This window comes from Lampris incognitus, chromosome 13, assembly GCF_029633865.1.
Source record: "Lampris incognitus isolate fLamInc1 chromosome 13, fLamInc1.hap2, whole genome shotgun sequence".
NCBI classification, from domain to species: Eukaryota; Metazoa; Chordata; class Actinopteri; order Lampriformes; family Lampridae; genus Lampris; species Lampris incognitus.
Window position 1 is genome coordinate 17,517,559 of NC_079223.1, and position 121,397 is coordinate 17,638,955.

A 121,397-nucleotide genomic window follows, 5' to 3' on the forward strand; every position below is an offset into this window, starting at 1 on the left:
ATATCAGCTGTAAAAGTTAATATACTACCAAAAATAAACTATATTTTCTCAGCAACCCTAGTTCAATCGTTAGATAAGTGGTTAAATGCTCTGGATTCTATAACCAATAGTTTCTACTGGAAATGCAAAAAAACAAGAATTGAACATACAACACTACAGAAACCAAAGACTGGCAGTCTAGCCACACCAAACTTCAGACACCACTATTCCGCTAACCATCTTCAGTTTATTACCAAACGGCTTTAGCCAGAGCAACAATTAAACCATACTTGGCTGGAAAAGAACAAACTGAATGTCAGGAATGATCAATATCTGATCTCCCCTTTCTCTCCAAATCAATAAAGAAACATAATTGCTTTAAAAATCCATTAATCATAACAACTCTGACAGTCTGGTGGAAATTCACCAAACTCTTACACTCTATCCCCAAACAAACTCACTCCAATTTGGTGAAACCCAGATTTTCAGGTTTGAAAAAAAAAACCAAAACCCATTAATCTTCAAGTCTTGGAAGTGACAAGGAATCACTCATCTGGAAAACATTTTCGAAAACAATTAATTTTTATCATTTGTAATATTAACCCAGAGGTATGACATTAATGGCCACAGCTTTCTGCAATATCTGCAACTGCAGCTGCCTCTAAAAGTAAAAATCAAATAACCAATGACACAGATGGCAAGCACAGACTGGCTGTCTGTGCTTGCCATCCGTGGCTTGGGTCCCATGCCTGTGGATGCACCTGGTAGTTGGTGGCAGGGATGCACCTTAAGGGTGCAGGCTCGACTTGTGCTTTTGGGGACTGGTTTGTGCTCCTCGGGGGCATGTGTGGGGGTTACTCTGTGGGCTCCTGGTCTCCCTGTGGGCTCAGTGTTCCTCTGAGGGTGCGATGCTTTGGGCTCCGGCTGATCCCTTGGTGGTGGGGTGTCTGCACGACTGCAGGGCCCATTGGTGGCTGCAGAGCCTGTCTGCTGTTCAGAAGTGCTATGATAAGTCATGGATCTTGGACAGCAGAATTAATTGGTACTGCTCCTGTACACTCACAGGTGGACACTTCAAATACACATAGGTGAACTTATCAATTGCACATGTACACACTGCTAGCATCTGCCTCACACTCCCTAAAACACTCTTCTGATTACATTCTTCTGCTTTCTAGTCCTTTCTCCACCTTTTTTCCTTTTCTTCTCCTTTATTTAGATAACTGTTGTTCTAAATTGATATAAATAAGATTGATTCAATTATGTTTTGTTGAACACATGTCAGCATCTATTTCTATGTCTGTCTTATCAGATATATATGTTGTCATTTTTAGTTTCTAAGGTTCCTTGTTTCACTTGTGATTGTCTCGCTCTTGGAGAAGTGATGCTGATTGGTTGTTTAGCTGATCAAACATGCGGAAGAGGGGGACCAGTGGTGGCTATAAATGTATAAGCAAAACCCTGTGCTCTTGTCATCCCACAGATCATCCAAAAGACGGAGTTGTTCTAAGAGGTTGTTGATAATTAATAATGATTGCTTTTGCAGGTAGAGAATTTGAACTCCACTTGCAGATGAACTCTATCTAGGACACATTAGCATACAAATTCCTTGTGGTATATGGCAAGCCTACCGACAGCAAAGGTTGAAAAAAAAACGTCCCTTCAGTGAACGCCAGCTCATACAATTGAGGTTGTACAGTAGACTCTGCCAAAATGTCATATAATATGTCCTTATCCATTATATTCTGTACTGTTACATCTCAGCGGGCCATTTCTACTTTTTGTGTTTTACTTTAGAAAATGACCGCAATCTAAATGAAGGAGTCCATAGGAGAATATGTATTGTTATCAGCTCTTCCTATTTGAGGACGGACTCCTGCCTGCTGTGCCTTGTTCCCTTCTCCTCGAGACGTGACTGAGAATCAAGGTATAGAATGGCTTGTGTTTTTCATTAGATTGAAATCTCCGCCGATGATGTTATTGGCAGGTACATTTTTGGCTTTTCTCCAGTAACAAAGAGCAAGTAGACAGAAATGGCGAAATCCTATAGTGAGCATTATTACTGAGAACTGATAAATGGACATACATTTATCAGTTCTCTCTCACATACATAATACTGTTGAACTTACTATGATTTTGAATGATATTTTTCAATGTGCTAAAATGTACATAACTAGTCATGCCAGTAAACCCTCATTGAACTGAACTGAATGAGTGAGAGGAAGATAGAAAGAGAGAGAGAGAGAGAGAGAGAGAGAGAGAGGGAGAGTGATGAGGACTGTATACTTTTTGAATGATTATCTTTCTCCCTGATTTTTTTCCAAAGATCTCCTTTTATCTTGTGAAATAGCAAAATGGCCTACCGAAGAGCACAATTTTGCACTAGTAAGGTAACTTTTCCACTGTATAAACACCAATTGCAATGCTCTGTAGTTTTGAATCAATATTTTTCAAGTTTTATCTATAGGCCCACTGTATGAATACACAATAATAGTTTCTTTGAGTTTGCATCACAATAGCCCTGAATGCAGATTCATATTCCTTATAAGGTGCTTGACTTAACCAGTTGAAACATATTTCATCAAATACAGTTGACAAATGCACATGGCCAACTAGAATGAATAAATATTTATGCTGTTTGAATAAATGTGAGTCTAAGTATAGTCAGAGGCCCTCTGACTAATTCCTTCATGGCCTTATGGAAAGGATTCCTGGTTAACCCCTGGTGCCTGTGTGTGATGTCTGCTGCACCTAGTCATGAGAGGGGAACCCTCAGGGACTTCTGGGACTTCAGAGAAGGCCCAACATATCAGCATTTTAAATGCTATATTTAAAATCTTTCATTTAATAATAATTCTCTCTTCTAATTCTAATTTTAGCCCTAGTTTCTATCAAGTTTGCTTCAGTAATGAAAGGGTTACTGTCCTGAAACCATGAAAATCGAGTTATCTAATCAGATTTTGTTGTTGTCTCTTGGGAGAGAAAGGGTTAGCTGGTGGCTCCCTCATTGGATAGGACTGCTAGAAGTCATGTGCTCTTGTTTATTTAGAAAGTGACAGGTGAATCAGCCAATCATATTTTGCTGTTGTAGTGGGTGGGACAAAAAAAATATTACCCTAGGACTTCTAGAAGTCCAGACCTATCCAGACGCGGGCTCACTCATATAAAAGAAAGATGTGCGGTTGCTTAGGAGTCATTACTTGTGATTGACCAACTCTTTCACATTGGCGATCCAAATCTACTGGTTCACTTAAACCAGCCGAACCGCACATCACTAACGTTAGTCTTTGTATCAGACGAGTGCGATGAAGTTTACGAAGCATGGCTACAGGGGGAGATGAAAGCGATGCTGTAGCTAGCTTGTTAGCGTTACCCTTCTCAAGACATGCTTTCGGGGAAAAGCAACAAGTGATTGGAAGTGGAAGGCCAACTCCCGCTCTTGTCTTGCCTATGCTTCATCACCTCACCTGTCTGGTGTTGACCATCCCCGTATCCACCTCTTCAGTTAAGCGGTCTTTCTCGGCCTTGAGGCACATTAAGATGCACACTAGAAACACAATGGGACAGGATCGAATGGGAGCTTTGGCACTGATGTCCATAGAAAAAGGCCTTCTGATGGAACTTAAATCCAAGGACAGACTACGTGATGCTGCCATTGCCCACTTCATAAAGAGGGACCGACAGATGGACTTTATATTCAAGTAGCCTAAAAAGGTAAGCTGCCTAATTTCATTTTACTCCAAAATCAAAGCTGGCGTATTCATTTTACATATTGTGATGGCACTTCATAGCTGGTTAATACCACACTTTGCTCATGTAACATTAGGCCTACTATACCCAATATTATGGTGTAAAGTTTGACATATTTTGCATATGATTGTATTGCGACTTTGCTCATAGCATATTCTGCATGTGAAGGTTGATTTTATCATTATTTCTATTCTTTGCTCATGAATTGCTTTGACTTGGTCTGGTCAGTTTTTAAAGAAGAGGTTTTATGATGCTGCATACTAGCGCTATTCACGGTGATGTTGTGGCCAGAAGCGGAGGCCACATCATGTGACTTTTCATTGTTTTCCAAGTATGGAGAGAGACAAAGGCTATTTGATATCCAGTGGATTTGATTTTGGTGGATCTTGAGGCACTGAGTTACTGGCGGTGTGTGTGTGTGTGTGTGTGTGTGTGTGTGTGTGTGTGTGTGTGTGTGTGTGTGTGTGTGTGTGTGTGTGTAGGTGAGCTGAGCTGTGTGTGTCGGAGGTTTTCACCTGTGGTGCTGCGATGGGCACACTTTGTGTGTGTGTGTTAGAGCTTTGTGTCGGAGCTGTTCACATATTAAAAAATACGCCCAAAATTTGGCTGATTACAATATCATTGCACCAATGAAGGCCCACTGCCAGACCCCACGGTTCACTACTGCTAGTCATGGATGCAGAATTTATTCTATGCAACGTTTCTGATACCATTACATTTTTGGATATTTCAATATTACCATTTTATACTTCTCCATATTATAGGAATGTGTATTTTTGTATGTAAAAGCTTGTCCATATTATTTCCAAATACACTCATTTCATTGTCTTCTTAATTAAATGTACTTAAAAGTCCAGAATTGAATTTCGTTTTGTTTTTTGATTATTTTTTTTTGTTGGTACAATTTAATGTCTAGTGCAACAGTTCAGTGTTCTTCCTTTTTTGCAGTCCAACTGTGACTATCTGCTTTTCCACGAGACAATAACAAAGACTTTGAGTAGCTGTATTGAAACAAAGAAGGCTCACTACATTTACAATTAAGAAGAATGTTTTGTTTAAGCACAAATTAGAAACAAACATCAATTATAAAAGTTTTACATGAGATGACTGTAATGTTAGGTCTGTTGTCAGCTCACCAATTACAGTTTTGTGGGAAAAGCATCAGACGTGCTCAGCAATCAACAAATAGGCAAACCGGCAAATCTGTGTGACAAAGCTTTAGGTTTTTTTTTGTTTTCATTGTGGCTTGGGTGGATATTTTCAACACAGAGGACAGGAAGAGATGGAAATGGATGATCAATCAATCAATCAGACTTTAAAATTTGTATAGCACTTTTCATACTAACAAATGTAACACAAAGTGCTTCACACAATAAAACAAAATCTCCTTTCCTCACAAAAAAAAAAGATCCGCTGTGTAGAGGTGGATGTGGATGGTCCTAACGGGAGCAGCTGAAAGTAGTAGTAGTAGTAGTAGTAGCAGTAGTATTAGTAGTAGTAGTAGTAGAAGTAGACATTGTTCAGTAGTTGAAGTACTGAATAGAAACGTAGGCAGGGGAAATGAGACGAGTTGAACAAACAGAGGTTTAAGGTCAGCACTTCAGCTTTGAAGAATGACCTCGCCTTCAAAAACAGTCGTCTTGATCTTCACGGAGGAAATCAACAGAGGAAACACGTATTTCCAATCACCCACAGAATATTTGTATAATTTCCCTGCTGATCTACACCCCGGTATATAAAAATGGAGACTATGTTACATGAATAAATTGCCTGGCTTTGAGTTCAGATGCTGCCTTTTTCCCCAGAGATCAGACAGCCAGTGGTGTAGTTTCTAATTCTTACCATTGCCAGTGGCACAGCCTCTGTAAAGGAGGACTGAGCGTCACTTGAGTAATCTCATAATTTTAATAATTCTAGCTCCTGACGTTTCATTATTTGGTTTCACGGTTTTGTTCATTTGCTTCCCTGATTTTTTTTTATTGACAGCTATGCAAGAAAACAGATTACAATCTGCACAATTTAAGTCTGATTACTATAACTATCCAGTAGTTTCTTTTAACACACAGGGCCCACACACACACACACACACACACAATGTTCGTCCTCGCCATGGCAACAGGCAGAAGCCCCATCCTCCTTTCCACTGTAAAATGTCCTGCATCATCACATAGTTTTGACACATATTTAGCAGCTATTATGATCTTTTGGATGTTTATTTGTTTCGTTCTAAATATTATCACTTTACTTTCCTAATACAAAGTGTACATGCAACAATTTGTTTTTAAATAAAATTTAAATATTTTCTTGAACTTATTGGGATTATTGTGCTAATAAAACGGGATGGAAGTGTGTTGACTTTGACATTGTCATTTTTCTGTTAGGTGATTCTTTGGTTTTGGTGCCTCATATACCTCATTTTGATTTGGGTACCTCATATAGAAACTGATACAACTTTGTTTACTAACCGCAGTTTTGTAGCCTGTGCTTGATATCATTATGTTCATGTGCACGTATGATTTGGTATATTTTACTAAGTTTATCCAACCCACTTACATGCATAGTACTAGTAACCTGGACTCATTTTAATTGAGTTCAGTCTCACGTGTGAGTGAGTTTGTTTTCCCAAGAAAATAAGTCTCTCCAACTTAATGAGTATTACTAGTCTCCCACCCAAGTACTAACCAGGCCCAATCCTGCTTAGTTTCTGAGATCGGGCGTTGTCAGCGTGGTATGACCATAAGCCGAATAGTACTAGTCAAGTCAAGTCAAGTTAATTTTATTTGTATAGCCCATTATCACAAATTACAAATTTGCCTCAGTGGGCTTTACAGTAATACAACTTCCTGTCATTAGACCCTCACATTGGATAAGGAACAACTCCCTAAAAAAAAAAACATTTAATAGGGAGAAAAAATAGGAAGAAACCTCAGGGAGAGCAACAGAGAAGGGATCTCTCTCCCCAAACGGGCAGATGTGCAATGGTTGTGTGTACACAATTTACAGAACACAACATTGAAAGAGGATAACAGAATTATAATGGAATTATAAGATATATGAAGAATATGATGATGAGGATGCCAAGCAGTGTCCAAATGCCACCAGAACAACCTAGGACCTGAGCCATGCGACCACCATCACCATATAGACATGACAGGAGGACAGACTACACATGCACACAGGGGAGACTCACATCACACCATTCACATACGTGGGAGAAGAGACAATAAAAAACATTAGCTACACATCGGAGTGAAAGAAGGATATAACACTGAAACAGGATATGGATTTATAAAATATATATAAAAAAATGTGATGAGGAGGATGCTAAGCAGTGTCCAGGTGGTGACTAAATCACCATGGAGACCTGGGAGGAGAAAAGTCTACACGTACACACACAGGGGAGACTCACATCACACCATTCACATACACAGGAGAAGAGAAAGAAGAAGACATCATTCAGAGAGAGAGAAAAGACATGTGAGAGAAGAGAACAGTTTGCAATACTCAGTAATCTATACCCTGTAATCTCATTGGCAGAACAGTGCTTAGTAAATTCATTGAGACAGAAACTGACCTGCCATGCAGTACAGGTCATGGAGTATTCAATTTAACATCAACTAATTGTAGGTTAAGGAAAAAAAGATGAGTTTTAAGTTTGGATTTAAAGGATTCAACAAACTGTTTGTCTGACAGCAGCAGGCAGGTTATTCCACAAGAATGGGGCCCGATAGGAGAAGGCCCTGCCACCAGCTGGGTACACACAGGAGGCCCTCTATTTTGGGAGTGGAGAGCGTGAGATGGAATATATGGTTTAAGGAGACCAGACAGGTATGATGGGGCAAGTCCATATAGGATTTTATAAGTCAGCAGAAGCACCTTGAAGTCTGTTCTAACATGGATAGGAAGCCAATGAAGGGAGGCAAGAATTTGTGTAATATGGTCAAATTTTCTAGTTTTAGATAGGATTCTAGCAGCAGCATTTTGAACCCTCTGAAGTCTTTTAGTACTGGCATGTGGCAAACCTGTAAACAGAACATCACAGTGATCAAGTCTGGATGAAACAAATGCATGTATTAGAGTCAGCCATGGACACGAAATGCCAAATTTTAGCTATGTTACAATAAGTGAAAAAAGGCAGTCTTGGCGATTTCTTTAATGTGCTCATCAAAGGAAAGGCTGGGATCAAATGTAACACCAAGAGTTTTGGCTGCGACACTTTGTGAAATCACAGAGTTGTTGATTGTTATCGTTTCTTGATCAAATTGGTGTCTGTGTCTAGCAGGGCCAATGACCAGCATCTTGGTTTTATCTGAATTTTAAAGGCAGAAAGTTTAGTGACATCCAATTTTTCACAGTAGCCAAGCAGGCCTCTAAATTAACCATTTGAGTATGATCACCAGGCCTTTTTGGTATATACAGCATAGCAATGGAAATTTATTCCATGATTGTGTATAATTTGGCCAAGAGGTGAAATATAAAGAGAGAAATGTAGAGGGCCATGAACCAAGCCCTGATCTTATAATTTTATAGCAGATACAATGTGTTCTTCTAGATACGTAGATATTAAGTCAAAAGAGAGCTAAGATAGAGACACCAAAAGTACAATTTATTCTCTCTAATAGTATATGGTGATCAATGGTGTCAAAGGCTGCACTGAGGTCCAGTAGTAGAAGCACAGAAGTGGAATCAGAGTTCATGGCTAGTAAAAAAAAAATCGCTCAGCACTCTGGTCAGAGCAGTTTCAGTGGAGTGACAGGGCCTGAAAGCCAATTGTAAAGGTTCATATAGATAGTTTTCTTCTTTATGGGTTGAAAGTTGTTGATACACAACTCTCGCTAGTACTTTAGAAAGGAATGGAAGATTAGAGACTGGTTGATAGTTATTAACAGACCCTGGGTCAAGGTGAAGTTTTTTAAGTAGAGGTTTAACTATAGCGGTCTTAAAACTGCTGGGAACAATGCTGGTAATAAGTGACAAATTAACAATGTCTAGCATTGTAGGCCCCAGGAAAGGCCAGAGGTCTTTAAAAAGTGTTTCTGGTAAAGGGTCAAGTAGGTAAGTAGTTGGTTTAGAAGCTGACATGAGCTTAGTCAAAGTATCAAGAGAGATAGTCTCAAAAGCTGTAATAACAGGGACTAGCAGTGACTCACTGTATAAGTATGCATTTGGTAAGACATGATCTGCAGGAGTAGCTGGAGTTGAAAAACGTATTTTCTTTATGATCTCATCAACCATATTGCAGAAAAAGTCTATAAACTCATGGGCCATGAAGGGTGAGCAGTTAATAGATGACTGCTTTTTAGTAAATTTAGCTACAGTGTCAGAGAAATCTGGGATGATGTTTATTAATGTTGATTAAGTGAGAGATAGGTTGCTTTCACAGCAGCTAAAGCATGCTTGTATTTCAATAAACACTCATGCCACGATAGGTAAAAAACTTCCAATTTTGATTTTCGCTATTTACGTTCCATTCTCCTATAGGCCCGCTTAAGAGCATGTGTCTCATCGTTAAACAAGGGGGTAGGCCTCTCGTCACCTAGCTCTGATAGTGAGAGGTGCTACTGAAATGAGGAGACTGGAGGGCCACATTTAAGTCACTAGTGAAATTTTCAACAGTCAGTCACTACAGTGAAAGGAGCCAAGACTTCAGGAAGCTGCTGGCCAAATGCAGCTACAGTGGAGGGACCAATGTGTGAGGGGCAATTACATTTGTGCTGACATCAACAGGACAGGCCAATAATGCTTCAAATCAAAAGAGAAAATGATCTGACACAGCAGATGTGGTTGGCAAGACAATCGGATCAGAAACAGGTATCCCTTTAGATAAAACCAAATAAAGGGTGTTACCACTGTAATGAGTTGACTCTTGAACAAACTGAATAAACCCAAAAGTATCAACTAGAGCCAGAAAGGCTTTACTTAGAGGATCAGCAGCCTTATTCAGACAAATATTGAAATCACCAAGAATTAGAATCTCATCAGAATGAGTAACAAGACCTGAGACAAATTCTCCAAATTCTTAAAGAAATAGTGAGTAACAGCCAGGAGGTCGATAGAGTATCACAATCTGGACTGAGCAACTGAGCAGTCTATTCACGGCTGAGAGAGATGGACTTAGAATAACAGACTCAAAAGACGAGAATTTAGATTCAAGTTTAGAAGTTAAATTGAAAATAGACTTAAATATTAAGGCAACACCCCACCTTGTTTATTTGCCCGAGCAACATGGGCATATAAGTATAGTCGGGTGGGGAAGCTTCATTTAAGGAAGGAAAACATTTGGTTTCAGCCATGTTTCACATAATCCAATCATATCAAAACTATGTTCAAGAATCAAATAATTTATTAGTAAGGCTTTGGTAGACAATGATCTGATATTTATGAAACCAAATTTAAGCATCTTGTTGAAGTGATCAGTATTAGGCAGAACTTTAGAGCTACTAATAGGTGAAACATTATTTGGAATTAGACACCTTGTGGACACTTTTGAAGACGTGGGCTTTGAACAACGTGTGGTCACATTTTTTGATAACATCAGACGTTTGGTTCTGTAGATTATTAGGTACTTCGTTGCACATTTCACAACCACCAGGAATGATTATTAGATTATTGTGATTCACACATTTAGGAGAGGAGATCTTGGGAGCAATACAGCAGGGTGGGGAGACAGTCTCAGTGTCATAGACCAAGCAGTTAGTCTGATAATCTACACTCTGAGAAATTCCATGACTAAATCTATTAACTAAACTAATTGACTCCACATCCACACCAGTAATGTATACTTGATTATGCTGAGTTTACTCAAAATTATGTCATTTTTTTCATTCTACTTAAAAAAAAAGCCCTGAAACTGATTCGCCTCAAAAAGGCCAATGCAAAATGTTACCTCATTTTTCATCAGTCGCAGAGACGCGTTCATTTTCATATTGCATCATATGGATCTATGTTTTCATAACAGCAACACTTCACAGGAAAAATAACAGATACTGGTCTCAAAATTGTTAAACAAACATCAGTTGCACTCAGTTGCAACCTAAGCTTTCCTCTCTCTAAAGCATTTAATTTGTGTCTCTAACTATGCTAGTGCAAGAGGTCACGGCTTAATGGGACTAATTGGTGTGTGTGTGTGTGTTGTAATTATTGCACAGCCTAATTAAAAGTGATTAATGTGACTGCCTTGCTGGGGCTTGTCTCGCAGATAAAACGTGTTTCATAAAAGATGTTTTAGCTAGTCCTTGTGCCACAAGGTCTCAAGTTCCCACAGACACCCTCTAATTTGGAGACCATCTGCTGTAAGTGCCATCCATGCTGACATGCACTAAGGGGACGCCTCAGGTCTCCAGCCCCCAGAATCATTTGCTTGACAACAACATACACAGTAATACTATCAGCTGAAGTTTTAGTTCCCACGTGCACAATGTGTACTGTAGAAAAGTAATTTATACAGATTTTGTCAACTCCGTTAAACATCACGTCAAAAAAACTGACCAAAGTTAAATTTTATCTCTCCTGTTCAAGTAATCCAGTCTTGCCTAGTCAAGTCTCATCTAGTCGTTGGCAGATTCAACAACTGTCAAATTGTTTTCAGATAGATTTCAGGTGGATGTGATGTGATTGACATCTTTCAGAACTGAATCTTTGGGAAATTTAATCTAATAAACCTAATTGGAAATGACAGGCAATGCATGACATGACAAAACCTTCCGAGTCATGCCTTGAGTTATGTATCTCCTTCCCCTCTTTCCCAATCATATGTTAGTCCTCCTCTCCCTATCTTTCAATTACCACCCCCCCCCAAAAAAAAGAAGGGGGAAAAACTCTTCTAAGGTTTTGCAGGAACGTGTCAGATTTAAGTAAAGTCAGCTCAGACTAAAGTTAGCCACAACAGCAATTCAATTAGCCAACGAGTTCTCACCATGCGGATGTTGTAGTGGATTACATCGAGTGCAATGCCTGATTGAACAGAGGAGCTTGTATTGTATAGGAAATACACAAATGGACCTCTGGTAAATTCGATAACTGATCCCTTGTCAGTTAGTGCCTCTTCGAAGCTATAATGAAACATGCAAGGACATTATCTTGATTAAAGTCAATCCCTATTGGATTACATTAAGCATCACGCCCTCACTCATCCAAACGCCATTGAGACAGCAGAGAAAATGTAAATCAGAACTGAGAGGGTTCATCACAATGCAGCACACATATAAAGAGAATGGTGTTGTTAAGACACTCCGCTCACCATCCAGTACAACTGTCTGCAGCATATTTTCCCCATCGTAACAACAATATTCATTAACAACCTTTTTTTTGCATAATTTTGCATTGCTTTGTGGCCGGCGTGACTGTGTACTCTCACTCTTCACAATATGATGCTATTTGGGCATGGAATGAAAGCATCCCTTGATCCGTAGGACCAATGCATCATTTGACTCACCCTTACTATTTGTGGAACACTGGATGTATGCCATTCCACTTCAGCACACTGCTATCAAAGAGAGCACTGAAGTGATGGTTTATTTAGATTCAGATTCCGAAAACTTTTTAATCCCGCCCAGAGGAAATTGTTTCTGCCACAGTTGCTCAAAATGCCCTGAAGTATGTATACACAAGTTTAACAATGATTAAATGATCAAGCGTGCAAGGGAAAGACTGACTAAAAATCAGTAGATAGAGCACAGAGTAGGCAGAGCACAAAAGGACAAGGTGCATAGCTATCAAAGTTACTGGGTAGCAGTTAAAGAGAAATATGAAAAGTGAAAATTCAAGTGAACAGTGCTGCTTGGGGATAAAATCAGTAAAAAAAACTGTGCATAAGGTGTCAAAGCTGCACATGATATACTGACAGCTATTTCACAGTGAAATATTGCACAGCTTATGTAAATAGTAAGAAAGAAAAAGTTAAAATGTGAAGACAGTCTGTATGGTGCAGGAGTGTAAATGATGCTGAAATATTCTTTTTTTTAAAGGCATTGAAATGTTAACTAAGATTGTTCATGTGAATGCTAGATCTTCTGTGAATAATTTATTTTTCTCTTGCTTGTTTTTTTGTTGATAATTTTTTGATCCACATCTTTGTTGCAAAAAGATGATTTTTTTTCCTGAAAGGGTTTTGCGCATTTATTCTTCCAATATACTTGTATTTAAAGTTGTTTTCCCCTCATCATCATGGCCATCTTTATAATCACCTGCTAGAGGTCTAAAGCAGAGTCAGTATGGAAGACAGGGACAAGTCCAGCACAGGGCAAGGCAGTCCCTGTGTGCACTGGGTCCCGTTGCTTAACCAAAAGAGCTAAATGGGAGGTAGGGAGGAAGATGAAATTGAAGGGAGGGATGTGGGAAGGAAGGAGGGAGGCAGGAAACTGAGAAGGAAAGAAATCAGAAAAGAAGGAAAGTGAGAAGGAAAGAAGGAAGGGAAGTATGAAAGGGGGAAGAAAGAATGACTGATTAAGGAAGGGAGGGAGGGAGGAAAGAAGGAAGGAAGGAAGGAAGGAAGGAAGGTACGTGAGGTTGCCTAATTCATATTTACTCGGTTGGCAGTGTCCCGTAGGATCGCGTTGCCGTGCGCAAGGCGCGTTCGTGTCTCGCACAGCGAGCGCTGGCCGGCGAGAGAGTCTCATCCTTCATCAGCGCCTCTGGACACGGTGAGGTCGGTTCACCCAGCTCATCTCTGGCGACCGCACGGGGACCGCGGTTTAAAGGACCGACTCCACCGAGCCGCTTTTTTGTTTAAAACGGACAAATCAACCCACCCATCCATCCGTCCACCCGTCCGTCCGTCTATCCATCACTGTGGAGCATGGAGAGCGCACTAAACAGTTCGGATATTGTTTACCACGGCCAGTTCACCAACATGGCCATGCTGTACAACCACACACACTGTCGGAACTTTACCAGCGGCGGCGGCGGCAACAGCAGCACGAGCCTGGCGGAGACGCGATGCGACCAAGAGCAGGCTGGCAGCCTGGACGGCGACGCCACGCCGGTTATCATAGCCATCGTAATCACCGCTCTCTACTCCATAGTCAGCGCGGTGGGGCTGGTGGGCAACGTGCTCGTCATGTATGTCATTATCAGGTAAGAGAGCTCAAGTACTCACGCGTCTGTCGGTCTGCCCCGCGAGCACCCCTCCTGCCATTAGTCAGCTCGCGCACGCAAGAAGTGGTATCGCCTAACAAACAAACCATGTTCTGTCGACTCGTAACCTTTTCATATCCATGTGTTTACTAATGTATGGGGAGGGGGGTACATACAGACCCGCGGAAACACTGCGAGTATGGCGTTGGCAGTATGTGAGCCAGTGTGTGCGTAAGAAATAGCGGGGCTGTAGTTTCTCCCGTCACACCTGCAAGAAGAGAGCAGATAACGAGCGAAAGCCTCGCATCACCCCTGTCCTCAAATGCAGCACGCGCACGCGCACGCACGCGCACACAAGCCGTTGAGGAACGTGCATGCAAACTTCTGAGTGCAGCTGCCAACCCATTGCAATGCCCTTACAAGTGCTGCTGAATGGGATTGCATGCTGCCTCTCTTTTTTTTGCTCTAAAATGTTTGACGGGCAGAAATTTGCCACTTTAGAAAATGTCACACCACCCCCACGTGTGTCTAATAAACAAGAAAACACAAGAACACAAAGGGCCTTCTTTGCCGTCACCATTGTGTTTGTTTTCAAAATGTTTAGCTTCGACGTTAGAAGGCCTAAACTGTTCAAGTGGTGGTGCTTGAAAAGCTGATGTGCATGCAGCATCGCTCGCTCACTGCTGGAGAGGGGGGAACGATCCCTTCTTTGCTCTAGACTCATCTCTAGTGACACACTGGTGGCACTTAAAACGTGAGGACATGCAGCAAACGAACAAGCATCACTGAGAGAGAAGAGTCCTTTGAATTAACTTGATTTTAAGGTGTCCATTGGTCCCACGTGATCAGGATGCGGCCACCTGAGATAATTTCCCCCTTTTTCTCAACCAATGATTTCTCAAGTAATCACCTTGATTCAACATATTATTTGTCAGTTACGGTAACACCGATCTATTGTGTAATGTTGAAGTGATTTCATCATGTCCAGGGTACCTGCTTTTCAGCTGTAGCTCCAACTTGATGTCTCAATGCTAATATTATTCAAAGGTATTATGTAACTTTAAAGCAATTTCATTATGTTCCGGCTATCCCGGTTAGGTCTGTAAATCTAACTTTATTTGTTAACGTTAACTCCATCCAAACATATTGTAGACATCGATTCCATGTTAAAGCATGTGCAAAATACAAAATCAAAAATATTAAAAAAAAACTGATTTGCATTGACACAAAAAAGCAAAGGGTCAGAGTTCTGCACTAAAATGTTGCTATACTGAGCCTTAAAACATTGCAGAGTAAACTTTACCCAGGACAGAGGACTCAGTGCGGTTGCCGTAAACTGATTTCACAGAGGACCCAAAACCCTGAAACGGGACGCTGTAAACCCTGCATCAACAGCAGTGGGTTCAAACACAAATACATAATAATGCAAACCACACGTTTTCAGAGTGGATTCACAACAAAAATACCGTAAATTCTGCATAAAGTGCAACGAATTCATAAATACATACAATATAACCCTGCACCGGCTGTTTTCACAGTATATTGATAGCAGAATATATGTAATTCACACGCATCTTCAGGGTGGATTAAGAGCAGCAAAGACATTTATAAACCCAGTATAAACTGTCATGGTAGATTTAAAAGTGTAAATACAAGATTTTGTGAGCTGTTACCACAAACAAGTGCATCCCCATGAGCCAACACAGAACAAGGATAACACTATTTCACTGACGTAAACCAAACTTGGCACAAAGTGTATAAGGGGAATTGGAGCTAGTGCTTTGTTATAAAGTTTACTCCCAAGATTAACCCTGCATACACCATTTTTTCCCCAGTGCTGGCAAGAGTATTTTCAAAGTGGATTTACAAATGAAAAAAATACAACAACCCTGCGTGAACTGTTTTCCCTGCGAAATACGCACAAATAGACGTGTAAACCTTGTAAAAGCTGTTGTCGAGGAGAATTCAAAGCAGCAAATACAAAATACTGCAGCTGTTTTTAAAGTTGACTCACAGCAGCAAACAAAAATGGTTACAAAGCTTCTTTGTAGTGTTTTCATAATGGAGTCACAAGAGAAAATACTGTCAACTTACAACAGTGGATTCACAAGAGAAAATGAAAATGCAGCCCAAATAGCAATACCAAAGATGCCTTTTAGGACAATTCAAATGTCCATCCATCCATCCATCCATTATCTCAACCGCTTATCTTGCTCTCAGGGTCGCGGAGATGCTGTAGCCTATTCCAGCAGTCATTGGGCGGCAGGTGGGGAGACACCCTGGACAGGCCGCCAGGCCATCACAGGGCCCACACACACACACACACACACACATGCACCCATTCATCACTAGGGACAATTTACTACGGCCAATTCACCTGACCTGCATGTCTTTGGACTGTGGGAGGAAACCGGAGCCCCCAGAGGAAACCCATGCAGACACGGGGAGAACATGCAAACTCCACACAGTGGACGACCCAGGATGACCCACCAAGGTTGGACTACCCCGGGGCTCAAACCCAGGACCTTCTTGCTGTGAGGCGACTGCACTAACCACTGCGACACCGTGCCACCCAATTCAAATGTCTTGTGAACCACAAGAGACTCTTGCAGTGCTGTCTCTCTGACCCTTTTACTGAAAGAGTCTGTTTTTTAGAGTGAGTGCTTTATTAGAAAGTTTACCTCCGGCGTCCAGGTAGCGTCGTGGTCTATTCTGTTCCGGCTTGGTCGGGTGTCCCTACAGACACAATTGGCCGAAACTCCTCACTGTCAGGTGAAAAGAAGTGGCTGGTAGTTCCACATGTATCAGAGGAGGCATATGATAGTCTGCAGCCCTCCCTGGCTCAGCAGAGGGGGTGGAGCGGCGACCGGGATGGCTCAGAAAATAGGGTAATTGGCCAAGGATAACTGGGGGAAAGGGGGGGAAAATCCAAATAAAAAAGCAAGTTTACCTCCATCCAGTTCCATGAAAATTGCTGGGACTACCTCACAGGTGTCACGGAGGTCAGCAGAGTAGCTGAGGTTCAGGGCATACATCAGTTCGAAGAGCATAGCAATGCTACATTATCCAGATCTTGCAACACCTTGATGCCTTCAAGGACAATTCCAACGTCCTCTGGTTCATCACTTGAAGCATGCGCTTGACGAACATAATTCCCAACAGTGGTGTCAATGGCCTTGTTGATGGCATCATCATCAATTTCCCTGAACAAAACAGACAAAGGTAGGTAAATAAGACCTCCTAACAAAGCCCTATCGAGAAAAGAATAAATTAATATGAAATTGGGCAGGCACAGTGACAAGACAAGGTGACAAGACAAGGTAAGGTGAAAGTTAGAATGAAGGTACATTTAGAGACAAGGAAAGCAACTACAGTATAACATTAATCAAACAAATAGGTTTTTCAGCTGATGTTTAAATCACATGAACTGTTGTGGCTTTACTCATGGCAGAGACTTGTGTAGCTGTTTAACAGACAAAATGAAAAGGTTGTCAGCGTGTCTGATCCATACCACTTAACATGAAGGTTGTTTCATTTGCCCGCTATGTGGCAAGCTCTTTGAGCATTTATTCAATATCCTTGATATCAGACCTGTTTCCTCCACTAAGTCAGCCTTTGACACAACTAGTTTGACCATTTTGTCTTACTAGTTGAACAAAAACCCTAGTCACTCTTCTTCAGCTATCAGTGGCCCTTTTGTCCAACTACTTCCAACAGAAGCCTTACTAGTGACACTGGGTACCGCACTAGTATCACCAAAGTCCCAACTAGTCTGCTTTTGAACACACTAGTGGGTCTCTGGTCCAAACTACTGATGCTGAAGGTCTTACCAGTTAACTAGTGAGGTGCAAAATGTCTGACATGTTAACTACTCAAGCACATATTCACCTCACTAGTTGAGTCCAAAATGAGTCACTGGTTAACTAGTGATGCTGATGTTTTCTCTCACTAGCTGACTAGTTAAAGGTATTTCATCTCACCAGTTGGGCTATGTACCGAACATGTTTGGGCCTCTCTTTTAAGTAGCTGCACCTCGCTCAGCACTATTGAGCAACTGTGTGTAACTAGTGAAACATTTGTTTAATATGTTAAACTTTTTGTCACACTAGTTGCCGTTATCATCCTACTAATTTGACAAAAATTCTCAATAGTGTCCGGGTAGTGTTGCAGTCTATTCCATTGCCTACCAACATGGGGATCGCCGGTTCGAATCCCTGTGTTACCTCCAGCTTGGTCAGGTGTCCCAACAGACACAATTGGCCGTGTCTGCAGGTGGGAAGCTGGATGTGGGTATGTGTCCTGCTCACTGCACTAGTGCCTCTCCTGGTCAGTCAGGGCGCCTGTTCAGAGGGGAGGGGGAACTGGGAGGAATAGCATGATACTCCTATGCACTACATCCCCTGGCGACACGCCTCACTGTCAGGTGAAACGAAGCAGCTGGTGACTCCACATGTATCAGAGGAGGCATGTGGTATGTGGTAGCCTGCAGCCCTCTCGGGATCGGCAGAAGGGGTGGAGCAGTGACTGTGACGGCTTGTAAAGTAGGATAATTAGCCAAGTACAACTGGGTAGAAAAAGAGGGGAAAAAGAAAAAAAATTCTCACCAGTAAACATGTGCGCAACTAGTTACGAGTGAAGAGGCAAAATTTCACTAGTTAACGTCTATGATAATTGAAGCACTTCACTACTTAACTAGGCTCTAGTCATCTCCCGGCTGGACTACGGAAACTTCCTCCTTGCTGGCGCCCCGGCATCGGCCATCAGACCTCTGGAGCTTGTTCAGAAAGCTGCAGCTCATCTGGTGTTCAACCGCCCTAAGTTCTCCCACACAACTCCCCTTCTCATGTCCCTACACTGGCTACCAGTAGATGCTCGCATCCAGTTTAAGACTCTGGTGCTAGCCTACAGGGCAGTGAAAGGAACAGCTCCTTCCTATCTCCAGGCCATGGTCAAGCCCTACACCCCCGCCCGACCACTTCACTCTGCTGCCTCGGGACGCCTGGTTGCCCCGTCGCTCAGAGGCCCCTGCTGCCGATCGACCCGGTCATGGATCTTTTCTGTCCTGGCCCCACAGAGGTGGAATGAACTCACCTCTGATGTCAGGACAGCAGAGTCGCTGCCCATCTTTTAGCGCAGGTTGAAAACTCACCTCTTCAAGAACTGCTATCCTGTTACTTGCTCTTATCACTTATTGTATTCACTCATTTAAAAAAAAAATCTCTTTCTTGTGCTTCTGCTTTAGCACTGGTTTTGCTCTTAGGTAGTTCTTCGGATTTTCTATGTTAAATGCACTTGTTGTAAGTCACTTTGGATAAAAGTGTTGGCTAAATGACTGTAATGTAATGTAGTTGTGCACACATTTATGCATAATGGTAGGAGGCATAGAAAATTTTGATTTCTATTAATCAATGAATCATTTCAGCCCAAGTGATCAAGTAGGAGAATAAGAGAAGAGTGGAAGATAAGGGGGAAAAGTAAGCACTGATTTATATACATATCACATATTCCCGCACAAGGTTTTCTAGATCTTCACCCATGTAGATAAAGACTCCCTCAATGATACACTCTTGTCCAGCATCTAATCTAGTATATCGTCACACTGAAAGCACATTTTCTTGATTAGCATCTCAATTCTGCCCTTGTGCTTTACTTCAAAGGCAACTACTGGTGTAAATTGTCATATGGGTACATATTTCTGAGAATATAACACCAGGGTTCCTACGATGGTATGAGCCTTGCTGTGAGCTCCAAATCATGGTGGACGGAGATTGACAGGAAAGAGACAGAAAGAAAGAGTAGGTAGAAAAACATATAAAGATACATAGATGAATAGAGGAAAGGTTAAAATTGAGACAAAAAGATGCACAAAATAGTAGAAGGAGAAAGATGAAAAATAAATGCACTCATGGCCTCCCTGGCTTTCCGTACAATTTGTATGCCCTTGTTGCCAATAAATCATGTGGCAACTAAAACATTCTACAATTTTGTATAACCTTTCCACAATTCTCAAAATCTTAATGTTTTCCAAAAAACATTCTCAAAATTGTTAATGTCTCTAGGTTTTTCATGACTGTGGGACCCCTGTATTACTTAGATCAGCCATCTGTGCAATGATTGTTCTGAGCTTTTCCCTAGCTGTCCTCCTCTCTTGGAACAGCCCTGTCAGGTTGTCAGAGTGGAGGTCCAGCTGAGACAGGAACTTGGATTGAAGTGGGATGGTGGTGATTCTCTTGAATTCAGCATCGATCTGAAAACAGGTAATACACACAAAGGAATCAGGTTCATCGGGTTCATCAGGGAGAAAGACACCATCACACCATACAAATTATATACAATCTGGTATATTAGCAGTTTGCCAGTGTACCTAAGACTTTCCTTTTATCAACACAAAATCCAAGATGAGAAACCCAGTGTGAGACAAGCCTTACTTCACACAAAGCAGGCTACCTTGCCATGAAATCCTCCACTATTGTTACATCAGGAACGACTTCATGTCTTCTGTGTGCGAAAGTCTTTTCCATCTTGAGTTTCACATCCTCTCTTTTGTTCCTCTTCTTTACATCTAAGAGTAGAGCTTTCTGCATGGCCTCCAGACGCTCCTCAGTTTCGGCTGATGGGTATGTCAGACAAAAATTCACCTCCGATCTCTTTGCCTTTTTGACACCAAAGGCTGCACTGTGCTTTCCTTCAGGTTTGTTTTTTAAAAGTTCACCGTCACCTCTGGACACACCAGTTTTCTTAGGTCTGTGCCATAGTTAGATAGTTTATATCTTAAACTTATCTTGGATTCACCAAATCCAGTGCAGGACCCCTTCTCAGTTAAACACAGATGCGTCTTGGTAAGACTCTGAGCTACCTGTTCCATCTCCTTATCACTGACAATTTCCTGCACTAAACTATGAATAATGGCTGACTTCAACTTGGGATCTGGAATAAGTAGTGCCATTTTGATTATGTTAAACTTGCCTACTGAAGTTTTAATTCAGCATCATAGGAGAACTTAGGCACATGAAAAACAGCAGGCCAAGAGGACCATGAGCTCATAGACTCACACGATTACAGTACATCTGTATCCATCGATTCACCCGACAGGGACATAGAGTCATTTACAGAAGAAGGACTGAATGCTTGGGGTTCTAGGACTGTGTTGACAACAGTAACCCTCAAACATCATACTGCATAGGGTTGGGCCTTAAGAGTTGCTTTTTCTTCTACTTCTGAAATTGAGGCAAGGTTAAGGAACTCATTTCTTAATGAGGAATCCATACATTGAATTCTAACATTTACCTGAAGTCCACAGTTTCTTCACTTCAACCATAAAGTCATCAATGGATGCAGGGAGTCCATGGGAGAGAGTGAACCTCTGAGAACTGCCATCAGTCTAGATGATCCTAAGGATCACAGGAGTCCCCATCTTAAAAACAATTTACTCTGCACAGACACACACAAAAAATGATTAGATGCCAGACATCCATAAATTTTCATTTCAAATTCAGTGGTAAAAGCCTACTTTTCAATTACTGAGTGCAGCAGGTATGCAAAAAACCAAAGGATTGTATTGGCCCTTCCTCACCTGATCAGCTCATCGGTGCATGAGTGTATCTGCAATTTTTCTCATATGCACCACCTCGATGCTGAATGAAAGGAAGGGAAGAATCGCTGTAACAGATTGACTATGAATATCACCTACTGTGCTTGTGGATTGCGGAGAATGGCCTAGACAACAGGTAGTCAAAGAGCTATCTGCTTTTCATCTGAGGGAGCAGAGCAGAGAAAGAAAACAAGAAAACATTACTGAAAGCACCAAATTTGTTTCAAATGCTCTCTGGGCAAAGAAAGTTTCTACTAGATGTGGTACAAGAAAGAGAAGTAATCGTTGAAGGCAAGAGTGTGGCAGAACAGAAGGTTGGGGTGGGGAGTAGTTGGTTGGAAGATTGTCGGGTACTCGCAAAAGATTGGTGCAATAAGGAGGGAAGGAGAGGGATGAGCAAGGAAAGAAGTAACAAGAGAAAGGAACAAGAGAGGCGGACGGGAGGAAAGGCAACGGTGGACAGCCTGCAGAACAGCACCTCAGGATTGGCTGGATTACTCACTCTATTGGTCTGAGAGAATCGATAAAGAGAATGAACGCATCGAGGACATGCTTTGTTTAACTTGTCAGGCACTTCAGCCACTTTAAAAGTGGGAATGGAACAACCAGCATGTTAAAGTCCAAATAGTCAAAGAATTCTTGTGTGTGGAGGGGTTTGCATGTGATCAAGGATTGCCCGCTCATCCTGCTGCTGCCCTAACTCGATGGAGGATCTGACAAGGCAGTTTTGTGCTGGGAAGGCTTTGATGATTGGACCGATATGTCTACAGGTGCCTGGCCAGAGTTGGGACATTGTATATGATGGATGAGACTGTACAGGGGTTCTTAGTTTGCATTCTGAGGTAGTTTTTCAGCAAGATCGAAGGTGGAGGACATTACTTAAACTTATCACCCTCAGCTGGAACTTATTTAGCATGCCCCCGGCCTTCTCCCCATTTCTAACAGGAATTACCTTTGGAGTTGACAGACAAAATCTCTCTCTCTCTCTCTCTCTCTCTCTCTCTCTCTCTCTCTCTCTCTCTCTCTCTCTCTCTGTGTGTGTGTGTGTGTGTGTGTGTGTGTGTGTGTGTGTGTGCTTGATATGACAAAAAAAGTTAGGGCTTTTTTAATAGTATTTTATTGGAAGGGACGTTGGGTGTACAAATAAAACAAACAAATATAATGGGAATGGAAATGATTGTCCCTCCATATTTTGGTAACCCCCCCTCCCCACCCATTGCCTATGCAAAATAAATATTAACTACAGTAATAACAATTATAAGATCAATCAAAAACTACAAAATACAAAGAAAATACGTTTGAGAGCTTTACATCAACAAGATGCATTCAGTCATCTCATAAGTACCAAGTTCAGGAACATGAAATACTGAGCACCATGTACAAATGAACTATTAGTAGTCATTTCTGTTTACCTAAATCGTGCTTTATTATGTCATACATTTTAGTGGTTGGAGAAAAATATATCCCATATGTAATGTCCGTAGACGCCTTGTCTTACTGACATAAGAATAATTCAAGAACGAGCCGACTTCGTAGGTTCTTAACTGTGTAGCTTTTACTAGCGTTCATCCGACATACAACCTTCATAACATGCGCGTCTAACTTCCTGTATACGTCACACGCACTGCACGTACATCCGTGAGTAGGTCAAGTTAAACACGTGACCTTTCATTCATTACATCTCCCCCTCTAAGATTATTTTCTAAACATTTCTCTGAACATTTACTGCCAACGATTTTAACCTGTATATCACCCCCCTTTTCACAAAAAATTAAAAATCTCCCACAGTACACAAGTCCATACGCCTCACAAATCCAGCCGGATTGCTGGCTTGCTCACCCTGCCAGAGCGAGTAACATATGGTGTGGAAGTTGGCATTTCTGCTGCTCGGGACTCATCCGTGTTTCCACTCTCCCCTGGAGTGACATGGTCAGGATCCCTGCTGACAAAGGTGAGTGTTTTGGGTGTGGCCAACAGGTGGCGCCTGTTCCTTCTGTAATGTTCACCTTGAGCTGTCTCCACTATGTAGGATCTGGGAGTGGAGCTCTGACTGTGAACAACTGCTGGCATTGTCCATGTTTTCTGTCCATCAGGTTTGGTGAGTACTGCGTCACCCGAGTTCAGTGGGCGCAGTGTCCGCACGCCGTTCCTGCGGTTGTAGTAGAAAGCCTGCCTCGATTTGGCTGCGGCGTCAGCGGTTTTGATCAGTTCCTCTTTAGGCCAGGCCGGTTTCAGGTTATGCTGCAATGTGGGTAAGGTGGTTCTGAGTCTCCTACCCATGAGCAATTCCGCTGGACTGGCTCCAGTGGAAGAAGAGGGTGTAGCTCTGTATGTCAACAGGGCGAGGAGAGGGTCTTCCTGCCTTAATATGCTTTTGGCTATCTGAACAGCCCTCTCTGCCTGTCCATTACTCTGGGGGTAGTGTGGGCTTGAAGTCACATGGATGAAATCATAATCCTCACTGAACCTCCTCATCTCTTCTGAAACTAGCTGTGGCCCATTATCGCTAACTACAATTTCAGGGATACCAAAACGTGCAAATGTAGCCTTCAGCCTAGCTACAACCTGACTGCTAGTAGTTGTTGGTAGATTTAGGATCTCCAAAAACCTGGAATAATAGTCAGACACTATCAAGTAGTTTTGCTTTTTGTACTCACACAGGTCTATGCCAACTTTCTGCCATGGTCTGGATGGGAGCTCACTTGACATTAAAGGCTCTTTTCTCTGTGTGTTCTTGTGTTCTCTGCAGAATTGACATTGCTGTATCTTTGTTGTAATGTGCTCTGTCATTTTGGGCCACCACACTGACTGGCTAGCTCTCTCTCTGCACTTAACTATCCCCTGGTGCCCGTCGTGTATTCTGTCTAAGATCACCTCCCTCATCTCTGTGGGAATGACGATACGACTGCCTCTGATGACTAAACCATCTACCTCAGATAACTCCCCTCTCACCTGATAAAAGTCTCTGACTGTCTCCGGCACTTTATCGACATACTCAGGCCAGCCGTGTCTGATGAAGCCCAACACTGTCTGGAGCTGCAGATCCCCATCCGTGCTCTGTTTTATCTCCTGCATCCTTTGAGGTGTGGCAGGCACCTGGCACACGATGGCATCAATGTGCGCTGCAACATCATCATGAGAAGCACCATCTCCGTAGCGCTGCTCTGGGCATCTGGAGAGTGCATCAGCCACAGCTAAAGTTTTGCCTGGTGCGTATTCAGCCACTGCATTGAAACGCATCAGCCTCATTAACAGTCTCTGGCACCTAATGGGCACATTATCCAAGTCTTTGCTGTTCATGAGAGGCACTAGTGGTTTATGATCGGTGACAAGTCTGAAATTGTCAAGCCCAAACAAGTACTTCTCGAACCTTTCACATGCCCAGACGCTGGCTAAGCACTCTTTCTCGATCTGTGCGTACCTTGTCTCTGCGTCACTCAGCCGTCGGGAGCAGTAGGCCACGGGCTTCCAGTGTTCCCCGTGCTGCTGGAGCAGAACGCCTCCCAGCCCGTAGCTGCTGGCATCTGCTGACACCACCGTAGCCTTAGTGACGTCATAAAAGGTGAGTACCGGGGCGGTGGCGAGTGCTGCTTTAAGGTCTTGGAATGCTGTGTTCTGTGCAGGTCCCCACAGCCACTCTGTCGTTGCTTTAAGCAGTCCATAAAGCGGCTGACCTACAGTGGACAGCTCTGGGACGTATTTTGCCAAATAGTTCACCATCCCGAGGAACCTCTTGAGTTCCGTCACGTTCTGGGGCTGAGGAAAGTTCTCTATTCCGGCCACTTTGTCCGGGTCAGGTCTGATGCCTGCCTCGTTGATGATATGACCAAGGAAGCGGACTTGTTTCTGTTTGAACTTGCATTTCGCTTGGTTCAGTTTGAGACCTGCTGTTTCAATGACCCCCAGCGCCTCTGCTAGGCGCCGGTCATGGATTTCCTCAGTCTCTCCATGTATAAGGATGTCATCCATGTACACCTCTGTGCCCTCTAGCCCAGTCAGAGTTTCCGCCATCTTTCTCTGGAAAATCTCTGGAGCACTCGTTATACCAAATGGAAGGCGGCAGAAAGCATACCTCCCAAATGGGGTGATGAAAGTGGTGAGCCCCCTGCTGTCTTCATGCAAGGGGATCTGGTAAAACCCACTTGCTGCATCCAACGTTGTGAAGAACTTTGACCCTGCGAGCCTTGGCATTATTTCCTCCATAGTGGGCAGCACGTATTTCTCACGTTTCACCGCTCGATTCAGCCTCCTGAGGTCAGCGCAGCAGCGAACCTCTTTCTTGTTCGGTTTCAGCACCGGCACCATAGCGGCGCACCATTCTGTGGGCTGAGTCACTTTTTCAATAATGCCCTCATTTTCCATGCGCTGCAGTTCTTTCTTAACCAGTGGTACAAGTGGCAGCGGTATCCGTCTGGCTGTATGCACCGCGTATGGCTGGGCACCCTCCACCAGAGCTATTTTCACTGGGTCTGTTTTCAGCAGTCCACTTGAACCGAAAACTCCACTGACCTCATTCATCCGCTTCACTAGACCCATCTCCACTGCCTCTGGACGACTCAGCAGACAGCTGCCTCTCCCCTTGATCACATACACTGGAAAGGAGTATTGTTTCTCCTTGTAGTTGGTTGTGGCTTGAAACTGTCCTATGCAGCTGATGTTTCCACCTGGGCTTATGAAGCATGTGTCAGGAGGTCCCAGTTTTATGTTTGGCTTCAGCTTTTTAAATGTCCCTTGGTTGATAACAGTAGCGTCAGCCCCCGTGTCAATTTTAAAGGTTATTGGTACGTCACTTATTGTTAAACTAACAGTCCAATCTTCCTGACTGCTCTCTTTGCCAACTTCTCCCAGAAAGTACAGCTGTTTAACCTCTTCAGTGACTTCTCTCACCGCTTTAGAGTGACATACACGCTCCCAATGTCCCTTTTTATGACACTTGTTGCACTTACTGTTCGTTGCAGGACACTTCCGCTCATCGGTGTGCTGCGTCTTGCCGCACCTCCCGCATTCATCTACTTTGTTGGTTGCAGGTCTGCTGCCACCATGACGCTGTCCGCCCTTTTTGTTTTGGCGTTCGTCCCGCCATCGGACAACATTGACGTTAGCCAGCTGGGCCTCTGGTTGGTTAGCTTGGAGGCTGAGCTGCTTTGTTATTGCCTCCGCCTGGCGCACTTGTTCAATGACTTTCACCAGAGTAAGGTCCGCTGTGAGCTGGAACTGACGGGAGAGCACTTTGTCTTTTATGCCCACTACCAGACGATCTCTGATATGGTCATCCCTCTTGTCCCCAAACTCACAGTGTTCAGACAGCTCATACAATGTCCGGATGTACATCTCCGCTGTCTCTCCTGGCTGTTGGCTACGTTGATAGAAGCACGCCCTCTCATGTATGATGTTACGGCGGGGAATAAAGTAGTCGTCGAACCTTTTCAGTACGATATCATAGTCCACTTTATCACCCTCCGCCGCGAAGTCAAACGAGCTGAATATCTTTTCAGCCTCGCTTCCCATTGCATAAATCAGCGAACTCACTTGAATCTCCCCGTCGTCTTTATCCAGCTTTGTCGCGAGCCTGAAGCGCGAAAACCGTTGTTTCCACTCCGGCCATTCAACGGGGCAGTCAAACTTGAATTCACTCGGCGGATTAAACTTCGGCATGACCGCTCGTGTTCAGATACACAGACTATTCTGACACCATGTAATGTCCGTAGACGCCTTGTCTTACTGACATAAGAATAATTCAAGAACGAGCCGACTTCGTAGGTTCTTAACTGTGTACCTTTTACTAGCGTTCATCCGACATACAACCTTCATAACATGCGCGTCTAACTTCCTGTATACGTCACACGCACTGCACGTACATCCGTGAGTAGGTCAAGTTAAACACGTGACCTTTCATTCATTACACCATATGCCATAAGTATTGTAGTCTACATTGATACACAGCATCCAATTGAAATTAAGACACAGAATACAAATAACACACGTGGTCTTAATCATAGGGAAAAACTGTCAGACAGTCAAAATAAGATAAGAGGGGCTGCCAGGTATAGAAAATTTTCTGGGCTAATCCGCGAATGGCAGATTTAAAAATGTTCTAGTTTAAGGGACATCATCGTGTCCTCTATCAGCTAGGGATGACGACGAAAGGGGGTGCAGGCAATGGCGGACTGACCATCTGGCGCACCAGGAGTTTGCCCGGTGGGCCGCTTGACAATTGGGGCTGATGCCACGCTAAATATAAATAACTCCAGCCCCCACTTAAATAAAAACAAGCAAGGGTTGTGTGTCTGACTGGCCCAGGCGAGTAGGCTGCCGGCCCACTGCGGTTGGGTATTAAATCTGTCAACCTCTCTCTCCCAGCCAATTACTTTTGGTCCGGTCCAGAGCCCTAGAAAGAGAGAGTTACGTCAACTCCGTAGACGTCAATGGGCCAATTATTCAACAGCAATGGCGGATCATAGGAGCCCCGGATAGTTCCAAACGGTGCGACCCGGGGCAATAGGATTTCTATGGCGAAGTTATGTTTCTCGCATTAATCAAAGGTTAATTTACAGGTAAGAAACTACAGTTGACATTTTAATGATGACCATTTTACAAGCACGTTTGAATCAAATTAACGATGTAATTTAAAGCGTGACAGCGCGTCAATTCCTACACATGCGCATAGAATATGTGTCATGTTGGAATATATCTAGTATATCTATATATAAATGTAAAAATCTGATATATAAATGTGAAAATCTGAAAATATTGGTTAGTAGTTACCAGAAATCGCGGCTAAGCAGTTCATTTAAATGACCCGCCAAGCTTCGTTTGGAACTATTCGGCGGCTACATGAACCACGTGACCCTCTCGCGTTCTGACCCCCTCATTGACGTAACTCTCTCTTTCTAGGGATCTGGTCCGGTCCATTGTAACATTTCCTGGGCCCCGCCCCTTTCCCGTCTCTTGTCAAGTGGCGACATTTGGATAAATAGTGGAGTGGAGCAAGATGGACAAAAAAAAAAGAGAGAGAAAATGTAAAGTGGTGCTGAAAAGCGGGGAGAGAGAAGAGGTTGGACTCCCTTGAGGCGGATGCAGCCAAATGGTTTAAAATAACAAATTATTCATTTGGCGCCGTTTCCTTCCAATCATCTCGGCCTGGTGAGTCTGAAGGCGCTGGCAATAGAGAGCAGAGAGAGCAGCCCATTTAGCCCAAAGAAGTAGTATCTTTCTGCGAGCAAGACGAGAACTGAGAGCGATAATGTTTAGCTGCATCGATGTGAAGTTTTCAGCTAAGTCTGGCTCTTCAAATATAACTATCCCTACATCAGTTAGGCCCTGAAACTAGAACCAAAGGGGGTGTAAAGGATTTGTCTCTTTCCTCGGAGACCAACATTTCTCAAGGTCAAAACATTAATGTATACATTTACTAAATATAAATAAAACCTGTCGCTCTCCTCTTTCTCGTTCCCTCTCACTCTCTCTAGCCCGTGTTTCCGTCAATGTATTTTTATGCGCATTTTGGAGTACTGCACGGTGGATAGATACGGCAAAATTCGAAAAAAAAACTTCAATTTGGCAAAAACGTTTTAATGCTCGCTTGAGGTGGTTTTTTTGCCGTTTTCTAAAAAGAGTTAATGTGCTAAATGGGAGATGGAAACACCTTTGCTGAATAAATTCCGACGTACTGAACATTTAACTCACATGACTGATCAGCCGTTTCCACTGTCGGCGTCTTCCCGGATATTCCGAAAACGCGTGAAACCATGTCTCCGGACAGCACGAAACATGACCAGTACTAGCTGACATGAAAGAATAGGCTTTTCAAGACAGACATATTGACATGAAATAGCAGGTAAATACAGGTTTAATTAATGAAATCAATTGAGGTTCCATTCCACTTATATGTGGTGCACACTAGAGGATTTTCGATTTTTAACTGATTTTAAAAACATGGAAGATCGCAGACATAACGACAGATTTAACCGATTTTCGATATTTTAATCGTAAAACGCACACACCAGACGATTCAGTCAAGATGCAGGACCACACACTTGGCGTTTATGCTAACAGAGTGGCGATTCCAGGGACTTGGGAAGTTTACAAGATGGTGGTGAGACCAGCTGGTTTGGAGACAGTGGCACTGACGAAAAGACAGGAGGCAGAGCTGGAGGTGACAGAGTTGAAGATCCTAAGATTTTCATTGGGAGTGACGAAGAAGGATTAGGAACGAGTATATTAGAGGGACAATTCAGGTTGGACGGTTTGGAGACAAAGCAAGAGAGGCAAGATTGAGATGGCTTGGACATGTGTGGAGGACAGATGCTGGGTATATTGGGAGAAGGATGCTGAATGTGGCGCTGCAGGGAAGAGGAAAAGAAGAAGGCCAAAGAGGAGGTTTGTGGATGTGGCGAGGGAGGACATGCAGGTGGCTGGTGTGACAGAGGAAGATGCAGAGGACAGGAAGAAATGGAAACGGGTGATCCGCTGTGGCGACCCCTAACGGGAGCAGCCGAAAATGGTAGTATTAGATTCCAGGGACTTGGGATCCCCAGAGACTCGTGTGATCGAACTAACTTCAGAGCAAAGCAAACATGGAGGCGAGAGGGAAAAAAACTGTAGTGCGCAGAAGCCGTTTCCATGGTTACCAGGTGTAGAACACCTGGCGTTTACTCACGGGGCGCTTGTCTGCCTGTCTATTCACACGCGGGGCACATCGAGACCCCGCGGGTTCAAGACATTTTGACCTGAATGGAACGGAACCTTAATTAGTATCATTAGTAACACCTGTGTTTACCCTACTATCTCATGTCAAAATGGCTGCAGTGGAAAGGGTCTAGTACAGCGGTCGGGAACCTATGGCTCGCGAGCCATATATGGCTCTTCCGGTGACGGCATATGGCTCCCAGACAATTTTGAGTTGAAAATTATTGTTTTTTCAAAAAAATCAGTTTGGAACTGATTTTAAAATACTTGTGATATTTCTTAATAATACTGTGTCATTTTAAAGTAAACAGAAATTAGTTTTGAAGATAAATTTCACGGGTCAAGGGTCACCCGTGGGTCGGGTCGGGAACCAATGGCTCGCGAGCATGTCCGGGTCATTGTAAAGGTGAAGAAATCAATTTTATCAGATAGCCAACTAGTTTATCCGCTTCAACCCTTGTAACGGAAAAGATGGCGAAAAGAAAAAAAGACGATGGTTACCGTGCATTCCAGGCTGCGTGGACAGAGGAATTTGCATTTGTGGAGAGAGCAGGATCTGCGGTATGTCTAATATGCAATGATAAAATTGCATCGATGAAACGGTCAAATATAAAGCGGCACTTCGATACGCACCATGCTTCATTTGCATCGAAATCTCCAGCGGGGGACAGCAGGAAAAGGGCACGCGAGGAGCTACAGCGGAGAGTGCAGACGAGTCAGCAGCAACCACGTGTGTGGACCAAGCAAGGTGACGGGAATTCCGCTAGCTTTGCGGGGGCTTTGGCAATAGTAAGGAATGGAAAGTCATTCACAGATGGCGAGTATGCCAAAACATTCATGCTTGATGTGGCCAATGAACTGTTTGATGACTTCCCAAATAAAGACAAGATAATCAAACGAATAAAAGACATGCCCCTGTCAGCAAGAACTGTGCACGATCGTAGCATCATGATGGCAAATCAAGTCGAGGAAACACAACTTAAGGACATAAACGCCGGGACATACTTTTCTCTCGCGTTAGATGAGTCAACAGACGTTAGCCATCTATCTCAGTGCAGTATCATTGCCAGGTATGCTGCAGGTGACACACTGCGTGAGGAAAGCTTGGCTGTTTTGCCAATGAAAGGGACAACAAGAGGAGAGGATTTATTCACGTCTTTCATGGAGTTTGCTAAAGAAAAAAACTACCGATGGATAAACTTATTTCTGTCTGTACTGATGGTGCACCCTGTATGTTGGGGAAGAACAAAGGATTTGTAGCGCTTCGCCGTGAACATGAAAAGAGAGCCATCCTAAGCTTTCATGGCATCCTGCACCAGGAGGCGCTTTGCGCTCAGACGTGTGGCCAGGAGCTTGGCGAGGTGATGTCGCTGGTCATTCGAGTGGTCAACTTTATTGTTGCCCGAGCTTTAAATGATCGCCAGTTTAAAGCTCTGTTAGAAGAAGTTGGGAATCATTATCCCGGTCTGCTTTTACACAGCAACGTGCGTTGGTTGTCAAGGGGGAAGGTGCTCAGCCGTTTTGCGGCTTGCCTGAGTGAAATCCGGACTTTTCTTGAAATGAAAGGCGTCAAGCATCCTGAGCTAGACAACACTGACTGGCTCCTGCAGTTTCACTATCTCGTGGACATAACTGGCCATCTGAACCAGCTCAATGTGAAAATGCAAGGTATTGGAAATACAATCTCATCCCTTCAACAAGCAGTGTTTGCATTTGAAAGCAAGCTGGAAGTCTTTCTCAGGGACATTGAAACAGGTCGTCTTCTGCACTTTGAAAGACTGCAACAATTTAGAGATGCATGCTTAGCAAGTGACTCCACTCAACATCTGGATCTCCAGCAGCTAGCTGGCTTTACGTCCAATCTCCTGCAGTCATTCAAAGCACGTTTTGGAGAATTTCGTGCGCGCACTGGTCTTTTCAAGTTCATCACTCATCCACATGAGTGTGCAGTGGACAAAATCGACCTGACATGCATCCCCGGGGTCTCTATCGGAGACTTTGAGCTGGAAGTTGCTGACCTGAAGGCATCAGACATGTGGATGAGTAAGTTCAAGTCACTTAATGGAGAGTTGGAAAGTCTTGCGCGACAGCGAGCAGAGCTGGCGAGGGAACACAAGTGGACAGAAATTAAAAATCTTCAACCTGAAGACCAGCTGATTCTTAAAACTTGGAACGAGCTTCCTGTGACATACCACACAATGCAGCGTGTGAGTATTGCCGTATTGACCATGTTTGGCTCTACATATGCATGTGAACAGTCTTTCTCGCATATGAGGAACATTAAGACCAACCTACGCTCACGTTTAACTGATGGAAACCTCAACGCCTGCATGAAGCTCAACCTCACCACGTATGAACCAGACTACAAGGCCATCAGCAAAACCATGCAGCACCAGAAGTCGCATTAAAAGTAAGACATATTTAATTTATTATACGTTAAAAATACTATATGGCTCTCAATGAAATATATTTAGAAATATTTGGCTTTTATGGCTCTCCCAGTCAAAAAGGTTCCCGACCCCTGGTCTAGTACAACTTGACCAGATGAAACAAATCCCTGAGGATCTCTCCATTTTCTCTTATAGATGGGCAAGGCGACTGGTTTTATTTCCGGTTCACAACTTCTACTTCTACTCTATTTATTTATTTATTAGAGCCATGCATAACATAGCCTTTACTACCAATCTCTGACGAAACTGCGCTTTGCGCAGCCTAGTTTATTCGCTCCAAACCAGTTGACGGAATCGTGCCTAATTCGCATTTTCTTTTTGTTGCAACATTTAAAAAGTTCGCTTAAAATTCATTATAAATTAGATGGAAACACGGCTAATGTTTTAGCCATCTGGACCTCTGTCTCGCTCTTTCTCCCTGTCTATCTGACGTTGTTCATCCCCTGGTCTCTGTCCATCTTACTGTTTTATGTTATTTGTCATCTATCTGTCTCTTTTTATCTCTCTCGCTCTTGTCCTATCTCTTTTTGTTTGCCTCAGTCTGTCTCTGTCTTTTTTTTCCCTTTTGTGACTTTTTCTTGGACATAATCCAACAGCTGTTTGTACGAACAATTCTGTTCAGAAAAAGTGCATTGGAGTGTTGAAGAAATGACTCCTGTTGGTCTTCAGCATCTTTCGAAGAGGAAGAAGTTCATTAATCAGTAGTCTACCACACACAAAAAAAGGTTAAACTTTGGAGAACCTAAATGAATATATTTAAATATAAATAATATACATATAATAACATATATATGTATATTGTATGATCATATTTACATCATTTTAGCATACACTATTCTGAAATTTTAAAAAAAAGTAGCTAGAACCATTAAAAGATGGATTGAAACCATTGATTTCCTGTTTTGGAAAATATTTTCTTTCATTTTTGTCAGTTTTGGGAAAATATTATGCATATTAGGGCCGGGAGGAATAAGGCTGGAGTGTACCTTCTTGATAAAGACAAAACTGCTTATTACACTCGTGCTGAACTGGTGAGCCTTAACCTGCGGCGTTATGATTTTAGAGCGTTTAGTTAAAGCTTTTATTTTTCTTTTAAGAGCCATGTCTCAAAATTAAGGTAGTCCCCGTTCAGCTGCATCACGTTTAATGGTGTTTTTTTTTCCTCTTCCCTTTTGCACACTGATCTTTTTGGGTTATGAATTATAGATGGTTCACTGACACACACATTCAATTTACAAACAAATGGCTTCCAAGATTCAAAACATGTATGAACACATATTGGGAGTTAAGGACATTGTGTGAATCCAACTTTGGTTTCTGCTATGCTCATCTCCCAAAGACAAATATCAGGGAAAGTTAAGAGGAAATTTATAGGATGTTCTCACATTGTTTCTCTCTAAAATCTGTCTTTTGTCTGTCTCTGTCACCCACGCTCTTTCCTTATCGTCTCTCTCGGTAACTAACAACCCCAATATATATTTACCAGTGAATGGAAATGTCTTGCATGTTCCGTCCCCATTTAAGAGTCGTGGCTGTGAATGTAGTTTTGCTATAGATTAAATGGAGACAGCACTGGCTGAAAGATGTTTTCCCCCTTATTGACAGGGTAATGGCAACATTAAGGCCATAAACGAGCTCCTCCGTTTCTCCCTCATCCACTTACCCCCCAACCCCCAACCCCCTATCTGTTGGTGCCGCACTCACATCTGCAAACTTCCTCTGTGCAAACAAATACGATGAGAAATCTGCACGCTCATCTGGAAAAAATCAATTTCAGCTCAACAGAAACCACTGGGACCCATGGGGAATATACGCAACTAGTGCAAAGTGCTTCTTGTTCCCATGGAAACACACCGAGGCGTTTTAAGCCAGCTAGATGAGCAGCCTATACCTGCTCCTATCAAACCACATCACAGCAGAAAATGTGTATGTCTGTCTCTGAGAGGCTTCTCCTAAGATGTCCATGAAGTGCATACTTTTTAAGCTTCCCAGGCAAACAGAATGTTTTTGTGTTGGCCCTTGGTGCAACCATTCCTGCACGGGGCACAATGAATATCTCCCAAAATGGATGCACATAGTCGTGCCCCCTTTTGCAGCTCATTAGTCAAGCAAAACCTGCCTTAAAAAAGGGTAAAATTCCTCAACTTAACCCTTTAAAAGGACATTGATACCTGAGTGTCTACTTGCATGAAAGTTTTAATGCATCAGGATAAAAATGCCTTTCTGACTAGACGAACCTAGTCGGACTGGCTGGTGATGAGACTCAGAATTTATCCTCTTGGAGTCATTGTCAGAGCTATAGATATCCATAGCTCTTTGTGTCCCGATATTTACCAACACCCATCGCTAACAGAGCCATAGATATGAGTGGCTCTTTTGTGTACCGATGTTTGGCCACGCCCGTCGTTATCGGAGTTATTGATATGCGTGGCTCTCCTGTGCTCCAATGTCCAGCCGCGCACGTCTCCATCGGAGCTATTGATTTGCATTTGTTTAGCAGCGACGGTCGTTGGGGGTGTTAGTTTCGACTTCATTATCCAGTGGTCATGAGAGTCGTTGGAGCCAAAACTACATATTTCCAATTCAGGGGCCAGTTTTACAGACAGAAACACGGATGTGCAATGGGCTCACCAGTATCGCCCATTGTGACCAACCTATATATGGAAGAGGTAGAACACAGGGCCCTGAACTCCTTCAGAGGAACATCTCTGAGCCACTGGTTCAGATATGTGGACGACACATGGGTCAAAATCCAAACACAAAAGGTGCAAGTGTTTACCAAACACATCAACTCAGTGGACAAGAACATTAAGTTCACAAGGGAAGACGTAAAGAACAACAGTTTGCCCTTCTTGGACTGTGACGTCCACAGTGGGGAAGACAGGAACCTCCACATTGGAGTTTACAGGAAACCTACACACACAGACCAATATCTACTTTTCGACTCATACCACCCTCTGGAACACAAACTGAGCGTCATCAGAACTCTGCAACACAGAGCTGACAATGTGCCCAGCAGCACTCAGGCCCAACGAGAAGAACACAAACACCTGAGGGGAGCTTTAAAAACCTGCGGCTACCGCAGTTGGACCTTTGTGAAAACTGCAACACGTTCCAAAAAGACCAACCAGGTGAGCGACGAGGAGAAAAGGAACAGAAGGAAGAGCACAGTCATCCCGTATGTTTCTTGGGTCTCCGAGAAACTCAGGAGATTTTTCAACAAACACCGCATCCCGGTATACTTCAACCCCAGCAACACACTCCGACAAAGACTGGTTCATCCCAAAGACCGTGTACCACACACCCAAAAAAACAATCTGGTGTATGCTGTACAATGCAATGAGGATTGCACTGACCTATACATAGGAGAAACCAAACAACCACTACACAAACGGATGGCCCAACACAGAAGGCCAAACTCCTCAGGACAAGACTCGGCAGTCTATCTACACCTAAAGGAGAAGACACACTCCTTCGAGAACAGCAACGTACACATTTTGGACAGAGAAGATAGATGGTTTGAAAGAGGGGTGAAGGAAGACATCTATGTGAAACTGGAAAAACCATCCCTCAACAGAGGAGGAGGTCTGCGACACCACCTATCTCCCACTTACAATGCCGTCCTTTCATCTCTACCCAGGAGACTCAAGAAGCCTAGCCTCCAAGAACAACAGTCGGTCACTAACGGCTCCAACGACTCTCATGACCACTGAATAATGAAGTCGAAACTAACACCCCCAACGACCGTCGCTGCTAAACAAATGCAAATCAATAGCTCCGATAACGACGGGCATGGCCAAACATCGGTACACAAAAGAGCCACTCATATCTATGGCTCTGTTAGCGACGGGCGTTGGTAAACATCGGGACACAAAGAGCCATGGGCATCTATAGCTCTGACAACGACTCCAAGAGGATAAATTCTGAGTCTCATCACCAGCCAGTCAGACTAGTTTGGTCTAGTCAGAAAGGCACGAACTGAGGAAGCCTCTTGGATGAGAGGCGAAACGTCTTCACGGATATATACCAAGTCCAGTTGCACTTGATTCAACTCCTTTGGATAACCATGACCTGGATGAATGAGAACATTCACAGACAGGATAAAAATGTATTAGCTCCTCACTAATGGTACTTGTAAATGGTGTTTCTTTATTGGTGGTGCTTCTGTCTCTTTGACAGCACAACGAGGCAGTCCTCAGTGTCAAATAATGAGTCTGTACCATGTTTGTGGTGTTGTTTTTGCATGGAGACCAAGATGATGGTCAACAACCTTGAGACAGCCAAGGGGGATAAAACACTTCCAAGCTGGTTATGTGATTGGTAACCAACCGTAAAGGCTACCAACCCAATTAGCTACCTATTTTAATGAGCAAAATATATGTGCAGTGGAGACGGCTGAACTATGGACTCATTTGTGGAGATACTACAATGTTACATAAGCAGAAGGTGAATCATGGTGGAGACGAAAGGGTTGCCTCTTGGTAACACAAAATAGAATATATATTCTCCTCATTTTATGGGAAACCACTGAGAGGAGGTGATGGTTCGCCAATCTTAATATGAAAATGCATCCAGTACTTTTTGGTGTATTTTTTTTTTACCTTCACTAAAATGCTGAACAAGCATGTCTCGATGTTTAAGGATTTCGTAAGACCTTGTTGGTAGCATGGGCCTCCTATTCATTTATAGACTTGTAGACTAGACTCATGTAAGATAGATGCTAGATTTTTCTGCCTTAGATGAGCAAAAAGATGTCTTTGAGTACACATTCCTGTGGATGTCAAAGATCATTATTTTAATTTAAATCTTAATGTTTATCGGTACACAGAGAAACCACAAAGGTAAATGAGCGGAGTAACGGCAGATGTCTGTGTTTGCAACAGCTCCCAACCACCCGCCAACCAAAAACATCTGTAATCCAGCCTTGTTTCCCCATGTGCAAGTGCATTTGTATGAATGTGTCTGTGTGTGTGCGTGTTTTTTTGTGTGGTTGTCACATGTGTGCCGATGCTGCAAAAGCTCCAGAATTTGTCAAAACACTTTTCAGCTCCTGAACTTATGCTGTATTCATGTCATCTGGTAATCACGGTAAGAATGAACCACTAGTTTGTAAGAAAAATTTGACCATGGCTGAACCCTAATTATTATCGTTAGATCTTTCACAGCCACAACATATTGTGATCTTATAAAATACATTTAAAGAACAGAAGAGACCAGCAAGGTAAATAAGAATTTACGATTCTCTCTCTCTCTCTCTCTCTCTCTCTCTCTCTCTCTCTCTCATATGGTGTGTGCATATATATTTTTTTTCGTTATTCAACTTTTCTTCCCAAAACTACGTAACTACGTTATGTTAACTAACATGAATATAGATGAACAGTATTCAGCATTCGTCCCATTGTTTGCAGATATGCCCACATTGGTGGCGTCGGACGTCAGGAAGTGGGAGAAACCGCTGTACAAAGCAAAACTCCAAGTACTGTTTATCATTTGAAAGGCTAAGTACATTTCCAAGCAGGAAGCCTGCAATGTACGTCCCTTTGAAATGGCATGAATACAGTATAATATACAGCATTCTTCATCTCCTGCTTCTTTCTCCTTAATGACTATAAAACACTCGAGCCAAGGCTTTAGCACTGTTTTTGAAACAGCAGCACAGTGCTCAGTATATTGTCAATGTAAATATGTTCCTCGGCGCCCTAATTGCCCACACGTCAATAGGTTTTATTTCTCAATTAGTTTGTTTGTTGTAGGGAATTCACGAAGCACAAAGTGCCTGGGGTGGGGGGGGGGCTATCCATTGTTAATAAAGATTGCTAGGTGGTCTTATTAGCAGGTTGCTGAATGTTAAGTGATAACATCAGTATTGGTTTCACAGCCCAAGACCTGTGTGTGTGTCTCTCTCTCAAGTGGATTGTGTGTTTAAGGGGGTGGAAGATGGAGCACTCTGGTTTATGTGACTAATGCAATAGATGGTACAGTATCTAATTTGCTGTTAGTAAGACTAAGCAAATTATGAAGCGAGGTAATCAGGGGAGTCTTCCTTCGTTTCGCTGTGGTTTGTCTCATGACTGTGGGATCCACTACCCGGGGATACCACTGGATGTCCTCCTTCACCCATACTTCATGCCCAGTCACGAATCACACTATACAATATTGTCACCAGGCACACCTTCATTCGTGAGAGTTAATTTGACACGCCTGTTTACCCTGTTATTTAAACCTCTCATTTCAGTCTTGTTCAGTTTTCACTGCGCTCTTACCATGATCATCACGCCGTTTGTGACTACGCGTCGCCCTTCGAGGGTCATAGTTTGTTTGCCTTGCAAGTATTTTTTCTTTGCAGGTTGAGTAGTGTCTTGTAGACCCCTTTCCCTTTTGTTTATACGGTTCTGTTTCGTTTCCGGTCGTCCGTTTCCGTTCGTCAACTGACGGCCAGTTGATGGTTTAAGTTTATTTGTTGCTCCGCTTCCCTACTTTTAGTAACTTCATCGATTTTATGGTTTGCCTGTACTATTATTGAATCTACTCGACGGTTTGTTTGTTGCCTTGTTTTCCTACTTAAACTTTTTTTTATCTGCTTGTACTAGTGTAACCGGGTATTTTTTTGCCCGGTGCGGGATTCGATACGGGGTGTACTGCACCACAATGCGACATCACTAACCGCTCGGCTAAAGGGTCAGACCCGTTAGCTAGGGACTAACGTGTCTTATTACTAGTTTACACTAGTTTATGGAATTTACTCGCTCAATGATTGTTGAATGGACTTGAACGCAACTCAACTGAATCTACGTGATACCGGCGGCTGAGAACCGTATGGATTCAACCCTTGTTTAAACACCCGAGCTCGTCTGGTTTTTTTAAGTTCATTTTACAAATACCCTCACCATCATGTCAACTCATGAGCAAATCCAAGTTGTTTTGGCTGATCTGTCCTGGCTGCCCCAAACAACCCTACGAAGATCCTACTAAAAAATTAAAAAATGTTAAAAAAATTGCTAAATAGCAACTGACTACTGGTACATGATCCTTAGTGGGCTCAGTAATTTTCAGAAATGGAGTAGAGAACGGTCCACTGAGCATGCGCGAAATGCCTACCATGCCTCCACACGCCCCGCGTAGCATCCAGGTGCTAGGATTCTAGGAAGACCCACCCCTACTCTGCGTCTGATTAGCTAACTTTAACCCTAACCCCGCCCTAACCCTAACCTTAACCTACCCAAACAACGGAGGCAACGAGTACGTGTGCATGCTCAGTTGACCGTTCTCTGCATCGATGGGAACTAGCCTCTACCCTAATGATGTGTCACTTCCTGTAAAATCCCATAGAGCTACAATCGTCTCACTTTTGCAACGGGCTCAGATTTTGGAGCCCATGCCTTTTAACGTCCCTAGCCATTTGCTATTAGCTTGCCATACTAAACCGGTAAATTATACCATGTACTGGCTACATTTGTCTCCCCCAGCTTCAACTCCTGCCAAGACAACGGCTGCACTTACCATCTGATTCTGCGCGCTGAATCCGTCTTGTCCATAGAATTGAGGAGCTGGAGCAAAGAATTGCCACCCTCCATCAGATTCAGGAAGCAAAATATAAGGGTACAGACAGTGGTTATTACTGGCTTGCTTATCTCATTCAGGACAGGTTGGCTTATCGGTGGTGAGGGAGGCATGGCTAGAGATGCGTACAAGAGGAAGCGCAAAGGGAGAAAAGGAAACGCTGGCCTGGGTCGAGTAAGGCGGCGGGGTAGGGCGAGCGAGGGAGTAAAAAGTAGGTTGCGGTATAAATACAGCTCGGGAAGACGCTTTAGTTGCTAAGCGACGCGTGGGCGTTAAGTGGAGGGATTTCGGACTAAGGGGGCCCACTGAGTGTTGTTCCGGGTTGGGAGGCTAGCGGTGTAGCGGTTAGCAGCGCAGCGGGCCGGGGGAGGACCTAAGCAGAAGGCGGCAGTGTAGACCTTCGATAGTGAGGTCAAATTAAATCCCTTGTCGAACGGAAGTCGGTGTAGCTATAACACGGTTAACCTGGTAATAAATCATTGCTTGCGGAGCGGGAGACGAACGTACGCCATCTCACGAGCACGCGCTTGCGGTGTAAAGGAGCCGGGAGTACCAGGAGCCGCTAGAGGAGTCCCTGCCATCCAGGCGATCTCAGCAGCGAGTCAGTACATGGTGTGAGTTACCTACCCTACATGGCCTGGCATTTGGATTGGGGTTTTTTTTTACCATCAGAAACGGGTAGGTTTTTATTTTTCTACTTGAACTGTGAACTGTGAATTCGAGGGAAGACCACTAAGACTGGTTTATATTAGTGAGCGGAGACCTGGTGAGAAGATCCCGACGAACTGTGTAAATTTTAAAAAGAAAAACAAACTCTTGGCTGCCAAACATAAGATTAACAGCCAATAAGAAAGCAGAGGTGTCGCTCTATTTATAATTAGCACATATAATATGAATCAAGACACAGTTGTCTCAGTTGTGCCAGCTGGGCCTTCTCAAGATTTGAGAAAGAGTTTTTGAAAACCACAACCTTCAGGCCACAACAAAAATTCTGGTGTACAAAAGCAGTGGCGCTGCCCACCTTACTGTATAGGTGAGAAACCTGAACCACCCTATGTGCCTTTAGACTTTTTAGCAAATCAGAACAATGGAATGTCAACAAATCCAAATTGGCACTACACTCTTTAAATCCAAGTTTTGATCAGTGTACTTCTCTCTAATCAAGAAATAACCAGTCCTAAAATTCTCTTTAGGGTAATTGATTGTTAATGGTCCCTACATTTCTCTTTTTGAACCTGTTGTTCGAAAAAAATTTCTCAGATCCCAAATCCAGCCAGGCTCTTGGATTTGATTCATTCGCCATGTGAATTCTGCCTCTTTGACCCAGTTTCAACCAGTTGCAGGTATGGTGTTGGGGTGATACTAGTGATGTCTTGCTGACTGGGGCCATGAGGTGCAGAGTGCTGGACAGATCACCGCCTAATCATGACCAAACTCAATATCAAAGTGCGCCCCCCCCCACAGTGTCTCAAGAAACCCATAAAAAAAGCAATTGAACTGTGCTAGATTGAAGTCAGCCCCAGCATGGAAAATTAGTTCTCTTGCTCTGTAGGCACGATGGCGTTTAAGGCCATTCTAGCAATTCCATGGCTCTGAAATGGACCTTCCTAACCTCATTGCTACACCCAGCTGCAGTCAACTATTGACTACAAAGCCAGAAAACATCAAGACTGATTCGACGAGAACTCTGTCACCATCACATCCCTGCTGGAAACCATGCATAGGGCACACAAGGCCACTCAACTGCCCTGCATCCGCCATCTTTTGGCAGCAGTGGCAAACGGCATATAAGGAGTTACTGTAATGGAAAAAATACAAACTTATACTGGTTCTGTTGAAACCTTGCCACTGAGACAAATGCAGTGGAAAGGTATAGAGCCACTTGTTTGTAGTTAGATGTCACGTACTGCTCACATGGTTTGCCTACAACTGACCCTTCTGCTGCTGTCGGCGCATCCTTGGTGCTGAGACAGTGGCTGTTTTCTCCATTTTTACCTTGGTAACCACTATTTCTTTAGTCTAGAAGTGCTTTTTTTCCCACAACAAGGATGGCTGGTATGTGGCCTTCCCATGGCAGAAGGGGGAGTAGCTTGCACCTGCTGCTCCCTTTGTTTCGTGTCAGCAGAGAGTCACATTACATCCTGATATGCAAGTTGTTTGTCTCATCCTATAAAAAAAAAATCATGTAAACTAATGCTCTGGGCTCATTTTTGCCTTAGCGAGACTGAGACCACATATGAGCAATCTTCTGTGAATTAAACTTACTCAGAGAGACAATACTATTTTCTTTTTATCACAAAGTTTGCCACCATAAACTGGCGTTGTTGGCAGGATTAATGATACCGCATGAGGTACTAGGAGGGTGAGTGGTGCATATCCCACTATATCTCTGGAAGCCAATACAGATTTTTCGGCTGCGGGCACTGATCGCAAACACCCTGGCAGGCCAGCTGCAACTGAATCTAGCTTTGCAGAGAACTATACCACTGGGCGTTGTCTGCCCCCCCCCCCCGCACTCCTGCAGCAGTACCGATGACATGACCTCCTTTCGCGTCCACTGTCTGTGTGAATGTTTTTTCAGGGTCAGGCAGTCCTAACATTGGTGATGCCTGCAATACTGTTTTCAACTCTGTAAATGCCTTTTCTACCTGTTCTGTCCATGGTATGGGGTCATGTGGCAATATGCCTTTTCCATGGATCATGTTGGATAATGGTGCCTCCCTCGGGGATGAATAAAGTATTCCGAGTTCAGCCTAGTTGGGTATCCATTGTCTGCAATAGGATGTCTTTCCTAGGAAGCTCATCATTTGTTTCTTTGTGGTTTTGGTACTTTTTGAATTGCAGCCACCCTCTTAGATGAGAGGAATTTACCTTCTGCTGTTGACATGTTCTAAGTGCTGTACTTGTTGTACATACTACTTTTGTCAGACTGAGTTTATGGCAATTGTCTGCCAAAAAACATTAACAGAGCTCTTGTATTTTTTTCACAAGCTTGTTTGCAGGGGGAGCAGATCGTCACATTGTCGATGTACTGTAATAGAGCTGATCTCCCCTGGAAGGACTAACCCCTCCAAATTGTCCCTTAGTGCAGTGTTATGCACAGTTGGTGACTCCACATAGCCTTGCAGCATGCGGGTCCAGGTCAAACCTTTCCCTTTGAATTAGAATGCAAACTAGTACTGACTGGTGGGATCAACTTTGACACTGAAAAAAGCGTTAGCCAAATCAAGTACTGAAAACCAACAGGAATTCGACGGAACCTGTTAGAATGGTATGTGGATTTGGGACTGTTGGCGCATGAACAGCCGCATTCACTGCTTGAAAATCTTGCACAAACCTCCTTTCAGTAGGTTGTCCTTTATCATGCATTTTCTTTGCTGGGAAAATAGGTGTTCTCACCGGTGAGTCTTCGCATGGTCCACTAAAGCTTTAAATACCGGGGTGATCGCCTCTTTCTTTAGTGAATACTGAGTTTTGCAAGGCCTGTAATCTGAGTTTGGTGTTATAACCGATGGTGGGGTGTTTTTATTTCTCCCACATAATATTTGTCTTTAACCCACAGTGTGGAAGGGATCCCTTCTAACGCGGGTGAATCTTGTCAATTGGGTGAATAGCTGTACAAATTCATAGTCTTTCCTGTTTATTTGTTTCCAATTGCACTATTCTTGTGACTTAACAGTTTACTGGAAAGATTCTCCTGTACACTTTTCCTTGCTCACTATACTGCAGCCTTGTGTGTTTCTCCACTGGCTCCCAGTTTGTCAGTTTGACACTGCCACACCCAACTGCCCAGATCCTTGCTCTTGGCCAGAGAGACATGAGAGTACGTTCCCACTGTGTTTTGTGCTTTCTGATCTGTTGTTAGACGTATAGTTGCTGCTGCCTGTCATTCAGATATACACATTCTAGTCATTCTTTCCCTGTTCTCTGTGCCGTTTTTGTTCGAATTTTTCATCTGGTCCTACAGCCACGTAAGCTGTGCAATGTAATTCATCTGCTTTCATGTATTCTGTACAGTCAGGCAGGCGCGTCTGTCTTTCGTTTGCGGTTGCGCGTCAAAGCAAGAGATTCTTAATTGCAGGAAGCTATAGCATGTGGTAATAATTGCCATTCAAAACCGTATAGTGGTGTCCCCGGATTGCATTTCACAGTCTGTATGTTACATTGTTCCGGGTACACCACTTCTACTTCCTTGTCTGTGGACACCCATCTTACATTCAGGCTACACATCAGATCGTACCCCTTTATGATTTTTGCAAGATGGCGGCACGCTAGACGCAGTGGCTACTGTAGCTCCCCATTCGGTGCTATGTTCTCTTTGTTATTTATGTTAGTTTTAAGTTTACAACTGTAGGTCATGCGCTCTTCTACAGCCGTCAGGAACTTTAAACCTCAGAATGGATTACTCACTTCCTTCTACTATCACGGACAATTTCCCCATCGATATTATCCACTCACCAGTCTCGCAGTGGAAACGCTGCCCCCGTTGGCAATGTAAACGAGGGGGAAATGAGGCGGGCTACATACTAAGCTAAGTAGCGCTCCCTTCAAAGTTTCCCTCCCCAGCGTCTTCATGGCTAATGTCTGATCGTCGGCTAACAAAATGGACGAGATAAGACTCAGGCTATCCTCTCAGAAAAGGCTGGAGAACTGCTGTCTCCTGATGTTTACGGAAACTTGGCTCAACAGCAACATAGCCGACTCGGCAGTCGAGCTAGCTGGCCGCACAGCCTTCCGTGCCGACAGGACAGCGGACTCCAGCAAGATCCTCGGAGGAGGTTTGAGTATCTATGTCAATAACTCTTGGTGCAACAATATAAAGGTCGTTGAAAGGCATTGCTCTGCTGATCTCGAGATATCTGCCATACTATCCTACATTAACTTTTGCACGGAGTGTCACAACAAAAAAATCAATCCACACCTTTCCAAACCAAAAACCCTGGATAACCAGTAAAGTCTGGCAGCTGCTGAAAGCCCGAGACACAGTGTTCAAGTCAGGTAACTGCGAGGCCTACAGCGCAGCTAAATCCAACCTCAAAAAGGGCAGCAGAACAGCCAAACATAACTATTCCCTACGAATAGAGGACCACGTTCACAATAACTCCGATCCCCGGTGAATGTGGCAAGGCGTTTAATCTATCACAGACTACAAAAGCTCCAATAGCGGTTCGACTGTCCATGACGCCTCCCTGCCAGGCAAGCTAAATAATTTCTACGCCCGCTTCGACAAGGACAGTACTGACCCAGCCACCAAGAAAACCAGGTGATCACTCTATCGATCGCAGAGGTCAGAGAATCACTGCGGAGAGTGAGAACACAGAAAGCTGCCGGACCGGACGGCATACCGTGTCAGGTCCTCCAGGAATGCTCCGACCAGCTGGCTGAGGTCTTCACAACTATATTTAACCTGTCACTGTCCCAATCCATAGTCCCGGCATGCTTTAAGACCACCTCTATCATTCCTGTCCCCAAGAAATTAACACCCATATGTCTGAATGTCTACTGACTCATAACACTCGCCCCCATTGCCGAAGTGCTTTGAGAGACTGGTTTTAGCTCACATCAACCCCCCCCCCCCCACATCAGTTCACCTTCTGTCCCAAAAGGTCTACGGAGGATGCCACTGCCCTGCACTTGGCTCTGACCCACCTTGAACTTAGAGATACTTTATGCTGTTTCTGAACAAATTTTTAACATTGGTGGTTTGAATTACAACCGAAAGGTAGGTGTGGTTTTATGATTTCATAGCTGTTGGCTACTTAAATTCAGGCTGGTCGTGTGGGTGTGACTCGGTGGGCTAAACACTGGGGCTAAGCTGCTTGCCGTAGACAAATGAGAAATTCACTGGTGACAGCTCCCCTTCCTGCTCTGTCGTCACTTTATAAATGGAAAAAAAAGGAAAAAGGCGAGCGACGACACCACCGATTGCAGCTTTGAAGTTGAGGATATGGAAGTGGAAGACGATTTCTCTTTCTCAGTGGAAGTTGACTACTCGCCTCACGAATATGTTGCTCAGCCAATACAGCCGTATTCCTTCGAGCCACTGGTAGCAGCCGCAGCAGTAGCCCCCGGCTGTATTGGTTGAGCAACGTGTTCCCGAGGAGAGGACCGGGGATGCAACCAAATGGTAAAGCCTAATGTCACCTAACTAAGTTAGCTTGTTTGTCTGTCTAAAGTGATGTTACTATTGAATACATTCAAATACACAGCAAAACCCAGTCACACAATAGTATATTGAACATGGCTGAATAATATGTTCGATGATACAAGTAACTGATAGATGGATGGATAGCAATACAGTTAGCAAGATCGATAAAGTCTCAGCAAAACCAACTTCAACTCGAACTAGCAAGGAAGCGGGGGGGGGGGGGTGCGTCTTCACTTTTATAGTGTCCTGCTACGGACACAACCTCTATGCTAATGGTAATTCGTGACGTAGCAAGTTACCACATTTTCGCCAACTGGAAACCAGTTACTCGGCCACCAGTATCGCTCGTCTGGCCATAAATGTGATTTTTAGGGCTACCATTTGTCTCATCGATCACATCCACACTCCTTACATCGATTAACAACAGGAAAAGCCGGATTTTGATGCAAATATCTCTTTAACAACACATACATCCAGATGCTGTTCATAGATTATAACTATGCCTTCAACACTATCATCCCTGCCAAACTAACCACCACACTCCTCTCCCTTGGCCTCAACCCCTCCCTCTGTAACTGGACCCTGGACCTCCTGACCAAGAGACCTCAGTCTGTTAGGTTAGGTGACCACACCTCCTCCACCCTGACCCTCAGCATAGGTGCCCCTCAAGGCTGTGTTCTGAGCCCCCTCCTTTTCTCTGTCTTTACCCACGACTGCCTACCAACTTACCCTTCAAATGTAATAGTTAAGTTTGCGGATGACGCCATATCACCAATAATGAGACAGCCTACAGGGACGAGATTCAGCACCTCACATTACAGCGCACTACCAACAATCTTTATGTGCAGAATATGAAGGTCGTGATTGTAGACTTAAGGAGGTCTAGAAGCTGCAGCCACTCCCCCATTCACATCAATGGGGGTGGAAGGGGAGTGTGTTTCCAGTTTTAAATTCCTTGGAGTACACATCAGCGATGACCTTTCCTGGACATCAGAACACACAGGCCCTTGTGAAAAAGGCCCAACATCACCTGCATTTCCTGAGGAGACTGAGGAATGCCTGTCTACCACCCAAAATTCTCACCAACTTCTACCCCTGCACCACAGAGAGCATCCTGACCAGCTGCATCTCAAGTGTGGTACGGCAACTGCACCTCAGTAGACCAGAAAGCTCTACAGCATGTCGTCAAGGTGGCCCAGCATATCACCGGTACCCAGCTCACAGCCATAAAAAAAGGGGTCTCAGCATCAGCAGAGATCCCACCCACCCCAACCATGCACTGTTCTCCTCCCTGCGCTCTGGGAGGTGCTACTGTCTTGCACTGTTTGGCAAAGCCACAGCCCTTATCTTATTTTTAACATGTGCCTGCATATTGTTTTTAATGATAATAAATTGAATTGAATTGAATTTATCAGACAGTTATTGTTGATAAATCCATGTAACTTTTCCCTTTATACATTTTAATATGTGGGAATTACATTTTTACTCCCAACCTTATTTTCCAAATAGTTTATAGCATTCATTACTTCAAATTGAATTTGGTTTAGGGTCTTACCATCACGATGTGTAGGCTGATTTTCAGGTATCCGGTCTTGGTGGCCGTCAGCAAGGTTCTCCTCAACCCCGCCACCACTTCTCACCTGCCTGTCAATCAGTCCAATGGCTCTTGTACTGTGTAGACATTTGGCTGTTGCCCTTCTCTGTTTGGGCAGTCTCTCGCCCAGTGTCCTCTATGTCTGCAACAGTAGCATTGATCACCATCTGTTCTTCCCGCCTCTCTTTCTCTCCCCAGACTTCTGCCACGACGTCCTCATCCTCTCCATCTTCCTCTTCTGCCTGTGCTTTGCTTTGGGGGTGAGGTGAAGGGGTTTGTGGATGGGTTAATGAGTGGTGGTGCTGGGACGGGTGTTAGGTGAGGCGGTTGTAGGTCTGGGTATATTCTGTCAAGATTGTATGGCGGTGGTGAACCTTCCGCTGCTGGTGGGTTGTCTTCCATGGGGCGGTTGTTCCGACAGCGTCACCTTGGCGGGGGCAAGTCCAGATCAGGATCGCCTATTTTGGCACACTGAGAGACTGGATTAGTGGTCCCTGCCCGTCACATCTTTCCCTACGTTCAGCTTCTCTTTCCCAACATTGTAATGCTTCCCGATCAAATTTGAACAGCATATTTTCTTTATCCTTTCAATCTATCTTACATTTCCCTATCTGCTTTTTCCTTTTCGTCTAATCTTTCCCCCAACAGCTGTATGGGATTTCAGCTGAATGATCCCTATTCTGGGAATCCACACTCTATCCACATTTGAGTTTGGCTCACCGAGCTTTCACCGTGGTTCCATTACATAAAGATATAATTGGGATAAGCGGGTGGTGGTGGGCTTGGTATGGTTGATGCGTCATCTTTTGACTGTCTGGTACTCATTCTGCTTTTTTTTTTTAAGTACCACATCCGGCTTTCCACATGCAGACACGGCCTGTAGGGATGCCCGACAAAGCCGGAGGTAACACAGGGATTCAAACTGGTGACCCCCGTGTTGGTAGGCAGCGGAATAGACCGCTACGCTACCCGAACGCCCTCCCATTCTGCTTCCCCCACACACACACACACACTTCTGCTAGGTGAGGATTTTTTTGCTCTCCTGCTTGTTAATTCTCACCTTATTATTCCTCACTTTTTTTCTTAAGCGCTTGTTCGATTCTCTAGCGGTGATCAGCCCTGATAACGATTAATTAATCAATGTCTACCTGCCCTAGTAATCTAAATTCTCTAGCGGTGATCAGCCCTGATGAACAGCATCTACCTGCCCTAGTAACTCGTCAGTTATACAAAGTTGAACACAATGTAAGAATTTTGTGCACTCTCAATTTTCTGTAAAAGAATTGTCTTACCAGAAAGACAGATCATAGTTTACCACCTTGCCCTCCCCCCCCCTTTGGATCACAGCGGTAAGGGAGTCCCCAAGCATCAGGCCCCCACTTTTCTACCCTCTGACAGGGAGGTTGAGGCTGAAGTCCCAGACTTCAGGGTGTGCACTCTATTACCTGCTGCGCTGAGTCCCAGAAGCCCCCCTCCACACGAGTGATCCTGCTGACAACACCAAGTTTGTGGTGGCAAACTTTGTGATAAAAAGAAAATAGTCAGTCTTGTCTCTCTGAGTAAGTTTAATTCACAGAAAATTGCACGTTACGTGGCTCATTCTTGCCTTGGCGAGGTGAGACTGAGACCTCTGACAACAGAAAATAGCTAAATCAGTAGAACAAATGAAGAGGTTAGGGCAGAATATAGAGAAGAGATAGTAAGAATAAACAGCGGTTGTAAATCTCACGAAGGCAGAAGCTGGAAACAGCTGGCAGTGAGGAGGAGGAGGAGGAGCCGAGCAGTGAGACGCTTAACTAACGCCAGCACGGCTTAACTGTGGAGTGCTTGTATGCTGTCCGTGGTGCTGAACACTATAGCAACAGTAAACGTGTCAGTTACCATATGTATACCTTTTGTGGATATGTTTTTTGTTTTTCCTTTACAGGTTGGCAATGAGCCCACATTTGTTTTTGTATAAAGCGGAAGTTGAACATTTAAACTTTTCCGTCCCTCTTTTTCATAAAATATGTGTAAACGAATACACGCTTTCCCATGTGCAGTGCTTTACAGAGAGGGACCGAAAATGGCAAACATGCAACTTGCTTATTGCCAACCTAGATACGAAAAACGAATATCCAAACGGTATAGAGACCAGACTTGGAAAAACAAGAACAATAAAGTATATACTATCAAAGCTAAATCTCCAAAGACAAATGCGTGCTGCATGGCCGCAGCATTAAAAAAAAAAACCACCAGCATCACAGAACTCCAAATATGGCGTTTCTCTCCGTGTTGGCACTGATGAGGGTCCTCATTAGGGCATCGGTGTCCGGACTGTCCAAAATATTGCCATGAACATGCATGAGAGCAAGGTGTTTTGTCATTGTTGTCCGTAACCATGTCTTCAGATGGCACAGAGTGGAAAATGTTCTCTCCGGTGAAGCAGGAAGGATGGGGAGACATAGGCATGGTTTAATGAGGGTCTTCATTCATTCATTATCCAAACCGCTTATCCTTACTCAGGGTTGTGGGGATGCTGGAACCTATCCAGGCAGTAATTGAGCGGCTGGTGGGGAGACACCCTGGACAGGCCGCCAGACCATCACAGGGCCGACACACACATTCACACCTAGGGAAAATTTAGTATGGCCAATTGACCTGACCTACATGTCTTTGGACTGTGGGAGGAAACCCACGCAGACACAGGGAGAACATGCAAACTCCACACAGAGGATTACCCCCAAGGCTAGACTACCCTGGGGCTCAAACCCAGGACCTTCTTGCTGTGAGGCGACCGCGCTAACCACTGTGCCACCGTGCTGCCCTAGTAAGGTGATTATCAAACTTATTACTAATAGCACACACATGCCCCCTCGGAGGCCGCATCCTAGCCTACGGAGACGGTGCCATGGTCTCCCTTGGCCCTGCCTTCCTCACTGTCTCCATCCTCATGAGGTATAATGTCCTCAGCCTGTCTGTCCGCTACTCCTTGTAGATCCTCTCTAACTTCCCTTAGTGTTTGTCCTGGTTCCTCAGCTCTGCAGTACTGGTTGAGATGAAACCACACAGTCTTGCCTTCAACCTTGACTGCAGTGGGAATGGTCAGAATCACCTTATATTATAAGGTCCTTCACGCCTTTTCTTGTTCCACTTTCTCTTGAACAACTAGATGTACACCCAGTCTCCCGGACTTGCTGTTTGAAGGTTTTCCGGGATATCAGTTGTCCTTTCCCTGGTGGCACCTTTCACCTGAGGGTTTTCAACTTATTTGAAAATAGCCCGTGGTATTGGATGGAGTTTAAATATACTTGCGGCTATGTCTTTGATGACGTTACAGGGAGAATTGCCGAAGACATCGCCAATCATTTTTGGCTGGATCTCCAGTCGGGTCAAACTGCAAGGGAAGGCGAAGAGAATCTCCAATCACTGTTCCTTGTTGGCTGCCTTAATAACCACCTTGAGCTACTGTTTTCATGCCATCTTGGGCAAATCTCCTTTTTAGTTCCTCTGTAACCAAGTCAACTGCTTCATAAAACTCGTGTCACCATCAGTGTTGTGCTTCTGGTCGTTCTGCAGATGCTCAGACTGGGCTGTGAATCTGCCTTCGCCAACTTGCTGAATCTTTCTCTTTTGTTGAAGCTTCCCAAAAATCAAAAATGCATTTTTGAACCATTTCAACAGGGGGTCAGCTAGCTACATCAGTGACGAGGTCAACAGCTACTTCAGTGACGAGGTCAATAGCTCATCAATAAGGTCATGCAACTAGCATGACACAGATTGTTTCTGTCATTAATGGCTTACTGTTTGTCATTAGTGTTTCCAATGTGTCTTAATTAATTTTCTTAGATTTAATAAAATAAATGAAAGCTATTTATTTTTGGGTGCTACAGCACCCCAACTTTCTGCAGTTATGGTTATGGAGTGCACCTCATTTTCCACAGTACTCTGACGGTATTTGGAATTTTAAATGTCATTTTAAGTTGAATGCTGAATAATCCCTTTTTTTTAAAGTTTCCTAGGTCATGCGCAAATAAAAAAGTGAAATTAAAATGTATTCCCAAAATTGGATTCGAACCAAACAACAACAAAAAACATTGCTCAGCACAAATGCTTCATAGGTGCAATGACGTGTATGTGTAGAGTAGCATGGTTAACAAGTAATGACAAGACTAGAAATTAAAAGAAAATATCTAAGTGGTGTATAAAGGCAATATAAAAGAGAACTACAGAAAGGACAGAAAAGAAAAACTCAGACGGAAGGAGCTTTTATGTTCACTTATCTAATTGTGGCTTATAAAATGGCTGATAGTCCTAAATGATTGGAATTTACAGACGTTTCCAAACAAGTTCAGTTCTGGGTGGAAATGACAGGTAGTCCCTCGTACAGGGAACACACTGACTCCAGGTCAGTGATTGGACTCTGAAGGCAGACAATGAGAGGGAGGTAAGGACTACAATGATCTTGTCTTGTCCCACATTTAATGATTGATGGGAGCTCTTGGCTCCTTTGTCCACACGTCGACTACATAGTGACTCACTCCCTTACGAAACTTCAACACTTGAACAGCAATTGTCAAAGCTTATCGACATCTCTTGGTTCCCCAAGGCTTGCACCCCAATGCAGAGCCTACATACGAAGACGTCGTTTTTCCGGGGAAAAACAAAAACAAAAGTCTCATTGTTGCCGTATTGACAAAAAGACGCATAGATGGTCTTGAGTAAAGCATTTCTCAGTAATGGTGGGAGTGACTGAATTGTTTTTGCCAAGATTTGTTGTTTTGCTTTTACCTTTTTGCTATGAATTTTGGCCACAAACGTGTCTCTTTGCAGCTTGACCGGTGTGCACAAGAAAGACTCGCACTTAACAGCAAAACCACTTGTGACTGCGGTGTGATAACCAGTTCTGCTGATGGAGGACAGGGACCGAGGGCACAGACACCTGGCAGAAGGTGCATGCTTACTGCGGTGTTTCTAAGCAACCCAAGCTGGAAGTCTTCAGGCCCGCGAGGTCCTGCTAGCATTACTAATGGGGGGAGGGCCATCCACCCTAAATTGGGTTTTCTCCTTCTTTTTGCCATATATGTAGTTGTAGAGATGGACAGTGATGTACTGGGGTCGGTCAAAGCCAGTTTTGCAGTGGTTGTTAATACATGGCTACTGAACCATGAGGTTTGTGTCAGCACGAGTGGAGGGCTTGATTAATGTTTTCTCTCGGGGAAGTCCACTTCAAAGGCCATTTAAAAGTCACGCAAGATAAACCTAGCGCATGTCGGCTCAGCTGGGTTTGGATTCCTTTTGGGTTGTTCCTGAGGTTGAGATGGAGGCGAGGAAAGCAGATTGGGAACAAGACAGAGATGAGTGTGTGTTTAGGCGTGGGTTTGAATGCGTGGGTTCGAATCCCACTTCTGACAATTATTTGATTGTATATTGCAAATTGGAATGCGTGTGTACCTGTTGTGCTTTGTTGTTTGCACACCTCGGAGCTCGTACCTTTTTCCTTTCACTGCACTTGGGACTTGTACTTGTGTGTACGTGACAAATAAAACTCTTGAATCTTATTGTTTGTTTGTGTGGGCAGGCGTGTGTGTGTTCGTGATGCAACATTTTATTGTTTTGATCACTCTGCGTGTGTGTTTGTTGACATATTTTGTTACCTCTGTCAGTGACTCGTGATTAATTTCTATTATCTGCCAAGTTTCCACCCCTTTGTATTTTTATGGGTTATTGATCACCCTGCATCGAAACCTCACTTCCTAACACTCACTTGACCACTAATACTCCAACTGGTCAGAGACAATCCAGTATGTTCCCTATTGTGATGAGTTATGATGTGTTAGGTAAATCTGCATGTTCTGAGAAAGAGTTTCCCTTGCGAGCACCGGTGTGCATACTGCAAATGGTGTTTCCTGGATGGAGAGAAATACTCACCGTCTTGCTGTGCGCATGTGAGACTTTCTAATGTTAAATGGTCCCATCAATGCTTTCTCTCTCTATCTGCTTGTCTGTTTGCCAGTCGGCCTTTCTGTTCTGTTGTCTTTGTGTTTGAGGTGAAACTGGTCTGTGTGTATGTTTGTGTTAATGTTTACTACAGCAGCTGTTGTGTGACAGACAGCTGAGAAAATGGTGTCAAAGCAAGGCAGCTTCAGTCAACATCAGGAAGCAATGCGCTCCCATGTTGTTGTTCATGGAGGCTGGCGGGCAGTCTACGAATGCATTGTATGCACCACTAACATGTACACATACTCTGTAAATTGCGTGTGCACACACACACACACACAAATTCTTTTATATCTCGCCTGGCTATTTTCTCAGAGGGCATCTGCACCCCAGAGGTTTTACCGTTTCTCTCTCTCTCTCTCTTTCAGTGGCTCTCCTGTTCTCCGAGTGAGCACAGATTGAGTGGAAGAACTAAGCAGTGGCAAAAGGGGAGGAGAGAGGCTCACAATTACTGTAAATTCAATACGGCAAGGCCGTGAGGTTTAGTGATGAGTAAATACTCTTGCATGCACATTAACACACACACACACACACGGAAAGTCTCTTCTCTACCTTAATACATTCTGTTCACTTCAAACCGCAATAACAACTTTATGATCTATCCAGAGTTTCTATGACAACAAGCAATTTTGCTAACGATGACAGGGCGGAGGACCGGTTGATGCAGTGGCCCCTAAAGGGAGAGTGCCTTCTGATGAGTGAAAAACCAGTTTGTCTGTCTATTTGTGAACAGAATACATTACTTATCTATAACACCGCACATGTGCTGGAAAGCCCTCCCAAATCTTGTTCTGTTATGTCCCTTTAAAAAATAGTCTTACGCCCCCTCTCCCCCCCCCTCTAATTTTCTGTCTCCCCCCAGAGAGAAACGGGCACAGTCATTGAGCTGATAACTGCCAGGAATATTCTGTCAGTAATGGCCGAGTACCGTCTCTGCTTATCTTGTCACGCATGTCTGTCTTGAAATTATAATATGGTAGACTAAAATGACTTTATTATTTATCAGAGTTTTTTTTTTTTTGGTTGTCTTATTCCCTGCGCGGGGTGATGAGGCAAACTTTAAATCCATGGGCTCCTTGCTTAGTTATAATCCTGTTTTATGTGTTTGTTTGTTTTTTAACCTTTAAAGCACCTCATGAACCTGTCTTCTATCTCACTCCCTCACTAACTCGCAGACCGACACTTATCACGTTGGGCCGAACCATTTCCCCCCATTTGGAGGAGGGGGGGTTACCTCTCAGGTGACCCCCCCCCTCCAAAAATGTTTGTGAGTCAGTGCATCTAAAGCTATATGCTGCTGCAAGACGTTAAAGATTTTGCTTTTTTTTTTTATTAACATTTTCGTTAGTCACGGGTAAGAAAATTGACAAAATATATATTTCTCCTGCAGCCCCTCCGCTATCCTCTCTGAGCCTCTCCCTTGGATTCCATCACTTGGTGTTTGTTGCCCATGTGGCTTCATTGAGGTAGGACGTTACGGAAACGCCGTTGACGGAGATGCAAGTGAGATGTTCTCTATCACCTTTAATGTACGCAAGCAAATCGAGCTTTTGATAGATGTTTTAAAGTGCTTCTGATGTGTCAGGTTGCTTTTCTGGGTTGTTGGTTTGGTAAAAGCGAGATTCAGGAGCATCCGGGTAGCGTGGCGATCTATTCCGTTGCCTACTAACACGGGGCTCGCCCGTTCAAGTCCCCATGTTGCCTCCGGCTTGGTCAGGCGTCCCTACTGACACAATTGGCCATCTCTGCGGGTGGGAGCCGGATGTGGGTATGTCTCCTAGTCGCTGCACTAGCGCCTCCTCTGGTCGGTCGGGGGTGCCTGTTCAGGGGGGAGGGGGAACTGGGGGGGAGTAGCGGGATCCTCCCATGTGCTACGTCCCCCTGGCAAAACTCCTCACTGTCAGGTGAAGAGACGCGGCTGGCGACGCCACATGTATCGAAGGAGGCATGTGGTAGTCTGCAGCCCTCCCTGGATGACAGAGGGGGTGGAGCAGTGACTGGGACGACTCGGAAGAGTGGGGTAATTGGACGGATACAATTGGAGAGAAAAGGGGGGAGGGTCTAAAAAAAAAAGATTCAGACAAGCCCTGTTGAACCGGTGCAAAAGCATTTATTTAACAATGTCAAAACAAAGCATCCAATCAGGCTATAATATAAATAATATGTAACGCTTGGTTCTCAGTTACTGCTACCTCCAATTACAAACTAGATACAATGATCTTGTAGACACAACCACTGTTTAGTGTTGTTCGAAGTTTATGTCGAAATCGAATATTTTACCTACTGCATGAGTCAGCGATTTGTTCTTCAGCGTTATTAGTGCAGCAACTTAATCAGCCCAAACAAGCCTTATTACGAGATTAAACCTTTGCAACCGTGCAACAGTGCCATGCACATGGAATTGGTCCGTCTCGAAACTGATTGGTGATTCATGACCTGTTTTCATTGGCTTAAAAGTTTTAACAATGCAGTTGTTCCAATGTAAAGTGCTTTGTGTCCTTGTAGTCAAGTCAGACTTTATTTATATGTGGGCGACTGGATAGCGTAGCGGTCTATTCCGTTGGCCACCAACACGGGGCTCACCGGTTCGAATCCCTGTGTTACCTCCAGCTTGGTCGGGGGTCCCTACAGACACAACTGGCCCTATCTGAGGGTGGGAAGCCGGATGTGGGTGAGTGTCCTGGTCACTGCACTAGCGCCTCCTCTGGTCGATGGGGCAGCTGTGGGGGGATAGCGTGATCCTCCCATGCGCTACGTCCCCCTTGCGAAACTCCTCAATGTCGGGTGAAAAGAAGCGGCTGGCGACTCCACATGTACCGGAGGAGGCATGTGGTAGTCTGCAGCCCTCCCCGGATCGGCAGAGGGGTTGGAGCAACAACCGGGACAGATTGGAAAATAGGGTAATTGGTCAAGTACAATTGAGGAGAAAAGCCCCCCCCCCCGAATTTTTTTTACATTTTTTTTTGTATAGCACATTTCATACACAGAACAACAACGCAATGTGCTTTACATAAAGTGACGATACAATCGAAACACATAAGAATGCAAATTAGACTCAACAGGTGTTAGTGCAGTTATATGGGAATCGGAGTACACTATACAAATATCAAAATATACTCCTCACACACCAAGAACTTGGCCGTAGGCTGCTGTGAAAAATAAGGTTTTTTGATGAAGAAAAAGGGATATATCCAATCTTATAATTTCATATTACATGATAGTTTTGTTATTATTAATGTTTTTGTTCTTTACTGCTACCGACAATGATAATTGGTATAACTGTTTCATGGAAATCAAAATAATTTGTTTTAATGAACAGTAATACTAATATTATCGCTACTACTACTAAATGAAAAACATCTTAACACTTGCAAATGTGGTGCCAGACTTACTAGCATCATTACCACCACAGTTTACATATCGGCCACAGTTTAAGGTTAGGGTTAGACATACTGCGTGCTGAGTACACAACACACATTTTTGTACAACCACACACTCGCACTCAAATACACACTAGCACACACACCTAATCAGTCATGTCCCTCCGTGTGTAGACAGTGTTATGACTGAAACCAGAGCCGTACTGATGATGTCTGAGAACGTATGAGCCGTCTCCTGTTGTTTGCAACCCAGACTCCAGAGTTGGTCTGCTCCAAGCAGCTCTCAAAGCACTACTCATGAATCATACACTAGCATACACATAAGCTGGCAAGGTCTGCAGGCTTACCATGAATTATACAGTCTACTGAGCTGTGTACTTTCTTCATAGCGCCACCGCTGCATATACTGCTGGCTGTACTATACATGTGCTGACCTTTTGACTGCCAGCAGTTTCATCATAGCCCTGTTCATTAAAATACGTTGACACATGTATTGATTCACATGGGAAATATTCTAATAAACAGGCACTCCTCCTCCCGGCCTCTGCGAGGTACCACCAAATGACTACCAGTAAAAAGCAGTCTCGTATGTCCTTCAGTATGAGACAACTATATGTTCTGTTTTACTGCTGAAATGGACGACGGCTACAACAACTTGTCAGTTCAATTCAATTCAATTTATTGTCATTAAAAACAATGTGCAGGCACATGTTAAAAATGAAATGAGGGCTGTGGCTTCACCAAACAGTGCAAGACAGACATAGAGAAACACAGGAAACGCAATATAAGATATACAAAGATGAAGACCAAAAGCTAAAAATAAGTTAAAAAAGAGCTGGAGTACAAAATATTTAAAAATATCCACAGACATTCAGTGGGTGGCCAGGTTCAGGTGGGCAACAGCTTGTGGAAAGAAGCTGTTTTTGAGCCTGGTAGTAAGGGCTCTGAGGCTCCTGTAGCGCCTCCCAGAGCGCAGGGGGGAGAACAGTCCATGGTTGGGGTGGGTGGGATCTCTGCTGATGCTCAGACCCCTTCGAAGGCAGCGTTCGTGATAAATGTCTTTTATGGCTGGGAGCTGGATACCGGTGATATGCTGGGCTGCCTTGACGACCCGCTGCAGAGCTTTCTGGTCTACTGAGGTGCAGTTGCTGTACCACACTGAGATGCAGCTGGTCAGGATGCTCTCTATGGTGCAGTGGTAGAAGTTGGTGAGAATTTTGGGGGATAGACGGATGCTCCTCAGCCTCCTAAGGGAATGCATGCGTTGTTGGGCCTTTTTCACAAGGGCCTGGGTGTTTAATGTCCATGAAAATTCCTTGCTGATGTGGACTCCAAGGAATTTAAAGCTGGAAACATGCTCCACTTCCACCCCATTGATGTGAATGGGGGAGTGGCTGCAGCTTCTAGACCTCCTGAAGTCTACAATCAGCTCCTTTGTCTTCTGCACATTAAGGGCAAGATTGTTTGTAGTACACCATGATGTGAGGTGCTGAATCTTGTCCCTGTAGGCCGTCTCATCATTGTTGGTGATACGGCCCATGACTGTGGTGTCATCTGCAAAGTTAACTATAACATTTGAAGGGTGAGTTGGCAGGCAGTCGTGGGTAAAGAGGGAGAAAAGGAGAGGGCTCAGAACACAGCTTTGAGGGGCACCTGTGCTGAGGGTCAGGGTGGAGGAGGTGTGGTCACCTAACCTAACAGACTGAGGTCTGTTGGTCAGGAAGTCCAGGGTCCAGTTACAGAGAGAGGGGTTGAGGCCAAGGGAGAGGAGTTTGGTGGTTAGTTTGGCGGGGATGATAGTGTTGAAGGCAGAGCTGTAATCTATAAACAGCATCTGGATGTATGTGTTGTTAAATTCAAGGTGGGTCAGAGCAAAGTGCAGGGCAGTGGCAATGGCATCCTCAGTAGACCTTTTGGGATGGTAGGCGAACTGATGTGGGTCGAATGTGGGGGAGATAATGTTTTTCATGTGATCCAGAACCAGTCTCTCAAAGCACTTCATGGCAATGGGGGTGAGTGCTATGGGTCGGTAGTCATTCAGACGTGGATGTTGGTTTCTTGGAGACAGGAATGATAGAGGTGGTCTTAAAGCATGCCAGGACTATAGATTGGGACAGTGAGAGGTTAAATATAGTTGTGAAGACCTCAGCCAGCTGGTCGGCACATTCCCGGAGGACCCGACCCGGTATGCCGTCCAGTCCGGCAGCCTTCCGTGTGCTCACTCTGTGCAGTGATTCTCTGACCTCTTCGATCGATAGAGTGAGCACCTGGTTTTCTGGGTGGCTGGGGATTTTTGTGGCTGGGTCAGTATTGTCCTTGTCGAAGCGGGCATAGAAATGATTTAGCTTGTCTGGCAGGGAGGCATCATGGACAGTGGGACCACTATTGTAGCTTTTGTAGTCTGTGATAGACTGAATGCCTTGCCACATTCGCCGGGGATCGGAGTTACTGTGTCGACACAGGAAACGTGATCATACCACAAAAATACAGACAATCGAAGTCATCTGACTAATGCCTGGTCATGCAACCCATGCAGATACCAATTTAATGACTTCCTTCAAAGCTGTGTAGTTTTTCAATCTAACTTCTGCAAATGAGTAATAGCATTGCCTCTCTGTGCTTTCTCGCTTTATATTCCAGTGTTTATCAATTAGCTTTTGAGTTTAATCATTGCTCTGCTCAACAACAGCAAAAGACAAATCCAGAAACATGAGAAAATGAAACAAAACATGAAAATAAATGAAATATAGCGAAACTAGACTAAAGTAAACTAAACAGACCTGATAAAGCTTGACTAAAATGAACTCAACTAGACCAACTCAGCTCTGTCTTTGCATCTTTGTATTAATGTGCAGAGATATAACACCATTAATCAATCATTATTAATTATTATCATCAATAGAGTTTGCCCTACAGTCACAGGAGAGCAGGGGCAGTGCTCGGTAGTGAACTCGTTTTACAGAACCAGCTATTGGGAATTAATGAATGAGTGAAACATTAAGAAACCTTTTAAAGTAGATTTAATCACAACTATGAACTTTTCATTTTGAAGCTAGGATGTTTTTACGTGGGAATGAAAGCTTTCTCTTCTGTTACTATTAAACTTTGGCTTGCTTTCCACATTTCAGTTAGTGGCCCGTGTCTTCAAGTCGATGAATATTCCTTGGAAAAATTATTTTACAGCACCGGGGTATCATACGTCATCCTAATGGGCCCAATTACGAGCGCCACGTGATTCATAATCGCAGATTTGAACCGTGTTCCGTTCCCTCATTCTCATGTTGCCATGGTGATCGTCATACCACATGCAAACGTCATTTGTTCATCTTTTAATTTATCATAATTGATTTTAAGGGCAAATATTTGAATGCATTTATGCCAAACTGATCCACTGATCATTGCTGTGTAACCCTGAGTTTCAATGGGATGGCGATATTAGTGTTTTCCCTGCTGCCACATAGGGCAGTTTTCTCCTGGCAAATGGGGAACGGAGGAGAAATCACAGTCATAGCCACCAGATATGGTAGGAGATATGCACCTGCATTTCCCCTCCTATGAATTGGGGTTAACAACTATGTCAGGAAAATAAACAGGGTACCTAAATGACCCCCCCTCCCATACACACACACTCCTACACTAACTCAATACTGCTTGCACAGCTGATGTTACGCCCCTGTAAGGGGGACTATAAAGAAATAAAACACGGACACGATGTTGCGGCAGTCAAGTCCAGTGTTGTAATGGCCGAACGCAAATCAGTAGATTAAAGGCTAATTAAGGAAACGCTGCAAAACGTAACTTCAATTGTATTTCCCCAAAACATTATGGAATGTAAATTAGAATTACTGTGCATTTTATGTAACATAGGTTATATCTTTTAACCCCCATCTTTTTACCCTCTTTTACCAGGAAGGTCAGAGCAATGGATTACAGATAACCTGATCTGCAGAGCAGAGTGCATTTTAACTCAATCATTTTTAACCTTGCATGAATTACCATATTTTTAATCTTGCATTGCAATGAATTACAGCGTGTTTTAACTCAGCAATTGTAACTTATCTTTTTATACTCGGTGCACATCTAGTGGATTTTTTTAACATATATTTTTCCCATTCAGTGCATTCTGAATTGCAGCATTTTAATAACCATTATACTGACAGCATCTTACAGCCACCGACAATTGGCTCAAATTAAATAATAAAATATATATATATATATATATATATATATATATATATATATATATATATATATATATATATATATATATAAAATGTGTGACCTAAAAAGCATTAACCAGAGTTTCAATTAAAAAAGCGCCATTCATTCTAACTAAATGGGCTGGGGGGAAAAAAGGCTGCTTAATGATGCACTCTGTTCTGCTGGCCAGGACATTGTGTGTGTGACACGATCGCACAATGATTGACAGTGGCATCTCGCCGGCAGTGTAAACAAACAACCCAATGACATGTTTGAACAGATAACGGGAGATGGTGTGCCTCATATCACACCAGCATTTTTGTTCTCATCCTTACCATTCTCCTTTTGTCCTCTTTCAGAATCAACATTTCAAGAAGTCCTTCAGGTTAACGATGAAAACCCATTTCTGTGACATGCCCCATTGCTTCCCATTAACAATTTACAGCAGTCTTGTTTAAGAGCCAAGCGAGAGGTTAGCAATAAGAGGAAATGTCCTCGGGCAAAGAGTTGTACACTATCTGCATGTATGTCAGATGGCCTATAACAAGCATTCCATAATAAATGCCACGTTTTCAAAGTGACTATAATTGGCTGTACTGGATTTGTGAATACTCCTCCTTCCTTTATCTTTGGCCTCGCACTTTCTCTTCATGGAAATCTTTTCAAGTTGTTTGGAATTAACAATATAGCATTGAAGATCACCGTTTCTCTTTAGCGTACTTACGCCTATGAGCACCATTGTATGGTGGTGTTTTGGCTCTCGCCAAATTTGTGAGATTGATTCAGAATGAAACAGCTTTGCCTTCGCTATTGCCAAACAAATAAGACATGGTTGAAACTGGATGTTAGAGATTTATGTAAGGAATGAATTAGGTACCACATAGGACACAATTATTTCTTTGCAGGTTCTTTTATTTTGGGCCGCTTCCAAGGGCTAGGAAAACATACTGTAACATAAGTAGACACGTTGGCTCTTGGGTCTGACCCTTTAGTCGACTGGTTAACGTTGTCGCTTAAGGAGTGGGAGATACGACTTGGCGTCCCGGCTGTGGCGGTTCCCGGACTGCCTCCCGAATTCGCTACACTGGTGTCGGGGGTGGAGCTCGGGACGCCGCGTCCGGGACGCGAACCTGTGGCTCCCACACCACAAGCGACAACGTTAACCAGTCGACTAAAGGGTCCGACCCTTTAGCCGAGGGCCAACGTATCTACTTATCCATGCACGTTACAATACAATAAAATGTACAAAATACAGTAGTGGGCTTAGAAATCGAAATTATTCCAGTCACAAAGTCCTCGTTTTGAGCTCCAGTTTCAGAACACAATTAAGTCTCACAGTGAGGTCTAAGGTAAATAAAACATAGACGTAACAGATGCCGCTAACTAGCTAGCGAGCCTGGGAAACAGCCCGCGAACTCCGGAGCTTCCATAGAAAGTCTACTTATTGACAAACAATTGACTTAAAATATAGCTCCATATATTGACACTGTTATTTACAAAAACTTATTTTAATTGGCTGTTAATAATCCACGGCGTATTTACCGATTGTTTTCCACGATGCCAGATCACATTCACTCCATGCGTGCATTACCAGGCTCAACCAGAATCGCTAACCTTACAATTCTCCACACCGTGCCATCTAGTGGGCAAAAGTTGTAACTGGTAGTTACGGACTTCATTCTTTTCTATGTTTTCTGAACTAAAACAACCCTTGCTTTGTAGCTTGTCCTGTGGGGAATATATTTTATTTACCTCCTGGCTACATATATATTGTAGTATATGTTGGTATAAGTCTTTTCATGTGGTTGTCATAGCTGCTGGCTCCTTTCTCCCTTCTTCTTCTTCTTCTTCTTCTGCAATATTGAGTGAGACGCCAAAAGCATACAACGCTATCAGCCAACTAACTAACAGCAGCCATTATAATGACAAATTACAATAGTGTTCTTCGTTTGGTTATTGATTGGTCGGCTATTGTCATTAACATGCCGGTGATATATTGAAGTATTTAAAAGGACACTGATTTGCATGAAAATCTCCTCTGCAGTGGCTTTAATGTTCCTTAACTGACAAAATGGATTGGGGGGGGGGGGGGACTACACAAGAGATTCTGTGGCATTCAACAATTTTCTCATTATTCATTTTGGATTTGTAAAATCACAGTATTAGAGAGGCGCAGCCCTGTACATGAAAATGCACAACAGGAGAGGGAGATGGTCGTAAATCATATATCTACCTCATGGATAGACTAGTTTTAATATTGGAGAACATAAAAAATACATTTAGGCCTAAATGAATATAAATTTAATAATCCTACACATTAATACTGCATGATCTTGTCATGAATATTTTAGGTTATTCAGTGTTTTTAAATTAGAAAATATAGCCAATATACTTAAAGATAACAAAAAAAAAAAAGAATTTTCACCCCAAAGATCACTGGAAAATGATTGCACATTAAAATGCACTTTATTAATTCATGCTCTACATTTAACCCATCACAAAACATACTGTAGCTAGGAACAGTGGGCAACCACCATGCAGCGCCCGGGGACTAACTCCAGTTCTTCTTTCCATTGCCTTGCTCAGGGGCACAGACAGGAGTATTAACCCTAACATGCATGTCTTTTTGATGGTGGGAGGAAACCAGTGCAGCCAGAGAAAACCCAGGCAGGCACGGGGAGAACAAGCAAACTCCACACAGAAAGGACCTGGGACGGCCTGGGGTTCGAACCCAGGACCTATTTGCTGTGACACAACAGTGTGAAACGATGGGCCACCGTGCTCCCATTCCTTCTCTTTTTGTCAACTCTAAAAATAATCCCTTGCACACTCATCAGATAATGCAAACAGAAGAAATAATGTCATGGTGCCCCTATCTAATACAGGCAAACCCCCACACAGTGGAAGCAGTGAGACCTTCACCAGAAGGTTTTATACCTGTATGTCAGATCAGACATCAGTGACTTCAATTTCTGAATTAAAAAGTTCCTCCTCTTTTTTTGGGGGGGGGGGTTCCCCCCCTTTTTCTCCCCAATTGTACTTGGCCAATTACCCCCACTCTTCCGAGCCGTCCCGGTCACTGCTCCACCCCCTCTGCCGATCCAGGGAGGGCTGCAGACTATCACATGCCTCCTCCGATATGCGTGGAGCCACCAGCCACTTCTTTTCACCTGATAGTGAGGAGTTTTACCAGGGGGATGTAGCGCATGGGAGGATCACGCTATTCCCCCCAGTTCCCCCGAACAGGTGCCCCGACCAACCAGAGGAGGCGCTAGTGCAGCGACCAGGACACTTACCCACATCCGGCTTCCCACCCACAGACACGGCCAATTGTGTCTGTGGGGATGCCTGACCAAGCCGGAGGCAACATGGGGATTCGAATCGGCGATACCCATGTTGGTAGGCAATGGAATAGACGACTACGCTACCCGGACGCCTGCTCAAGTGCACTCTTGCAGAGATGGTGGACACCGTAGATATGATACCAGCCACCCTTCAGTCGCCAGCTGAAACACTAGGGATTGAACAAGCAATCTTTCGGTTATCAGTCGGCCTCTTTACTTCAAGGCCATCCTGTCACCCTCATCGCACTCCCAGACATAATAATTCCCCCTTATGACTCAGTCACGTTTTCACGTTCAAGGGGGAAATAAAGACGAGGGGATATTAGGAGAATTGAGGAAGTATCTGGAGGGCGGACGTCTCTGCTGATAGATTGATGTCCAGCTATAAATTACACATGATGCCACTGCAGGGGGCGTTCTGTCGAATGATGCCGAGGCATCTGTTTGCCCTCTATGTGCTCCAGTGATCCACGAACGACCGAGGCGAGCCAGTTCAGAGACAGATGGAGCGGTTCCTGTTGTGATGAGTTGTGCCTGTGTCAGAAGGAGAGGCTTAACATTTTATCCACACAGACAGTCAATCACTCTGCTCTCCCTCTCCCAAGAATTCCCTTTCCCTCCCTTTTTCTGGATAATTTTACGGTCCGGTCATCATCTACTATTATTTCTTTTGGCTGCTCCCGTTAGGGGTCGCCACAGCGGATCATCCGTATCCATCTCTTCCCGTCCTCTGCATCTTCCTCTGCCATGCCAATCACCTGCATGTCCTCCCTCACCACATCCATAAACCTCCTCTTTGGCCTTCCTCTTTTCCTGTTCCCTGGCAGCTCCGTATTCAGCATCCTTCTCCCAATATACCCAGCATCTCTCCTCCACACATGTCCAAGCCAATCTTGCCGGTGCGCTCATCATAAAGACTTTTATTTGTTGTTTGTTTCCTGACATTTAATGAGGCAATTATTATCTCCTTTTTGCAATCTTGAATGAAGGTGTTTCAGATCTATGAAGCCCCTGCAAAGTGGAAGTTATCCTCCAAACACAGACAAAATTCACTGGATATCTATTTCCACTTATGACTTAACACTTTGCAAGGAAACCATGCTGACACTTAGATTCTGATTTTTTTTGGTGGGAGGGATTCCCTCCCCCCTTTTTTCTCCCCAGTTGTACCTGGCCAATCACCCTGCTCTCTGAGCTGTCCCGGTCTCTGCTCCACCCCCTCTGCCGATCCGGGGAGGGCTGCAGACTACCACATGCCTCCCCCGATACACGTGGATTCGCTAGCTGCTTCTTTTCACCTGACAGTGAGAAGCTTTGCCAGAGGGACGTAGCACGTGGGAGGATCACGCTATTCCCCCCAGTTCCCCCTCCCCACTGAACAGGTGCCCCGACCGACCAGAGGAGGCGCTAGCGGAGTGACCAGGACACACATACCCACATTCGACTTCCCACCCGCAGACACGGCCAATTGTGTCTGTAGGGACGCCTGACCAAGCCAGGGGTAACACAGGGATTCGAACCAGCAATCCCTGTGTTGGTATGCAATGGGATAGACTGCTATGCTACCTGGACACCCGACGCTTAGATTTTTTATATGAAAATACAAAAAACAAAACAAAAACTGATGGCCTTTTATTGGAGTTGGTTAAATGTCCCTGCTTTCAAATTTTGTGTGACCCCCCTCCCCCCCAGTAGTCACAGCAATAAAGGAACATTAAGTATTAGACAATGAACGTTCCCCAAAACTAACATTGAACATGTTTCAACTGAAACAGTTCGTGTAACTGCCCGTATCTATGTTGAGAAGTCTGCTGGGTTTCATTATCAAGCCGATCAACATGATATGAAATACCGCCCACACACCACTGCTTAAAACAGCTGGCCATGCCTTGCAGATGTGGCATGCCTGTCATGTCCCGAGAGAAAAACACATCGCCAATAAACGGTTGATCGACGTGACAAAGCCTCCGGGGGAGCTGGGGGTGTACACACAGAGTGAGATTGAAGACTCATTAAAAAAATCCCCAAAAAAAAAAATCCACAATTTTCTTTTGTTATTTTAAACCGAACAAGGGCGTCTATCTCCAGGCAGCAAGAAAACACCTACCGTCGAGTCTTAAAGTGCTCAGACGAAACATGCAGCAGTACAGCCGGTACACGGGCCTTGGTGTGTTGGGAGCCCTTAGATGCAAATTCACAGGGGAAACAGCAGCCATCAATTGAAGCCTGGTCAGTGTCAGGCAGGGCGCTGGAAATTACAGCAGACTGTGTCATGCTGCTCGGTATCAACGGGTAGGGGCCGGCGCTTTTACTGCGTCTGGAGATGCCTGGTTGGTCCCAGGGCGAATATAACAGCAGACGCGGTCAACTCTCAGCATTAAAGCTCATCATTTAATGAACCGACTGTCGTCTCTGGTTTCTAAGAGGTCTTGGGAGTATTGAGGAGATGGCTGAAATAAACGGCAGAAAATGACATCAGTAGTGAAATGACGGGGGGGGGGGCTTTAATCATAGCAGAGCTCTGCTGGAGGTGTCTGGGGGGTCTATTTCGGTGCACGTTATGTTTTCCCTTTGCTTGATGTAGCGTGGTCATTACCATAAAAGCACCATAGTGAAATAGGGAAGGGGTATACAGGTGATGTAGGCATAGCGGCAACCATAACATCGCCTTTGTCTTGTGGGGCAGTTCCCATGGAAGCAGCTTATTGCGCGTTCAGAAAGTCGCCAGGGACTGACTGATGACTAAAATGCAGAAAAATATCTTTGAGGCAGATTGTCAGATTTACACCTTATCCTGGCCTACAACCATTTCAGTAGATTTGGAAATGTGTTTAGGGATTCAATATGAATCTATTCATTTGCTGTTGTATTTTTTGTCTGCTGTATTTAGCCTCAAAGCATTATTTCTGGGTTGCACACTGGCTCCTTTGTTATAGCTTGACCCATCTCACCCCTCGTAAACATTGGCTGGTATGGACATTGAATACCTCCACACGACATTCCTGTTATTCAACCAGCTGGTAGCTGATGAATAGCCACAGTAGTGGCTCTCTGCTCAGCTCACTTGAGGTTTAGGGCACACCCACCATCTGTCATAATTTTTCCCTAGGCGCTTGTGCACTAGTGTTACGTAATACAAGTGATCATTCAGAGATCTCGTATGCCTACTTTGAAATTGGAGGGTGGGGTTAATGGGTATGGACAGGTTGTATTCTTATTTTAATTTAGATTTCTTATTAGGTGCCTCGTCCCTCTGTGGTTGCAAGGGGGAGACAATACTATGGAGTGCACCCCTAATATACCTCGGAGGCAGGATTAGCAAGGCAAACTAAAACAAAACTGCCTTGATGGTTTTTTCATCATCAGAATCTTATTCAGCATTTGGGTTGACGTTGGTATATGAATGTTTTATGAATTTAATCAAAGGCGCACAGGAAAATTGATCGCATTTTGGGCCCCTAATGCAGAAACCCCAGACAAATTTGGCATTATGAAAAATCATAACCAGAGACATGCTGACACGCTACAGGGTGTACCTGACCCTTCAGCTCTATTTTCACTCATGAATATATATTGAAACATTTCCTTAACACTGGAAGATCACTGGGAAGACAAATGCCCTAAAGGTATATGTTCAGCTCAAGCAGCATTAGGGCTCAAAGACATCAGTCTATTGGTCTGTATATCATGACCTCCATTATAGCCATTTTAGTCATTTTTCATGTGATCCAGCTGAATCTTCGCTACTCATTGGTGTGGACTGGAAGACACAACACCTTGTATTTCTTTGTTTAATATGAGCTCCAAAGAGAAGAGTCATTTCAATCCTCTGATGAATTCACAAATGGGGGGGGGGATCCAGGTAACATAGTGGTCCATTCCATTGCATACCAACACGGGGCTCTCTGGATCGCATCCCCGTGTTGCCTCTGGCTTGGTCGGGCCTCCCTGCAGACACAATTGGCCGTGTCTGCGGGGTGGGAAGCCGGATGTGGGTATTTGTACTGGTCGCTGAACTAGCGCCTCCTCTGGTCGGTCAGGGGCGCCTGGTTGCGGCACCTTTTTGGGGGGAGAGGGGGATCTGGGAGGAATAGCGTGATCCTCCCACGCGCTACATCCCCCTGGCGAAACTCCTCACTGTCAGGTGAAAAGAAGCAGCTGGCGACTCCACATGTATCGGAGGAGATGTGTGGTAATCTGCAGCCCTCCCCCGGACCGGCAGAGGGGGTGAGCAGCGACCAGGACAGCTCAGAAGAGTGGGGGGAAAAGGGAGAAAAATATCCACACAAAAAAAAAATTTCACAAATGTACACTACCGTTCAAAAGTTTGGGATCACCCAAACAATTTTGTGTTTTCCATGAAAAGTCACACTTATTCACCACCATATGTTGTGAAATGAATAGAAAATAGAGTCAAGACATTGACAAGGTTAGAAATAATGATTTGTATTTGAAATAAGATTTTTTTTACATCAAACTTTGCTTTCGTCAAAGAATCCTCCATTTGCAGCAATTACAGCATTGCAGACCTTTGGCATTCTAGCTGTTAATTTGTTGAGGTAATCTGGAGAAATTGCACCCCACGCTTCCAGAAGCAGCTCCCACAAGTTGGATTGGTTGGATGGGCACTTCTTTGAGCAGATTGAGTTTCTGGAGCATCACATTTGTGGGGTCAATTAAACGCTCAAAATGGCCAGAAAAAGAGAACTTTCATCTGAAACTCGACAGTCTATTCTTGTTCTTAGAAATGAAGGCTATTCCATGCGAGAAATTGCTAAGAAATTGAAGATTTCCTACACCGGTGTGTACTACTCCCTTCAGAGGACAGCACAAACAGGCTCTAACCAGAGTAGAAAAAGAAGTGGGAGGCCGCGTTGCACAACTGAGCAAGAAGATAAGTACATTAGAGTCTCTAGTTTGAGAAACAGACGCCTCACAGGTCCCCAACTGGCATCTTCATTAAATAGTACCTGTTAGAGCCTGTTTGTGCTGTCCTCTGAAGGGAGTAGTACACACCGGTGTAGGAAATCTTCAATTTCTTAGCAATTTCTCGCATGGAATAGCCTTCATTTCTAAGAACAAGAATAGACTGTCGAGTTTCAGATGAAAGTTCTCTTTTTCTGGCCATTTTGAGCGTTTAATTGACCCCACAAATGTGATGCTCCAGAAACTCAATCTGCTCAAAGAAGTGCCCATCCAACCAATCCAACTTGTGGGAGCTGCTTCTGGAAGCGTGGGGTGCAATTTCTCCAGATTACCTCAACAAATTAACAGCTAGAATGCCAAAGGTCTGCAATGCTGTAATTGCTGCAAATGGAGGATTCTTTGACGAAAGCAAAGTTTGATGTAAAAAAAATCTTATTTCAAATACAAATCATTATTTCTAACCTTGTCAATGTCTTGACTCTATTTTCTATTCATTTCACAACATATGGTGGTGAATAAGTGTGACTTTTCATGGAAAACACGAAATTGTTTGGGTGATCCCAAACTTTTGAACGGTAGTGTATCTTCATCTGTTTTTTCTATGTTCTATAAAAACGTTGCTGCTGTATTGTCTTGGACATGGCTCTCCCTCTCTCCTCTGCTTTTGTTCTTCATCACATGAAATGTGTGTCCTGTCAAAGAATCCTTTTTTTAAACATTTAGTGAAACACTCGGAGGTGCAATAATGTGTTCAAATTCCAAAATGAGACATCTATCAATCAATCAAACTTGTTTTGGACTCTCACCGTTACTCATAAATACCTACCTTACATACTGTCTACCTGTTGTGTGCCTGCCTGTGCGGTGAGCACTGATGGTTAATACGCTCCAGTCAAGCAATAAAATCCTCGCTGCGTACTACACTGACAGAGAAATCTGTGTTCCCCCTCTGACAGTGCTCATACGTACCAGTGGACATTGCACGCAAGCTTGTGTACCGTCATCCATAAATTCCTCTGCTGGTGGCAGGGCCTTTTCCCTACCGGGCCGCGTTCTTGTGGAATAACCTGCCTGCTGCCATCAGACAATCAGAGTCTGTCGAGTCCTTTAAATCCAGACTTAAAACTCATCTTTTTGCCTTAGCCTTCACAACCTGTACTGCATGGCGGGTCAGTTTCTGTCTCAATGAATTTACCTACCACTTTTCTACCCACGAGATTATAGAGTATAGATTATTCACTATTGCAAACTCCTCTCTTCTCTCACGTCTTTTCTCTCTCTGAATTTTGTCTTCTCCTTTCTCTTCTCCTGTGTGTGAATGGTGTGATGTGAGTATCCCCCGTGTGCACGTGCAGTCTGTCCTCCTCCCAGGTCTCCATGGTGAAGGTGGTCGCCACTTGGACACTGCTTGGCATCCCCCTCATCACATTTTTTTTTATAAATCTTCTAAATCCATATAAGTGTGGATCCATATCATGGCCCTGTGATGGCCTGGCAGCCTGTCCAGGGTGTCTCCCCACCTGCCGCCCAGTGACTGCTGGGATAGGCTCCAGCATCCCCGTGACCCTGAGAGCAGGATAAGCGGTTTGGATAATGGATGGAATGAAATGGATAATTGTGTTATCCTGTTTTGATGTTACATCCTTCTCTCACTAAGATGTGTAACTATTTTTTTTTCTTTTTTACATGGTGATGGTGGTCACATGGTACGGGTCCTGGGCTGCTCCAGTGGCATCAGGACACTGCTTGGCATCCTCCTCATCATATTCTTCATATATTTTATAATTCCATTATAATTCTGTTATCCGCCTTCAATGTTGTATTGTGTAAATTGTGTAAACACAACATCCACTGCACGTTGTCCGTCTTGGGAGAGCGATCCCTCCTCTGTTGTTCTCCCTGAGGTTTCTTCCCATTTTTTCTCCCTGTTAAAGGTTTTTTTTAAGGAGTTGTTCCTTATCCGATGAGAGGGGCCAAGGCCAGGATGCTATCTTGCTGTAAAGCCCCCTGAGGCAAATTTGTAATTTGTGATACTGGGCTATACAAATAAACTGACTTGACTTGATGCTGTGGGATGTCAGTTCCACCACTGCAGCTGAGAGAACGAGGATTTGTGTTTGGTTTTTTTTAAAGCATCTTTAGAGTACGGCAGAGATTAGAAACCCAAGCTAAACTAGGCTGCTGGTTTTCCGTCTGCCAACTGACATCAAAATATGCCACTTGACGGACAGAAAGCTACGTCTCATTACCGCCCCAGAGATACAAAAATGATCGGCAACAACTGCAGGCGTTTTTCATATGCCATGTCTGCTGCAGACTGATAAAGTTGAAAATGTTGAGTAACAAACATATAGTCCCCATTCTTTCTCCCCTCCTCTCCTCCATTGTCTTTGTTTTCTCTCCCTCCTTGCCACCAGATACACCAAAATGAAGACGGCCACCAACATCTACATCTTCAACCTGGCCCTGGCCGATGCCTTGACCACCAGCACACTGCCTTTTCAAAGCGTCAACTACCTGATGGGGTCTTGGCCGTTCGGAGACGTGCTGTGCAAGATGGTGTCCTCCATCGACTATTATAACATGTTCACCTCCATCTTCACTCTCACCACCATGAGTATTGACCGCTACATCGCTGTATGCCACCCTGTCAAGGCACTAGACTTCAGAACCCCGCGCAACGCCAAGATAGTCAATATCTGCAACTGGATTCTCTCCTCGGCCATGGGGCTGCCTGTAATGTTCATGGCCACCACCACCGTAAGCTACCACGGCTGTGAGTACACACACATATAAATACACACATACACACACACACATACACACACACGACTTTACCAGGGTTACTGAAGGATGTTTTTTTCATGTGAAGTACAAATATGAAAAGTCAGTTCAGCGTCAGCAGTTCCAGTACATAATATTTGGCTCATACTTGAAGTCATACTTGCAGTTTTTTGCAAAGTGTGCAACAACCACAACAACTCTGAGGGGGTTTGAAAATCAGAAAATATTGCATATTCCATTAATTGAGTACATTTCAGCTGTAAATGTTAATTTTCATATGCTGGATTGGGGAGACATGTATTCGTCATTGATTTCCGTGGATCCCAATCAGGTCGTCTGCCAGATTGTTGTTTGCATTCAGCTGTTGTGTCAGGTCTAAAACAGCTCTGATTGGAGGCATTAAAAAACAGTGGGCGAATGTAATTAACTACTCCACAGAATAGAAAAGCAGTAGAAGTCTTGAGTTTCCCTAAAAACAGATATACAGACGGGTGACCAAATAAAGGAAAAACCTGAATGCTTGACCCCTACATTGTGAGGGTCTGAGGGGCTCTGTTATGCTGTAGGGGGGGGGGGCATTTTCCTGGTATGGTTTGGGTCCAGTTATCCCCTGAGAGGGAAGGGTCACTGCAAATCAATACAAAGTTATTCTGAGTGGGAGTGGTCTCTTCCAGGATGACAATGCCCCCATCCACAGGGCACGAGGGGCCACTGAATGGTTTGATGAGGATGAAAATTATGTAAATCATATGCTATAACCGTCACAGTCATCAGATCTCAACCCAGCTGAACACCTAAGAGAGATTTTGGACCGACATGTTAGACAGTGCTCTCTACTACCATCATCCAAACACCAAATAAGGGAATATTGGGAAGAATGGTGTTCATCCCTCCAGGAGAGTTCAGAGACTTGCAGAATCTATGACAAGGAGCACTGAAACTGTTCTGGAGACTCATCGTGGACCAACACCTTACTAAGACACTTAATGTTGACTTTTCCTTTATTTTGTCATCCGTCTGTAGTGTATTGGGGAGACAGATCAATATGACTGGACAATCTTGTACAAAAACTGCTTAGTCAGAATATTGATCTTATTCCACTTTTTTTTTTCTTGATGTAAGATGATTTCACTTAGTGGAGTTTCAGATTTTGCCGTTCAGTTAGCTATGGACTGATGACTAACATGAGCAAACATGGCTAGGGAGCTAACCACGTAGACAGTCCTCTCTGACCGGGTCCCTATATATAATTTTCTTGATGGGGGGGAACATTTGCCAGTGAAAGTGCTCAGGAGTAAGTCCTGCTTGCTGGCTTTTTGAGGAGTGAGAGCACTTAGAAATCCACAGCTATTTTGATGATGACACTTTGGAGGAAGGCTGATGCTTAAACATCCATCCATCCATTATCCAAGCTGCTTATCAGAAGTCGGGTTGCGGGGATGCTGGAGCCTATCCCAGCAGTCATTGGGCGGCAGGCGGGGAGACACCCTGCAAAGGCCGCCAGTCCATCACAGGGCAGACACATTCACACCTAGGGACAATTTAATATGGACGATTCACCTGACCTACATGTCTTTGGACTGTGGGAGGAAACCGGACGACCTGGGATGGCCCCCAAAGTTGGACAACCCCTGGATTTGAACTCAGGACCTTCTTGCTGTGAGGCAACCATGCTAACCACCGCACCACCGTGCCGCCCGTGCTTAAACATATTATTTTATTATCAAGGTAGGATGTTAAATCCTTACTTTGGTTGATTCAACCTCATGGAATTTGATGTAAAAAACATCATTCAGGATAGCGCACAATAGGAAAATGAAATCCCATGTGGTCGATATGGTCGTCTGTGGTGACAGACAGAAAAAAATATGTAGTCTAACATCATTCTTTCATGTAGACAAATCACAGACATTTTGTAAAGTGATGACCTGTGATGCAGTTTTGAGATAGAAGCTGTAAGTGAAATCATGTGGCGCTGCCGACTTTTGGAGCAGGGATAGGAGTGTGACAAACCTTTGAAAAACACTTCCAATCATTGATTTTACAATATGCAACCAAGTATGTATATGTTTATGTGTTCCTGTCTGTGTGTGTGTGCGCGCATGTGGGTGCACGTGTGTGTGTGCGTGCGTGTGTTACTGTATTTCCTTTCCTCCGACCGTGCAACAGCCACCGGCATGATTGACTGCACGCTGTCATTCCCCCGTCCAACTTGGTACTGGGAGACCCTGCTGAACATCTGTGTTTTCATCTTTGCCTTCGTCATGCCAGTGGTCATCATCACTGTCTGCTATGGACTCATGATCCTGCGACTCAAGAGTGTGCGCATGCTGTCTGGTTCCAAGGTAGTGACAAATGTAACGTTTCTTTTCGAATCAGACAGGCCACATTTTCCAAAACAGCCAATCAAACAAAAACACATTCTACAGGGCGTCCGGGTAGCGTAGCGGTCTATTCCGTTGCCTACCAACACGGGGATCGCCGGTTCGAATCCCCGTGTTACCTCCGGCTTGGTCGAGCGTCCCTGCCAACACAATTGGCCGTGTCTGCAGGTAGGAAGCCGGATGTGGGTATGTGTCCTGGTCGCTGCACTAGCGCCTCCTCTGGTCGGTCGGGGCGCCTGTTCGGGGGGGAGGGGGAACTGGGGGGAATAGCGTGATCCTCCCATGCGCTACATCCCCCTGGCGAAACGCCTCACTGTCAGTTGAAAAGAAGCAACTGGCGACTCCACATGTATCGGAGGAGGCATGTGGAAGTCTGCAGGCCACCCCGGATCAGCAGAGGGGGTGGAGCAGCGACCGGGACGGCTCAGAGGGCAGGGTGATGGCCAGGTACAATTGGGGAGAAAAGGGGGGGGGGGGTCCAAAAAACACCCAAAACAAAACCACGTTCTACATTGTGTTAATATGTACACACACACTCATACACAAACACCAAACACACGTCTATAGTGTATAGGTGTGACGGTAACAAGTTGTAGAAAATATTTTTATCAATTCCACAAAAGCATGCAAATCTTGAAGTATTAGGATTTAGAAAGGAGTGTCTTCTCAGGTCTCATTCTTGAACCATTTTCCCAGCCAAATCAGCAAAAAAAAGTACAAATGGAAAGTCAGTGCTCTTGTCCTGCTTGCAAAGGTGCCCGCGGTGTTAAGCAATCGATGTGATCATTCCACTGAAAATATCTGATATCTCTGTACGCAACAGAATGCTGTCATGAGCAGGCATGCCAATACTGTACGCTCATTTCAAAGAAAAGCTATTTAGGAAAATCCAATTCAGCCTGAGGATCTGGCTCATTTGCATTAAGGGTGAAAACCTTGACATTGTGACAATCACACGAGCAAATCCTATTGTGAATGTGTTAAGGTGCAAGTAGGAAAATCAAAGTCCTGTTTTTTCAGGTGTGATGCTGGCTTTGTCTATCTTTTCTTTGTAAGACTCTCTGTTGCCTTTCTTTCCCCCTCCTCTGACTCCCTCCCCCTTGTGCCCCCCCCATGCTTCTTGTCTCACCACTTTCCTCCTCTTTTTCTCCTCCTCTGCTCATATCCCTCCCTATCTGTGCCCTACCACCTCTCCTCCTCTGTCTAGTCTGAAAAACAACTTCCTATCAGCCCTGATTCTCACATGAGATCAGGACATTAGTCTGAAGGAGGCTCACAGAGCAAAGTTATAACAAGGATCTATCACAGCAATGACAAGACAGAGAAGGAATAAGACGGGGGGTGGGGGTGGGGGGGAATACAGCCGGAAAAAGACAAAAAACACAGGGAAGAAGGGAAAAGATATAGAAGACCGAGAGACATTGTCCACTCTGCTTCCAGGCTAATAAGCCAGTCTGTCAAAGACAACAACATCTGGTGACTATAACAGGGTCTCCTTAAAGAGTACCAGCATGCTGTTCACCTTTGAGGGTTATTCGACAGACAGATTTGGGTTTTGAGAGGAAGATAAGTGAGTTAAACACCGATAACTGAGGTCATTTTGCAGCCTGCAACACTGTTGTTCTTTGGTACAGAGAAACAGGTGATCTTATACACTACCGTTCAAAAGTTTGGGATCACCCAAACAATTTCTTGTTTTCCATGAAAAGTCACACTTATTCACCACCATATGTTGTGAAATGAATAGAAAATAGAGTCAAGACATTGACAAGGTAAGAAATAATGATTTGTATTTGAAATAAGATTTTTTTTTACATCAAACTTTGCTTTCGTCAAAGAATCCTCCATTTGCAGCAATTACAGCATTGCAGACCTTTGGCATTCTAGCTGTTAATTTGTTGAGGTAATCTGGAGAAATTGCACCCCACGCTTCCAGAAGCAGCTCCCACAAGTTGGATTGGTTGGATGGGCACTTCTTTGAGCAGATTGAGTTTCTGGAGCATCACATTTGTGGGGTCAATTAAACGCTCAAAATGGCCAGAAAAAGAGAACTTTCATCTGAAACTCGACAGTCTATTCTTGTTCTTAGAAATGAAGGCTATTCCATGCGAGAAATTGCTAAGAAATTGAAGATTTCCTACACCGGTGTGTACTACTCCCTTCAGAGGACAGCACAAACAGGCTCTAACAGGTACTATTTAATGAAGATGCCAGTTGGGGACCTGTGAGGCGTCTGTTTCTCAAACTAGAGACTCTAATGTACTTATCTTCTTGCTCAGTTGTGCAACGCGGCCTCCCACTTCTTTTTCTACTCTGGTTAGAGCCTTTTTGTGCTGTCCTCTGAAGGGAGTAGTACACACCGGTGTAGGAAATCTTCAATTTCTTAGCAATTTCTCGCATGGAATAGCCTTCATTTCTAAGAACAAGAATAGACTGTCGAGTTTCAGATGAAAGTTCTCTTTTTCTGGCCATTTTGAGCGTTTAATTGACTCCACAAATGTGATGCTCCAGAAACTCAATCTGCTCAAAGAAGTGCCCATCCAACCAATCCAACTTGTGGGAGCTGCTTCTGGAAGCGTGGGGTGCAATTTCTCCAGATTACCTCAACAAATTAACAGCTAGAATGCCAAAGGTCTGCAATGCTGTAATTGCTGCAAATGGAGGATTCTTTGACGAAAGCAAAGTTTGATGTAAAAAAAATCTTATTTCAAATACAAATCATTATTTCTAACCTTGTCAATGTCTTGACTCTATTTTCTATTCATTTCACAACATATGGTGGTGAATAAGTGTGACTTTTCATGGAAAACACAAAATTGTTTGGGTGATCCCAAACTTTTGAACGGTAGTGTATGTCTGCAGCACTTCGCTAGCATCACTATAACGCACGTAGTTTACAAGCGTCACTTTATTACAAAACCAATTTTTCAACCCTTCACTTCTCTCATCCTTTTCTTTTCTCCTCCTTCTGGCTTCTGTTTGACCTTTCCTTTTCACTTCCCCCTCCTCCTCCTGGAGCTCCTCAACCTAATCCTCCTGGACGTCTGTCCCGCCTCTCCTGCTCACCTCACCTCCTCTATTCCCTCTTCATCATTACCGGTCTCTCTCCCCTCTACCATCCCCTCCTCTTTTTGTCTTTATCCTCCCCACTCCTCAACTTTCCCTCCTTCATTGCTCTCTTATTCTCACTCATCCTCCATTCCTCCTCCATCACCTTTAATCCTTTAATGCACCCCCCACACCCCCCCACACACACAAATGATCAGTAACTGTATTTCACCATTTCATCACCATTAAATCTAGCAGTTCCATTTTCATATGGTCAGGCAGAATCCTAAAGTTACAACCCTGAGCAAACCATTGCCCTTTTTGATGCTCTCTCTTGCAGACATATTTACAACTATGGCTAATCCCCAAAGGGCTTTAGCATTTGCATATTTAAATGATTACTGCCTGGTAGGATTTCCCCAGGAAATATGCATAGCGTTTTACATCTTCACCAAAGCAGCTAAAAATGAAGGGAAATGGTAGGTAGCATCAAGCATGAAGAAGAAGCAAAGCTGTCATGGCAAGCAGTAAAAGGTCTTATAACATATAGCAAAATGAGATGTTAGAAGTTCTTTACTACCAGGTACGACAACATCCCCCAGATCCAACTATGGTTTCTTTTCAGCGTTGGGTAAGGCCTTTAATAAAATACAGCACTGCAGTCTCCAGGTGGACTTGATATCATTTCAAATCTCTGGCGTTTCGAGTATTTAAACAACAATGTCGCTACCAGCATGTCGTAGGTGTTACCAAAATTAAAAAGGCAATTGTCAGGATTGTAGCTTTAGGTTACCAACTTTCTACAAAATATTCCACCCCTGCACCACAGGAGAAGGACAGAAACCTGCGGCGGATCACCCGCATGGTCCTGGTGGTGGTGGCCGTCTTCGTTGTTTGCTGGACACCCATCCACATCTATGTCATCCTCAAGGCTATGGTCAACATCCCCAACTCACTGCTGCAGACGGTCACCTGGCACTTCTGCATCGCGCTGGGCTACACCAACAGGTGGGAATACGCATGTACATGTATATGCAGTTGAGAAATTATATATATATATATATATGTGTGTGTGTGTGTGTGTGTGTGTGTGTGTGTGTGTGTGTGTGTGTGTGTGTGTGTGTGTGTGTGTGTTCAATAATAACAAGAAAACCCTTTGCTCAATAATTTGCTTGAATCAAGTGAATTTTAGTCAATGATTCAAGTGAGATTTGAGACTCAGTCCTGGATGCTGGAGATTTTTTGCAGTGTTTTACACACACGGACACACCAGGACTGTCGATCAACTAATTAATCACACAATTTGCTGTGATTGATTGCTTTTTTTTCTTCATAACACTGAAGCTTGTAATAATGTAAAATCAGGGAATTAATGTAGAATCAACATAAAGTTGGTGTATGGCTTTCTTCTTCTTAAATTCAAATATTATCGTTTCATTGCATCTTTTGAACTTTGAACACCGATTCACTCCTGTGAACTACAGATTTCCCATAAAACCGTCAAAATTAACTGTCAACTTGAAAGGCATATTTCTTGCATTCGCTTACAGAAGTAATAACAAAGCCAGGCCTATACGTTAAAATGTCTGTTGAAACCATCAAGGGCATTAAGATTAGATATCAACTTCGAAGGGAATAATTTCTTGTTTGCAGTAAAATAAATAATAACAAAAAAAACGTGTTCCATGTTCAAGTGCCAGTTGGATTTAAAGTGTCGTGAATTCACGACGTTCGTTACATGTTCATTACGCGTTCATCGTGGTGCATCACAGAACCCCATATGTGCTCCAATGGCGCAGCACAGCACTAGAATATCTAATGTTTATGTGACTTATGATGTTTGTTTTTCTTTCCCTTTTGCATCTGTCCAAGTGGGAGAGTGCTGCTGGCGTCGTGTGCGGCTGCCGTTTCTCCCTCTCGTAGCCCCCCTTCCCATCCACCCCAGTATGCCTTTGTTATGTTTATCTGTCGTCTTGTTTCACCCCGTTTATTGTAAAGCGACTTTGAGTATTAGAAGAGCGCTCTATGAGATTGATTTATTATTATTAATATTCTCCATGAGGGGATGAGGGCTGGAAACAAATAAAGCCTACCGTGTGAGAAAGCAGAGACGGAGGTTACGCACTGCAACCAATCGCGGATCCCAGAGGTTAAACAGTCTGACGGTGATTGAGCCTCTGCGGACAACGGCCAATATTTCGGGGCTTCTGTTGTAGCTGCTCGCTTCCGTTTCCTATGAAGACTTCCTCTTCCGTGCACCTGTCGTTGTTTGTAGTCGGATTAGCAATGTGAGACGCGAGAGTGCAGTACGAGTTGAGAGACGACGTCAACGACCGGATTGTTTCACAATTAGTCGACACTAGTGGAACGTTTCTCCACACAATACACAAACATCGATACTTTTTGTACGTGTTTTATATCCAGGCAACTTTTCGGCTAGCAGCGTTCCACCTCTCTCGCGCCCCACACAGACTTACTAACATGCGACCAAAGCGCCCGCTTCCGGCAAGATGGCGGGCTGAGTGGGTGTAGGTACATCGTCCTTGTTGCTAGCTTCGGTGTTCGTCGTCTTATCTTTACCTATTTTCCAAGATTTCACTTCCTTTTCTTTGTTTGGCATTTTTAGATTCGTAATCCAAAATTTATTTAAGGGGAATAACATCCTTATTTAATACTATTGGGGAACTTTAGGATGCTCTGGCAAGAACACCGCCAATATTTATTTTCCTAGGATGAATCCGGAAAGTCCCCGCCCTTAGGCGCTAGGATTGGCCGGATCTGCCCATAAATCAACTTTCTGGATTCATCCTGGGAAAAAAAAATATTAGTGTACTGGGCGCGCTTCTACTTAATGACTACGTGATGGAGGCTACTAATGCCGGGCCCGATAAACGAAGTGTCAACGAGCTAGATAGAGCTCCCATATTCGGAAATGGGTATGGGCAAATGAGAGTTCTGCAGCTGAGTCCGTTCTCACTGCAAGAAACACCCTGGGCACCAGATTTGATAAGCAAGAAAAAAAGGTGGAAGGTATCAATACTCAGATTAAGGAAAATAGTGCAATGATGGGCAGCGTGGCTACAGCATTGGAATTCAATGCGGCGGAACCCAAAAAATGCAAAATTAAAGTAACTGCTTTGGAAGAGAAAGTGGCAGCTCTGGAAAAAGAAAATACCGGCCTTAAAGAAATATCGGACGAATATGAAAGGTACAGCAGGCGGTGGAATCTGAGAATAAAACAATATAAAAGAAACTGTAAATGAAAACACAAGGGAAGAGGTGATTACTACTGAGGCTGCACCGCAATGGGCACAGAAGATGGATGAAATAGCAAGACACTATTCATCTGGTGGGGAGAAAGAAGGAGAAGAGAACACATGGGGTCATTATCCAATTTGTCAAACGTCAACACAGAGATGGGATTGGGAGAATGACGAAGGAGTCGGAAATACGCAGGAAAGCGGGGGTTCGCTTTACTGAAGACTTAACCATGGCAGATAAACAGACTAGAGAAGCACTATGGCCTCGGATACAAGAAGCGAGAAAGGCCGGGAAGAAAGCATACTGTAGCAAATTCGGGGGACAACGCAACCACAGGAACCGCCGCGGCCGGGAAGCGAACCCGTATCGCCCGCACCGCAGAAGACATCGCTAACCGCTCGACTAACGGGTCAAACCCGCGAGCCAGTGGCCAGCGTGTCTTCTTATCCATACACGTTACACGACTATCGTGGACCCTTTGGATTCATCGATGGGCAACGGATCTAGTTGACAGAGTGAACACCGGTAAAGACAACAAACAAATGATGGAAGGGGATGGATGCCCCCCCCCCCCCCCAGAGGAACTTCTGAGTGGAGGATACATTTAAAGAGATTGGTTCTTTTCATTGTTCCTAACAAAAGTGCAAAGTGTTGTGAGGTTAAACTTGTATATATATTTTTTTATTCCATATGTTTTCTCTAAAGTCAGAGATTTCTTTTCTATCGTTCAGTGCAAGAGGTCTTAAAGATAATGTAAAACGGAAGGCTACTATTTTGTTTTGTAAAGGTCTTAAAGCACACTGAATATTTTTGCAAGAATTCATTCGTGTGAAGAGGACACTACATTTTGGAAGAACCAGTGGGGAGTCGAGATTAATTTTTCTCATGGCAGTAATCAATCTGGGGTGTGGCCATATGTTTTTATATATTCCCTGGGGAGGTAGTAACATTCAAAAATGATAAGAATGGTCACTGGAATGTTGTGGTTGTAAATTTAGAGGGGTCATATGCAATTTTGATTAATATCTATGGATATAATAATATTGGTCTAAGCAAACTATTATTAGGAACTCTTAGGGAAATTATTGCTGCAAAATTATGGTATAGGATTTACTTTAACAGGTGATATTTTAATATGGCACTGGGTGAGTGGTTAGATAGATGTCTATCTTTTCATAATGACTACCATTACAACACTGTATTGAAGGAATTCATAAATGTCAATTATTTTATCGAGATTTTATTGATATTTGGAGAGGGGAAAAAAACACATAGGAGACAATTCTCTTGGATAAACCCCAATGGGAGGTCAAGATCCAGAATAGATCTTTGGCTGGTGACTCCAGAAATCACAAATTTTGTGACTAACGTCACAATGTCTGCTGCTCCATTGACAGACCATTATGTAATTGAAATAGCTCTGAAACCAGATAGTAATCATAAATGTAGAAAAACAATTATTGGAAGTTCAATGCTGATCTGTTAAATTTAGAAGAATATGTTAAGGAAGTAAAGGCATTAATGGTGGAAAATAAAACTGATACAGAAATAGATACTTTTACTGCAGGAAATGGGAATATTTTAAATATAAGGTCAGGAGTCTATCAGTTAAAAAAACAGCAAAGGGAAGATGAATATAAATTGGTTCAAGAAATTAATGCATGTTGTGGAAAAATTGAGTTATCAGATGAAGACAAAGCAAAGATATTGAGTTTACAAGCCAGATTAGATAACTTGTTCATCCAAAGGGCACAAGGAGCTTCCTTTAGATCCAGAGCTAAATGAATAGAACAATGGGGAAAGAACACGTCTTATTTTTTGGACTGGAAAGGAGGAGACAAGAAAGAAATACAATAAATGTTTTGATGATCAGTAATAGAGAATGTTCTGACACAAAGGTAATTTCTGAACAAATTCATCAATTCCATTCCAAATTATACTCTTCATCCTATTCAAGTTCAGGATTCATCATTTCTCTAAAGTATTAAACATTTGTTCCTAAAATTGAATTGGCATTTAAAGAAATGTATGATTCTGAGATTAGAATGAAGGAATTGGATGAAGCTATAAAGCAAATGTCAGTAGGTAAAGCTCCTGGTCAAGATGGTTTAACCTCAAATTTATAAATGTTTCTGGGAAGATATAAAGGAACTGTTATTTAATGGCCTAAAAGAATGTATTGAAAACAATGATTTAATGTCGGCCGTGAAGCAAGGTATTATTACTTTGTTACCTAAACCTGAGGACAAAAGATTTATTGACAACCTGAGACCAATAACTTTATTGAATGTGGATTACAAATTATTTACGCATATTATTGCCAATCAGATGAAAGTAGGTATAGGACAGATATTAAGTGAAATTTAGTCAGGGTTTCTTAAAGAGATGTCTATACATAATAACATTGGGCTGGTTCTTGATTTACTAGATTATAATTATTCGATTGAAGACAATGGTGTCATAATGTTTTTAGATTTAAAGCCTTTGATTTAGTTGAACATCCATTTATAATAAAGTCTTAAGAATATTTTGGTTGCAGGGTTGTTCTTACTCCCCTTTATTCTTTATTTTAGTTGCAGAATTGTTGGCTATTTTTTATAAAAATTGTCCAGATATTGAGCCTTTAAATGTGTCAGGCAATCATCTGGTCATAACTCAGCTGGCAGATGATACTACCATCTTCCTCAAGAGGTCAGAACAGATCCCTCTGCTAATCAAGAAGATAGATGAGTTTTATAAATCATCTGGACTACACTTTAAAAACATTTTAAAAAGTGAAATAATTGCTATACATGACCATCCACTAATAGATTTATATGAAATTCCAGTAAAAAATTAAGTACAATATTTAGGAGTGGTTATAACAAAAGATTGTAAAACTAGAGAAGAACTAAATATTGAGACTGTTATTAAAAAAAAGTAAGTCTATACTCAATTCTTGGTTACAGAGGGCTTTATCAATCTTCAGACGTATTTTTATTACTAAAATTGAAAAATGTAGAATTATGTACCCAGCTTTTTCATTAGTGATTCCTGAAAATATAATTAAATCAATTAATCAAATTTCAACTTTATTTGGAAAAACAACATTATATTAGAAAAGGAGATGTGGTAAAATCGTTAGAAGAAGGGGGCTTAAATATGATTGACTATGAGGCAATGAATGGAATGATAACACTAAAATTTTTAATGGAATGATAACACTAAAATTTATACAAAATAATAATGGATTCTGGTTTAATATTCCTTCTAAAATATTTTAGTAAGGGTGGTGGGATAGATTTTCTGTTAAGATGTGATTTCTGTATTGCTAAGCTACTAGATTTCATCAGCAGGCTCTCTTATATTGGAAACTTGTTTATAAGCACAATTTCACTCCACACAGCTCTCCGATCTGGAATAACAGATATGTCTTGTTTAAAAGAAAATCTTTGTTATTATGATTGGGTGGAGAGAGGTATATTTTGTTTATTTTACATTGGATGGATTCAAGAGGAAATCTTCTAGAGCACAATGAGCTCATTGATAAATTCAATGTGATGTGTCAAAAAAAAAACAGTACTCGGTGGTTATCAAGGCAATCCCACAAGTAATGGTGATTATGATAAAAGGAATGTTGCCTTATGACGTGTTAGTACCACAGATGCCTTCACTTTATAAGGACAATCTCAATTTTATGGAGAAAAAAATGCACAAACAAAATTGTAAGGGGGGGGGGGGCTTACCTCTTTACTCTTTCCTCTGCCATTAAAAAGAAAAAAATTCGATTGAAATATTATCCTAAAGAGATTATAGTCAGAATTAGAACCTGATACCTCACTCTCTCTATTTCACCAAAAGCGAAAGAAACTCATTTTAAAATAATAGATGATATTTATCCTTGTAATGAGTTTCTGAGACAAAGATTTAACATTGATAAAAACAATTGTAGGATTTGTGATTCTGTTATTGAAACTTTAGAACATTTGGTTTTTACTTGTAATTATACCAGAGCCTTTTGGGAATTATTTCAAAATTGGATATCTGAAAAGGACTTTCGTTTGCCCAATTTAGATCATAAGGATATTAAATTTGGAGTTATAATGGAGGATACAAATATGGAAATGTACAATAGTCTGATTATTATGGCTAAACAATTTATCCATAGATCTAGATTTATTAATGCCAGGCCACTATTCTTAGTCTTCATGAATGAATTAATAAATTTTAAGAAGGCACTGAAATGTATAAAAATCAAACAAGCGTTGAATATTTACAAAAACATAACATATATTGATTTCTTATTAGACCTCTGTCTTTTTTGTCTTTTTATTTAATGATTTTTTTTCCCTTATTTTTTGTTTTGTGAAATGCTAAAAAATGTTTAATGGCTCCGTCTGAGTTGTACTATTTACTAATTTGTTATTGTTATGGCCAGATTTTGTTTGTATCATAAATGTATTTAAAAAACAAAAAACAAAACATGCAACCAAAGCATGTTCCTGTAAAAATCCCCACCTACTCAAACGTGATTGGTCTATACTACTTGGACTAAAACAGAAATGGAAACAGAAACCAGCACGCTTCCGATACCAAAACTTGTCCCATGCCTGCAAATTCTACATATATACATAATAGAGATTACACTGTAACAGTTCCGTGAGGAGCAGATAAGGGGAAAAAGACAGCTCTTACTCTGCATTATGAGTTACGTATTGATATGTGACCCTGTATTAGCACTATACACAACTGGATCCCCCGGTATACTTGCGAAACAGCCACCCCAGGACATAAACAAAATGCAGCTGCATTAATTTTTTTAATGTGTTAAATATTTCAAATTAATTACAAAAATTAATGCGTTAATTTGGACGGCACTAATACATTATCATCATCAGCGGTCAAACGAGGTCGAGTATGACAGTCCTTCTAGGTCCTTGTCGGTATCTTTGCAGGAGGAAGCCTGCGTGTGACAATTTTTTACGTGGGGAGGCTGATGCATCTGCAGCCACCACATGGTTCTTGGCAGGGGGTGGCCAGAGTCCAATGGCATGGAGAACCAAGACGATTAGGGACCACCATCTGTTGCAGCCTTTATTCGCCTTCACTGGCATTGTCTTCCATCAGTTCTGCCGTTGAGGTCTTTGTCTTCTCCTGGATCGCCACCTTGTTGTGGTGGACAAGCTTGCGTGTACTAGTGATCTAATGATCCCAAGAGCTATCCCGCCCGGAGCTTTGCTCCTGGTAGGGTCACCCAAGGCAGTTAGGTCAAGGGAGGGGTTCCAGATGAAGCGTGATCCAACAAAGACCTCAATTAATACACAGGCTTGGGAATCGGCAATACTTGCTACTTAAATACAAAGAATGCTAGATTTTATTTCACCATCTGCTTTAAAAAGCCACTCCAACATTAGGAATGAGGGCATATTATTGATATTGTAGGATACCTTCTAGGATCCCAGCCTGTAAGTTGAGCTGAAAATAAAGAGACAGGGTATGAATGGGTAAGAGAAACATACGGAAGGTTTAAGCAGTATGTTTTGAGATCCTACCATACTCTGATGCCACACTTTTTAAGGCATTATCACATCAGATGTGGCCTATCACCCAGCCCCAGTCTATGAATGCTTGTCACCAGCATTCATGAATAGCCTAAACAACCCCATCTTTGTCTTATTACGTAGGCACTATGAATCACTGCCACAGAAACTCTTACATGTTAAAATTGGCATTAAGGCTAAAGAGCAACATAAAATGCAGAACAACATATAAAGGGCATTTATAATCAATACAACATGTAATAAGTCTGAGAGGGCTAACTTCTTGTTGAAATAAGAAAAGTCATTGAGAAATTTTAAGCGGTTTTATCTAACGAAGAAAGGAAGAAATATTCAATACAAGTCAATACAGTATGTGGCAAGCTCAGCCCCTGCTGATAATTTAGCTGGTTCTTCATCAAAGAGGTGTTCTGTTCTCGTCAAATGTCTTCAAAATACCAGGCAGGAAGCGCTAATAATATAATTGTATAATAATTTCTCTGTCGCAGTTGCTTATACAGTACATTGCTAATTTCTTTTCACCGTACTTGTAGAAAAAGTAAAATATCGGGAAAGTTTTACATGGTCATTTATTGATTGGTTTTAGCAAACAGGAAGTGTACCCTCTCTAATGGTTATGTCAATGCCTTCTTCTATCATGCTGTAAATCACAAGGCAGATGAGAGAGGCAGGCATAAAAGTTGCAGCACAAAGAATGCATACAAGTCTTGTGATACTGGTATGTCTAGAAAACAAAGACTACATACAAGTTGCATAAAGTTGGCAAATATAGATTATAGCAAGAGAAAGAAAGGGCTTATGTCAAAAGTTCCTCCCCAGTTATTGAGAATAGACTCTGGCAGCCTGCTTTGGTGTTAATTCTCCAGTATCACTAATAGCGAAGCGAACCTCACAGTATCCAGCGGGATCCTTCCCTCTTTGCCAGTGTTCATGCTCTCCATTCGCTGGTTAGTTAGCTGGGTATATTGGCTGCTGACCTCCTGCTGGTGGGACCCGGCCTCTTTTCTCTGGGTCCCGTCTTTCTTGTCCTCTCTCTCTCTCTGGCTAGCTAAAACCAAGGTTCAGTCATGTTTTATCTGTCCAACGGTGGGCAAGGTGCTGATGTAACAGCACTGGCCACTGTGCTTCTGGTTGACTAAATCTTTGATGGGATATGGAGGGCTCAAAGTCCACTTCAGTTACCATGTACTGCCATAGGTATCAGTGAGTTAAAGCTGCTACCGGGTGATCATTTGTCAATCTCAATTTAATTTCGAGGCCTCCTGCAAAATCTGACAAAAGGATTTATAGCCACAATTAGAGATGCATTACCTCATTGCTGTAAATCTTGCAAACGCTGTTGTTGTTTTTTTCACCAAAACACCATTACATGTCTCACTCTTTTCTTCAAAACAAACACACGCACTACGAGAGGGTGAATGTAGACCTTTGCGACAAAGGTAATGCTTGCAAAAAAATCCATAACTCCCGGTCGCAACTTTAAGAACAAAACAGACTGTCTTGAAGATCGTAACCTTAGAAATGTTGCCTAGTTGCAAAATGCCTGTTTTCAGTCATTGCTTTTAACTGAGTGCCTGAACATTGCTACAAGGGTCTTGAACGCTGAAATGTACTGAAATGTGGTTCTGCTTTCAACTCGCCCCCTTGCAGTAGTCTGAACCCGGTTCTCTACGCCTTCCTTGACGAGAACTTCAAGCGTTGTTTCCGTGAGTTCTGCACCACGAGTCCCTCCGTATTGGAGCTGCAGAACTCGTCTCGCACTGGAGCAGCCGGCCGCAACCTCCCACTGCGTGACCACAACAGCACACACACAGGAGAGAGGAGCAATCAACAGGTAACTACTATCTGTGTGAACATCTCTAGCTAGCTTCCTTTTTCTTTTTTCCTCTCCTCCTCTTCCAGTTGATCCGCGCTCCCTTTCTTGTTTTTGTTTTTTTTCCTTTTTCTCTTTTCCCATGTCATGTAAAATGCGGCTTTTATTTTGCGGAGAAGCAACTGATGCAGGCTAAGACATCCATTCAATCGACAGTGACAGTCCAGAGTAGGTTCTTACTTTGTTTTGATTTCATATCTTTGCTGAATTTCGTGTTAGTTTGTGTGGAGAGATGTGATCAGAAGGAGAGCACATGCCATACATGGACCAGACACTAAAAGACAGTGTGAAACAAATGATTTTTTTTTTCTATAATTTACTTCTGATTTTTCCTTTTTTCTCCCAATTTAGTGACCAATCGATCCCTATTTTAGTTCCAACACCCACCCTTGTACTACATGCGTTCGCCAGCTGCATCTCTCCGGCCAGCAGTCTCAAAGGAGACACCTCCCCACTTTCGTGACAAGGCGCCTCCAGGCCGAACCACTGCTTTTTCAGACACACACAGAGACGCATTCATGTGACGAACACAAGCCGACTCCGCCCCCCCACCCGAAGACAGCGTTGCCAATTATTGCTGCTTCATCGAGTCCGGCCATAGTCGGATCTGATGAGACCGGGGCATGAACCCCAGTCCCCAGTGGGCAACTGCATCGACACAAAGCCGATGCTTAGACCGCTACACCACCGCGGACCCAAACAAATGATTTTAAACAAGTCAAACAATGCAGCAGTCTTGCTGTATTAATTTCACATGTCCCTATGTTATGTGGGTACTGTTTGTTCCTCCAGCCACACAGTACCTACATGGCTGTCATGGGATTTGTAGGTGCTCAGTCTAAGTCTAATCCCCTCTTTCTCCCTCTCTTCATCTTTTTGACCCTCCTCTCTCTATCACTTCCTATATAGGTATGACTAGCCTTGGAGGGGTCATCTGTGGACTCGCACTATTGTAGCAGTGCGGCCAATGACGACCTCAACTCAGAAGTAACCCAGGTCACAACAGGGCTTTAACGCACACGTGTGTACACTTGTGTTACTCGCTTTGACACACACACACACACACACACACACACACACACACACACACACACACACACACACACACACGCACACACTCTGCATGATGTGATGGAGGCACCATGACATACACTGCTTCGACAATGCACCGCAATCTTCAATGCAGCTCTACATCAGACAAAGCCTCTCTCCTGCAGACCAGAGCAACCACCTACTACATAGGTAAAATGCAGCCCCCAGTACCAGACTCATACAAGACGAGTCTTCGCATTGCTTATGTGAAACCCTCCAGTCAGGTGTCTACCGGTGCAAAAAGAGAGCAAGGTATCGTGTCCATTGTGGGGCCTGTCGATGTAAGATGTGCTACCACTGCTACTGTCACTAGTCAAGCCTCTACTGCCCTCTCGCCTGTGTACACTTGGGCCTTTACTGATGAAGACGGAATGAAACGGCCTTGACTTTTTTCGAAAGAATTGTATAAGGAGACTTCAATCTACTGGCGTCTTGTATGTTCAGAGATGGAGAGTGAAAAGACATGAATCATCATAGGACGGGGTAGGATTGAAACAGTTCGGGGTCAAGGTGCGAACAGCCTCTATGATGGCCTTCAGTATAAACACTGCTGTTGCATTCTTTCAGTCTGTTTGATCTAGAGCCAATAAGCAAACCCCAACTCCCATTTTAATCCTAATTACAACCGAGTAGAATGGTTTAAACATGTTTTTTATTTTCATTTTGTTTGCAGACCTAATCGGTTTCTCTCCCCTGAGTATGCAGTACGGTCGCTTTAGCGTAAACGTCCCTGCAAAGGTATGCGTGCATGTGTGTTTGTCTGTGTGTGTGTGTGTTGGGGTATATCCATGCTTTCAACGCATCAGGACCTCCTGTTACCTCAAGATCTTTGATAGTACGTCACCTGACTGATTGGTGCCAAAAGTCCTGCAGGGTGTGTTGACTTGTACAAAAAAGACACCACACCTTATTTACGAGTGCATGATAGCATCTCGGAAACACTGAGGTCATAGCCACGATTGCCGTGTTTCACCACATAAAAGACATACAAACTGTGTAACCCTGGACATGTGACTCATGGTGCGTTTTCCCTTCGAGTGAGGCAATCCTTTCAGTTCCGCTTCTGCAGCTTTACCCAAAAGCATGGGGATGTTTTTTTTTGTTTTTCTAGAGTCTTTTGATCCCCTTTTGTTGGGGTATTGGGATTATATGGGAACTAATCGGTTTCCTGTGTGTGATGCTGCTTTCTGACTGAAGTCAAAGACCTCTATTCTCAAGTGCTCTACGGTACTCCCGTCTTACCCACACAAAGACATCGCTTGGCAGGCGGTCTAATCCGAAGCCATTTTAATGTCGTGGACTGAGGTGCTCGCGCCTCGTTAAGTGTGGACGGCTGCAGCGGGACTCAAACACTGGGCATCTTACAAGCGCTGACGCAGTGCTCTGCTGAGTCAGCCGCACAGGACTACGCCGTCTTTGGCACGCTTCCCCTTTTTTTTTTCCTGTCCTCCTCCTACGCTTTGCATCGTTTTTCTCCTCTCATTTCCTGCTCTCTGTTTCCTTTATCGTCCTCCTATTTCATCTCATATCCCCTCCTTTCTCCAGCAGAGCTTATCATCGCCTGAACGCACTTACCGGCCTCTTCCTCTCTGCTGAGATGGATAGACTTCTGAGTATGTTTAAAAAAATAAAAAATATCCAGCAACGTGTGTTTAAATTGCACCGGATCCTTGGATTGAACAAAGGATCCACAAAACCAGCGAAGAAGATCCATTAGTCTGTTTGCACAGCACACGGAACAGTACGATTATGCTGTCTGTGTATTATTAGCCTAACTACAGCTTAATAGACGTGAAGCTAGGCATGGGTTCACCTAGAGTCCACCTGTGAAACACGTAGTAAGTGAGCCAAGCATCCAGGATTGTTTATGTACGGCCATCGACCGCTCGTGCTTACGTATCGTGCCGTACGTATTTGCCTTTGACTATAACTCTGCTCTATATAGGCCTACTGTGTACCGGTACTTTTATTTCTATCGATGAAAACATGCATAAAGATGGACTTGATTGTACTCGTATAATCTGTATATTACTGTAAGTATATTGTGATTGTTGTTGTTTTTTATCAACTTTGTCAGAAAATAAGATTTAAAAAAAAACAGATTTATTTGGGGGGGGGGGATTTCCCCCCCTTTTTTTCCCTTCCCAATTGTACTTGGCCAATTACCCCCACTCTTCCAAGCTATCGTGGTCGCTGCTCCACCCCCTCTGCCGATCCGGGGAGGGCTGCAGACTACCACATGCCTCCTCTGATACATGTGGAGTCGCCGGCCGCTTCTTTTCACCTGGCACTGAGGTGTTTCGCCAGGGGGACGTAGGGCGTGGGAGGATCACGCTGTTCCCTCCCCAGTTGCCCCGACCGACCAGAGGAGGTGCTAGTGCAGCGACCAGGACACATACCCACATCAGGCTTCCCACCTGCAAACACGGCCAGTTGTGTCTGTAGGGACGCCGAACCAAGCCGGGGGTAACATGGGGTAGGCAACGGAATAGACCGCCATGCCACCCAGATGCCCAACAGAAAATACTTTTGATGAGCTTGGCAGAAGTGTGACTCCGAAATCTGACATTTGCCCTGTCAAGTCAAGAGGCCCGTGTTAAAATGCAAACAATATAAAACAATGTACAAGTCCATATAACTTCATATAAAGTAGTGGGTGGGGAGTTTATGCTTACCGTCGCTTATGAATATGTTTTATCTGCTGTTATTTCGAATAGTACAGCCTGATATCAGATATTATCATTTCTTAAGTTACCTTGAATCCTTACCCTCAGTCCATTTGCTTTCTGTGGATGATGATCTGAATCATCCTTTCGCACCTTGAGAGTAGTCTTATTCCCCTCAACAAGCTGTGCGTTTGAGTAAAGTGATGAAATTTCACATATCACTCATCAAAAATGTATTGGCATAATTTGTCTGATAGTTAAAGAAGATTTCATTATTTTTTTTTCTAAGTATGTGGCCCCCAATATATACTTTGTGGGGCATTGTATTGTGAAAGTCAGACTTATTTTTCCATATTTTTTTTACATTTTTGCGTCATCATAAATGCTGTCAATAATCTAATAATGTGTTATGGAACTCCTCAAACTATAAAGATTTATATATTTGCGGAAAGTGAGTTCATAGGGAAAATCTGTTGTATGTTGTGCCTGAGTATTTAAGCTAATTTTTCTTCTGCCAATGATGGTCTTTTTGTAAGTTAACTGTAAATATCATAATTACTACTGTATGCATGCCACTCACAAATGCATTTCAAAAAGTTTTACTATTCTAGCAATGTGATGTAAGTGGAATATAATAAAAAAATTTTGATATCTCACTGAACGCCTTTTTCCTACCATCTGCAGATATGATTTCCTAATACATATGCAGATATGCTTAAATTGTTCAATCCACAAACTCACAGCGATTACTGTATTGTCACAGATATTTTCCCTTAAACACAGCGTTTGAGTTAACACCCAGTAAAAAGCAACTAGATGGGGATATCCAGCTGAGGATGAAGAAATACACCTGCAACCTGTAATTGATGGGTTGAAAGCTGAGACAAATTAAGGCATGTTTTCTTTTTGTCAGCCTTTTCTCCTTCCCCTTCTAAACAGCTCTGTTTTTGGTGACAGGATTGTCTGCACTTTAAAACATCAACTGGTGGATTCATGCAGAAATTTTGTCCAAAATGTATACATAACAGTTTGCAATAAAACTCCAATGAAACGCTTCCGATGCAAAATGATGAGACCAATGATGAGGGTCCGTAGATCAAAATTAAGATATGGCCTTTCCTCTTTCAACTCAACTTTCATATCTGCTGTTTAGATGTGAATTCAAAGCCAACAGTTGCAGAATAGCCCAACATTAACATTACACAGTTATACACAAGGCCCCATGCACACAGCTTTACGTCCAGTAGCCATCACCTATCCAGAAGCAGCAGGTGAACTGGACCCAGACTGCCCCGTCACAAAACCTGCAAAACCCAGATGACCCGAGCGGTTTTCCTCTATCAGTGACCCATTACATCACTGAAACTAAACCACATCATCGGTAATACCAGGCAAGAGTCGACTCTGCAATTTGGAATTTATTTGTGGCTATGCAAATTTTTGCGTATAAAGTGTGCCATTGGGAAGCCTTTGAAAATCGGTGGAGCAGCGAGTGACCTCCATCTTTCCAGACAGGAGGCTCCGGCGGCAGCTGTGGATCACTGCCAGGCCTTCTGTGGCCTGTCTATGAAGCCTTATAGCCAAAAACAAATACAAAGACAAATACTCAAATGTACCTATTTGAGTGCAATACTGTACACAGAATCCTGAGTAGTTACCAAGGAACCACTAATGAATAAATCAGGAACGAACTGTTGGTTAACAAATACCTACGTCAACAAATTTGAATCAAAACGCTGAATCAAATACTATATAGGAGATAATGATACGTGACTAGAGAACAGACTTAGATAACGTGTTACACATTACGGCATGGTGGCTCAGTGGTTAACACTGCTACCTCACAGCAAGAAGGTCCTGGGTTCAAACCCCGGGCCTTCCCAGCTCCTTTCTGTGTGGAGTTTGCATGTTCTGCCCCTGTCTGCATGGGTTTCCTCCGGGTGCTGCGGGTTCCTCCCACCATGTTAGGGTTAATACTCATGTCTGTGCCCTTGAGCAAGGCAATGGAAAGAAGAACTGAAGCTGGTCCCCGGGCACTGCCACTGCAACACTGCTGCTACACAATAGGATGGGTTAAATGCACAGAACAAATTTATTGTAACCTCTACAATGACAAAATAAAGTGGCTTTCTTCTTCTTAATGAACCTGTATCCAACGATCAGTTATTGGATATCTGTAAATCTGCATAATGACCACTGACTTAATGACTCATTACACATTAACTCAGGTGCTAATTGGTATGTAGCTAATAACAAACAATTGCTTCCTTATTAACCCATATTAGTTCATATTTTTGTGTTCTCCTCAAGAAGTGTAACATATTGAGGGGTTACTAGGAATTATATTGAAGGGGCTCAAAAATAGCAAGTAATATGAAGGTAATAAAGAAGTAATGATTTTTTTTAAGTGGTTATATCCCATTAAGCACCCGAGTCAGAATTAATCGGGAATGATTCATTAAGTGGTCATTGTGCAGATTCACATATATCCAGGAACTAATCTGGGTTCATTAATATGGTATCTAACGGTCTGTTTTAAAATAAATCAGCATTATTCAACTACTACTTGACAATTATTTGTTAAAAAAAATCATTACTGGTCACTATCGTTCCCTGGTCTCTCAAGCCTCTCTCAGTCACAGTCCTTCTACACACTCAACATGTTGTTTGTGCATATTGGAAATTAACCAAACATATGCATATGCATAGGACAGTCTCTCTCTCTCTCTCTCTCTCTCTCTCACAAACACACATGCACACACGCATACCATTTTCTCTTATAACACCAGGCTGAAGGTTGAGTGTGCCTTCACTACAGTGAATTAATCACCTTCAACCTCTGATTACACAAAACTAAAAGGATTTGCAAGAGGCTACAGCAAATCATGGAGGCATTTTGGCTAGGTTTGCAGAAGCATACATCAGACTTCATTTACAGCAAGTGAACATTTATTCGAAATGTCTTGTTTGAACATCACCAACCCACCCAGAGAATCTGGAAGAACACCAAGGATTCAGCGCATGCGTGCTTTAAGGACTGTCTGTGCAGGTGTGCATGTGTGCATCTACATATGTGTGGTTATATACACAAGTGGGTTGATATGTGTCCTTAAAGGCAAATCAGTATGTGCAGATGTGTCACGTAGTGCTCAGTGTGTGCGACTGCATTCATGTGTGGGTGTATGTGTGCACATCTACTGAATGTCTGTCTGTGTAAGCCTTCTTGTCTGTTTTTATGAGGAGAAAGTGCTTGCTGGTAGGCAGGTGATACGGGATTGAAGTCAGCAGCATGATTACTCCTGTCACAGTGACTATTAACAAGGGCCGTTGGGTTCGCCCTCGCCCCCAGAAGACGGCGCGCTCTCCTGAAGACATGATCCTGTAATACCACTCAATCACTGTGGAGGACTAATCAACCATACTAAAGTTTTAATAGTCTCATATTTCACTGACCAAACATCTGCCCTGACAAGAAAGGACCTTTTTTTTTTTTTAGATGAAAACAGAGCTGTATATAATGGGAGACAGGTTCTGAATTGTAAGTAAGTTTTTAAAAAAGACAAAAAACTAGGTGGCTGTGCTAGTGTATTCCCTGAATAAGCATACACTGTCAGGGAGAAACAAGGTCTAACTAATCAGGAATCAGAAACACTTTATTTGTCTTTTCATTTCATGCACTTGCGCACATGAAATGAAACAAAACATCGTTTCCCCCAGCCCACAGCAGTGCAACACAAAGGAGAAAAAAACACACAAAGCTAAACACTACAAGAACTACAAGAACACATATACCCAAACTAACACATATATCCAAACTAAACAACAGAAAATCAATGTCCAGGAGAACGAACGCCAGCCAGGATGACTGTCGGAACTGCCGGTCTGCATGGGCTAGCAGTTAGCTTAGCCTGTCCTGCTTCCACGTCCTGTCAGACCACCCTTGCTGTTTACTCTTCGGGCGCAGCTCTGGGCAGGACCATGGTCCTTGGGCCCACCGGACCCAGCAAACCAAACTCCCCCAGCCAATCCAGCACTAGCTCTCCCAGCCAGACACCTTCAGCACACCTTCCCGCACTCCACACGACGACACCAAAAACACCACAGTCAACACCAGAGGCCATAGCCAGACCGCCCTCGGTGTTATCGGATCTGCCAGTCTGCATGGGCTAGCAGTTAGCTTAGCCTGCCCCGCTTTCACATCCTGTCAGACTACCCTCGGTGCTACCTCTTTGCGCACAGCTCCAGGCAGAGCCGTTGTCCCTGGGCCCACAGCACGCCACAGATCAAGCTCTTATGAGGTTTTGTTAGGCCATATATCAAGAAAGCTTGCACTTACACTACTTTTTCCTCACACATGCACATAAAAAGCTCACATGCATACCACTTTTACTTGCACATACAATACTTTTTCTCACACATATACATAAAAAGCTCACACATACACTACTTTTACCTAGCACATAAACTACATTTTCTCACACATAACAAAAATGTTCATGCATACACTACTTTTACCTTGCACATGCACATAAAAAGCTTGCACATACACTACTTCTCTCTCAAGCTTTTAATGTGACATGTGAATGAAGAAAGTTGTGTTGTGTATATGCGAGATAAAAAGTAGTGTGTGTGTAAGCTTTTTATGTGCATGTGCGCGCAAAAGCAGTGTATGTGCAAGCTTTCTTGATGGCTTAAACGGCACCTTGTGGATGAGGTCGCCGCAAACGAGAATTCACGCCGCCATCTGCCCACACCGGAAGAAAGAGTAGACCACATGTTAGATGAGTTGCCACTGTGCTTAAAAACAATTTCCCTTGAGCCATTTAGACAAAATGATGGCTCAGAGGCCATTCCACTTTACATGGAAGTATTTTGGAGCGACAGTGTTGGGAGGGTTACTTTTAAAATGTATTCCGCTACAGATTACAGAATACATGTCATGAAATGTAATTTGTAACGTATTCCGTTAGGTTACTCAATGTGAGTAACGTATTCTAAATACTTGGGATTACCTTATTATTTTCTTGCATTTTGTGTAACAGTATATGTAGCATTCACACAATACTGCTTACTTGAGTAGACTATTCTGTTTCTTCTATTGTATCAACTGGCTGAATGCATTTGAGTCACCTTAAATATATATTAACAAAGGCTAGAGAAGCATGTAAACACAAAAGATCCATGATTTTTTTTAATAGTAAAAAAAAGAAAAAGAAAGGAGAACTTTTCCATGTCCTTTTCTTTATTTCCATAGCTGTTAGAATGAAAAACCTTAGACAAAGATGAAACCATAGCATACTGTTTTACCGAATTTACTGTTGAACTAACATTTAGGTGTCACTCTCACTGCCTTTTGTGTCGCAATCCTCTTAAAATAAGAATGGCGCCAAAGAAAAAAAAGTAAGTAATCCATTAATTGCAAGAATGTAACTGTATTCTGAATACCATAAGTTTAAATTGTAACTGTATTTGAATACAGTTACTCATATTTTGTACTCTAAATACGTAACGCTGTTACATGTATTCTGTTACTCCCCAACACTGTGATGCCATGCTTTAAACTCCAAAAGAATATCAAATAGGTTGCAGATGTACAGTGTACAGGTAAACACTTTTTAACCTGAAATGCACAGTGTTCCAGGTAGTATACCATGACATCACGCCCCTCCAAATGCAATCAAGTACTAGAGGAATGCTGTTAAATGAAAACAAATGAGAGTTATTCTTGTGGCGCATTACCTTACCATTCATGACCAAGTAAAAGCCGGTTAACACATGTGGGTAATTATCATCGGTGAATTCTTAAATGAGAGTGGTAAAGAAAAACACGCGTTGCAAAATAGCTGCTCCAGTCTAGAGGCTGAGGGAGCCGTTCACCTGTTACGAGGACTGCAAGCTATTCCCATCTCACAAAACCACTTTGCCTAGATTATATCTCCAGCGCCAATCACAGCGGGCTCTTGAGCAATGGAGGCAGGTGATGGACTGAGAAATCAATGACTTTTTAACATTATATAGAATAAATTGTTTGTGAAATCCCTCCAGAAAAGAGAGAGAGAGAGAGAGAGAGAGAGAGCGAGAGAGAGAGAGAGAGAGAGAGAGAGAGAGAGAGAGAGATTGATTGATTGATTGATTCTGTCAGAGCCACATCAAATTCCTTTTAAGTCCTTCAGGGTTTGATCGCCCAGAAGCTGCCCTGCATCACGATGCAGTGCTGCCCAAGGCTATTTTCGTAATTAATTGCTTGCCAACTGTCCTTATCTAACTGGGGAGGTGCTGCATTTTGCTGGTGTGGTACAGAGTAAAGAGTGGAAGAGTGAAACTGCTTATCCGACAGAAAGAACCTGAGGTGCACAGAGAGGCAAATTAATGTATAATTGCAGGGAATTCTTCCAAACAGGCAGACTGGAGGTCATCAAGCCAGACAAACAAACCAAGCAGACAGCTAAGGCACGGCTCTCTCAGTCAACAGAGCTCCACTTCTTACAGACCTTTCGTATTGAATAATTTTATGCTGACAGCCAGTCAGTCAGTTTATAAACCAACCAATGAGCCAATCAGTCAGGCAGTTTGTCATTCAGCCTTCTCGGTTGCTGTAATAGAGCTGCCTCATTAAGTTTGTTCTCCATCCGATTTTGATTCCCAGTGGGGTGGAATGACTGTATATCAAAAATGCATTTGCATAAATCACGAGAAATATTGCTGATTAAATTGCCGAGGCTATTATCCAGGAAGACCATGTGATTCAGCAGAAATCCAGCCAGGCTATATTCACAACTGCCTCATTGCATTACACTACCCGTTTGCTTGTGTTTTGTCACATTGCACCCATTTTAGGGCACTAATAGACATCCTACCACAGTCTGATTACCATTCCTCTGTGCGTATTATTTTCCCATTGGTGTTGCATTGCATAAGTAAAGTGAAAGGGATATATACACCCCCCCTCTCTCTGTTGAACAAAGGCAACCTTATACACTTGAAGGAACAAACATGCTAATCTGAATCAGAGTTAGAATCAGAATCAACTTTATTGGCCAAGTGTGCTTATGCATAAAAGGAATTTCACTCCGGTTTAAAGAAACTTCTAGTACTTGCATATATCACTCACACACACAAAAAAATTTAAAAAAATAAATAAATTGAATTATAAATAAAATTTGGAGGCAAGCATGTATTCACATCAAGGTATGTCACAACAATACAGAGTTTTTTATGGCTGAATAATTTATAGCTTATTATGCTTATATATTATATTATGTTGCTTATACATTATATTATATACTGATATTATAACTTTATAACCTAATTACATACTAATATACTAAAAACATGTACTATATATTTTTTCCTTATACTTTATAATAATGGGCGGCACGGTGGCACAGTGATTAGCACAGTCGCCTCACAGTAAGTAGGTCCTGGGTTCCAGCCCCAGGTCATTCTTTGTGTGGAGTCTGTATGTTCTCCCCATGTCTACGTGGATTTCCTTCAGGTGCTCTGGTTTCCTCCCACAGTCCAAAGACATGTAGGTCGGGTGAATCGGCCTTATTAAATTGTCCCTAGGTTTGAATGTGTGTGTGTGTGGGTGTGGGTGTGGAGGTGTGTGTGTGGGGGGGGCGTGGTCCTGTAATGGACTGGCGGCCTGTACAGGGTGTCTCCCTGCCTGCCGCCCAATGACTGCTGGGATAGGCTCCAGCATCTCCGCAACCCTGAGAGCAGGATAAGTGGTTTGGATAATGGATGGACGGATATTATATAATAATATACTATATTATATACTTATGTTATAATTATAATAACAACAATAATTTGTAACCAGTATACAGCCGTTGTATTTGTATTTACAATTGTATATCTATATTGCAAATCTGATTTAAAAAGAGGTAATGCACATCGCAGGTATGTAGGTGAGACATCTTGACTAGAGAGGGCTATTTGCAGTGTCATATTTACATAATAAATGTCCACTATTGCACCATGCTGTTAAGTGTTCATGAGAGAGATGGCCTGTAGGGGGGTGGAACAAAACTTTTGTGTCCTGGGTGTGTGTGTGTGTAGGGGGGGGGGGTCTGTGCTGATTCTGCCTGCCTGTTTCCAGGCTCTAGGGGTTCACAAGTCCTGCAGGGTGGGCAGGAGGGCGCCAATGATTTTTTTTCTGCTGCCCTTACTGTTTGCTGCAGTATGTTCCTATCCTGTTTTGTTGCTGCTCCAAACCAGACTGTGATGGATGTGCACAGGACAGATTCAATGACTGCGGTGTAGAACTGGCTCAACAGCTCCTGTGGCAGACCAAATTTCCTCAATTTTTGCAGAAAGACCATCCTCTTTTCAGGCCTTTCTGAGGATAGAGTTGATGTTGGTCTCCCATTTCAGGTCTTTGGAAATGATAGTTTCCAGAAACTTGAAGGTCTCCCTGGTTGACACAGAGCTGTTGGATATTGTGAGGGGGAGCAGTGCTGAGGGGTGTCGGGAACAGTGCTGAGGGGTGTCTCCTAAAGTTCACTGTCATCTCCACAGTCCTGAGCATGTTCAGCTCCAAGTTGTTCTGAGTGCACCAGAGCACCAGCGGCTCAACCCCCCACCAATATGCAGACTTGTTGCCATCCTGGATGAGTCCAATGACTGTTAGGTCATCCGACAAAATTCAGGAGTTTAATAGCTGGGTCCTTGGAGGTTCAGTCATTGGTGTAGAGGGAGAAGAGCAGTGGGGAAAGAACCCATCCCTGGGGAGCACCAGTGCTGACTGTCTGTATACCAGAACTGACTTCTCACAGCCTCACCTGCCATTTCCTGCCTGTCAGGAAGCTGGTGATACACTGACAGATGCCAGGGGATACAGTGAGCTAGGAGAGTTTGGAGGAGAGGATATCTGGAATGATAGTGTTGAATGCCAAGCTGAAGTCCACAAACAGGATCCTTGCATATATCACTGGGCAGTCAAGGATCTAGTGTGGTCCCATGTTGACTGCATCATTCACTCAACAGTTTGCCCGGTAGGCAAACTGAAGGGGGTGCAGCAGGTATCCTGCGATGTTCTTCAGATGGGTCAATACCAGTCGTTTGAAGCACTTCATAACCACAGACGTCAGAGCGACAGGCCTACAGTCATTCAGTCCTGTGATAGGGGACTGGAATAATGGTGGCATGTTTGAAGCAGGAGGGGACTTCACACAGCTCTAGGGATCTGTTGAAGAAGATCCCTGTGTGAAGATTGGATGGAGCCAGTTGGTCAGTACAGGCTTTAAGACAGGATGGGGAGACACCGTCTGGACCCAGTGTTTTCTTGGTTTTCTGTCTCTGGAAAAGCCAACTCACATCCTCTACACATATCTTGAGTGTGGCCTACATATCGGGGGAAGTAGGGAGGTTACCAGAGGTGTGACGGGGGCTGTTGTTGTTGGGCTGGCGTGGGTGAGCAGTGTGAATTTGTCCCTCTAAAACCTGAAGTAGAAGACATTCAGGTTGTCAGCGAGGTCTATGTTTGCCTCAACATGGGGGGACGGTCTTCTGTAGTTTATTTTGTTTTGCAGGCCCCTCCACACTGACACAGGGTCGTTGGTTGAAAACCTGTTTTTCAGCTGTTCAGTCTAGCTTCTTTTAGCCACTCTGATCTCCTTTGTCAGTGCGTTTCTGGCCTGCTTGTATAGGGCTCTATTCCCACGACTGTAAGCATCCTGCTTGGCCTACCAAAATTGTCTTAGTTTGGCTGTGAACTTATTAATGTATATGCAGAAGGTCTTGGTAGGCAAACACATCTTCACAAAAGCTGATATAAGATGTCACAGTGTCAGTTAGTTCATCCAGGTTGCCAGTTGCAGCTTCAGAAACACTCCATTTGGTGCAGTCCAAACAGTCTTGCAGTTCCTGCTTTGCTTCGCTGGCCCATTTCATCACTGACCACAGGTTTTAACCACAGGCTTAATGTACCTGTCAATAAAGGTGGGCTGACTGTGTCTGTACTGACCTTAAAAAAACTTTCATCCTGCCCATTCAGAGAGAGCATATTTGAGGGCAAGAATGATTGGAGAATTTGAAATGAAATGATGGAGATTATTATATTCCTCCTAAGACACCACTGTCTAGCAACCATCACAGGCAACCATGGTCATGTTTGTGCAGATATATGTGCATGAGTACACACACATATGCATGCATGCACCCACACATTCACACATATTTTCCCATTTACTGATATTAGTGACCATATATATTTGTGCATGCAGACACATGCAGGTATACATTCACACACATTTTCATTGTAAAGAAGGCTGAGGGAGCCTTTGCTATAGTAAAACTGACTAAATTCAGGATCTTAACGAATCGAACTTAGTATTGTGACGTTACAGTACAACCAAGACTCAGTCTTTTTACTCAGTCAGTGTTATGTTGGCAGACTGGCTATTGATTGAAACTTACTTTAAAACTGTTCGGTAATATTCAACAATTATACCTAAACACATCTGAAGAAGGCGAGTCTCCCCCCACCCATCCTCATCACATTCTACAGAGGCACCATAGAGAGCATTCTGACCAGCTGTATCACTGTCTGGCATGGGAACTTCAAGGCCTCTGACCGAAAATCCCTACAGCAGATAGTGAAGACAACTGGAAAGATCATAGGAACTGCTCTCCCATCCATCCAGGCCATCTATGATGCACAGTAGTGCACCTGGAAGGCTCTCAGTTTTGTTAAGGACTCCACCCACCTTTCCCACATCCACTTCACCCTCCTACCCTCTGGCAGGAGGTACCAGAGCATCTGTGCTGCCTCCACCAGACTATGCAACAGTTTCATTCCTCAGGCTGTGAAGTTCCTCAACAGTCTGAACACTTATTTGTTTTTTTGTTTTTTTTAATATATTTTGGATATGTGTGTTCTTGTAGTTTGGGTATGTGCTTTTGTCTTTGTTTTGCACTGCTGTGGGCTGAGGGAAATGATATTTAATTAAATGACAAATAAATGTTCCTTATTCCTGATCCTGATCTTGCAAACTAATTTCGTCAGCACTGAATGATTTGCTGAAATTGCTCTTCAAACAGTATTTTTCCTTTATTTTTGTTGACAAAAATCAATGATTTGGACATGGGAAGAATTAAAGCATGTTTTTGTAGATTGCCTAGATTATTAGGCTAGTGACTATTGAATGCGATTGTTGAAAGTCTGAGAAGGAACAGCAGAAGCGTAGTCCATTTGCCAAAATGGGCTATACTGTGTTTGTCTGTGTCTGTCTTGCACTGTTTGGTGAAGCCACAGGCCTCATTTCATTTTTAACATGTGCCTGCACATTGTTTTTAATGACAATAAACTGAATTGAATTGAATTGAAAAAAAAATTACTGTTTCCTGTATTGGGTACTTGATAAGCATAAATTATATTCTAATTAGTTTTCATTTATATGGCACTTTTCAAAACTTTTTTAAAAGTGCTTAACATTTTGCTGTACTGTTTGATGTGAACCCAGTTATCCTATTTTGAATGATTCAGCGCTGCGCTCAGACATGATCTGTTTGATGGAGTTTTATGCGTTCAAGTTTTCGGGTTCATTTTCATGTGGGCTTTTCTGCTTAGCTTTACCTACGATCAGAGAATTACCATGTTTAACTATTGTTTTGTAGTATCGCTGGACACAGCAGTACGAGTCACCCAAGTACATTTGGCAGGTAGGCCTATGGTTTAAGTCGCCTACGTACCATTCAGCACGTACCAGTGGTCAGCACTGTTGCCTTTCAGCAAGAAGGTCTTGGATTCAAACCCAAGGCCGTCCCAGGTCCTTTCTGTGTGGAGTTTGCATGTTCCCCCCCGTGTCTCTGTGGGTTTCCTTTGGGTACTCCGGTTTCCTCCCACCATCAAAAAAGACATGCATGTTCGGGTTAATACTCCTGTCTGTGCCCCTGACCAAGGCAACAGGAAGAAATAACAGGAGTTGGTCCCCGGATGCTGCACGGCGGCTGCCCACTGCTCCTAGCTACACAGCTAGGATGGGTTAAATACATAGTAAATTTCACTTGTATGTATAACATGACTAATAATGAGTATTCTGTTCTAAACTTCAATTTATATCACTTTCACAAATGTTTTTTCCCTCATTTTGCTCACCATTACATTTCATTACTTGAAATGCTGCTCCTTGCCAATATATATGAAAGCACCTGGATGTACACGCACAAACACATGTATAACATCACAATCTGCTGGACATTTCACCCTCTCTCTCTCTATCTTGGTAAAGACTCAACCCTTTGCTCAAAAACCAGAGTAATTTGTTCACATTGTGGAAGGGAGTAAACAGATTCAGGGCACACACAAATTTCGGGGCAGTTTGATCAAAGGAAATGCATTTACCCCTCTTTGATAACGATGGGAATAAAATCCCTGCTGCTGTATCACACACGTATCTGATTATTCATGATTTATTATAGATGTGTCTAAAGAACTCTGGGTCCAGACTATAAGGTGGAATTACCTGCCAACCTCAATCAAAGCCATAGAATTTCATCCTTCCTTCAAGAAACACCTATAAACTTTCCCTTTACAGGCCTACCTTAACCCTTGAATGATCTCCAAGAACAACTCTTAAATAAATCTGTGGTGTTGCCCATCTAATATGAATCATTTGCTTACAGTTCCCTTCTCCAACCTGCCCTTGACATGATATGCACTGTTGTTTATGACATGTCTGTGACTGTAATATGTGCCATTATCCAGTTACTCTGTAATTTGGATCTCCTATCCCTCCTATTGATGATCTAAGGCGCACTTCCACAAAATGCACTTGACTTGATATGTGCTTTTGACTTTGACGTAACTACTATTTAGTGCTATCTTTACTCAACTCTTTCACCTAGTGACAATATTTGCGGATATTATTAGCTGAGTCTGTGCATTAAACGATTCACTCGCTGAATTTCATTTAACTAAATAAAGACAAAAAACTGTGATAATTGTCTTTGGTGCCAAAGAAGAAAGGTTGAAAGTCAATGCTAATGTAGACTCCCTGTCACTGGAGATTATTAAAAAACCACGCTGCAAAAATGCCATGTCAAAAATGAGACTGTTCAACACACTTCAAGTAAGAAAATCCCCAAAATAAGCAAAATAATCTGCTAGTGTAGTAAGATATTTCTACCAGGTGAGATATCTTGAAAAAAGGTAAAATCATTTAAAAAAAAGTATGGCATCATACCCCCCTGCAATGACTGGACATGGACCTCTAACCCCGTCAGTGCTTTACAAAGAGCCCATGAGGAGGGCTAAAAAATTATGACAAACATGTCCTGAATCCTTAACATTTTCCTAGACATGATCTTGATGAACATAATGTTGATTATTTTATCACAGATTCACAATGATACGTCTCTGGTGGTTTAAAAGATAGTTATTCTAATATTTTATTACTGATTATAATAATGTATAAATATTCTAAATGTAATTTTAAGCATTATAAGTTATAAGTGTTTAGCGGTTTGTGTCCAAGAAACGAGAGAGTGCTCTGAAAATAATTTAGATTATCCGGCATCGCTGACTTTAATACTCATCGTGTGTGGAAAATGAGTTCGGAAACAGAGCTAACTGGAAAAAAAATACTTTGGAGACTTGTTTCCCCCGACCGATATTTTAGGTGGCACTTCCGGGGTTTCTCCGTTGTTCGCCGTGCGAACGAAGCTAACCAAAGTTTTTACGTTTTAAAACTTGCTTCAACCCTCAACACACCGTATCAAGTAAGGATTATTTATTATGTTGAAAAACCAAATGGTTGTTGGGACAGGCATTTTATAAACGCAAATTTACACCAGAGAAGCTATTAAAGCGAAAATGTACTTGGCTTTTTAGCAGCTAATATTACCGTCAAGCTAACCCTTTGCGAGCTATAACCTGACATGGTGTTGGCTCAGCGATGTCACAATGAAACGGAAGAACGTATGTTTTAGTTGTTTTGCGTAGGTAACGCTGGTTAGTTTTGCTGATGAGATTGCTTTAAATCCCGGCGATAAGCGACCACGCTCAACTATCTAAGCCACGTTACTAGCTTATTTGTGCAGCGATTCATCCACAAAGTTCGGACGGAATAACATGGGTCTGTTCCATAACGCTATTTATTTTCTCTTTCTTCAGCGATAATGACGGACCGATACAACATCCACAGTCAACTGGAGCATCTCCAGTCCAAGTACATCGGGACGGGTCATGCGGACACTAGCAAGTGGGAATGGCTGGTCAACCAGCACAGAGACTCGTACTGCTCCTACATGGGACATTTCGATCTGCTTAACTACTTCTCCATTGCCGAGAACGAGAGCAAAGCGCGCGTCCGCTTCAACCTGATGGAGAAGATGCTGCAGCCATGCGGGCCTCCTGCAGACAAACCCGACGATGCTTAAGATGTTATAGGGATGTGGGCTTCTTTCAGCCCGTTTTCAGGATTCCAAGATTTGTTGGGACATATTTTTTATACATGTTTGGACATTTGTCATGCTCCTGATCACCTCTAATAATGCATCATTTTTGATTGCTCTGATTATGTTCCTTGCTACTACATTCTAATACAAATCAGACCAATGTTGTACTTCGGTAATATGACAAAAACAATCAACCCAGCAAACAATAGATAATGGGCGTGCACCAATGTGGACATGGAGGGAACCGACAGTTTAAACAGCCTTGGTCAAGACCATAACGTGCGTAAAGTCTACATTGGAAGAAGACGAAATGCTTTTCTGTCTGAAGTAATTTGTCTAGTTGCTTGTGGGTGTCTTTTTTCAGTCAACCTTACACTGTGATAAAAACTGGTGGGGCAATCATTCTTATTTTCACCATTGAGTTCTCACTAAAGTTAAAATTAATGGATGCCACAATTTCCTGGTCACATCCATGATTGTGTTTATGTAATATTTTGATTTCTGCTAGTTTTAGGGTACTGTTGAAATAGCAGATGGGTAAACTCTCAGTTGTGTATGATCACGATTTTTTTTCTTCCTTTTGCTCCAAATGTTCTTTGATCTTGGCCGAAATACTTAAAATGTCCATGATTTCATAAAGACTGCTATATAGTGATAATTACACATGGTCAAGTAATTTTTCTACAGTTGTTGCTGATTTGCTTTTGTTTTTTGACCATCACTCCGTAAGGCCCTGTAGTTGTTTTATGGGACTTAAGAGCAAGTAGTAACATTTTGTGCTAATTTAAAGTAATATATGGATAAGGGAGTATAGACACAGCACTCAACTCAATTTCTGGACTGTTCTTAGATAGGTGTTCAACAATAAATTTTCAGACAGACATGCTTGGCTTTGGAATTTAGCTACAAATTCATGTGGAAAATATTAAGTTGAACTCAAAACCTCATAAACCACCTTGGATGCAGGCATAGACATAGTTGAGCCTAAAGCTTATTAACCGTATTGCATCACAGCTCTTGTTCATCATAGGCAATATGGACTGTTATGTGCTGTTTGCCTGCTCCACGTCAAAGCTAAACTAAAACCAATCTCTTGCTGCCTAGGCAAACACTTCATTGTCCTCTCAACCTATGCAGTCTGTCACACACCTACGGCAAACTCAAGTACACACTCCCACATGTACACAAAAACCGTATTTACGACCACTATCCACCCACGCATTCAAACAGATCAGATGTGCTTGCACACACACATCACCTTCACTAGCTGTGCCTGTTATGTTTGCAAGGCAAATTTAGACACTCTAGTGGGCAAATTAAACAGGCAAGTGTGGCATAACACAGTGAAGAAAATGCAGATACATCGAGTGAATTTTAAACTTCCAAACAAAATTTGTTTTAGTAAAGTGAAAATGTCTAACTGGTTGGTATAAGTAGATACTTTATTATTGCCATGCAACAATGTTGGTGATAATTGTTCTGGTACAGCATGGTAGCCCAGTTCCAGTGCAAAAAGAAAGAAAAACAAGCTGCACCATAGACCATTACGACAACAAACACAAAAAGAAACACGTAAATGTGAGAATATGCACAGTGAAAAAAAATAGATATAAGAAATATGTGTGTGTGTGTGTGTGTGTGTGATGTATAGTTCAGTTCCCTAGTATATCAAGTAGCCCAACAAGCAGAGAGTACAATGGTTGATGTACCAGTGCAAACAAATCCAGTCTGAGTTCAGTCCAGTGCATACAGTGCATTCGGTCAGTATTTGGGGTCTTGTAGCAAGGGGGGCTAGCAAGGGCTGTTAAGTGTTCTGACTGTTGTAGGAAAGAAGCTGTGGTTTTGGGTTAATATGGACCTGTGGTGCCTTCCAGAGGTGAGAAGCTGGAAGAGGCGGTGGGCTGGGTGGGAGGGGTCACTGGTTATTTTAGCTGCCCATTGAAGGTGCACTTTATATACAGTGAGTTGATTGGGGGAAGGTCACAACCGATTATGTTGGAGGCTTTAGTAACAATCCGCTCCAGTTGCCACTTGGTGCGACTGTCTGAGCTCCCATACCAGACAGTGAGGGATAATGTGAGGATGCTCTCTATGATGGCTTGATAGAAGAGGACCAACAGGTGTTTTTTGACATGGTACTTCTTCAGTCACCTGAGGAAGTAGTCTTTGCTGAGCCTTTCTGATGATGAGGTTGGTGTTGTTGTTCCACTTCAGAGGTGATTATGATTGCATCTCTTGATTTTTCATCGTCAGTTTAAATTGCTGCTTCTGGTACTTTTCTCAGTAGTAAATGATTAGTGAGTTCAGGAGAGCAACTTCGCACCTGAAGTATGACTGCTCGTCAAACATGATAAATAGTTCACATTCAGGGATGCACATTAGAAAAAAAAATACAATTTATTATACTGCTTATGTTGAAGTTGCAAATCCCCCCCATTGTGGAACCTTTCAAGGTGTTGTTGGTGCAGTGTTGTTTTTAGTGAAAAGTCCAATAAGAGAAGGCTTGACTGGAAGGAAACAGCAGTAGCCAAGGTCTGAAGTGCTGACCTCAGGTAATACATCAAATAAATTGCTTGCCAAGTATGTAAACACACACGCGCACACACACACACACACACACACACACACACACACACTTAGTGAGAGAGGATGTTGTGTATGATTCATTGTTGGACAAGAGATTCATCTGCAGGTGTCACGTAAATTCTAATGTCATGCAGTTTGTGTTAGAGAGAAGGATTGTGTGTGTGTGTGTGTGTGTGTGTGTGTTGGAAGGTCTGTTGTTGGGGTAAGTCCTTGCCATCTGTCCTCACTATATGAGTCGGGCATAAAAACAGCATGAGTGAACCCAGTATACAATCACCCACCAACGCACACGCTTTTCCTTTTTTTGCTCAAACCTTACCTCACCGTGCAGCTTGAATTGTTTATTTGTTCTCACTCAGTTCTGTGTGGACACAAATGGACTCCTACCGGGCAGTGTCCCTCCCCTGCTGCCTGCCCTCCAGCCAGTGTTTTTGTTCATAATCTCCAACTTGCGGCTTCTTGGAGCCAGTAGGGGAGCTCAGAGAATCCCAGAAAGCCTCTATCATACATACAAAACAGCTATTATGACAGATTATCCAAGACCAGGCCAGAGTTGGAGTGTACACAAAAGGTCTTAACAGAAACATGCCAGAAAGCGTCATGGTGGATATAGCAGTCAGGTGGATATCATATGAATGAATACATGCTCTTGCCTTCAACAGCAACACAGGCCGTTTAGTGTCTCTCCTCCTAACGAGATGGGAAAATAACATGACATCTAACCTTAAAGTCAAAATCTGTTTGACTTTAAGGGTGTGTGTGGGAAATTCTGTCAGTCGTCCATGTTGCCGAGATGGTCTTGAGACAATATTCCCCCTCTTAAAGTAAAATTTGACCAGTTCAATAGCAGCTTTATTGATATGTAAGTGAATTATATGCTGCTAATTATACTGCAAAGTGTAAAAAAGCAAGGGAAATGGAGCAGGTGTACTTTTACCTCAACAGCGGCCCTCTGGGGCCCCGCAATCATACCCCGTTTCATGCCTCCTGCCCCAACCCCCCCCAAACACACACACACACAAAACTATAACTGCTTATATAATTCCCCCTCCATGTCGGTCACCAATAAAGAACTTCAATAGATAAAATTGTGGATAAACACTGGCAAAAAAAATAAAAAAATACTGTTACAAATGAAAGAAATAGAAGCTGGAAACTCGGCTGATACAGGATCAAGAATGGTCAGAGGGAATGACATAGAGTAGATAGACCGGAGTTCATGTGACATACGTTTTTTGAAAGGAGGACACAGAGATTTACCATTGGTGCTAGTCCTTACCCATTGTTGATTGAGTTGTGATTTGTTGACAATAAAGCCCTACAAGACAGATAATATCTTGAGTAAAAGAAAAATATTGCCTTTCATCAAATTAAAATATTTAAATGAGAGCATCCCTCTTCTGATGAACCCAATTATCTTCATTAGAATTATTGTCATTAGAAGTTGTTACTTGATAACCGAGCCACTGAGGATGCAAACCCAGACACTGAGGATGCAAACCCAGACACTGAGGATACAACCCAGCCACTGAGGATGCAACCCAGACACTGAGGATGCAACCCAGACACTGAGGATACAACCCAGCCACTGAGGATGCAACCCAGCCACTGAGGATGCGCAAGCCAGTGCATTCTTAGTGCCAGTCCCAAGCCTGGATAAATGGGGAGGGTTGCATCAGGAAGGGCATCCGGCATAAAATCTTTGCCAGATCAAATATGTGGGTCACAAGTCAGATTTCCATACTGGATCGGTCAAGGCCCTGGTTACCAACAGCTGCCACCGGTCCTGTTGGCCAGCAGGGTGCCGGTGGAAACTATGCTACTGTTGGGTGAAGGAAAAGGAGAGGGGGAAGGCATGTCCGGAGGCAGCGGGAGAGGAGGAAGGGTAGGAGTGTGGAAGTGAGAGTCGGAACCTTGAATGTTGGCACTATGACTGGTAAAGGGAGAGAGCTGGCTGATATGATGGAAAGAAGGAAGGTAAGTATACTGTGTGCGCAAGAGACCAGGTGGAAGGGGAGTAAGGCCAGGGGCATCGGAGGTGGGTTCAAACTCTTCTACCATGGTGCGAATGGGAGGAGAAATGGGGTAGGGGTAATTCTGAAGGAAGAGTATGTCAAGAGCATGCTGGAGGTGAAGACAGTGCCCGACAGAGTGATGAGTATGGAAATCGAATGTGTATTGATGAATGTTATCAGCACATATGCTCCACAAGTTGGGTGTGAGATGGAAGAGAAAGAAGAATTCTGGAGTGAGTTGGATGAAGTGGTAGAGAGGGTACCCAAGGGGGAGAGAGTGGTGATTGGAGCGGACTTCAATGGTCATGTTGGTGAAGGGAACAGAGGTGATGAGGAGGTGACTGGTAGGTATGACGTCAAGGAGAGAAATGTGGAAGGACACATTTTGTGAAAAGGATGGAAATGGCTGTGGTGAATACATATTTCAAGAAGAGGGAGGAACACAGGGTGACGTACAAGAGTGGAGGAAAGTGCACACAGGTGGACTATATCTTACGTAGAAGGTGCGATCTGAAAGGGATTGGAGACTGCAAGGTGGTTACAGGGGAGAACGAAGCTAGGCAGCATCGAATGGTGATAAGTAGGATATGTGGACTCTCAGGAACTTGAAACCGGCAACCCGCTCCACCTCCTCCCCATTGATGCACAGCCCAGTGTGGTGTGATTTCTTTAGGTTTTTTTTGTAACGAGGTTCAGGTCATTGTCCCTACACCATGCAGACAGTGTCTGGACCTCCTCCCTTTAGGCTGTTTCATTATCATTGGGTATCAGATCCATTCTGGTTGTATCGTCTGCGAATTTAGTTAAGGTGTTGGGGTTGTGGGTGAGAGTGCAGTCGTAGGTGAAGAGGGAGTAGAGGAGTGGACTGAGAACACACCCTTGGGGAGCGCCGGTGTTGGGGATGTTGGAGGAGATGTGATGGCCCAGCCTGACATGCTGGGGTCTGGTAGTTAGAAATTCCTTGACCCACAGATAAAGACTGGTTTCTAGACCTAGTGTCTGCAGTTTGTTGAGCAGTTTGTTCAGGCTGATGGATTTGAATGCTGAGCTGAAGTCAACAAACAACAATCTGACGCAAGTGTTGGGGTTTTCTAGGTGGGTGAGGGCTGTGTGTAGCACGAATGAGATGACATCATCTGTGGATCTGTTGGCCTTGTAGGCAAACTGGTGGCGGTCGAGATCGGAGGAGATGCAGGCCTTGATTTGGGCCAGCTCCAATTTCTTGGAGCATTTCATGATTACTGGCATGAGAGCAACCAGCGGGTAATCACTCAGGCTTGTGACTGCTGAGGTCTTGGGTACAGGGCTGATGGTGGCAGTTTTCAGACAGGTAGGGACTGTGGCTTGTTGTAGTGACCAGTTGAAAATGTTTGTGAAGACTGCAGCAAGCTGGTCGGCACATGCCTGCATTGTATATCCTAGCAGGACTCACTGTATAAGTTAATGTTACATTATCATTGAGTAAGTTTCATCAATTACTGGTGTTTCACTCACCGCCCACCTAATTTTTTGTATTATTTCAGATTTTGGATGTGATCACAACCAAAATATACTTCCTGGGTAGGATCCATCCTCCGCTGAGGGACACTTCAGGAGCTGTTTCTATCAACTCCTACAGTACTGAGACAGCAGGCAAAATGACAGCACAGACATCTTGCCTATGTCTGGGTCACAGAGGCAGCTGCAAAGGAGACATTCTTGGGTGGGGTGATGGGACGCACCACTGTTGTAAATTCAGTGTCTGTTCATGTATATACGCATGCTGGATAATGCATAGTGAGCAGTCAGTGATTTACACTCCCACACCTGCCACCATAAATCTACTGAAAGAGTGAAAAATGCTTTGCATGGATGTGTGTATGGCTTTGTTCTTGTGTGCGTTAATGAGCATCTCATTTGGGAGGTGTCCATATCGGCTCTCTTCTGATTGCACGGGAGCTCAGCCAGATGCTTGAAAAGGTCCAAGAGACGCATTCACCCTATTGAAATACTAATGCTCCTGCAATCCAATTATCCTTCCCCTTCGATGCTACTCTGCTGTTTTATCCATCAGCGAACCGGCTCCCTCCCCTAATCTCATCTCTGTTCTTCAGCGTAACTATCCCCTTTCCTCCTGTCCCTGTCGCCCCCCCCTCACTATGATCCTTTAATCCAAACCTTGTCACTTCTTCTCTTATTTTCGATCCTCAGACAGACTTAACAGCAGTTCGGAGAGATTCAAGAGAAGACAGATGTAATCTACTTGCAGCGAGCCAGTTGTATAAGAAGGAAATGGTGGGTAACCCATTTTTCTGTAAATAAATAAATAAATAAATGCTGTAAATAAATAGATAATGCGTATCATCTTATTTTCCCTGTTCTTGAAATATACATCTTGAGTGTAATGGAAATACAGTTCCTTTGTGCAGTAGTGGTGATCACCCCCGAAACTGCATATTGGTCTCTGAGTTTCTTCTGAGTTTTCTCATTCATCCGTTCTATTTATGAATGTGATGATTTGTTCAGAAGGGAGGAAAAAGCAAATGGATATGTCCTCAGTCCAATGATGTCAGTGGCTCATAATATGGAATCAAGGTGAAATTTACCAAACACCACACTGTGCAGCAAAATATCCTATTTTCAACTCAATAACCGTGACAATCCTCCTAAAACAATTACTTTTCTAGAAAATAACTTCATTTACTAGAATAGGTGAGCAGAGATTCCATCTCATTCAGCGAGCTGTAGTTTATATTTTCGCCACGTTAGTCTTTCGCACCCTTTTGACACATGCTGGACCAGGGTGCAGCTTACTTTGAGAAAGCCCCACGGATCATAACGTAAGGAGAAAAGTACAAAAGGAGGGGGAAAATGAGTTTCAACGGTTGTTTTTCTTCAATCTTCAGACACAGCGGGTATTAGAGTAATGATTAATATCTCCTAGGCTATTCCAAAGAGGGGTCGAGCAGAGACCTCGAGTGCAATGAGCCAGGCACAATGAAATGGATTGTATCCTGCCTGCGGAGCCTTGTTAACTGAGCGGGCAAGTATTGTGTAACAAGCCCGTATTTGAGACCAAGAATCATTTCCTGACTTTGAGAAGAGGCAATTTTAAACTCACTGATTAGTTCTACGGTTAGGAATACAGGCATGGTGAAGGTCAGGATAAGGTTTAAAGATTAGCATCATTTCAGCAAATGGAAAGGGGCAGGGGAATCAGAGGTCTGCTCACCTTCACATAATTACTTTAGACTAGGAATGCACCGAAAACTCGGCCACCGAAAATCTTCGGCCTTTTCGGTTTTCGGCCGAAAGACCTAAATCACCGAAACAACACGGCCGAAACAGAATTGTGATGACGCAAGCAAAAAGCCTGTCTGTTTATCTGTAAGATAAGATCTGTAAGGCCTGCCAACATCTGAGATTGCACCTTGAACGTCAGCTAACTTTACCATTAACCATAGCTGATCTAATTAATGTCAGATACAGCTAATTATGCTGCTGGGGTTAGTTATGACTCTGTTTGTTGGATGATGTTTAAAGCTGCACAAGGGAATGTTTCCATGGTACAATATTACCTTTTTGCTATCAATGATGATACCCCTCCCTCCCCAAGCCCCAATAAAAATAAATAAATAAATAAATAACCTTTTTGTTACATGATTTGTCTATTTGTTAAAATCTTTAGTGCTGCACAGGAAGTAACTTATTTAACATATCTATTGACTAACATTTACCTCATGTGTATGTTATATTTATGCTTTTCAAATTGAAATCGATTGCTTTGATTTTGTTGTTCTTAAACAAATGAAAACAAATATAAGAAGTCACAGTGTTAGAAGCCATGACTTTCGATTTATGTCTTATGTTATTCGAGCAACATGAAACAGAATTTTGGGAATTGCCGTCAGCTAAAACAGCGTGCACTGGGCAGAAACGCCCTTATGCCGCTTTAAACAGTGATTGGCCCTTTCCCAAATGGCCCCCCATGTAAGTCCTGTGGTCCTCCTCCAAGCCCTCAAGACCACATGGGTATAACAAAAGCGAGAATTGGGACACCCTCGCACCTGTGCACTTTCAGCATGGAGACAGATGATTTCCAAACTCTTATCTCGGTCTCCCCCCAGCCTCCCCCCTTAACCAAAACAGTACGAACAGGACCACATGACATCACAGCACCGTTTATGAATGTGCCACTTACTTGTGTATGAGGTATGATAGCGAAATTAGGTCATCAAAATATATCGGAAAAAAAAACATTTTTTGTCTGATAATCGGAATCAATAATGACTTGCTCAAATCACATTTAAGTGTCTTAAAGAGTAATTTAACCCGAGACCATTTAAGTGAGTTTGCTGACATTTACATGTAAAAACCATCTAAAGGTTAAATGTAGGTGTGCCAAAGAAACCAGCATCGACAGTCCTATTGACAACGGTTAGTGCTGGCTCTGTCTGCCTGTCTGTCTGTCTACCTGTCTGTCTACCTGTCTGTCTGCCTGTCTATCTGCCTGCCTACCTGTCTGTCTGTCTTTCTGCCTGTCTGTCTGTCTGCCTGCCTACCTGTCTGTCTGTCTGTCTGTCTTTCTGCCTGCCTGCCTGTCTGCCTACCTGTCTGTCTGCCTGTCTGTTGATGCCAATGCAAGGTGTGCTGGGACAACTAAATTAAACAGACATATCATTAATCTACGAATTGAATTCTACTAAAGTCAAGTCAAGGGACGATGAATGGTTTCGAAGCTCAACGTGTTTCAGAACCAGGGCCACCGGGTTAATTGTTTGCTTGTACTGAAAGTCCCCCAATGCATTTTAATGGGCAGCAGTCATCCGAGAGTCTATCCCGTCACTTTACCTCCCTATATGCCCCACTGCGGCAATCCAATATGTCTGCTCCTTCAGTCGATACCTCAGCCCAGCAACACATAAGGCCAGCAGAGTGTAATGGACGACGCTGTTGCTAATGGTCCCCAGTTTTTCTTACAGGTTCCCTGGTATGGCCAGCGTTTTATGGTCGCTGGTCCCTCACAGGGGATGCTCAGATAGCAGCGAAGCTGTTCTGTTTGGCTCATTTCTCTCCCTTCGCTAAAAATGTCACTGTATCAGCACTTGGGTGAAAAAGATAAATACAAACAAGTGAATATTTACATAACGTCACGGCTGCTAAATTCACAAGTCAGAGTATGTCACCAGCACATGGAAAAAGTTGTCCCCTAATATAAACGTATACCGTGCTGCCCGCCGCCAAGGTCGGACTTTACTCTGCATCGAGTGAGGCGAGTCATTGGAGGGAAACAAGGCTCCACAGAATGACTGATGAATTACCGCTCTCTCTCCATCTGTCCCTTCTCCCTTTATGTCAATGCCATTTCTTTTGTCCCTTGCCTCTTTCCATCTCTCATTCTCCCCTATTCATGTTTGTCTTGTTTTCTTTCCTGTCCCTATACGGTTCAACCCCCTCTCACTCTTTTTCAAGCCCCCCCATCCTCTTTGAAAGCTGGAATGAGGATGACAACATTCTCATTTCAATGACGATGACCACATTGGGCTGGTATTTTATTACTACAGCCTTAGGCCTATACACACCCAATTCACATGAACACACACACACACACACACACACACACACACACAAACACACACACACACACACATTCACGATGACACATCTTAAAGTACATCTGGAAAAAAATTTTAAGCCATTGTTACACCAAACAGGGCGGCATGGTGGTGTAGTGGTTAACGCGGTCGCCTCACAGCAAGAAGGTCCTGGGTTCGAGCCCCGGGGTAGTCCAACCTTGGGGGGCGTCCCGGGTCATCCTGTGTGGAGTTTGCATGTTCTCCCCATGTCTGCGTGGGTTTCCTCCCACAGTCCAACGACATGTAGGTCAGGTGAATCCGCCATACTAAATTGTCCCTAGGTATGAATGTGTGTGTGTGTGTGTGTGTGTGTGTGTGTGTGTGTGTGTGTGTGTGTGTGTGTGTGTGTGTGTGTGTGTGTGTGTGTGTGTGTGTGTATGTTGGACCTGTGCGATAGTCTGGCGGCCTGTCCAGGGTATCTCCCTGCCTGCTGTCCAATGACTGTTGGGATAGGCTCCAGCATCCCTGTGACCCTGAGTGCAGGATAAGCGGGTCGGAAAATGGATGGATGGAAGTTACACCAAACAATTTCACTAAGTAGCAAAACTCCAACCACAGTCATGGGCAGAAAATGGTACACACACCTAGTCCTGAATGTCACGTGGTTAAAGACCACTACACCAAACTAAATGCCTGTGAATCTGAAGTCTATTTTAGGGTCGCATCTGACTCAAGATTCATGACAGTTACCAATTTTTTCATGTTCGTCTTTAATCCCATTATTGCTGCAGCCAAATTCCATTCTGTTATCCAAAGCACTTATCCCACCCAGGGTCGCGGGGATGCTAGAGCCTATCCCAGCAGTCATCGGGCAGCAGGTGGGGAGACACCCTGGACAGGCTGCCAGGCCATCACAGGGCCCACACACACACACACACATTCACACCTAGGGACAATTTTAGTACGGCCGATTCACCTGACCTACATGTCTTTGGACTGTGGTAGGAAACCGGAGCATCCGGAGGAAACCCACACAGACACGGAGAGAACATGCAAACTCCACACAGAAGACGACCTGGGATGACCCCCAAGGTTGGACAACGCCGGGGCTCGAACCCAGGTCCTACTTGCTGTGAGGCGACCGCGCGAACCACTTCACCACTTTTGCTGCAGCAAAATGTGATGTTTTTTTGCTGTTTGCCTGAGGTTTATGTGCTGGGTGTTAAAGCAACAAACTGCTTTTTCAAAACGGGCATTAAATCGTGGGAAGTCATTTTCAAAGAGTTCACATTTTCCAGTGCTAAACCATTCTCGTTTCAAACTGCACATGTCAACGTGGGCATGGAATCAAATGAAAAGCAATATCGCCCTTTCGCCTTGGGGGTTTTCATCAAGATGCACCACATCATTGCTTTAACAGGAAAAACAGAAATGTGTCCCCTTGCTTTCCAAGATTACTTCCTGACGGATGTGTCTCTCACAGTTCCCAAACGAATCTGCGGACCTTGTCATTGTTGTCTAGATCAGGACGCATGCAAGGTGAATTGAAAACTGTCTCTTCATTGTTCTCCAATCTCATTAGACGGCGGTGGCACGCAGAGCGTGGTTTGTCCTCAGCTGGCCAATGAGGAACGCCTGTTTACAATTAACATTTCTGAGTGAGTTTCATAAGGAGGGCTGGAGAGGACATGGGTAATGATTTTCTTTTACTTTGCTTTGTCGTGATGACAGGAAATCTATTTCCCGATCTCAATAATAAAAGCTTGGTATGGCGAGACTGCAAAATAATAATGAGAAAGTGTTTTTGATCTCGATCCCCAAAGAAATGACTCCCCCCATGTCAAGATCACAGAATTTTTTTCTAGTGAATCTGAAAAAAATGGAGTAAGATAAAGATATTTACATGTGCTCTCTCTGGCCTTTGTTAGTTTGTAGAGATATGGAGGGGGGGCATTCAGCTGCTGCAAAGGTGCTTTTGAAAGCCCTTGCAAAGCTCTGAAAGGAAACTGGAATTGACTGTGTGGCCTGACAAGACAAGATGGTCTGGCAAACACAACCAGTTCCACAATACTTTTCAGTGTTTCCTTCCATTAGAGTGTCTGAACCATATCACAACAGCTTCATTATGCAGTTTTTTTTTTGTTTTTTTTTTTGCAATCTCAAGCCAACCAAAGTTAGCGCCGAGAAACTCTGAGATCAAGGGAAGGGGGAGTATATTAAACTAGATATCGCTGTTGGTGACGCTCAGTGCACAGATGTATTGAAAAGTTGGCCCGAAGACATGATCCTTCATTAATCCAGAAGATGTGCGAGAAATTGTGTCTTGTGCTCAAAATGCCCTGAAGATGGTCTGCATGCCCTTTTAAAAAATAAAAAATAAACATAACGTCACTGAGCGTTAACTTCTGCAATGGCAGTTCCCACCTGTGAGTGCTGACAAGTCTTCAAGCCATGAAATCTGCGACCTATAACCGAGTCCTAAGCTTCACAAATGTGTTACCGGTGTACTGAATAAGTAGAGAGCTGCAGTAAATAGACTGATAGATATTCCTTTATTACTTAAGAGTAACCACCCCATCTTGCCTTGAAAAAAAACCCAATATAATAATAGCCATTACATTTATATAGTGCTTTTCAAACCAGCCAAAGCACTTCACATTGAAGAGGGAAACTCACCTCAACCACCACCGATGTGTAGCACCCACCTGGGTGATGCACGGCAGCCATTTTGCACCAGAACGCTCACCACACATCAGCTTGAGGTGGAGAGGGAGGAATCATTGAGCCAATTACATGGGGAGATGATTAGGTGGCCAGTTGGAGAGAGCCAGGTTGGGAATTTGGCCAGGACACCGGGGAACCCCCTACTCTTTGCGATAAGTGCCATGGGATCTTTATTGACCACAGTGAGTCAGGACCTTGGTTTAAGGTCTCCTCTGAAGGACGGCACCTCCTACAGCATCGTGTCCCCGTCACTGCACTGGGATTTGTTGTTTTTATTAGGACCAGAGGGGGAGACTGCCCCCTACTGGTCAACCAACACCACTACCGGCAGCAATTCATTTTCCCAAGAGGTCTCCCATCCAAGCACTAGCCAAGCCCATACCTGCTTAGCTTCCGTCATTCAGCAGAGCCAGGGTACACATGGGTATGGCTGCTGGCAATAATAGCTAACAGATAAGTATTTCTCGTGGCTCTTTATACGCACAAAAAAAAAACGCATACATTACACAATTTTGACATTACAGTGGCTGCATTTATAACACACGACACCTGCTCGGTAAAGTGAAATGTCAGATGGCTTTCATGAGACGTAAATGTGTTTGGGGTCGATGTTGAGAAAGTTGTCTTGGGGCAACATGCAGTTAATCCGCCTGCTGCTTTCAGCGTTAAACCGTGGTGTGGTGAGAAAACCCTGATTGCAATCTTGTCGATTTTCACATTTTCAACGAAATCAAAACGTAAGGGGGAACTCGGTGATTCACGGTTGTGCGAGTCCCCCGCTCTTGACCCAGTCCCGTCCAACACAGTCAGCCTGACGAGAGACAGGCTGACGGAAGCCCGGTGATTTCGTTATGGAAATACGTCTTCACACAACTGCAGCGCCGCGGCAGGAGAGAGATATTCGCCGCGGTGGACCAGGACGGGAGAAACGCCATCACACCAACATGCATGTTCACATGTACACACTTCCTGTGAACTGACGGAACGATCCGGGTACTTACGGGCAGCAGCTACCAGTCCAAGGGTCAAAGAGGCAACAGCTCTTTTAAACTCCTTTTTAAACTAAGCTGAATGGAGGCCAACTAGACTAGCTAGCTGATTTGCATGGTAACATTCACAGCCTTATCACTTCGTTGCCTACCAGCACAGGGATCACAGGTTCAAATCCTCGCGTTACCTCCGGCTTTGTCGGGCGTCCCAACGGACACAATTGGGAAGCCGGATGTGGGTATGTGTCCTGGTCGCTGCACTAGCGCCTCATCTGGTCAGTCGGGGCGCCTGTTCAGGGGAGGGGGGGACTGGGGGGGAGAATATCGTGATACACCCACGCGCTACGTCCCCCTGGGGAAACTCCTCACTGTCAGGTGAAAGGAAGCGCCTGGCGACTCCACATGTATCGCAGGAGGCGTGTGGTAGTCTGCGGCCCTACCCGGATCGGCGGGGGGGGGAGCAGCGACCGGGACGGCTCGGAAGAGCGGGGCTGCTGTAAGGTGTCTGGTTAAACAGATGCCAGACTTGCTGGGGTAATACTGACCGACTATCGATATTCGAACTCTTACATTTGAGACTATAATGAGTAATGTATGGCAGTTCCAGCGAATAAAGACTCGGATTTGATATTTAGCGACACCTGAGCTCAGGGAATTTCTATTTTGGTTGTTAAATACCGAGGCCCTTAGATAAAGCCGTTTGCGTCCCAAACAAGGACAAACCAGTTCACAGCTCGTGAGCTACATTTACATAAGCACACAACATATTTCTAAACATTTGCTGCGCAGACTTCAGTGTCTCTTGTCCAAGTACAGAGAA

The 121,397-nt window shown here is 43.4% G+C and overlaps 2 protein-coding genes across 2 annotated transcripts; both read left to right on the forward strand.

The window, feature by feature from the left end:
- Positions 1-13,235: 13,235 nt before the first annotated feature.
- Positions 13,236-89,556, forward strand: oprm1 (opioid receptor, mu 1). The gene is made up of 6 exons (XM_056291671.1): positions 13,236-13,803; positions 72,081-72,439; positions 74,617-74,792; positions 78,709-78,887; positions 88,328-88,511; positions 89,460-89,556. The coding sequence occupies exons 1-6, from the start codon at positions 13,526-13,528 to the stop codon at positions 89,463-89,465; spliced, it is 1,182 nt and encodes a 393-aa protein (XP_056147646.1). The 5' UTR covers positions 13,236-13,525; the 3' UTR covers positions 89,466-89,556.
- A 16,376-nt stretch (positions 89,557-105,932) lies between these two features.
- sf3b5 (splicing factor 3b, subunit 5) lies at positions 105,933-107,366 on the forward strand. Its single transcript, XM_056292122.1, has 2 exons — positions 105,933-106,030; positions 106,425-107,366. The coding sequence occupies exon 2, from the start codon at positions 106,430-106,432 to the stop codon at positions 106,688-106,690; it is 261 nt and encodes an 86-aa protein (XP_056148097.1). The 5' UTR covers positions 105,933-106,030; positions 106,425-106,429; the 3' UTR covers positions 106,691-107,366.
- The last annotated feature ends 14,031 nt before the right edge of the window (positions 107,367-121,397 follow it).

What these genes read in the sequence shown, in the direction of transcription:
- oprm1 (XM_056291671.1), top strand. Translation starts at nt 13,526, where the DNA reads ATGGAGAGCGCACTAAACAGTTCGGATATTGTTTACCACGGCCAGTTC. An exon ending in GCATGCTGTCTGGTTCCAAG is followed by an intron (nt 74,793 to 78,708) that starts GTAGTGACAAAT and finishes CCTGCACCACAG; the next exon opens with GAGAAGGACAGAAACCTGCG. An exon ending in GCGCTGGGCTACACCAACAG is followed by an intron (nt 78,888 to 88,327) that starts GTGGGAATACGC and finishes GCCCCCTTGCAG; the next exon opens with TAGTCTGAACCCGGTTCTCT.
- sf3b5 (XM_056292122.1), top strand. Translation starts at nt 106,430, where the DNA reads ATGACGGACCGATACAACATCCACAGTCAACTGGAGCATCTCCAGTCC.